Below are 121896 nucleotides of genomic sequence, written 5' to 3'. Positions count from 1 at the left end.
AACCCGGTGTGGGGACCTCCTTCATAAGGTAGTTTATTCATGAACACGTCTTGTAACACTTTAATTTATTTTCTAAAATCAAAAGCATAATAAAAACAAAAACAGGATTTTTAAGCATCTTTCTACTTTTATTCGAATACAAATACAAATAATTTTGCTGCCTCAACAAATACAGATACAAATACAAATACTGGGCTCTCTGCACATCCCTTGTGTTGCATCTTTACTCGTGATGTACAAAGATTCAGTGTGAGGGACGGACATGAGGAAGAAAGAAGCTCCATATCATTAGACGGCGGTTTGAGTTTTTCATCCTGCTGAGAGAAACAAGAAGATCTGTTTAAACTACAAGTGACTGACTGGAAGAGAAATACACAACAAAATGATCCAGTGGCGGAGTAACATCAAACCTTTTAGACTTATATCACACAGGATGCTCAACGGCTGGAGGAGAACCGCTCCAACAGCAGCATCACCTGTACGGAGCTACTTTTGTGTCTTTATTATGCAATCAAACAGAATAAGTTTGCAATCAAAAGTTTTATTGCAAGTAAAATAAATTTGTGATCAAAATGCAAAAAAAACGTTTGTTTGTGATTCCAGAAGTTTTTGTTTGCTGTTGATCTGAACTTTGTGGGCGGGACCTGCGTCTCTATTGGCAACATCCATGTCAGTAAACAAGAGAGGCACAGCTACGTTTACACGTAACGTCTGTCTCAGTAACAGCAAGAATGTTATGTTTGAACTGGTGCACGTAGATTACTTTTTTTTTAAACGACCTGTGATGTTGTAACGGGTAACGAGCAAGTGGCTAGCTAATTGAGCTAAGCTAGCAGCTACAGGCTGACAAAATAATATAGATTTTTTTTTAACCCTTTACAACGTCACAGATCGTTAAACAAAAGCAATGCATGATTAAACAAACACAAACAAAAACAAAGTCACCTCGGACACTGACAACCGGTAGAGAACCTGACACCAAAGGAGAAGCTGCAGTTTAGACATCCTTAAAGTTTAACCTCAAACGTAAAAAAGAAGAAGTTCCCCACAATGTGTTGTAAGTGACATTGAAAGAAATGTCACTGTTTTGTGCAAAGTCATATAACATCAGCACGTAGCTGGTGGATGTCCTGGTGGAAGACCATATATGGGTGAAGATGTGTTGATATAAAAAGAAAAGCAAAGAGAGACGGACAGACTCTCTTTGAGCTTCCTTCCTTTTTGGGTCGTCACTTTTTCCAGTTTGTCTTTTTGCATCTTTAACTTTTATATTTTACTTTTTGCATTTTGCATTACTCAGTTTTGAAAACCAGTTTGTATTTTTATACACGCTCATCTCTGAGGTCTTCTAGTATCTCCAGGTAAGAAGACGCCCCTCCTGCGATATGGCTGACATGAGATTTAAATGTATTTACATTACAAATTTATAATGAATTTTTGCTAAGGATAAACTCACAATGTTTATGTATGAACAGAACTGTAAAGGTTTAGATTTGATGATTGAGATCAACCTGCTGCACATGTGATAGAGATATAACTTCAGCACAGAATCAGGTTGAAAGGTTTATTAAAGGTGTTTAATTGGCTAAACTGTTAGAGTCAGACCGTCAGAGTGGGCCTCCTCCAGTAGTGACCTGTTAGAAGACCATCACCTATTTGCACTGATACACTTGGTTGTGACCCGGCTGTCAGGCATTCCTGACTAAACAGGCCCGTTTAGAGCGGTTCAACGACAGCTGGTGATTATAGACGCCAGGCTGAACTCTGGTTCCCTAAACAAGGAGGACAACCGTCTGCTGGTTCCTCATCCACACCGGCAGAGGTATCAGTTATCTGCAGACACATATGTACTATTACTGCAATACTTTAACTACATCAAGCTCATAATACTTATGTACTTTTACTGCAGTAGGATTTTTCATGCAAGACTTCTACCTGTAATGGAGTATTTTTACATTGCTTTAGTGGTACTTATACTGATGTAAAGGATTTGAATACTTCTTCCACCACTGCTTAGAACTACCACAGACATCTTGGACTTATGAAGCCCACTGGGAGCTCTGGTCTGCAGAGATAACCCTCTCAGGATCAGGAGACAGTGGAGTCATCTTGCAAACACAAGAGACGCAGCAGCGTTGGACATAATAGGAAGACTTTTACTGTGAACACTGGTTTGAGGGTCAGAAAAGGTCACTGGTCAAATAATAGATTAATATAATATCCTGTTTTATTTTGAAATGAACCTGTTGGCAGACTCAACGTTTCCTGCAGCTGACGAACTGTGAACGTTGAGACTTTTTGAGAGAAGAAGTTGACCTGAACGCAGCTCAGCTGTTTGATGAAGTCAGCTGTGTCCACATATTTTTGGCCATATAGTGTGTATAAAAGGTGTTTAACTTCTGTCATGATAAATATAGACATATATATATATGTATATATAGAAAGACTGAATAGGACTGAAAATAGAAATAGGTGCAGTACATGACATCAGCCTGATGTGTCCTTCACCTGTAATTACACAATGACGTCACAAGGGGGAGACATTTTATTAAGGATGGGGTGAGAGGAGCAACAGCTGTAAATGTAACTGAACACATCTGTGAGTAAATAATCCTGTAATTTGTGATCAGATTACAACTTTAGATCATTTATCTCCATCAGGCTGAAACAGCTGACTGATGTGTTTGTTTGTTTGTTTGTTTTTTTATAATAATCTTGAGATGTTTGCTTGTTATGATCTTGTTTAAGGTCAAGAAACTTCAGGAAGATAAAACTAAACACTTGAAGACTTTTAAAGTGTGTTTATATGACATAAGACACAACATTAGTTTAACAGAAAAAACAAGATGTGACGGAAGAAGCTGCTGGAAAAGCAGATGACAAAACATCTTATATCTCAAATATCCATAAGTTGGTTAACAATAACAAAAATACATACAGATACATAATAATAGTACATTTACATACAGATACACATCGATATACTGTATAATATCTGTGAGGAAAGACAAAAAGAAAGAGGATGTTTTAATAAGAGATCAGACAGAAACGAGAGAAATAATATAATAATATATTTATTTATTATTTAAATAATATATTTATGATAAAAACTAAAGTATTGAATCATTTAATACAAGTGGTTTAGTATATTATAAACATAATTTTTTTTCATTTTACTGTGATGGAAAAGCAAAAACGCAAATTCTTACATTTGAAGATGTGGAAACATTAAATATTTAAATGACCAAAACGATTACTCGATTATCAAAATAGTCATTGATTAATTTGCGGTTTGAAAATATATTATTGCATTATTTATCTATTTTTTATTTCTTTATTATCTTGGGATTTAAACAAGTACACTTTGACTTGTGGAGTAAAAAGTACACGTGGAGTAGAAATATAAAGTAACATAAAATACTCAAATAAAGTAAAAGTACCTCAAAGCTGCAGCAGGTTACAGAGACAGAAGATGATTTTCTTTAATTTCAGAGTAAAACAAAAACTGATCGATCTGTGTGTGTGTGTGTGTGTGTGTGTGTGTGTGTGTGTGTGTGTGTGTGTGTGTGTGTGTGTGTGTGACCTGTTGTTATCCTAGTGATCAGACTATTGGGAGGCCTCGTGCTGTTGGGAAATCACACTGATCGATGTCGCAACGGAGTCAGTGAGGAGGAGGAGGAGGAGGACGAGGAGGAGGAGGAGCGTCAACCGGAATACGCTCAACTTACTTCCTACATACACACACACATACACACACACACACACACACAAACAAACACGTACACACAAACAAACACACATACACACACACATACACACACACACACACACACACACACACACACTAACACGTTTTATCATATATTTTCATCGCTTTTTGCGCATTTGACGCAGTTTTAAACCGTGACGCGTCTCTGCGTCTTCCTCAGTGTCTGAACTTCAGTCCAGCTGTCAGCAGCTGTCTGACCGTCTCTTCTTCGTCTCTGTTTTGGTTTCCTGTAAGCGTATAAATGCACCAGTTCGATCAATTAATTAGTTGATTAGCACGTGACGTCAATCAGGTCTCGTTAGTTACTCCGCGGGCTCCTCGCGCAGCCCCCCCGGTGCGCCGCCGTAACTCCCGGAGATTAACAGCCGCGGTCGAGCCCTGACACGGGGCCGTTAATCACCAGAGTCCCGCTGCTGCTGCTGCGGTGGTAACGGGAGGGTGAGTGTGTGTGTGTGAGTCAGCACAGACACACACACACACACACACACACACACACACAGTAAAAACAAACACGGCTCCACCCCCGCCCGTCCTGCTCCACCGAGAGGGACTCGCATCCAGACCGGACAGACACCGAGCAGCAGAGCGTCCCGACCGGCTGTCAATGTAAGTGAAGCTCCGGCTGTTTTATTCTTTGTTTTCATGCTTTTCTCTTTGGACTCTGGTACTGTCACTGCTGCTGCTGTAGTCAGATTAACTTTTATATCTTATATTTATCGGTTCATTCACTAAAAGTCACCTTGAATGAGAGAATCAGCGGGATAACCGTAAACCTACAGCGTGTTTCCTCCGCACGGACCCGGTTCACCGGTCAGCCTCCGGTCAGAGTCCTGCGGCCGGAATTTCATTTAAAAATCTTGCAATTAATTGTTCGCTCGATTATTGTTAGTGTCACATAAACGGTAAGAACACAAATACAAGTTGTGTTTAGTCAGCTGAATGTGAGGTTCAGTTCGGTGAACATCCAGCTCAACAACCTGCGATTAATCCCACAGAATTACAATGTTTGTTATTCTCTTCATCTCTAATTCAGCGCGATGGACAGAAATGCAGCGAAAGAGTCTCTTAAAAGTTCATATTTCGATGCTCACTTGATTATTTATATGTCAAATTAACTATAAGACCGTAAGGATTTCAAAATATCTTGTAATTTGTAAAAAAAAAAAAAAAAAAAAAGTTTTCAGATGATGAAGAGAATTTGACTTTTGTAAAAAGTGAGTGAGGAGAGTTTCTGCCTGCAGAGTCTCCATCGATCCGCTCTGATAATCAGATTATCCTGAAACAGATCAGATCTGGAGACTCTGCAGTGATCAGCAGGAACACAGCTGACACACTGCACTCCACCTTCACCATCATCATCATCATCATCATCGTCATCATCATCGTCATCAAATGTCAACGTTTCATTAAAACTTATGACACAAAAATAACTTCTTACATAAATCGTTAAATGTCAAACGAAGAACTTTCTTCCAAATTCTACTAAAACAAACTGAAAGTTTTGTTTGTTTTTACATCAGGAGGAATCAGCAGACATGAAGAACATTTAACTAAAAAGTTTATTTATTTATTTATTTGTTCACCCAAGTTGACAAAGCCAACATACACACAACTTATAACAACAGTAATAATAATAATAATGATGTAAAACACATGAAATCCATCATATTAGAGACAATTAACACCTGAACTCAACATGTTTGTGTTTGTGACTGTTGATCATTTTATACACTGATCAATCAACGAATGATTAATAACAATAATAATAACAGTCCTGCTATGATGTAATAATACGATCCGTCCCTCAGTTTGATAAAACACAGAAACTAAAACTATTAAAGTCTTAAACTTCATCAGACTGCAGCACGTTTATAACTGTTTCTGGTTCTTCATGGGTTTGGGTTGATCGATCAGTTTCTGTTCAACAGATCATTGAGTTTGACGTTGTCGTTGTTTGTTCTGCTCGTGTTTGTACTCATGATGTTGTTTAATTCTTATTGTTATTTAGTGTCACATCTGAGAATCTGGAAACAGTTACGGATTAATTTCCTGTCGCCGATCAATCGATTGATCAATCATTGCAGCTGTGATGAACTGACTCCAGATGTGAATCCAGACGAGTCCTCCTGCTGTTATTGATCCGTCTGTCAGGTTTCTCCTGCAGCTCTGCAGCTCATTGATTCTGGTTTACAGTCTGTTGCTTGTTGGTTCAGCAGCTGAATGAAAGTTCAACTTCCTGTTCGTCTCTTTTCCAGAAAAAACAGCAGAAACCTTCTAAACTCATCAATCAGACGTGTCTCTTGTTTCTCTCGGAGGATTTCAGGAGTTGTTTAGCGACCGGACTTCAGTCGGCGTTTACCTCTAATAGATGGAAACAGTCGTGCTGTCGTGACTTTTCAGTAATTGAAATAACTTCACTCTGTAAGTTTATTACAGGTCATGTTGTGATAAAACCTGTCAGACTGTCAGATCAACGTCTCTGAAGTCACACTAACTTCTTTTTCGTTTAATCTCCGTCGTTTTAGTTTTCACGCGTGTAACTTGTCGCTTGTGAAACGTCACGCCGGCCAGTGTGTCCTGCATCACTTCATGTCGTGTTCTGATTGGTTGGTTCGGACACATTGTGAGAGTTCTGTCTCAATCTGTCGTCGGTGGTAGTGAGAGCTGCTGTGACGCCGTTTTGACACCACATTTCATCTCACCATCGTCAACTTTTTGTCTCCGTCTGAACAAACAGAGTGAAGACGTTGCCTTTATTAGGACATGTCAGCGCTACATGTGAAAATAATGTTTATTTATACATTTAAGAGTGTCGATGACCACAGCAGATGTTCCTCAGAAGAGAGGAAACCGCAGAGTAACTGAGAATGATCAACTACACTTAAGATAAAACACACGCTTAGATAAGATCAGACTAGTGTGTGTGTGTGTGTGTGTGTGTGTGTGTGTGTGTGTGTGATGCATGGTGTTATTGAGGCAGCTGTGCTCCTGTATGTCCCTCCAGGGATCCACTAGCTCTGCCTGATCGTCCACTGTGACACATCGTCTCTCCGTCCGTCTGTCTGCTGCTGCCTCTCTTCATCTTCCTCTTCCACCTTTTCATCGTCCCCTCACTCCCTCACCTCGGCCTCCGTCTCTCTCTCTGTGGAGACACTGTGAGACTAACAGCTGAAACTGTTTAGATATTTCAGAACAAAAGTCAAGTCAGTGTTTTCATCTCTCATGAAGCTGTTATCATACATAACATATCAGGTACGGTATTAACTTACTGCTTGAGAGCTAAACTACAGGTCTTAACTCGTCCTGTTCTCACCTCACACTGCAGTTTGTCGCTTTCCTCCAACTATCTACATGGCTGTAAGCGACTTCATCCTCTGTTCTTCACTGTCTCCTCTTCTTCATCTCAGCTCTGTTAACATCAAACTGCTCTGAAATGAGCATCAGATTGATGAGGTTTATATTACTGATCCTGTTTTTGACACACTTGTAATTAGTGTGATCATAGTGATCTTAACGACTCGCTTCAGCATCACAAACTCTGCGTGAGCCTCCTCTGCACTCACAGCACATGAGAAGTGTGTTTGCAGGTTTTCTAGTTTCTCTAGAGAGAGAAACTCTCAGGACTGTTTTGCCACGATGACTTTTCTCAGTTCCAAAATAGTGAACAATGAGTGAATATCCGTTGTGTCTCATGTATCGAGGATCCTACATACCTGCTCTTCATGTCATCAGAGGTTTTTGAGTCGCCTTTAAACTTGTTACCATGACGAGTGCTGAAGAGCTCCTCCTCTGCAGGGTCAGCGTGGTCTATTGTTCCTCTCAGGGCCTCTTTGGTAACTTTAACCGCTGGTTGGACTGTGGAAGAGTCCAGATCTTCTCTTAAGAGAAAGACGACATGCATAAGTACGTCCTTCATCATGTGACAGAGAGCCAGTAGATGTTTAGCTTCAGTTGGGGCTCATCCAGCTGTTTCTGTTTATGCTAGCGAGAGATGCTGCAACAGCAGAAGAGGCTCGTAGGCGCCTCAGACCGTCCTGCTTTCTGCACCAGTGCAAACGTTGGCTGAACATTATTAGACATCACTGTAAACGTGCAGGAGTTTCCCGCCTTATTGGTGTCAGATTTGCAAGAATCAATGAAACTATGCTCAATACCCACAATCCTTCAGTGTCATAAACGTGCAGAAAACATATCAGGCTGATGTGTTGAGTAGTCTGAGAGATTCACTGCAAACAGATACACATCCCATAAAACACAACGACATTACAAAGAGAACAAATCATTAACAGAGAGGAAAAAAAACAAGTTTGATCATCAGGATGATTATTAAAGGCTGAAATAAAGAGCAGCAAACTGTTCCACACCTCCAGATTAACAAGCAGTGATTAGTCAGCAGATCTGAGGAGGAGTTCAGAAAGATAAACTGGAGCCAGTACGCCCAGTGATTTTTATTATCTGCTAACCAGTGAAGAGAAACCAGTACGGGAGGGATCCGCTCTCTCTCCTTGGCGCCAGCGAGGCGTCAACAGTCGATAAAAACATCTTCTCTCGTCTCCGAATCCTGAACAGACAGAAAGGATTTTAGATTGAAGAAGATGCTGACAGCAGTTTATTTATTTATCAAATGTTAAATCAGACGTAACCTGCAGTATTTACTGTGGTTTTACTAAAGTCCTCAGTTTTATCCTGGTTTAGTTGAGTTCAGTACCTACTGGGAAGCCTCCCAGCATGCACTGGGGCAGTAGTGGATATAAATCTGTTATTTTGTTCTGCATTTCACAATGTTTCTACTGTTTCATCACTTTCATCACACACAATGAAAGCACTTAAAAACTCGAGAAAGTTTAATTGCATAAACAACTTTTTTTTTTAACATTTTATAGACAAAATGATTAACGGAGAAAAGAATGAAAACAATAGTTAGTAGTTAGTTTCAGCCTGTGAAACATTGTAAACTGGCACAAGTTTATCTTTTCAAATGTGAGTTCAATCAACAACAGTTTAAACTGTCACTTCTCCTCTCTGTCTTTCACATCTGAGTCGATGTTGAGCAGATAAATGAAGTGAATTCATTAGAGGTGAAGGTCATTATCATCCATCCATCTCGTCTCGTCTCCCGTAACGAGCCGATTAATCCCGCCTCCTCTGATTTAACTGCTGCTGCTGCTGCTGCTGCAGGGAGGGGGCGAGAGACCTTGATACACACAGACAGGAGAGAGAGAGAGAGAGAGACCTTCTACCAGGAGATGAGCTTCACTTTCTCATTTAATGCATTTATTCAACACACACACGTCAGATTTACACTGAAACCTTCATCTGTGCAGAAACTAAAGACAGTTTTGTAAAGATACATTTCCAATAAAGTTTATTCAAAGCAAATGACAAAAAGAGAGAAAGGCAGAGTTACAATGAACAGAGAAGAAGAAGAAAAGGAAAACATGGAGCATGTAATAATAATAATAATAATAATAATAATAATACCACAACCGATCTGACAGGAAGTGGTCAGATTTTCTTGTTCTGATGTGATAAAAGATGAATGAACGGCACATTAACAGTCTCTCTCTCTCTCTCTCTCTCTCTCTCTCTCTCCGCAGGGCGTCCTTCATCTCCACCTTCTTCCTCCTTGTCGTGGTCGCCACGGCAACGCCGGCTGTCAGTCAGTCCAGTGACCCGTCAGGTAGGTGCGCCACAAAGTCCAGTTTATATTTTCCCACCAGCACTGAAACATTTTACAGTGTTTTCAGGTCACGTTAAACATGTTCGCTGTGTTTTTGGATTGTTTTTAAAAAGTTAAATGTCCACACTGAATTATCAGAACTGTAGAAATGCACAAATATATAACCAGAGAAGAAAATCTGTGTAAAACGTCGTCAGAGGTGCAAAGATCCTTCAGTGAAAAGGATTCATTTCTCAGGTAGAAAGAGAATGAAAACTGTAAAATCTGATCCTGCAGCTTTTTTATTTAATGCGCTCCACGTTGTAAAAAGCTCTCAGCTCTATTTTCCCTCAGAATCTTTCTTGTTCATATGTTGCAACTCTGCAGAAGTGGGGTTAATTAAAAACAGAAAGGCTCGCCCCCGCGGGAGGAGGAACGGATGCTTCCAGAGAGAAGAGGGTCATTTGTAACACTGTCTGAGTGTTGGAGGGCAGGAGGAGGGGGTGGGGGGGGGGCAGACAGTGGAGGGAGGGGGGTCACTGTGCAGGAGGATGGATGGTGGAGGAGGGAGAGAGAGAGATGGAGTTGATGGGATTTGAGTGAATGAAATGAGATGAAACTTGAATTAATTATTCGGGGGGGGGGAAACTGATTACATCAGCAAACTGCTTCAATTTATACAAACATGTGTAACGTTCCATAAACCTTACAGTAAAATGACATCATGCACATTAAAATAGCTTTTCTGGGTTCTGAGAAAAGTTTTGCAAATTTAAAAAAATGCAAATCTTTGTTCTGCAGTCAAACTGAGACAAACTGACACGATCCTGCATCCAAAGAGTCGATTACAGGACAGAATGCGCTCGTTATAACATGTAGATCATGTTTATTGGACCTTCACGTCTTCATGAAGTAGATTTTCTCTCAATGAGCTACTGTGGGAACAGGTGAAGTTAAATTTAAGAGTCTTTACAGGGAAATGCTTTCATTGCCCGCTGACGGCCTCCGTTCAACTCGTGGTTTTCTGCAGAAAAATGTTGCGTAACAGTTAAGATGAACTCTGCTGGTTTTTTCCACCTCAGTGAGTGTTTCCAGATGTTCTTTGTGTAAAAAGTTATTTAAAACTACTGATGATGATGATGATAATGATGATGATAATGATGATGATGATGATGATGATGATGATGATAATGATGTCACTAGAGTCAGCGTCTGTTGGGGCTGAAGACGTCAAGTAGGAAAAGTTAAAAAAAAAAAAAAAGAAATCTGGGGGTGTGAAGTTAGAAAGATGCTCTGCTGGAGGCTAGCAGCTCCAGGCTACATTAGCCGCTACTAGCATAACATACCACAATCTCCAGGTGCATCGTGGGTAATGTAGGCGCCAGGTTTTGATTGGGAAGAAGTTTCAGGAGTGTTTGAAGAAGAGAAGACGGTTTAATGTCACAGTTGACCAACAAACACAGAGAAGAAGCATCTCTGTGTCCAGAAATGACGTTTAAATACGACTGAAGTGCAAAAACATAACGTCAGCTGGATTTCATTACATGCTGCATTACTATCAAGATAACGAGGAAATGTTGTTGATTAACGAATCTGTAAAGTTGCTACGTGTGTCTTTTCTTTTCCACCAACTGTTAAACAATGAATAATATTTCAATATAATTTAGGAGATTTGAAGAAGACATTCATGCTGTTCATTCAGCACGTTTGTTAGACCTCAAAGATACACATGATGATATTTATAATATTAGCTGTACGTGTATAAATTGGATCTTTTATATTCTATTCGGTTTGTTCCCTTTTTCTTTGTCAATAATAATAATTCTTGTTCTTACATCTCTGTGAGGCTGCAACTAACAGACTTTTTCTTCATTAATCAACAAATTGTTTATTATGTTAAATATTGAGTCCAAACAGTCTGAAACCCAAAAATATTCAATTTACAAAGAGAGAAAAGTAGAGAATGTTTGACAGACTTTATTTATTATTATTATAATATATTCAGCACTTTTCAAAACACGTTACAAAATGCTTCACATTAGCATGATACATACAAAACATATGAGATTAATGTTTACAGAATAGAAAATAATCAACTAAAACAAAACAGAAACATCAGGGAATAAAATCTTCTTCTTCTTCTATGACTGTGAGTCGTGCAGGTAAAGATGATTTATTTATTATCAGGGTTAGTTTCAGTACTTACAAGCACAACACGGTGAAATACAGCAGACTGTACACGGAGCAGCCGAGATTAAAACCAAGACCTGCACACAAGACTTACAGCAGCATGTCACAGATGGATGGATAGTGTGTGTGTGTGTGTGTGTGTGTGTGTGTGTGTGTGTGTGTGTGTGTAGTGGAGGTAGAGAGGAGGGAGGGATGAGGTTGAAGGTATTAGTGTAGATGGATGGACGGAAAGTGAGCGAGGAGGAGAAGGAGGTGGATGGATGTTGGAGAGGATTTTAATAGAAAGACTAATACTTCAGCAGGGAAAACCTGACAGGTCAATTACCAACACACACACACACACACACACACACACACACACACACACACACTGTACATGAGGTGTAGAGAGCCCCCATTAATCCAGCGTTCAGGATCCCGAGAACCTGCAGGACTGAAACTATCCTGCACTCTGGGGTCTCAAACTGAGGCTCCCGACCCAAAACTGGCCGTTGTTTTATCAGCAGAGTTCAGTTATTCTGCAGCTGCTGCTACAAAGAAACCAGTGAATTCCACAACTTTCACTTTATAGTTATAATAATAATAATAATAATAATAATAATAATAATAATAATAATAATAATAATGTTTATTTATATAGAAATGATTAAAGCAGGGATTACAAAGTGCTTTCTAAGGACAAAATGAAAAAAAAATCCAAAATTGAAGGTACAGTATGAGGTAAAAATACATTTTCAGAAGCAAAGTAATAATAATATTAATAAAAACTAAATTTAATAACATTTAAAAGAGATTAATCAAAAGCCTTTTTGTTAGAAATGTGTTTTTTAGAAGAAGATAGTGATTCCATCAGTCTGAGTTCATCGGACAGGTTGTTCTACAGTCGAGGTTGGTGGAATAGTGTGACACGAGACCTACCCACAAGTTCCTGTGTGAGGATATGAGTAATTCAGTGACATACTCTGTAGGCAGTGGAGTTTTTATATGTAAAAAACTGGCAGGTCACCAACTACTTCAATAGATAGGCTCCATTCCAGGAAAACTACAGTACTCACTCTTGTTACTGATGTGTTATTTTTTTTTTTTAACATGTTATGGGTCCATTCATGGCTCCACGAAACACGTTTAACGACAAAGTGGCTTCTAGCAGGTCTCGTTCACATATACAGAGGAAGAGAGAGTGAGAGTGAGTGACTCAGAGAGAGAGAGAGAGAGAGAGAGAGAGAGAAATTACACAAGTTACACTGTCACAAGCCTAAATTATACAACAGGTAGTTTCCACCAAGCAATCTGATTGGTCAACTACACATTTAATACGTACTCAATCATAAAAATATTACTCCATCATTCTTCAGAACTACAGACTGTGACGTCGTGCTAAACAGCAACAATCACTTCCGGGTAGATGACTGGTGGTTGATTTGAAGAGAACTTGGCAAACTCGTTTTTCTCTGTTGTCATTTTCAGCCGTAACTGTAACATTTAAAGATATATAGTTAGACACGGTGGTCCAACCTATCTGACGTTTCTGCTGGCTTTATTTTATGTACTGTGTTGCTTTGTTAGCGTCCTTGTTTTGTTTTGTTTTGTGGGGATCTGCGGTGAAAACCCAGAGCAGAGTTTTGAGTTGTCTTTCTTTTATGATTATGAAACTGGATTGAACTGAACTGATTAGGGGGTTGTGGAGGAAAACAAAGAGGTTTTGTTGGTGCCTGAAGGGATGCCAGTGGTCCTACTGGGAGTTCCAGTTCTTAAAAGGGGTTGTTTTTGTGCTTTAGGGATCCTTAAAGTGAGGTTGTCTGGTGTCCTAGAGGTTTCAGGGGGTGTCGGGCTTCTTTAAAGGGGTTCAAAGAGTGTAAAGAGTTAGTTCTTGTTATTGTGGACATGGTGTTGGTGGTCTTTTAGGTGGTTCCAGTGGTTCTCTGATCACTATTAGACACTTCTACTAAATCACCAGTCTGATGAGCTGATGGTCTGAGGTCTAATTTAAGTGTATTAGAGAGTCTGTGGTGTTGAGACTCATTAGTCATCATTGTTATTATCATGTATTGAACAGTCATCGTCTTTTATCCTCCATATAATTAACTCATCCATTATAAACGAGGCTTCTGAAGACCTGAAGGACTGTGTGTGTGTGTGTGTGTGTGTGTGTGTGTGTGTGTGTGTGTGTGTGTGTGTGCGCTTCGATTGATTGATTGGCTGAAGACTGAATACTTGACTCAGTGCTTAAACCTTTTGTCAATAAAAACAATTAGCAGAGGATAAGTCCTCACTAATTTTGACGATCAATTAGTCGTTTCAGTCTTATTTTCCAGCAAAAAACTCAAACATGTTGGTCGGAGCTTCTCTTATATGAGGGTTTGCAGTTGAGAAATGTTTCAACATCAGTTTGCATGTGAAATGGCTCTAAATACCACAATACCCATGAGCCATTGCTGTGCAGAAGACTCCATCCAGAGATGTAAAATCAACAAACACAAAACCGCAGCTGCTGTAACCATTTTTGAGTTTATTCAGTGTGTTTATCCAGTTTTTTGGATTTTATTTTAGTTTTTTGAACAGCAATGCTCTCTGGGACTTAAAGTTTTGGTGATAACTAACAAATCCTCCAAACTAAACCAATTATGTGGTTTGTCATTGTCCAAAACAACCCATATTGTATTTTCTGATCCAATACCACAATCATCAGGATGTATTGTCCCATTTGTGGCCTCAGCTTACAAATGTGTGAACCACCACAGTGTAGCGGAGTGTGACCTCTGTCCTCCCTCCCGCTCTCTGCTGTAAATGCGTAGCTGTTAGCGAGCAGCTGCTTGTTTTCAACAGAAACTCTCCTGCTCTCAGTGAGTCTCTCTCTGGACGGCAGGCGGGTTGCTCTTGTTCTGGTTCTAAGTGGCGGTCATCCTCCGGCTCGTCCCCATGACTGTGTGCCGCAGCCCGGCTGTACATGGAGGTCGACCGGCTGGCAGCAGCCCGAAGCTCGCTGTCACTAACTCTTAGAGATCAAAGGAAGCGCTCTACAGATACTGAGCGTCAGCAACAAATATCTCATCTTGTAAAATGTCTGGTGTAACTGGTGACATCGGTGTTGTCACAAGTTTATCAACTGGTGGGAAAATTATGTCACCGTTGCGTCCCTAATTGTCACATTTCCATAAACGTCCACTTTCATATTTCAGATCTGATTCAGCTCCAACATGTACGGATGGATTTGAGAAGTTGACATTTGGAGTAAAGAAGGAGAAAAAGAAGTGAAATCCTGCTACTATAGTTTGTTTACGTAGCCTCCGGAGCCGGAGGAAGCTTCCTGAAAGCTGACCAATCAGAACAGAGTGGGCTCATCAGGAGGCGGGGCCTTAAAGAGACAGGAGCTAAAACGGCCTGTTTCAGACAGAGGCTGAACTGAGGGGCTGCATAAAGGACCAGTAGAAGATAAATAAGGAGTTTTTAACTGGAAATCATGCAAAGATATTCCAGTAGAGCCCCAGAATATAAATATAAAGCTGGAAATCAATCATCATCATTATCAAACACAAGTCACAGAAGAGTTCAATCAGATATCAGTGTTCCCCTAAATTCTGTGTCAGAAGTTTTCCCAGCCTGATAAAAATATCTCTGAGTGCTGGGATATGTTCAGTGTCAAGGTCAGAGTCAAAGTCTGTGGCTTCAGTCCAAAAACATCAGCAGCCAGTTTACATCTTATTCTATTTTAAACCCTCTTTTCTTATTTTTTATGTCAAATATGTCCGGTTTTGTATACCAGATTTAATAATGAAGATCTATTTTAACCTCAGATGAAACTGAGTCGTCCGTCTCTCACTGATGTAAAAGTGTTTCGTGCGCAGCTCAGATGAGTCTCAAGTGTTTTAATGCAGCAGCTGCCCTCTGTGCTGTCATCCTTTAACGAGATGAAAGTGTCATAATGTCGTTCAGTTAACAATGGCGTCCACTGAGAGAGAGAGAGAGAGAGAGAGAGAGAGAGAGAGAGAGAGAGAGAGAGAGAATTTTCAGTTAACATAGTATTTAACTGTTTAACCTTCAATGTTATTCTCTATCACTCAGATACAATATATGTCAACAACACCTCAACCACGCTACTTTCAGCAGTCCTATAAATACCACCCAACCCTCTCTTCTTCTTCCGCTCTTATATTCAGCTCCTCTCTGAAAATAAAAGAGACCAACAACATCACTCTGAAACAAGACTCAGATCAACAACCTGAGGGCCAAAAACGTCCCTCTGCTGCTCTTTCACTTCACTCTGTCATTTTATAATTATGAAGATATGAAAGAATTTCTTAACATTCAGAATATATAAACAGCAACCACTAGTTCTTAGTTTCTCCAAGTATACCAAATACCAAAATATCATTTATTGTGTCCAAGAAATGAAAGAGGTCCAGATCAGGATGATCCTGATCCTGATCCAGATCCTTTAATGTGTACTTAATGGATGTCTGTTGATACTGAATCAGAACTGTTTGTGTTTGGTGTCAGTTAGTTACCATCAGTCCCAGTGCAAGACCTTATATGGACCCCAGTCGCCTCGAGACACACACACACACACACACACCCACACGTTTGTCTTTATATCCTTGTGAGGACACTCATTGACATCATGAATTTCCAGCCCCTTACCCTAAACTGAACCTAAACCCAAATCTAACTTAAACCTGAAAGCCAAGTCCTCACAACACGGAAACGTCCTCACAACACGAAAACGTCCTCGCAACACGGAAACGTCCTCACAACACGAAAACGTCCTCGTAACACGGAAACGTCCTCACAACACGAAAACGTCCTCGCAACACGAAAACGTCCTCACAACACGAAAACGTCCTCGCAACACGAAAACGTCCTCGCAACACGAAAACGTCCTCGCAACGCGGAAACGTCCTCACAACACGGAAACGTCCTCGCAACACGGAAACGTCCTCGCAACACGGAAACGTCCTCGCAACACGAAAACGTCCTCGCAACGCGGAAACACCCTCGTAACACGGAAACGTCCTCGTAACACAGAAACGTCCTCGCAACGCGGAAACACCCTCGTAACACGGAAACGTCCTCGCAACACGGAAACGTCCTCGTAACACGAAAACGTCCTCACAACACGAAAACGTCCTCACAACGCTGGTTTTCAACTGAAATTGGTTCCCTCGTAGATAGAAAGACATGCGCGCACACACACACACACACACACAATAAAATGGCCCCTTCGAGGACTAACATCATCACAGATGAATATAATTTGGCTCATTGATTCCACAAGAGTCTCAGCTTTCCAGTCAGACCCAATTTATGCAATTCCAAGACTGTTCAGGGACCCCAGCATGCAGAAATATTCAAATACACCATTTTTAGAGTAGATAAAAATAACACATTTATACTGCTTCTAAAAAAGTCCAGAAAGATTGTGAAGCTGTGTTTCAGACACAGAGAATAACACAAAAACTTTTAGTGTTTTTATCCTGTTTCTTGCTTCAATTTTATGCAAAAAACTGTATTTTATGTGCTGTTTACAGTTTTGTTTCTTTGTTTTGTGTTTCTGCATGTCCATGTTTTATGTTTTTCTTTTGAATCTGTGTGTTCTTATTTACAGTATTTATTGAAATTTATTGAAAAAACAAACTGGTACAAACAAAACAATACAACTATATACTTCTTTAAAATAACAATTTATAATTTTGTCGACCAGAATTTATCCCCCTACATCCTCTGGAAGCTTTTTTGAGACACTTCATTGGGTTGTTTGTTAGTTTTCCAGGTGAACATGTGGAAAAATGTGTCATTTTTAGGTTTATTTATGAAAAAATAAAACCAAACCAAAACTATTGTAATATTAGACGTTTTATCCTCAAAGCTAGAATACGTTAAAGTCACATTTATACTGCTTCTGGTTGTGATTAGCATAAAGTGGACTTGTCTCGAGGTTCGGACAGATGGCGGCTCTGTTGTTGAACTTTTCCTTTAACGTCTCTCCGTCTCAGAGCCCATGTGTTATGACTGGGGGGAGTCCAGTGAGGGGGCGGTCTCCATCCTGGATGGGGAGGCCGGTTGGCTCTCCTGTCCTCTGTTCTCTCATCCCTCCGTCTACAACTACTCCTCCACCCAGAGCGCCGGACACAACCTCTTCTGGTACCGCCTCCCCGACGGCCATGACCTGGAGCAGCCAATCACATCCAGGTAGTCCTGTACAGCTGATGTGTGACCTCACTAATCCCTGCAGCAGATTAATGAACATGTTTCACTAACATTCAGCTGTCCACATACTCAGATACCTTTATTACCTTCTTACTGACTAACTTCAAACTGCTGCTCTTCTCATTTTGCTTTTTAAAGGATCATAAAACCACTTTTGCAGTAAAACTGTTCAATGACTGTTAGAAGATTAATTCTGTATAAAGATGTGAGTTCACAGTTTTTATTAGCCGAGTCCACCAACCTCTTTGTCCAGATTGAAATATCTCATAAAAGTTTGATAGATTGCCATGAAATTCATGTTCCTCTCAGAATGAACCGTAATAACTTTGGTGATATTCTGACTTTTCATGCAGCACCATCATCAGGTCCAGTACTTTGGTTTATGAGCAATAACTGCAAAATGAATAAGATTCCCATCAGCCTCAGCTGTACTTTGTGTTTAGTGCTAATTAGCAAGTGTTAGCATGCTGATACACTACACTAAGATGTTGAACATGTACATATATATATATATATAAATTTAATACATTTCATATCTGTGAATCCAATTTAAAATATCCAAAATTCACTTAACAGCATGTCAGAACTTTTTTTCTCATATTTGTCGACTATTTGAATATAACAGGATTAAACAGTTGATATGTCAGCTGGTTTCACCTCCTTCTTCTCTTTTTTCCTCTAACTTGTTCCTCATGAAAACAAAGAACACACAGAATTTTCTCTTTACTTCACATTTTATGTTCTGCTCTCATCTCCAAACACTCGGCGATTGTGACCAGTCAGCTGTCAGACATGTTGAGGAGACCCGACCTGATAAAAAGTCAAATTTGGATCATGTCCGACTCAGGTCCCGGGCCAGGTCTCGGTTCCTCAGATCCAAGTGGACCCATGTAGACCTCTAGTCTATAGTTCACTATATTTAACCTCCATCATGTATGAATAGTTACTGAATCTGAGCGTGTAAATTATTTCTGCTCACATTTGATTAAAGTTCTACAGCTGACAGTGACGACACAAAATATTGATGATTAGTGAGAATTATTACTTCTCACTATTGAGTAAATTATTGAACAGGGAGTACTGAGTGATATCAGGCAATGTTAGCATTGTTAGCATGTTAGCATGCTGAATTTATATTTAGCTTTTGGTTTGATTTATTAAATAATAAATAAATAATAGCCTTATTTATGTAGCACTTTTTAAAAACATTGTCTACACATTTATAAACAAAACACAACAAAAGCACTCATGAATAATCAATACATATTAAAATTAAAGCGTTAGAAAATATAATGATGCCCACAGGAAGAAGGTAAAAGAAAAGAAAACGAAACTAAAACCACGAGTGATAAAAGATTAAAGATGCTGAAAATATTGTAATATATTTGTGGTTACACTTTACTTTAAGTCCCCGTTTTTATCGTGAATTATCAGAATATAAAGAGTTATTAAATGTCATGAAAATGTAGCTGTCAGCAGATATACGTGTTTATGTGTTAATGTATTAATCAATAACTCCTGTGTTTGCTGCTGTAATAATATAAAATATGTCTTCATGACAAATACTGAACATTAATAAACACTTATATCTGCTTATAACTACATTATCTAGTGTAATAAACCATTTATTAACTGTATATATTGGTTATAAATGATAAATAAGGGGGATATTTATGATTTATATGACTGTAGACTCTTAGTGCTGTGAGAGTGGTGCATTGTGGGACAGATGTTTTCCATCTTACTGGATAATTTAGTTATTTATACTCAGCTGTAGACGAGGAGATGTTAATGTTGAACCTCTAATGATTGACAGGAGACCGGGGGGGGTGGAGGCGGGGTTTGGGGGGGTCATCAGACTGATGAAGTGCACGCTAACGATTTCCCCTCCAGACTGGATGTATTAGGTTTTGGAGACGAGCGGCTCGATTAGCATCATTAGAGTTTGTTCTAATGTCGTTGTAATTGAATCGTATCTGATTTATGTTGGTGATCCTCTCTGCAGCTCGCGGATCAGCAAAGACAGAGACAGACTGTGGCTGCAGCCGGCCGCCGCCGCCGACACCGGACAGTACATCTGTATGCTACGGTAAGACGCAGGGCTCACAGACAGTCCCAGACAGTCTTCTACATCGACTGTTTTATCAACTTTTATTCACTGGAAATTCACCTCCTGTGAATTATGTTCATATTTAACCAGTTGCATTAATATTTAATGTCATGTTTTGTTCATGTGTTGTGTTCATCCTCTTCATACTGAGCATCAATAGATCCCTTCTCTCCTTGCTTCTCTTCAGTGGTCAGATATTAACACGAAGGGGGAAATTTCACTTCAAAACAGGAACTTTGGAAGAAAACCACTTGATTAATCTGTAGAGAAGTGACGCGTCAGTCAATTCCCACACACACACATATATCACCCCATAACCCTCACCACAGGGCTTAAACACATAATTGCATGATAGTCCACAGCTGTGTTGGAGGTTTGTCTATGATCACATAGAACAGCTTGTTCATTCAAGATTCCCTGAACCGTCAAACATACAATACTTAAGCTTTGAGCAGTGAGTCATGTCCTTCTGACTGAAACTCTTTTTATTAAATCGGTGGGGAGGTGATATGTCAGTGCAGGAATTTACTTCTTTCTTTGGAATCGGATCTGGGGGGGAATTTGTTCCCTGCAACACAAGAGACAAACAGGTGGTGTGTGTGTGTTGTCTTTCATCTGACTCATTGTTTTCAGACTTGAAGAGTGAACCTTTCCTTTTAAGGCTCCATAACTAAACCATTCTGGTTAACGCACCAGTGTAGGTTTGGTTGTGACATGATGACAAAACAGATTGTAGATTTATATTAATCTAGCAGATATGACAACTATGAGTATTAAAAAAATCAAAGATTTTGATAATAAAGTTGAAATATTTTTTCAGAAAAAAAGTCATTATATTATGAGAATAAAGTTCCTACAATATCTACTACACGGTTTTATTAAGTCGTAAAGTTCTGCATAATGAAGGACATGGCTGCTTTGAGTGACAGGTCCGCCAGTCGCTAGGTGGCTTGTTTCAGCCGTTCGGCCCGCCTCTTTGCCCATTTTTGATTGGCCGGGAGTTAGGCAGCGTCACGCACTGCCAAGATGGTCACGGTAACTACGTCCATATTTTTATACTGTCTATGTGCAAAAGACATGTTTGTGTGATGTCACTCTCCTCTGACCAGTATACAGGCTCCGTCACCTCCAGTTCCTCCTTATTTACCAATTTGGGAATGTTTGATCCACAGTGGTGGAAAGTAACTGAGTACGTTTACTCAAGCACTGTACTTGAGTACCGTATTGAGGTACTTGTACTTTACTTGAGTATTTCCATGTGATGCTGAGAGAAAAGCTCACAGCTGCTGGTTTCTCACTGGGAAGCCTTCGAACCGTCTGACCCAAACTGGTTCAGTGTGTCGGTCTGAATGAGGAAGATTCACTCTTGACTTTACTCTTGAAATTACAACCTTTTTCTTAAAATATTTTAACTTTATTCTCAGAATCTCCTCTTTTTTCCCCTAACAGCAGCCCTAAAACAAGCAAGAATTCAAACTATGAAGGCTCAGTTAACTGCTGTAACATTATAAATTCAACAGTGTATGTCAAAGTAGGTTTTCAAATAAGCAAACTACAACAGTTTCTATGTGTAAGTGTTCATTAATCTATGAAAAATTATAGTTTTAGGTGTCTAATGTAGACAAAACAAAGTAATTTTAGACAAGTTTCAGAGGAGACCAGGATCAGCAGTGTCGTCAAAAGAGAATCAGACAGATTCTTGTTCACTTGTGATAAAGAAGTGCTTTTAAAAAAAGAGGATCCTGATGTTAAAGTTCACACCGATCACACTCATTGATCACACTCACAGTCCATCCTGCAGCTCAGAGATCAGACGTGAAGATTCTTCAGATAAAATCAGTTGCTGCTCTCAGGTTCGATCCTCCGTCTTGGCTGCTTGACAATTAATCAGCTAAAGTGTCTCTGAGAGCGTCTTAAAGATCTGCTGCTGCTGCTCTGAGGATTAGACAAATGGAGATTTGGGAGTTCAGATATGAGCAGTCAGCTGGCGACGCTCCAAACCTGCATTTGACTCTCCGCAAACAAGATCAGTTCATTTCCTGAGTGAAGGTCTGCAGGTCTGCAGGTTCAGTCTCATCACTGCTCTGTAGGCTCATAACTGAAGACTGAAATATGCAGACACAGTGTTTTTATCAAATTAGTTGTATTAATCTTAACCGCTGTTGATCTGGCTGCATGTGCACAAGCTTGTTTTCACTTTTCTTTTGAGTTGTCGATGAGAACAACTGGTTTCACAACAGTTTCACCGACAGTCTGAGTTGTATCAGCAAAGTCCCACTTCAACGCCAGCTAATGATTTTCACTATCAATTAATCTGCCGGTTGTTCTCTCAGCTGATTGATCATTTTCTCCCGAAAGTCAGAAAGTAGAGAAAAACATATAAAAGAGTAGAATCAACAAAAGTCCAAGCTGACGTCTTGTTTCATCCGATTAAACTCCAAAATAATCACTTTACAGCGATATAAAACAGAGACTGGTGTTACTGGTACTAAAGTAAAGGATCGGAGTACTTCTTCCACACTGTTGACTTCAGACTGGAGATGTGCTGCTATACAGTTTACTACAGAGTAGACAGAAGAACACAGAGCAGCTCGTCTGTCTGTATTAGCAGTTTGATAAACCACTAGAAAAAACCTTTTTATGAGTCAAACAGAGACACAGCAGGACCAGAGAACCAGTCTGACCAGTCTGTCTACTGTTGCTACAGGAGCGTCACCTCGTCCTCCTACTGAACTGCAGCTAGTTTACGGTTAAATGAGTCCAGCTGATCAGTTACAGTTTGAGATTCTACAAGAAAGACGGTGAAACTGTATTAAAACTTTAAACCTGCTTCTGTTTGTGCTGTTTTTAGCGTTTTAGTTTAGTTTTAGTCAGTTAATGTTCAGGGTTTTGCAACATACAATTCACTGTTCGGTTTGATCCAAGGTGATCATGGTTTGTTAAGTAATTTTACTTTATCATAGTATTTCAGGAAAGTTTGATTTTTATCATGATAAAACCGTTTACTGTGATATTTTTGGCCACAATGATTGTAGCATGAAAACTGGATATTGGTACATATGTACTTCAGCTTACCGTCAGTACAGCAGTACTGTTAACTACCACTGCAACCCATCAGCTAGCGTCTGACGATGGTTTAGCCTCTGCGGGCAACCTCCAATAACGGATATCCGGGCCGAGACTTCCTCTTCTGTGCGCCGGTCATCAGTTACAATCTGATTAGCAACTCGAGATGTGAGAATGAAGTCGGAGTTGAGAGACGATGTCTACGACCACCATGCGACCGAAGCATGTTCATGTAGAAAAACGCTGAACGGAAATGGAAACCAGAACGCTTCCGGTCCCAAAACCTCGTCTCGTGCTCACAGATTGTGTATTCATATGCAGTTGTCTGTTTATAGAGGTTAGTACCACCGACACTGCTGACCACAGCGATGCTGCAGCTGGATCTGAACCGCCTGCTTCAGTGTGATCTAGTTTGATGTTCCTGTGTGGTCAGATGTCACTTCCTGGTTCCTCTCTCAACAACACACACACACAAACAACAGCGTCACATGATCAGGGCCTGTTGTCTACCTTTAGTTAAGCTCTTTCTTTATCTCTCTCGATCTTATTTTGCGTCTTATGTCTTCATTTTGCTGTTCTGACACCGATACAGATTCCTTGTATTCGTGTTCTCGGTGAATAAAGTTTTAAACGTTCTCTGACCTCAAAATCTTTAGTTTTCACAGTTGCTTACACACATTTCTCAAATCTCTTCATACCTTCAAGCACAATATGGACCAAACTGTGTCTAAACTTTTCATTGTTTTTACACAGGAAATGAGCACATCTTTTAAATTTCTAACTTACGGTAAACTTAGCAAAACACTTTATTTACCATCTTACAAACTGGGACATTTCAGAGATAAAAGCCCAACAAGGCATCAAGTGGGTTCTTGTTGTTGGTCTGTGGTTTGTTGACCTAGATTCTTCTTTTTTTTTTTATCTCATTTTTTTTAAATTTCCTCTGCTCTCTTTCATAATGTGCTGTTTCCTCCTGTTTTCCAACACGCTGTAGGAGAGTTTCTTCATTTTCTCCTCAAATCTCTCAGGCTTTTTCTCTTCATTGTGATCTTTCTGTTATTCTGTTCTCCTGGTTGAATCATCAGTAAACATTACAAACTGTGTCCATGATACTCTAGAGAGAAGTTGACTACAAGTCCCAGAGTGCTTTGCTGCAGTTTTCACTGTTTTCGCTGGTCTCTCTTTGTCTCGCAGTAACAAGTCATCCTGCAGTAAGATCGCCATGCGTCTGAAGGTGCTTCGGCCTGACGAGGTGTTGCAGGGCGCCAACTGTGACACACCTGTTGCCGCCGTGGCAGCCAGTCAGATGAACATCCCGCTGCAGGAAGGGGGGATACTTGACTGTCCAGACCTGCAGGAAGCCTCCAAGATGTCCGAAGACAAGCCGACCGTCACCTGGTACCATTTTACAGAAAATGTAAGGTTTACTTTCAGTATCAATTAATTGTCAGTTACTATTTTTTCTTTTTTTGATTAAAGGACAACGAACAGTGAAACCTGTTTTTCTTGCTGTAATCATTCCTCCTCTTCATACTGACCATTAGAAGATCCTTTCATAATGACCTTACAATGGAAGTGATGGAGGACAAAATGTATTTAAAAGTTTATCTGAAGCTAATATGAAACTTCAGCGTCCAAATGAGTCAAATCAAGTAGATATCTTACAGGGTTTTTTGGTTCTTTCGCAGCTATTAACACTTAAAACAGATCAGAAACATGTAAAGATTCCTACAGGAAGAGAGTCAAAATGTTCTTAACATTTGTGGAGTTTTTTAGTGTCTTAGTTTAGTTTTAGTTTGTTCATTTGCAGGATACCAGGAAGTCGTTCAGACCCTAACCCATAACCCTAACCATAACCCTAACCATAACCCTAACCATAACCCTAACCATAACCCTAACCCTGTACTTCAAACAAACAAACAAACAAATTCCTCATGGCGTTTATAATCCAACAACAAAAGAAATAAAACTACTGTCCTTCTAAATATAAATGAAAACCAGCAGGAAGCTTCACAGTAGATGCTGATGTGTGAGAATCAGTATAGATGTGCATTCAAAGTATCAACGGGTTCTTGGTCTAACTAAACCTTACTTGGCTCATGAATGAATTGTGGTGAAGCAGCTGTTTGCTGCCGTCCTTCATGTAGGATTCACTTCATTTTAATAAGCGTATCAGTATCCTGTAATCCTCTAATACATATGTCAAACTGAATAAATAGACTAAACTGGTTCTAAAGCAGTAAACAGTTCACTGATCAGTTTGTTCTGTGAATGATTACAGTGAGGAAAACATCTTTCTGTTTCTATCAAGGCACCTGACTGTTGTTTTAAGACACCTGCCCCTTAAATTTGATAATTGTTTGGTTTGTAAAATGTCAGAATAAAATGAAAAGGGTCCAAGAAGACGTCTTCAAATAGCTTGTTTTGTCCAATCAGCAGCCTAAAACCCAAAGATATTCAGTTTACTGTCACATGATAATAAAGCTTTGATGAGAAACCTCTGTGTGTGTGTAATGTGTGATGTGTGTTTGTGTTTCAGCACTGTAATGAGGCGCCGTTCTGGAACAGCGATCGGCAGCAGAAAGGAGACAAGCTGCACGTGTATGTCATGTACGTTCACTACCAGGGTTTATACTTCTGCACAGTCAGCTACCAGCGAAGAGGCCAAACACTCAACTTCACCAGGAGCATCAACGTCACCGCCGTCCGTGAGACAACAACGTCACTGACAACACCAACAATAATATTACTGTTATATCCAGTTTAATAATATCACTGTTTCATTCTGTCAGAGCCATCATCTCTACCCAAACAGCCGAGCATCCTCAACCCGACTACAGACCAGATCTACACTGTCAAACAGAGTGAGTCTTCACTGACTGTCTGCCTGCCTGTCTGTCTGTCTGCCTGTCTGTCTGCCTGTCTGCCTGTCTGCCTGTCTGTCTGCCTGCCTGTCTGTCTGCCTGTCTGCCTGTCTGCCTGTCTGCCTGTCTATCTGCCTGCCTGTCTGCCTGTCTGTCTGCCTGTCTGTCTGCCTGCCTGTCTGCCTGTCTGCCTGCCTGTCTGCCTGTCTGCCTGTCTGCCTGTCTGCCTGCCTGCCTGTCTGTCTGTCTGCCTGCCTGTCTGCCTGCCTGTCTGTCTGTCTGCCTGTCTGTCTGCCTGGCTGTCTGCCTGTCTGCCTGTCTGCCTGTCTGCCTGCCTGTCTGCCTGCCTGTCTGCCTGTCTGTCTGCCTGCCTGTCTGCCTGCCTGTCTGCCTGTCTGCCTGTCTGCCTGTCTGCCTGCCTGTCTGTCTGCCTGCCTGTCTGTCTGCCTGTTTGTGGACAGGAAGCTGCTGTGATGGAGATGCAGCTTCTCCTCCACCAACAACAACTTCTGTTTGTTTGAAACTTGTTTTTTCCTGTGAGCGGCTCGGACCAGATTCAACATTCAGAAAGTTAATCGTGCGAACAGAATGAGCGGCGGCGTCCGCAGGAGCTCGTCCCATAAAACAGAACAAGCTGTTGACAGCGTGAACGGACGCTGACACATATATGCACATACAAGCTGTATGATGCTGCTGATGAAACTGGAGAGTCAGTGAACAGTAGGATTACAGCCGCCAGCCTGCATCCAGTCTGATTAATGTTTCACTCCCGTTCACTCTTTGATGCGTTTATTCTTATTTTTAACGGAGACAAGTTCAATAAACTTGATTTAAGACTTAAATATGAACAATTTTATCTTCAGGAAGATAAAAAAATAGCTGTTAAATGTATCGTTTCTGTACCAGGAGAAGAGCAGGACAAAAAAACCCCACATGATTTTATTATTATTTTCTCCCTCAGACATGGAGGCGCGTCTGGTGTGCCAAGGGATGTTCCCCCACCTGGTCTCACCGTGGGACATCTGGTGGACGGTCGATGGGAAGACGGTGGATCAACTGGGTGACAGTCGATTCTCCAATACCAGCAGGTGAAAAGAAAACATGTTTGTTTGTTTTCAGTTTGAAACATTACGGTGATGTAGTTTAGATACAGAAGATACAAGTTAATCTGACAGTATGGACAGAAAGTTTCAGCATCATGTCTCTTTAAGAGGAAGTGGTCTCGGTTCGTTTGCGGTGGATCGTGATCCCACCTCCATCTGACTGACTACAAGGCTGCAAGTATGAGCTGAATGGCACCCGGAGCCCGGAGCCCGGAGCGCTTTGCATTTCCCAAAAACATCTTAAGGCCAAGATGATCATAAAATCCATTTTTACAAACCCTCTTAATCTTAAAGCCTTTGGAAATGTGGCTTGAAATCATAAAAATGCATATATGATATCAAAGTTGAATGTCTCATTAAGCATTCACAAGAATCTGAATGAAAATAAACATTTATAACTATTAGAAAACTGAGTTCAAAAACAGTTCATTTGGCTGCTCAAACCATTTCTCAGGACTGTGTGGGCGTGTCCAGATCACGTTTGATTGACAGCTCACTTTCAGCTCAAGTTCCGTTTTATTTTCTATTCATTCACTAAAACGTTTTACTGATATTGAATAAAATACCAAATCTATCAAATGGACCCTACTTGGTTAGAAAGCTTGACTAATCCACTAACTAGCAAAACAGGTTAAACCAGTGAATCCCAAACATCTCAGTGAACTGTATGATTGTCAGGCAGGATACATTTTTGTATCAAATTGTAGCAGAAAAAGGTACCAGAGCAAAAAACTCTCTCTTGAAAATAAAAAGGGAGTCAGAGGTCCAAGCACCAAAGTGTTCTTTTATTGCCGGCAAAAAAGGGGAGCAAGTAGCACTTTTACAAAGAACCAAATCGCTCCAAAGGTTCTTTGGGGTTCATTGTTTTTATGTCCTTGGGTCGGCTTAGGTCACACCTTATCATCCGCCCTCCCTAATTTTTGACCAATTATTATGTTTCTTTTATCTCCGTCACTCGTTGTTGGTCAAAACTCTTCAAAATAGGTTTTGAGGTGTTTGAGGATATGTACTGGCATATTCAATTCTACCTGATTATATCCAATTTTTATATATAAGTATTGGGAATCATTTTACACCATTATTGCCAAGTTGTCTTCTGGCCTCTTATTTTTTTTATAAGTTATTCTAGTCATTTTACACCCTTATTTCTTGATCTCCTCCAGAGAGTATGTTTGAAAGGTGAAGACTTTAGCAGACCCAAGCAAAGTGACATGTAATACAAACACACTCAAATTTCTCCAGTGTATGATTATGATTCTTCTACCGTGCCTCTATACGTACAGTGTGATTAAATATGGTTCATGAGATGATAACTACACCAATACAAATTGTATCACACTAGCCCTTATTGCTTATAAACTTATAAAATCAATCTGCATAGCTTAATATTGCCTTTAAGCACACCAATGACTTTTAATGAAAATACACCACAACATCTTTAAATCAAACAGAGCTCAGCAGGTCTCTGCAGGGGAAATTCAGGGTCAAACATACAGGATTTATTCAGTCGGTCTATGTTTGACCTTTTTAATAAATGGTTGTTTGTGTATCTGGTTGCAGGCAGGTGAGTTATTACTATGGGGACCGGATTGAGGTGAGCGAGCTGGTGATCAAGGACTTCCAGTCTGAAGATTTGAACAGAGAGTACAATTGCTCCGTGAGGAACGCCAGAGGCTTCGACACTCGTGCAGCTAAGCTGCAGGAGGAGGGTGAGAGACAATAACTCGATAAATCTGTTTATTAATCTCTGTACCGCAACGTCAAACTAATTTTAACATCCACTCCGTTTTGCACACCAGAAAGTCCTTAAAGAAAACTTCCAGGTGAATGGTTTGACAGTATACTGCCACTGACAATGTTGATAGGAAGCTGAACTGTTTTTCTGAATAGTTTGCAATATTCAGAGTATTCAGAGATAGTGACTCTGAAGTGTGATTATGTGCATAACCTTAAAAACTAGGGCGCTAGTTTCCAAATTGCAGGTCAGAGTATCAGCCGCATCTTTAGAGTCCCAAACAAAGAAAATAAGTATTTATCAAAGTTTTGGCACAAAATGTGTAAAAGAACCAAAAACTCTGCGTTTCTTGTCCAAACAAGTACAAACAAGACATTCCTCCTATTCAGACGTCTCTTTTCTTTCCTTTTTCGACCATGTTACGACCCTCGCCCACAACATAATTAAGAGTCAGGATTTCACAATGATTAAGCAACTTTAGTAATGAAAAACAACAACCAAACAACAAAAGCCAGTGAGCCGTCCAAAAAGAAGAGGAGACACCCAGACCAGCCCACAAAGGGCTGTAGGATCTGAGCTCTCCCCTCTAACCCTAAATCCACATAACAACTAAACCTGACAGAAATAAAGCCACGAAAAGAGGACTACCGGACTCACCAACCAAACCAAGAAACTAACAAAGGCAAAACTAAAACATAACAGAACTAACACAAGAACCAAACTGCTGCTTGAAAAGAGAGAGACCAACCCTCTTCATAGGCCCTCCCCTCAATCACCCGATCAGGGCCACCTGAGAGAGACTCAATAGAATCAGGCTATACATATCCCATCCAGCACAGACAGACCAAGTATATGCATATTTTAATTTTTTATTGACAGCTCACTTTCAGCTCAAGTTCCGTTTTATTTTCTATTCATTCACTAAAACGTTTTGCTGATATTGAATAAAACACCAAATCTATCAAATGGACCCTACTTGGTTAGAAAGCTTGACTAATCCACTAACTAGCAAAACAGGTTGAACCACCCAAATCTGTGTTTTTATTTAACTATACCTCCCGGAGTATGATGCTAATCGTTTTAGCATCTTCCATTCACTTACATGAAACGGTTAGCTTTAGCTTTTCTATTCAAAACTTTTGAGCTTATTATCAATTACCCCAGTGGTTTACTAGTTATCTTGACTAATCAGCTAACTAGCAGACTAGAGTAGACCAACCATATCTGTTTTTATTGAACTATACCTACTACGAAGCTAAGTGTTTTAGTATCTTTCATTCACTTACATGAAACGGTTAGCATTAGCATTGCTATGCTACACTTTTGAGCTACTTATCCACTCAGTGATTAATACAGATTTGGATGATGTAGCCAAGTCTGCTAGTTAGCTTAACACAGTAACTTTCAAACCACATCAGGCTAATTTGAATTCTCATTCTAGCTAAAAGCAAAGAAAAGTTCACTGCATTGTTTTCTCATGCGGGAGATGAGAGTAAGTGTTGTGAAGTCAGCCCGGCCAGATAACCACGTCAGACAGACCAAGTATATGCATATTTTAATTTTTTATTAACACAAGTTCAGTTTGTTTTTGTTGTATTTGTTTTCATGCACAGTATTTTACTTTTGAAGTTACGCCACATGAAATCTTACCCGATCCTGAATGAACATTGAGTGTAGTCAGATTGAACTTCAGCGTTAAACTAAGATCACAAGAAGCCAGAAAAAGCCTGAATCCTCAAACTCAAAATGGCACGTTGCTCTGAACAAGCCAGCGACACTTCAACGAGATACCAGCTTACTGATGGCAGCGTGGCCGCAACTGGACCCTGGTTGTCCGCTGTCAAAGCGAGGCGGTCACACGGACAAACAACCCTCCGCCAGGCGCTTAAACCCGGAGACTCACTTCTTCACGCCGTCGCCTGGTAGCTCAGCCGTCAACAAAGACTCTTTAACGGCTCAGTCTGAAACAAGACTCATCCACAGCGTGGTGACTCGACACTGCAGCGAACTCCAGCTCAACCAACACAACACCAGACCGACCGACATCTCTGCAGCTATAAATCTTCAATCCAGTAGGCAGAAAATGCCTTTTTGTGATCAAGGGTTGATGTTGAATAATGTTAAAATAAGAAGATAATTTCTTTAGAGAAGTACGTTAGCTTTCCGTAGCATTCCCCGTTGCTATACGTTAGCCTCGAGTCACACACTTTCAGCCACTAGTTCGAATTGTTTAAATTTTTAATTGCTTTCTTATGAGTGTATCCTGAAGACGTTTAGCTATTAATAAATGTCATTTATCTTAAGAAGTCGTCGTCATGGTTTCTTTGAGCAGATGGAGGTCACTGTTTTCAAAAGAACTTACAGTTATGAGACTGATCAACTGACAAAGACATTAAAGATTTCCTTTTAGGAGGTGGTTCCCTGGTTATTACGAGGTAATTAATGAATAAAAGTAGATTAACTCATTACAACACAAAAGCAAAGCAAGGCAAGTCTGACATTTGGACAAATTCCCCAGTTGTTACTGAAGAAGATGGAAACAAACTGGACTTTGTTAGTTGCGACAGATGTGCAAAAGTATTGATCTACAAGGGGCACAAATCTGACAACCTGCTCCGTCCTCCAACCACAGCCTGCAACACGTTCTAACATAATGAATAAAATAAATAAATACAAATACAGTCATTTTGCCCCATGCACTAGAACATATTTACGCCACCATATCACTGACAGACATGCATCTCTTTATCAATACTACTAAATAACGTGTTTTCCATGCGGGGGTGAATGTTCAGAATGTGTCGGGATTAAGAAAACAGTCCAATGAAGAGCTAAGCTGAAGAAAACTGATGATTAGAAGGAAACATCTGCAGTGATGAGAAGCATTTTATTTTTTATTTAAGTGACTTGGAGGTAATTACAGCCACAGGCAAGGTAAGTTATTTGCTTTTCATTTCATACTCAAGAGCAATTCAACGTGCTTTAAATAATGCATTCAAACATTAAAAGAGAAAAACATTAAGATGTAAATTTGATGCATGCTCACTAGAGACTTCCGCTAGCTAACGGCGGCTAACTTCTGGTTAGCTTTCTGCTAACTTGAATGGGGATAAAATAATTTAATCGTGCGGCTCTGCTAGACTTTCTAAATGTTATCGGACCGAATGGATCAAATCCTGATATTGAAACGAGTCATTTCACAGAAGTTGAGGGACGTTTAAAACAATTTATCCACCGTTTTATAGCGGCAGCAGTAGCGACGGAGTGGGCTGCTATGACGTACGCATGTGTCACCAGTGTTTTTGTAATTACTCTCACTGCCAGAAGGGGGAAACAAAAGTCCTGCACTGAGCTACAGGAGAGAAAGTCAGAATCTAACAAGATGTGTTGCATGTCTGTGTGTTCAGATTGTACACTTCCTGTTTCACATTAAAACCCTGTCACGAAAAGACGGTTTGAACTGCTGGAAGGCTTTTAATGTGAAATCTCTGCAGGAAGCAATTCAGAACTGAGTCAGTTTTCCATCTTCTTCTCTGCTTCTTGTGGAAAGAGAACACGTATAAATGTCAGACCGCCTTTAAAACAGCTGGATGATGTTGTGTTTCGTTGTTGTTGTCAGTGTCGCTGCCGTCGGTGGAGCTGGGTTGTGGTCTCGGTGTGACTCTGCTCCTCATGCTGCTTCTCTTCGTGGTTTATCACGTCTTCTGGTTGGAGCTGCTGCTGCTCTATCGCTCCTGGTTCGGCACTGATGAGCGACACACAGGTACGCAAACAGGTTCATCTTCCATTTACCCTCCAAAAACAGCCATGATAAATCCAATATAGTGTCATAATTATTAAAAGGCTACCAGGAAAGTCAGGATTTATACTCTTTGAGCTGCTGTAAGGTTTTTAATAATAAGAAGAAAGTTTATTTTTTATAGTAGCTGTATGCAGCTCAAAGTGTTTCACATAAAATTGCAATAAAAACATTTAAACAGACAAAATGTCTCAACACAATAAGCAAAGCAACAAGTCTTTGATTCGGCTGTTTCACAGTTTGGTCCAGACTTCTTTGTCCAAACTATTGGTGCTTTACAAAAACATAAAATCATAATAATAATATTAATACTTATGAAAATAAATGTACTTTATCTACTACTACTTCTGTGTATCTTTTGAGGGAGAAATGCACATTAAATCAGTTCTAAAAGAGACAAGATCCAGTGTAAAGACACTAAAATGTGTGTGATGTGCTCTTTTACTACTAATGGGGAACATCTGCAGGAAGTGTCGTCTGACAACAGCTGTGAGTTCCAGTGAAGCAGAACGTAAGAGAGTCTTCACCTGCGTTACTGTGACGTCTTTCTCAGTGAAATTTAACTTGAGAGCGATGTACAGTTACAGAGAGGGACTAAAAATCCCATTATGTGTTTCCTGCGTTAAACATACAGAACAAAATAATCAAAAAAAAGAGAGAAAAACAAAGCAAAAGTAGAAAAGTACTCGACTCATTTTCAGGAGATTCATATACGGAGTCCAAATGTTTTAAATGTCTTTATTTATGTAAGTGATGACAAAGTGAAGTTGACTAAAGATCGACTGTGATGATTATCTCTCTGCGAGTTGATTTCCACAGAAATGAAGAGAAAGCAGCGGCTGCCTGGAAGGAAGGATATCAATCTAAATCTAAATGATAATAATTATATTATGATCGAAATTATTAAAAACTGATCAGCAAGCATGTGAAGTTTATCAGATGTGTGTCTAAAACATGAAAAACCAGCAGTATAGTCCTTATATGAACATGTTTAATGCTGACTGAAGTGTTTCCACTCATGATGATTAGATCAGGGAGTTTTTTGCTCATTAAAAATGTTTCCTGTGACTTTACGTCTTATCTGTCAAACGAACATGTTGACGCTTAAGTCACAACTTCATTTCCTGTTCAGAAACATTGACGAATGTGTTACCATGGAATCTGCTCTTATCTGTTCTAATCAATACTGTGTGTGTGTGTGTGTGTGTGTGTGTGTGTGTGTGTGTGTGTGTGTGTGTGTGTGTGTGTGTGTGCGTGCAGATGATAAGGAGTATGATGTGTACATCTCGTATGCGAGGAACGGTGAGGAGGAACAGTTTGTTCTGACGACGCTCCGCAGAGTTCTGGAGAACGAGCTCGGATACTCAGTGTGTATCTTTGACAGAGACAGTCTGCCGGGAGGGAGTGAGTACACACATGTAGTACTGCAGTACACACATATACTACAGTACACACATGTAGTTCTGCAGTACACACACATATACTACAGTACACACATGTAGTACTGCAGTACACAAACATATACTACAGTACACACATGTAGTGCTGCAGTACACACATGTAGTACTGCAGTACACACATGTAGTACTGCAGTACACAAACATATACTACAGTACACACATGCAGTACTGCAGCACACAAACATATACTACAGTACACACATGTAGTACTGCAGTACACAAACATATACTACAGTACACACATGTAGTGCTGCAGTACACACATGTATACTACAGTACACACATGTAGTACTGCAGTACACAAACATATACTACAATACACACATGTAGTACTGCAGTACACACACATATACTACAGTACACACATGTAGTACTGCAGTACACACATATACTACAGTACACACATGTAGTACTGCAGTACACACATATATACTACAGTACACACGTAGTACTGCAGTATACAAACATATACTACAGTACACACATGTAGTACTGCAGTACACACATATATACTACAGTACACACGTAGTACTGCAGTATACAAACATATACTACAGTACACACATGTAGTACTGCAGTACACACATATACTACAGTACACACATGCAGTACTGCAGCACACAAACATACTACAGTACACACATGTAGTACACACACGTACCACAGTACACACTCTGACAGTCTGCCAGGAGGGAGTGAGTACACACACATAGTACTGCAGTACACAGCGGGAGGGAATACACACATGTAGTACTGCAGTATACACAGGGAGGGAATACACACATGTAGTACTGCAGTACACACACATACACTGGTACACCACACATTCTGACAGTACAATAAAGTAAACCACCGTAGTACAATATACTACTACAGATAACTAGTACCTCTACAGTACACTGGTACAAATAGTAAAAGATAAGAGTACTACAACTTTAACTACACCTGCTGCTACTTCAGCTACTAGAAATACTGCTAGTATTTCTGGTATTAATACTGCTTTTGCTAGTACAGTTGCTACTAGACGTGTTACTACTACTACTCTTCCTAGCACTACTTAAGCTACTAGTATTTCTGCTAGTATTGTTGCTCCTTCTACTACTACTGTTGCTACAGTACTTCTCCTCCTACTACTATAATAACTACTACTACTACTGATACTGCTACACCTACACTGCTGCCTCTACTACTCTTCCTACTCCTCTTCTTACTCTACTACTATATGAGCTCCTAATAGTACTGCTAGTACTCCTGTTACTTCTACTACTACTGTTGCTACTCCATCTAATGCTACTTCTACTACTGTTACAATTACTACTTTTACTGCCATTACTTCAGCAACTAGTACTACTGCCAATATTCTTGCTACTTCTACTAGTACACTTGCAACTACTACTTCTACCCTTTGTAGTATTTGTCCTCCTCCTACAACTTTTCTTCCTACTACTGCTCTACTAAATAATAGTGCTAGTATTCTTTGTACTACTGTTGTACTCCTCATCGTCCTCTTCCTTCTTCTTCTTCTACTACTACTGTTCCTCTTACTACTACTACTACTACTACTACTACCACTACTTCAGCTACTGGTACTATTGTTGCACCCTCTATCTCTCCCCCTTGTAGTTTTCATCCTCCTACTGCTGCTACTACTAAAGCTACTAGTAGTACTCCTAAGCTACTAGTAGTACTCCTAGTATTCTTGTTACGACTCCTCCTAATGCTACTTTGACTGCTATTACAACTACTACAACTTTTACTGCCACTACTTCAACAATATTTCTGATACTTTTGCTACTCCTCCTCCTCCTCCTGCTGCTGCTGCTGTAACCGTTACTGCTCGTATTGCTATCAGTAATACTTGTAGTACTCCTGTTAGTACTTCTGCTACTACAGCTAAGTTGAATGGATGAACCAAACAACACACACAGACAGGAACACACTTCATCCCTCCATCTTCCCGCCATTAACCCTCCATTAACCCATCGTTAACCCTCCCTCTCTCCCTGCAGCCATCACAGACGAGACTCTGAGTTTCGTGGCTCGTAGCCGGCGCCTCCTGGTGGTCGTTAGCCCAGGCTACGCCTCCCAGGGCTCCCAGGCCCTGCTGGAGCTGAAGGCCGGTATTGACGGCATGGCGTTGGGCGGACACCTGCGGGTGATCCTGGTCCAGTACAAGCCAATCCGGTGGCAGGGCTGGGTCAGGGAGCTGAGGAGGACCCGGGTGGCCCTGGCGCTGGTCCGATGGAAGGGAGAAAAGTCCAGGGAGCTGACGTCCCGCTTCTGGAAGAGGCTGAGGGTGGAGTTACCTGTGAGGACGGTTAGCAGCGGGGAGGAGGACAACAGTAAGGAAGTGGCCTTGATGAGGCTGCACAGTCAGAACAGCACCAACTCCCAGACAGGCCTCATCACCAACATGGTCAAAGAGCCGCATAAAGTCTTCAGCTCTGCAGCGTAGATGTGACGTAGGTCTGCAACAGTCACATGATCTGAACTTTGATGCGTCAACAAAACCAGCACAGACATGTTAGAGACATGATAAACAGTATTACGTCGTTATGACTGAGACCTGGAGGTGCAACAGTCAACAGATCTGTGGGACAGCTTGAACAGGAAGTCGCATTTTCATCTTTATTCTTCAAGATGTTTTCGTGCTCTAAATGAGAGTTCTGGCTCTGCAGTTCTTCTCCGTTCAATTTGTACCTCAGGCTCAGTAGAATATCACACATTTAAAACCAGTTTCAGTACAGGCCTTGAGATTCAGTTACACTTTTTAGTGCCTTATGAATTTTCAACATTTCTCCAAAACTCAAAACTTTTCTTGTGTGTACAAATTTAGCTAAACTTCTTGAATACATCAGTATGTAATAATACCTTCTGGTGACACAAACAGTCATCATCAAGATGTAAACTGGGTAATTACAGCTGCAACTAACAATTTTCACTATCGATTAATTTGCCAATTCTTATTCTCTCTCGTCAATTAAATGTTAAAAATAGTAAAAGACATATCATTCACAGTTTCTCAGGGCTCATGATTATGTTTTCACTATGGCTGTTTCAGTATTCAATTTTCTGTCATATATGACAAAGAAAAACAGCAAATCGTCACATTTGACAATCAGGAACCAAAGAACGTTTGGCATTTTTTCTTGAAAAATGACAAAAAGAAAAGATTAATCAGTGTTCAAAAAGTTACCAATTAATTTTCGATTAATCAACCAATTGTTGCAAAGCCAATTCAGTTCAATCTTTGTTGCTAATTATTTAGCACTTGCTAGCAAGAGAGCTAATATTAGCTAACTCCTACTGCCCCCTACAGGCCGCAGTGTTCATTGCAGCCACAGCATCATCCTGATGATTTAACTATCATTAGTCTTACCAGTTGAAGAGCTAAAATGAGGAGAGCAAGAATGTGATCAGAAAGTATCGTACAGCAGGTGCTAAGAAACCAAAGAGTTGGTGGATATTTCTGTCCTGAAGTCATCCTGGAGAGGAGGAGTTATTTAAAAAGAATACAGAAGAGAGACAAAACACTCAGTCAACAGCATCCAAAGAGCAACAGAACAAGTAAAACAGTAAAAAAAAATGCGCGATACTTCTCAGATTAATACCTTTTTGTTTCCTGGCTTCAGTATTAGTTGTTCTCTCATTATCATACCTCACTTTTCATCTCACACTATCTGTTCATTATCACTGTATATTGTATGATGCCAGAGTGTCTTTCCAGATCACAGATCATCGTATGGATGCAGTATTTTACATGAAATGAACCACTACTGCATGTGTGCATTTTGAGGCCTGGAATTTTGTTTTACATCTTACTGCTTGTGCAAAAAGGGGCAGAAGCAATCAATCACAGCAGCTGATACGATGAGACACCCGTCAATCAAGGCAAAATATATCAAAAATGTGCCAAGAGACACAATAGAAAAAGTGATATAAACTGCACTTGTTGCAATAAAACGAGCATTTTAGGACAGCCTCCATGTCAACCTGTGCTTTGAGCTTAATGCTAACATTAGCATGTGAATATTTAATGTTTAGCATGCTAGCATTAGCATGTTAGCACACAGTGTTTGGACAGCTGAGGCTGAAAGGAGTCATTAGTTTTACAGGTATCCTATGATTAACTTAAGTTTTTGGAAAAATTGTACATTTGATCTCATGGTGGTGCTAGAGGAAAAATCAGAAGATCACTAAAGTCAGCAGGCGTAATCCTCTGAGCCCCATGAATATCTGTACAAAGTTTCATTACAATCTTCTCAGTAGTTGTTGAGATATTTCAATATGGACCAAAGTGGTGGACTGAACAACATTTCCATCCCTAAAGCTCCACCACTAGAGTGGCTAACATGTATTGACTTCTTATTTGTAATGAAGTGAAATATTTTAAAAATGAAAGAAAATCAGGAAAAACAGTACAAAATTGAAGTAAAATTCTAGTTTCCTGGGGTGAAAACTGTATTTGTATCTCTAGCAATAAGTCGGGGGGTTTTGCATTTTGATACACTTAAAGACTGCTGTGGTAAAAACACTGAAATAGAGTTGAGTGTCATCTGCGTAGAAATAGATGCACAAGATCACATGCAATAGATTCGTTTTATAGCAACACAGCCATAAAATGTTATAGGAAACACAGACAGGAGGGATCCATGTACTGCAATGTTTTAAATATTAGTCAGAGAAAATGTATAAACAAAGTAAATCCTACCTAACCTTTACCTTCAAATGTTACTATTACTGTGCACTTTCTGTGTTTTGTTGATGTTTTTGTCGCTATTTTTATTTTTCTACATTCACTATATCAACAGTAAATCTACTATAGTTACTTTCTTTTAAGAATGTACCGTGCTATTCATTTTTAACACTTTAAAAAACAGAATTGTTATGGGAGAATGCACATCAATCCTGCACTTTGTCATGCTCTAAATTTCCTATTTTAGCAGTCTACAATATTTCTTTTTTTTTTTTTAATAAATGAATTTTTCATCTGGTATTATGTTGCCATCATTATTCATTTCAACGTGCTTCATTTCATGTCTTTCACTTCCTTAAATACACACATATACAGTATGTAGTTAGGATCATAATTCACACATAGTAACAAATATAATTCTTGCAATTATTATTTTGGCTCCAGTAGTTAAATGTGAAATCACAGATCTACACTTGTACAACACTTATGTCTATTATATACTTATGTGCATTAACATTTAAATTTCATTTTTAGATAAACAGTGCAGAGTTTAAATCAATCTGTACTTATTAGCATTAATAAAGTTTACCAAAACATTCTTCATGAATTAACTTGACAAAATGTTGAATTATCAGTCTGCAGCAGGTTTTGAGTTTGTGCATGTTGGTTTTGTTTGTTTTTCAATGAAATGAAACCAGCAGCTGAGTGGGAGGCAGGAATTATAGCAATGCTAACAGTTTATAGCCACACTAGCATCACTGGTACATAATTAAAATCAATCATTTTTTATTTATATAGTGCTAAATCACAGGCACTTGGCGGCAGCGGTAAGGAAAAACTCCCCTTTAACGGGTAGAAACCTCAAGCAGAACCCGGCTCTTGGTGGGCGGCCATCTGCTTTGACCGGTTGGGTTGAGAGAGAGAAAGAGAGAGGGAAAGGGGGAGGGGGGGGCACAGAAGAACAACAATCATAACAATAGCAATGACAGCAGCAACAGCAGTAGCAACAGCCAGGGAGGGATGCCAACAGGACTGTGAAGGACCACAAAGGCTGGGCCTGCAACCACGGGTTTCCTGTGAGATGAGAAAGCACAAAAAACTCCGGGGAAGAAGCGAAGTTAGTGACATGCATTGATGTTACATGAATGCATACAGATGGAGAGGAGGAGGAGGAGAGAGGAGCTCAGTGCATCATGGGAAGTCCCCCAGCAGTCTAGGCCTATAGCAGCATAACTAAGGGCTGATCCAAGGCGAGCCTGGTCGGCCCTAACTATAAGCTTTATCAAAAAGGAAAGTTTTAAGCCTTCTCTTAAACATAGAGAGGGTGTCTGCACCCCGGACCGAGTCTGGAAGATGGTTCCACAAGAGAGGAGCCTGATAGCTGAAGGCCCTGCCTCCCATTCTACTTTTAAAGACTGTAAGGGACCACCAGTAAGCTGCATACTGGGAGCGCAGTGTTCTAGTGGAATAATACGGTACTATGAGCTCTTCAAGATATGATGGTGCCTGACCATTAAGGGCTTTGTAAGTTAGGAGAAGGATTTTAAATTCTATTCTAGATTTTACAGGAAGCCAATACAGCAAAGCTAAAATGGGAGAAATGTGGTCTCTTTTTCTAGTTTTAGTCAGAACACATGCAGCTGCATTCTGGACCAGCTGGAGAGTCTTTAGAGACTTGTTAGAGCAGCCTGATAATAAGGAATTGCAATAATCCAGCCTAGAAGTAACAAATGCGTGAACTAGTTTTTCTGCATCTTTTAGGGACAGGATGTGCCTGATTTTTGTGATATTATGTAAGTGAAGAAAGGCAGTCCTTGAAATTTGATTTATGTGGGAGTTAAAGGACATATCCTGATCAAAGATAACTCCCAGATTCCTTACAGTGGTGCTGGAGGCCAGGGTAATGCCATCTAGAGTAGCTATATCATTAGATAATGTGTTTCTAAGGTGTTTAGGGCCAAGCCAGGTGTTCTTTATCAACATCAGCTGAATTTAGGCTTGATCAGCTCTGATTTGAGCTTCATGCTAACAGGAACATACTAAAAGGGCATCTGTAGTGTAAAGAATAACTTTAATAAGACTAACCAATGTGTTTCGGCTTATGGCCTTCATCAGAGTTAGCCCTCCCTTCAAACAACATTAACATGCATACATTTAGCATTCTAACAGCAGCATGTTTTGACCTGTTAGTGGCACTAGATGAAAAGTCAGGAGGCTTCCTATGGAAAACTTCATGGAAGCGACTGTGTGCTGTTTTGTTTAAGGTGAGGAAGTTAACCAGATGTACATTTACCAAACCAAACACTTTTTTCATACATTTTTTCAGACAGTTAATACAGTGAACACAATCTGCATTCAAACACCATCTCAGCTGTCTTCTTCTTTTACTGATGTAAAGTTGTTGTGTTGTCAGATCTGTCGGAGGCCATCGTGCACTCGATGCAGCGAAGCCGCCGCCTACTCTTCGTCCTCAGCCCCAGCTTCCTGGCAGAAAAGAGCTTCAGCCTGCTGGAGTGTCGCCTGGGTCTGTACGTCCAACACGGCCACCATGCCTCCATTGTTGCTGTCACTTACCGCTCAGTCAGTAAACTTCCCTGTGTGGAGGTGGCTCAGCTCCGGCAGGCCGCCGCCACCACAGTGACGTGGCGAGGGAGTCGATCCGAGTCGCGGCGGTCACGCTTCTGGCTGCGGCTGAGGCTGGCGCTGCCGCTGCGGCCGCTGGCTCTCGGCAGGAGGCTGATAGACAGCACGTCGTCTCACTCTGACCTCGCCATGCTGGCGCTGCAGAGGGCGCAATCCATCCACAGCCAGAAGCAGAGAGACAGAGCAGGAGCCAATCAGTGCCGTAGAAACAGGCGGGCATCAGCCAACCAGAGCCGCAGAGACAGACATGCCCCACCCAGAGGGAGGGGTAAGGTGAAGAGGGAGGGGGCATGCAGGGAGGCGGGGTCAAATGGCAGAGACAAGGAGCCACAGCACAGCTGCTCGGGGGGCGCTGACTTTGTCAGTCAGGTGGAGGACACGGGGGTGGAGCTTACAGTAGAGATACAGCAGGTGTCACCTGACAGGACTGACCCTGTCCCGGAAACAGACCCTGCCCCGATTCCTGACTCCGCCCATGATGCTCACTGTACTCCTGACCCCGCCCCCGTACCTGACCTGGCTCCTGATGTGGACTGTGACTCCGCCCTCCCTACCTGTCAGCTGGACGGAGGAAAACACAAACAACAGCAGATGATTGGTTCCAGGTGATGGGGACGCTCCCCTGACACTAACCCCACCCCCCCCTCCCCCCCAAAACCAAACTCAGCCTTTGAAACAAACTTTTTACTTTTTACTGATTTTGAAATTAGAACAAGTTCTCCGAATTAAATGACAAAATGATTGTTTTGTAACTGGCCTTGAGGACGACACAGTTAAAGGACCAGTGTGTAGGATTTAGTGGCATCTAGTGGTGAAGTTGCAGATTGCAACAAACTGACAAACTGGTTTGTCTGTTCTGGGCTACTGTAGAAACATGTCCGCCTTCCATGGAAGACTACCAACTCCCTCTGTAGATATAAAGGGCTCATTCTAAGGTAACGAAAACAACAATTCTTATTTTCAGGTGATTATACACTAATTAAAACATACTTATGAATATTATATTCCATATCTGCAAAGTCTGTTCTGCTAGATGCCACTAAATTCTACATACTGTACCTTTAAATGTTTTATGGATGACTACAAAAATACCAGTTTTCACTTTTACAAAACAGGACACGAACAGTACAGAATAACATCACACTACTTCCTCTGTTTCTAATAATTATAATAATTTCTGTGGCCACTAGAGGGCGCTGTCACTTGATGGATGTTGTTTTTCTAAGATAAAATATAACGTTTGATCATTACAAGTAAATCCATAAAAACTAAACAAACAACATGCTGTATGTCCTTCTATCGTCCCCTAGAGGCAGCAGTGTTCATTGCAGCCACAGTAAGTAACATTTTGGAAAAAACAAACTGATAAACATTAGATTTATTATTAAAATATTTTCCTGTGTACAAGAGGAAATGTTAACCATATTGGGGTTCATCCCCTGAGGAGCAGGAATACCGTGATTGTCTGTTTTCATGGTCAGTACTTGTTAAAATGTCTCTGGATCAAAGTGTTGGACAGACTCAATCACACCAGATTGTGTCTGAATCCAGCACCTCCTTTTTCCATCTTTATCCACAACACCTGAACGCAGCATTTGGCTCCTTCATTAGCAGGTGAGAAAATATCACAAGTAAAAACAGAATGAAACACTGACAAGAAGATGCTTTTTAATTGAAAATAATTCACCTCTATTTGTAAAATAACTGGAAAATGCTTCATTTTATATATCCGACTCATAAATCTGTTGTGTTTTCTAACACAAAATCTCTTCTTTAACGAGTCACATTCATTTATATTATAATATTTTTTACATGGCAGAAGCTCCAGCTGTTCAGTCATTGAGGTCTTTACAGGTCCAGTTGGTTCCTAAAACCAGGACTTGAGTCAGACCTGGAACAAATGAAATCCAGTTTAATCAGGTCTGATCCTGTAGTGTTTCTTTCTGAAGATTAAAGGATATGTCTGGAAATTTTCTATATTTTTCTTCTTGTCAACAAATCTCATGTTTGGATCCAAATCAACAATGAACTGATCTACTAACAAGTACTGTGTGTGTATATCAAAGCCTGATATATCTTATTAAAAACACGTCAATGAGCCATTCCGCTGCACTGGGTCACATGTTCCTTCATCATGAAGAGTTTGGTCTCGTTAGTTTGTTTAGAAACGGCTCCAAAGACTAATAACAGCATCATGTTTTCAGTCTCTGGAGAGTAGTTCTGTCTACAGCAGACGCTACTGAGCATGTGCAGGAACACGGTTCTTCACTAACTTGTTGTGTACTACACTGTACATTGTAAAAAACTTCAGTACAACTTTGCTGTAAACAGAACCGTGTTCCTGCACATGCTCAGTGGCGTCTACCGTACACAGAACTACTCTCTGGAGACTGAAAACATGATGCTGTTATTAGTCTTTGGAGCCGTTTCTAAACAAACTAACATGACCAAACTCTTCATATTGGAAAAGCAAACAGACGGTAAATTAGATTTTAAGGCATATGAGAGGGATAAACCACCAACTACATTCTTTATTCCAACAAATATATTCTCCATTTTGTCCATCTTGCAGTGAATAAGTCATTTCTCAACCTTACATCTCATTATCTCTGATGATTTTAAACCAGTTACTGTACAAGTGACCTAAAGCTGCTTCAGACTGAATCCTCAAAAATGACTGTAACAATTTAACAAAAGCTGAGCAGATGAGAAAAACACAATTTTATTTGATCAAATTAGAGTTTTAATTAACTTCATTGGAAAATAAACACTTGCATGCTGTGTGTTCTGTACTGAGATGGATCTGCTGGATGATGTTAGGCCTCAGTTTTTTGATAAATAAAGATTTGTATTTAAAGAAGTCTCTCATATTGTTCTTGAACTTCTTGATGTTTTCTATCAGCGTTGTTGTGTTTGGAAAAAACTTTGCCTTGAAAAAGGATTCAGAAGATGACAAAGTGAGGGTGAAATAGACCGAGTTGGTTCATCAGGACAGATGTAAAATATAAAATGATCCACTCTGGTATGAAATGAATGTTCTGTATTTTGTATTTCTGGTTGTCTTTTTCTTCATTTGTCATTTTAGGAAAATCAGGATGAAACTTTACTTAACATAAAACTGGATTTCCTACAATTTAAGTTTGAACTTATTTCTAGAAAATTCTTTATTTACAGAAACTGCAGCATGAAGAAGAGGAATCATCTCATACTGCTGCAGGATTTCAAGGGAAAAAATAACTAGTTTTGGCTGTTTTTGCAGCGTATTTCTGCACAAACTCAGCTGAGGTCAATGAGCTGATTGACAGCTGCTGCTGAGTCGTTCAACAATTGTTCAGTCTGTCACATTTCTGGTTCTGTTTATTAACTTTGTGTATATTTTATGTGACGTAAACAGGTTTTGACCGCAGCTCTGTTAGATGATGGGATCAGAAAATGTTTGATTGATCAAAATTATCCACAATAAATTTCATTTCTTCTCACTCAAAACAGTAAAACAGACACTAAATGGACAAAGCAACAGATTTCTCTCCTGACAGTGAAGATTCATGTTCAAATGACTCACCAGGTGTCACTGTTTGACCACTCAACCTGCTGAACCGTGTGTGTGTGTGTTTGTCTGCTCTTCTTCTGACTCTCTGAGGACCCGTTTGAGTTTTTTACACTGAGAGTGAACATTTTGTCTTCTCCTGTCACATGCAGACATGTTAGCGTGTTGTTTCTGTGGTTTGTGGATCGTTGTTGTTTTATGTTTAGTTGTAACGTTCAGCTGATCTTCTGCACCTGTTGCATCGCATCAATTCATTTGTTCATACATGTGAAACATCATACAGGAATTTAATGGAATCAATCATTCTTTTGTCATTAATTTAATGTGAATACACAAGTTCATTGATTTTACTTGAAATTTCAGACTGAACTGTGACTGACTGGAAACCTGTCCACGGTCGACCCGCCTCTCACCCAACGTCAGCTGAGATTGACTCCACTTCCCCCGAGACCCTATAGAGGAAGAGTGGATGGATGGATGGATGGATGGATGGATGGATGGATGGATAGATGGATGGATGGATGGATGACTGGATTTATGGATGGATGGATGGATGGATGGATGGATGGATGGATAGATGGATGGATGGATGGATGACTGGATTTATGGATGGATGACTGGATTTATGGATGGATGGATGGATGGATGGATGGATGGATGGATGGATGGATGGATGGATGGATGGATAGATGGATGGATGAATGGATGACTGGATTTATGGATGACTGGATTTATGGATGGATGGATGGATGACTGGATTTATGGATGGATGGATGGATGGATGGATGGATGGATGGATTTATGGATAGATGGATGACTGGATGGATGACTGGATTTATGGATGGATGGATGGATGACTGGATTTATGGATGGATGGATGGATGGATGGATTGATGGATGGATGGATGGATGGATGACTGGATTTATGGATGGATGGATGGATGGATGGATGACTGGATTTATGGATGGATGGATGGATGACTGGATTTATGGATGGATGGATGGATGACTGGATTTCTGGATGGATGATGGATGGATAGATGGACGGATGGATGAATATTCAGACTCTCAGCATACATTGTTTGAGAGTTGAAACTTGAAACATGTTTGGATCCAAACCAACAATGAACTGATCTACAGTATAAGTATTGTGTGTGTATCTACAGCCTGATATATCTTACTAAAAACACGTCAGTGAGTCACATCGCTGCACTGGGTGACATGTTCCTTCATCATGAAGAGTTTGGTCATGTTAGTTCGTTTAGAAACGGCTCCAAAGACTAATAACAGCATCATGTTTTCAGTCAGTCAGCTGCTGGTTGAGATGACAGACAGATGATGGTTTCAGTTAAACATTAAAAAATAAAAGCCTGTTTGTATCTAAGAACTAGTGGTGGATCTGGAAAATCCTAAACAGTAGTGCACAGTTTGTAGTGATGAATAATGAGTTTTATATTGTTTCAGTCATGTGAACTAATCTCTGTAAATGAAGGAATTACCTGCACTGTAAAACCAGAGGAATAAACTCTGGAACGTGGTCAGATCCTGTCTGTATCGTCCTTTTCTGTCCATTTAAAACTCTTTATAATGTGTCGCTAAGAAACTCTTAGCCGGTTTTCTTCTTCCTTAATCCTGCTGCTAATCCCTGAAAAGTGCAGCTTTGTGTGTGATCGTTTGGTTTCATTGAGGGAGAGATTATGTCAACTGACAGCAGTTTAACCTCCGAGTCTGACAGCAGAGCCATGCAGAGACAGAGTTCTCACAACGCTTGTTTCACTGCCTGAGGTCCGTCCTGCTCCTCATTCCTTATAATGTTCCATCTCAACAATTTGATTAAGTTTTATGTTAGTATGTAAAATATCATTAATGGTGATTAATTAGTTTTAGTTATGCAGGCAGCATGAAAACGAGCAGCAGGTCTCTGTCCACCACTTAACTCAAATATCTCAACAACTATCAGATTGTTTGCTATGAAATTAGCTTCAGACATTTGTGTTACATCATGTGGTCAAAATTTCAGTTTGTCCCATATTTTGGTTTATGACCAAACACCTGCAAAACTAATGACATTCCTGTCAGTCTCCAGCTGTACTTTGTGTTTAGTGCTAATTAGCAAATGTTAGCACGGTAAACACCAGCATATTAGCATGTAGATGTTAGCATTTAGTTCAAGTAATAATAATAAATATACTTAGAGACCAGAGAGAAAAAAGAGAGAAAAGACTCTGCTGGTGATGTGATGAAGTCAGACGCTTCAGACTGGACTCAGAGTGTCTGCAGGTCTGAATGAACCTGTTCAAGCACAGACAGACCCCTCAAGCACCTGCCCTTTGACCTCTGACTACATTAGTGGCCTTTATGCATTTTTGTCTATTTCTTTTTAAAATTTTATATCTTAGTTCTTAAATTTGGCTCATGGTATTGACTCTCGATTAAAGCATGTTGTAATGCCCAACAACTGCATTTGAGTTCCTTTGACAGGAAACTGAAACAAATAAATAAACATTACATGGTTAATAGTCTACGCAACCATATCTGGATATCTCTCCCCTCCTCTTTAGATCTAGTTAAAAACTGCAGGATTTGTTCTGATGAAACACAGTTTGGCAGTTACTGCAGCAGCCTGCTGATCAATGAGACGACCCAACAGACATGTAGTGTGAATTCATGTATTCACTGATTCATTGGGCCAACATGTCTGTGACGGTCCTGAACCTGTTGATCTCGGTAGTTATTTTCCCTCCAACACAAACCATAGAAACCAAAGCGTTTCCTCTCTGCTGGATGAGGTTTCAGTCCTGAAGCTGAGCTGTAATCTGACACAAATCCGACACACTCCTGACCTTCCTCTCCTCCTCATCGTCACTCTGCTTCCTATTTCATGCTTCTCTCATTTAAAATGAGTTATGTCAATATGTCTGTTGTTATCATCCAGAAATCAAACTGATATAAAACTGTTCTGTAATGATTTATTCTCTGCAGCTGCTCATTAAACAGACACAAATTATACAATATACTGTGTGGCATTAAAGGCTGTTAGATGTTGTTTTACAGGTAGTTTAATGTCTTTAATTTGGACATTAAAACACCAAAGAGGAAAAATGGTTAATATATGAAGGTGAGAGGAAAACTATAAATAAACAAACAAATAAATAACAGTCACCGAAGCTATAAATATAACTGTAATTATTCAAAGCTCTGCTGGGAGCATCATCCATCATTTCCATTCACATTTCCTGTCGCTGTTAACTGTGTGTGTGTGTAGGGGGGGGGGGCATGGAGATCAATAGGAAAATGGCAGAGTTGATTAAAGCAAGTCTGTGTGTATGTGTGTGTGTGTGTGTGTGTGTGTGTGTGCCACAACACAAAGGATCAATACCAGCTTATGATATTGCTTATTGAAGGTAGGTATATGTGTGTGTGTGTGTGTGTGTGTGTGTGTGTGTGAGGCTAGCTTACAGTACAGTATATGTTAGTACAGTATAGAGGTGTAGCAAGTACATTTTACAGATAATACTTCCTACAGCCATGTTTAAAGACATAAACATATACTGGAGCCAGAAGTGACCATATTTGGGTGGAGCTGACCCTAATGCTAGCTGCTAGCTGCTAGCTTGGTTAGCATGGTGCATTTACAGTCTATGGTTAAATGTGATAATGCTAATTTTTGCTAATAAAAAACAGTCTTAAAACCATTAAAACAAAATGTACTTACTGGTACTTAGAGGCTCTTTTAGTTCAACCAAACACTGAACAAGACTTTTTTAGGCGACCAAATTGTTACAATTAACTTTCATGAACTGAAAACACACTGAAATAGCGACGACAACAGCGATACTCTGTGGATCCTGGGTTACGCCATAGTTACTTGACCTAACCAATGTTGTCGCCACGGTAGCGATTTCCCTGTGACGGCACCCACCAGTCACTCAAAGCAGCCACGCCCTTAATTATGCATAACTTTACAGCTTAATAAAATTTAAATGGGTGAGTTATATAAAAATTCACCCCTGTACAGTCATGAATGGGTCCAACATAATCCAAATCCAACATATATATATATATATATATATATATATATATATATATATATATATATATATATATGTGTGTGTGTGTGTGTGTGTATATATATATATATATATATATATATATATATATATATATATATACACATACATACATATATATATGTGTGTGTATATATATATATATATATATATATGTATATATGTGTATATATGTGTATATATATATATATATATATATGTGTGTGTGTGTGTATATGTATATGTATATGTATATGTGTATATATATATATATATATATATATATATATATATATATATATATATATATATATATATATATATACACACACATACATACATATATATGTGTGTATATATATATAAATATATATATATATATATATATATATATACATGCCTGATATGTTGTCATTCCTCATTAGAAATTAGAAATGACATCTCCTCCTTCTCCCTCATTTCAAAATACAGAATCTATAAACATGTAAATCATAGTCTGTATATAAAGATGGATGTAGCGAGATGTGACGTCAGCTGTTGGTTTGTATTGGAGCCAGTTTGAATATTGCTAACAGGGCATCCTCTAAAGAATCGGATGTTCAGTTGTTTCCTAAGTACAGTTTGTTTTAATGGTTTTAAGCCTGTTTTCACAAGTTAATATTAGCATTAGCATTGGAATTAGCATTATCACAGTTAACCATAGACTGTATATAGACCATGCTAACCAAGCTAGCAGCTAGCATTAGGGTCAGCTCCACCCTCTCGTCCAAATATGGTCACTTCTGGCTCCAAAAATCCAAGATGGCGACGGTCAAAATGCAAACTCAAGGCTTCAAAACAGTCCAAAAACCAATCGGTGACATCATGGTGGCTACGTCCATTATTTTTTTACAGTGTATTTTATCAACTTTCTTTGGTTATATTCTGTCCAACTGTGTGTAAATGAAGGTGACAGAATATTAGAAACTCATTTCAATAAATAAATACAACATCACGTTTAACTACAGACTCACACAGTTAAATCTCTGACATGGTGGCAACACAAATGTAATTTTATAAAGATTTATTTCAATTCTGTTGTGTTGGATTGAGTTCAGGTGGATCCAAGAAGCTACTAAGAACAGCTCAGCTCTTTTGGCTTCTAATTGAAACTCATCAGCACCATTAAACAGACAGTTAATCAGATTTTATGATCTTCACGAGCGTTGTCGAACATCATTGTCACCCTGACCTTTACCTCCTCCTCCCATCTGTCTCTACCTGTCGTCTTTTATTGTGCTCACAATGATAAAGCAGAAATGGCTTTTAGAGAAAAACAGACTCATCAGCGTTTATTAATGTGAGCTGCAGCTGCAGCATCACACCGTCTCCTCCCTGTGAAACCATCCGTCATCCGCCGCCGGCGAGGATCCCTGCCAGACAGCAACACATCGATTAAAAGTTTAGTGCGGGGGGAGTCTGCAGCCAAGCTGAGCATTTTATCATCTACATACATGTTTTATAGGAGCAGAACATGTGATATATTGGAGTTACGCAGTTAAGACAGAACTTACCTTCCTGAGCAGGTGGAAGTTCGTCATTATTAACTGTTATCATGGTGGAAGTGGTGTCAAACATCTGGTAATTTCTTGGAGAGGCTATAACTTCATCTTCATGCCCCAATCTAGTCCCACATATGTTGGGTATCATGTGAAGTCAAGTCAGTTTTTATTTGTATAATCTAATATCACCAATCACAAATGAGACTCAGAGGATGTGGTGTAGCCTGACTGGAGTGGCTTGGTAGAACTTGGTAGGAGGCAGACACAGGAAACCTTGTCCAGGTATCACAAAAAAACAACTAAATAGTTAACTTGGTCTAACTCAACTCATAACAACTCAACTTATATTAACTTATCATCATGTGCAAACAGCTACACACTGATGTACTATCCCCCCCCCCCCACAGCCAACAAGCAACTGCTTAAATAGACCCTTCCATCAGCAGTCCATCAGACTCAATCTGGACTGTACCATTGCTGCAGGTGCATCCCATGTCTCTGCTAAAAACAGGTAAGAGATAAAGTTATTCAATCTTACCAACCTCCATGGTGAAATACTTTTCCATAGCTTACCATATAACACACTTGCAACCATACATAAACAGATCAAAGTCACAGTAAATAACTTAGTTAACATAATTTACTACCACCCCCCCCACATGATCCAACCCAGTGACATCACCAATGATGTCACCCAGTGTATAAATACAGGACATTGTTAGGTGCCTCCTTCTTTGGTCTGGGTGAGCACATGGTGGGTATGGTAATTAGCGCAGAAAGAATAGGATTGAATTATGAAATGCAGACTTAACCCAATAAACAATAACTAACCTTAACAATAGTTGTCTGTGTTTTACTTTAACCAGAAATGTTGCTGGTATGTGAACTGTAACCAAACATAATGCAAACCACAAACAAACCCGGGAAGTATGTGTCTGCAAGTTACAGATTGATCATGGACATATGGCTAAACAAAACAATTAACAAGCATGGTTAAATTCATAAGCGATGTGGTGAAAGTAGGGACTAATAGTGTATTCTCACCCACTTTGTCACAGAGGGTTTTACAATCTGTACAGCAATACAACATCGTCTATACTTACACCCTCGATTTGGATCAGGAAAAACTCCCTAAAAAATGAAGATGACAAGAGAGAGTGGAAAAGAGCAATATTTATTTATTGGAGGTAGGAACTCGCAAAATACACTCATAAAAAACACGCTGCACGGGTCATGTTTCACTGAACTGAAGAGACTGCAGATAACCATCCTGGTCGCCAGAATAAAACGTTGGCAGTTTACATTTCTGCAAACCACAGAAACGTTGAATTTCAACCAATTTCACGTTTCAACACGTGAAATACGTAGCATATTAACATTTCTACAGTGACGTAGTTCACATGTGAGCTATATGAGTTGATCTTTCCGGTATAGGAGGAGGAGGAGGGGCAGGCGGATGGTTAGTACCAAACCGGCTTTTTTTAGCGAGACATCAGATGTTTTTTATTTTATTTTTTATTGTTATTTTAACCCAAACCATGATCTTTCCCCTAACCCTAACCAAGTGGTCTTTGTGCCTAAACCTAACCAGACCTTAACCACAGCGTTGTCACACCATAAAACATCATTATTCAATGGGTAGAAATGTTGATATGATACGTATTGCATGTGTTGAAATGTATATATTCAACGTTTCTATAGTTTGCAGAAACGTTCAATGCCAACGTTTTCTTCTGGCGACTGGAAATAACAGTAAAGGTGGACCATACAGGAGGCTGTAACTGGTCAAAAGAGGAACATTTTTTCTTGATATGAAGATCTGACGTCTTTTAGTGTTGAAATGTGGGCTGAGGAGGGGGCGGAGCCTGACACAGGCGCCAGGAAGAAGGAATCTGATGAGGAATCTCACAGAGCCAATATCAGATTTAACAGTTCAGATGTTGGTGTGTAATCCAGTCCTGCTGAGGACGGGTTCAACTGGTTATTAATTATAGCTGTTTAGTTAGTTTGCTCATACCTGTGAGTGTGTGTGTGTGAGTGTGTGTGTGTGTGTGTCCATTGTTATGCAGTGAAATGAGTGTTAACAGCAGACTGTGGCTCTGTGCCAGCAGCACATTATGTTTGAGTTGTGTGTGTATTTATTTGTACAGGACTGAGTGTGTTTATGGCGTCGTGCCAGTGCAGAGGTATTGTGCCAGGTGTGTGTGTGTGTGTTCTCTCGCAGTGCCAAAGGTCGTCTCTGTTGGTCGATTTACATTCCACACACGCTTAGAACACGCGACCGCCGCTATTTGATCCACTGAAGGAAAACAACGACCGCCAAATCAGTTTTTATGGGATTTTATTCCAGATTTTTCTCTACTTTCTCTACTGAACTTCACTTTAAAGGACGGCTTCACAGTTCTTCAACAGTCAGGTGTCCGTATGAACAGTGGAAGAGGTTTTCCTCGCTGTAATCATTCCTCTGTTTAATTTAAAGTTTGCTCTAAACTCCAAATCCTGACCAGACCTGCAATTAACATCTTATCATTAACTCAAATTACAATCTTTTACTGACCTGAACTGAGTGTTTTTGTTGCCAAACACCAACTTAAACTGAACTGTTACTAAGAACAGATATAGTCCAAAGTGAGATTTTTAAAATTGAATTTTAATCTTTGGTAGAATCATCCAATATCACTGTTTCCTCTGGCGAGTGATGTGTACAGTAATGTGTGTGTGTGTGTGTGTGTATGTGTGTGTGTGTGTGTGTGTGAGGATGCGTTCGTGGGTTAATGGTTGAGCAGGAGACTCCAGCAGTTAGTATGTTGGTATGTAGTTACTCATCATCACACAGAATGCCATAAAGACTCATCAAACATTAAACTGAGAACAGACAGACAGAATCACCATAGAAACTGTACATGATGCTAACAGCAGTCGTCTGTCTGTATGGATCCTCTGAAGTGTCTTAAAGGACAAATATTCTGCTCATTTCCAGCTTTATATTTATATTCTGGGGCTCTACTGGAATATCTTTGCATGATTTCCAGTTAAAAACTCCTTATTTATCTTCTACTGGTCCTTTATGCAGCCCCTCAGTTCAGCCTCTGTCTGAAACAGGCTGTTTTAGCTCCTGTCTCTTTAAGGCCCCGCCCTCCTGATGAGCCCACTCTGTTCTGATTGGTCAGCTTCAGGAAGCTTCCTCCGGCTCCGGTGGCTACGTAAACAAACTATAGTAGCAGGATTTCACTTCTTTTTCTCCTTCTTTACTCCAAATGTCAACTTCTCAAATCCGTCCGTACAAGTTGGACAACGTGAACAACACATGGAAACACCTTAGCAACCACCTTAGCAACCACCTTATCAACAACGATTACAGAACAGATTCACATTTATGGACATGTGTTGAGCTGAAAAGTTAAAAATATCACAAAAGAAGCGTCAGAGCAGCTGAAACCTTACAAGGACAATTTTTATATACGTTCACTTTAAGTTTTGGAACTTTGTTGAACATCTGACATCAGAGCAGGAAATAAATAAAACACTTTAAAGGATGTTTGGAAGCAGGAAGACATCTTACAGGTAGACAGTCGGGGTATAATTTAAACGTAAATTAGCCTACAGCATATTCTATTAAAAGAAATAAAAGATGAAAGATTTTAATTTTTTAGAAATTTTGAAAACCACAAATTTTTATATTTCTATAATTTCTTCGGTGACAGAATGAAACATTGTTCAGGCACGCTTACGTAGAGCGAGGAGAAAAGTTCATATTAAAAAAAAAGGTTTACAACACTCACCACTCTCTGCTCTTTTCTGTGATGAATTTTGACATTTCTTGCATTAAAAACATTTCTGCTCAGCCGCCAACTGTTGCATCTCAGACGTCTGTGCTGCCTATGATCTAAAGTTCAAACAATGGACGTAATAAGTTATCACTGCTGACTGTACCAGACTCAAAGATGAACAGCCTGGTCGCCAGAATAAAACGTTGGCATTGTACGTTTCTGCAAACCACAGAAACGTTGAATATCTACGTTTCAACACGTGAAATACGTAGCATATTAACATTTCTAAAGTGACGTAGTTCACATGTGATCTATATGAGTTGATCTTTCCTATATAGGAGGAGGAGGAGGGGTTGGTGGATGATTAGTAAGTTTGTTGACAGCAGAGAACACGGTTCGAGACCACCTCGAAACCAATGTCCACTTCCTGTTTCAACCGACGGAAGCAGGTGTTTTTAGTGAGACGTCAGGACATTTGCAGCCGTTTTTTATTTTAACCCAAACCATGATCTTTCCCCTCAACCTAACCAGACCTTAACCACAGCGTTGTCACACCATAAAACATTATTCAATGGGTAGAAATGTTGATATGATACGTATTGCATGTGTTGAAACATAGATATTCAACGTTTTCTTCTGGCGACTGGGTTGAGATGGGACATGTATGAGCTCTCAAGACCTAAAGGTGAAATTTGGTCTTAAAAAACAAGATTTCTTTAGATACTTACAATACTGGACTATTTTATAAAAGAGGTGAAGACTGACTGACTCCAACATGCTTTTTGTCCTTTGCTCGTTACAGATCCTGCAATCACCTCATTCCCCTCACCTGAGCTTCTCCGCCCATCTCCACACCTGGATCTCATTATCTTCATCAGTCACTCATTCATATATCGGACCCAGATTCACTCGTTCTCTGCCAGATTGTCTTGAGTTTGATGCCTTTTGTGCTTTCCAGTGATTCAGAGCCTGTTTTTTGGACTTGATTAAAGATGTTGGACTCTCAGTTACTGCCTCTTAGTTCGTGCTTTTGGGTTCTTTTTGAGTCACTACAAACATAGATTTGAATGGTCTAATTGTTCTAGAGTACACCTCTTGGTGCTACTTGGACACATCATCAGTGATGGACCCGAGGTCATAGGGTGTTTCAGTTCTTAGATCATCAGACACCCTCGCCCAGGCGACCCAGTCAGGGGTGATCAGCCCCCGACTTGTGTCCAAGTGGCCCACTATTCCAAGGATCCCTCCTCCGGATCCACAGCCATCTTGAGGCCTCTATGATGTTCTTGATGGCTCTTTCGCACAGCTGGCCTTTTACTCCAAGGAGTTTGAGGGTTCGGTGTAATGACTGGCCAGCGAAACCCCGGCACCCCACCTCAACTGGTTTGCCGCAGGCTTTCCAGCACTCCGTCACCAGCTCAGCGTATTTGGCCCTCTTGCGCTCATCAGGGGACAGTAAGCTCTACCAGAACCACTTGCTTCGTTGACTCTGATGTTAACACCATGTCCGGGCGGAGTGAAGTGGCTGAGATGTGTTCTGGGGACTTGAGCTGCTTTCCCAGGTCGACTTGGAGCTTCCAGTCCCGTGCAGTGGTGAGAAGCCCTCCAGAGGAACTTGGCTGATGTTGAGCCTTCTCCCCAGCTCTGACGAAGGTGATGGATCGCTTGGGGGTGTGCTGGTACTTGCTGCTGATGATCGCTGCGCTAACCGTGTCTGCCAGGGCTTTGAGAACCTAGTCATGACGGCAGCGATACCGCCCATCCCCCCCCCCAGCGCCTTCAGACAGCAGCTGAGGATGTTAATCTGATTAATATGATTGTGGATGCATATCACCAGGGCAGACCTCAGGTAATCTCAGCCTTCTACCAGGCCTGAGGGGAGACCACAGGAAGCTCAACACTACACATAAAAAATAAATGGGAATCAGAGCGAATGATTGAAATCTAAGTTCTTCATAACACTCCAGATCAAAAGCAGACAGCTAAACAGCCAGAAACCATGTTTGAGGCTCTGTGACGACCTGGAGGCAGTTGTCTTTAATGCAGCTATTAAAGACAACTGTGCTGTGATGCATCCTGGGAACAAAGAGGAGATATATCTGGCACAAATGTTGCTTATAAAAATTAAAAAATGACCTTCCTGCTAAGAGTTAAAGGAAATATTTTGGGCAAGAACTGGCTGGAAAAGTGGATAATTTAAATGAAACAAGATGTGGAACTGTTGAGGGGTCAGAGGTCACAGCCAGCAGGATGGAGGATCCAACATGGCGGCTGCTGTAGGGGCCGTGGAGGGGAGGTGGGCGGAGCCAGCAGCTGTCCGTCAGGTGGAGGTGTAACATTAACAGCACAGACTCTGACCACAACCCCCTCCCACAGAGCACATTAACCCCACATTAACACTTAATGAGCTGCCTTCAACCACCATCCTAAACCCCGCCTCCATGATGTCACCCCGTCTGCCGCTGACATTTCCCACAATCCCGCTGTTCTCACCAAGCTGAGACGTCACACGAGAGGAAACAAACCAACAGATATTCAAACTTTTATGAAGAGAAGTTGGAAAAAGTAAATTTATGAGAAGTTTTAAACGTCCGTCACAGCTTACAGACTCACTTCTTGCTTCACCTTTGACCTCCAGCGCAGCGAGGGATCATTAGTGACGTCTCGGGTCCAAACAAAGTGTTTTAGATCATCTGGAGTTTCCCTTTTAAGAACATAAAAGTAGTCGCTGTAGTTGAAGTAAAATTATCACCAAACAAGCAACTCTGTCTGCTAGAAACACGTTTATATACAACCAAACGCTGCTAAATCACATTTTCTCTCAACATAATGTTGCAAATGTTGTTCATATATTTAGCAAGTTGCAAAAATGTTGATACTGAATGTGAGTGAAATGTTCAGAGACGCAACATAATCACCAAAATATCAGATCTTGTAGCAGAATATCAGCTGGTAGAAACTACAGCAGTATGAAAGTGTTGGTTAAGGTCAGAGAGAGATCCTGGTCTCTGTTTAATAATAATAATAATAACCCGAACACACACTCAGAGGACTAAGTCTGCTTAAACGAATCGAACCGAGCAGGAAAACCAACCAGAGTTCAACCGGACTGAAAACTCTCCACATGAAGGACGCACTACTTCCTGCGTTGGGTCCGAGTGTCGGCACCGGATGTAAATCTTGAGGTTTGAAATTGTCTAATAAGATAAAAATAGACGTTATTGTCCCAGTGGAAAATTTACCTTTGTGCCTCAAGTGTAAAATCACAGCAAAACAACAACAATCCATCAGCTTATTTATATTATAAAACATGCACACATAGAGTATAAATATATAACAGTGATCAACAACAAGAAGGACATTTACAGCACAGACATATGTCAGCCTGGTCGGCGTGAAGGGTTTAATGAACAGAGAGACGAAAGAATGTTTAAAGATAAGAATTAAAAATAGATAAAAATAAAATAGATGTAATGTGAAATAGATATTTATTTGCACAGTAAAAACAAAACAACATAAAACAACACAACAAAAGAGAAGAAACAGATTGTGCAGGTGAGATCTAGTAAACCTCCGAGGGAGTAAACTCACCTCATTACACATTATAAACACAAACAAAAGTCATGTGATCTACGGAGGACAAAGGCTGTAAAACACCAAACTACATCATTCATATATTACAGTCCTCAGCGGTCGTCCTCCTGCTGACAGTCAGTGTAAGAAGCTTCACCACTAACTCGGTTTAATATTCATAATTTAACATTCAGAGCGAGTCTCAGGAGTGATTCTGACACGGTTGATAAATACGTGTAAATATGCACTATCAGTTATTACGTTGGGTTTGATTAAAGCTTTAATATCCTATAAAAGCATCAGAGAGTCACTCCAGATTTAAAAGACTTGGTAAATAAATCTTATAAGTGTAAAATCAGTATATTAAAGGAATCCTTCAGTCCTCCAAATTATATAATAATTTAACAGAAAACAAACTAAACTGCTGCCTGTAACCATATCGATATGAATATTTATATATAGGATGTAATTTTAACATTATGTGGAGAAAAATCACTTATTTACAGCTGCGACTGCTCTCAGCTTCCAGACAGCAGACAGTGTGTGTGTGTGTGTGTGTGTGTGTGTGTGTGTGTGTGTGTGTGTGTGTGCAGACTGTATTGATTAGTCTCTAACAGTAATTAGATGATTGATGAGCCTACACAGTCAGGAATGCAGACACAAATATGCATACATTCACACACATGTAGAGTTACAGATTGACGGAGCGTCCGATGTGTTTTCACACTAATTGGTTTTTGGGTAATACGTCATGTATAAGTGTGTGTGGATGCTGCTGACCTTTGACCTCTGGATGGAGTGATCAGCGAGGGAGAAAACCAGCAGCGGAGAACAAAGAGGACAAAGTAAAACACTGTCTGTGTTGATGTTATTCAGTTAATTATTGTATGATTAACACATCGGAGGAAGGTTTTACTGAACTTTTACACTTTAAATTTGGCTTTTAATTCAGGGTAACTTTATTGGTATCATTGTTCATGTTTTATTGTATTGTAATCAAACTTTTCTTTTTGTTTTTACTTATTGTTTTTATTTATTTTCATATTGTTTTTGGCATAATTTAGTTTTTGATCTTGTTTTGTAAAACACTCTGGATGAGATCTCTGCAAGAAAGGTGCTATACAAATAAATGTGTTGTTGTTGTTGTTATTTTGATGATAAATTAAACTGAATTAGTTCAGAAGGACAGAAATCGTATAAATACATAAATAATAAATATCTTATAGGAGCTCATTGGCTGGAAACTGAACCTTATCGATCAATTAGCTTGATTTTTATGTTCTTCTGTATATTTAAAAAGCTTAATTTATGTCTTTAGAGGCCCATAAATATATATACGCAAAATACTGTGTCAGTCCTTATTATCCAATAGGAATAAAATAACAACAGTCATTTTTTAACATAAAAAATATAGTTTGGCGATTTGCTGCTCAGCCTGTAGACTGGTTTCTCTTTTACAAACAGACAAAGAAAACTTATTGCCAAAATGTCCTTTAAGCTTATATAATGACATTTTCACTGTTCACAACAAAACCTGCTGGATTGATGTGTAATAAGCGCCATTATAATAGCATAATAAATTCATTTTTGTATGTAAAAGTTATATGTTGAAATGAGTTTTTGAGATAATGTTTGTCGGTTGTAATTTCTGTGAGTAATGTGTTGAGGACGTTACGTTATCTTTGTAACTTGCTAACCAGCAGTTAGCTTAGTCATGTCCTCCTGTGAGACACCGGCCAGAGGGTTGAGCTTCTTCATTAAATACATGTGATTGACGCATGTATCCAAAGGAAAACTTAGCTGCCAACCACATACTGAATGTAGCATAATAATAAGTTACGTTAGCATTAATAAAATTCCTGCCATTTGTCTGCTGCACAAGTATAAAAACCTTCTTCTTAAAATCCAGATCATTAGACACTAATGTTTCCTTCTTCTCATGTCGTTCTGGTTTGTTTTCTACAGTCATCGTGTGCATTTTGTTTATTTTTTGTTATGTTTTATTTGTTTGTTCAGCACTCAGGTTCCCCCTGAGCTCTTTGCCTTCACTGCCCAGCAGCAGCAGCAGCAGGGTACAAGTCGGGTCAAAGGTCAGGTACAGGATGGATTTAGAGATATTTTCGGGTCCGGTCTGTTGAGGGCTGCAGGTTTATAAACTGGATCTGTACAGGACGCCACCAGGAGAAAGAAAAGATCCAAAGACTTATTTTAAATGTTTTCAGTAAAATTCTTCTTTTTTTTGCAGTATATAGGATGAATAACTCTGAACGTGTGTCTGATGTCGGTCTCCTCTGTCTTGGACTCTTTACTGCAATCAATTTATTGTTGGTTTTAGTCTTTTCGTGGGATTTGTAGAAAATCACCAGACTTGTATTTTAAATTCAGGTGTTTTTTGCAGTTGAGCTTCCGTGTTGTATAAAGTTGGAGGAAACTCCTGAAACTAGCGGAGCTGCTCTGAAGTGAAGGAAGATTAAGGCTTTTGTTTTGTGTGACGTTTGAACCTTCAGCTCAGCTTCCTGCAGGAAACTGTGGAGGAAAAGCTTGAAACAAGTTGAGACTCTCTGGGAGAGAATCGACTTCATTAGCCGATGTGTTTTGAGGTGAGCCAAGCTGTCGGGTTCTGCGAGAACGTAGCGGCGAGGCCGTTCCCTCGATCGGCGGGGCCGGATTGAGTTTCAGCCGGCCGGCCTCTTTAATGACCCCTTTCCCTGGCCGACACTCAGCCCGCCTCCTTTCACATTCCCCCGCCAGACTCCGGGCCTCCCTGCCCTGAAAGAGCCTCCAATCTGTCGGACATCTGCAGCCGGGCCTTACCTTGTCATTAGAGATAGACCACTCGGTCGGCCCGCCACGGACAGAGCTCACACCCGACTTTCCCTCGGCCCCCCCGGCTTCATCTCAGGGGACCCGAGGCAGGGCCGGGACCCCGTGTTGGTAACCCTCAGGGAGAAGAAACCCCACCATCGTTACCTGTGGGGGGCGGATCAGGGAGGAGGGGTCGAGGTCTCCGGGGAGCCGCTGGCCTCCCTTTGTTCCTGAGAAGAGAGGGAGTTAAGGGCAAGGAGGAGGATGGTCAGACTGGTTTAACTGGTAACTGAGCTAAAGACAGAGGCGGCTGTCAGACTGAACCCAGCCCTGAATCTGACACCTCAGACGGACGATTCACAAGTTTTTCTATATGTTGATGAGATCAGATTTTAACTAAATGTCACTTTAATCAAAATGAAAAAAAGTCTCAAGTCTGTTTTTCAGAGCAAGACTTTAAAACCCTTTAGTGTGTGTTTGGTCTGTGTTTCCTGGTTTCAACCGGGGGGTCAGGACGCCTGCAAGGGGTTGCAAGATAAAACTGAGGGGTGTTAAAATAATTAACAAGACATAAACGTAAACAAAACCGTGTTTGCAATCTTTGCTTTTTTCTTGCTTGTTTTTCCCTTATAATAATTTGATCTGCTCTGGCCTCTAAATTTTTAAGTCAACCAAAACAAGAAAAATAAGATTTTTTTTAGTCAAAATGGTCATAACTGTAGAAAACAAAGCTTTGTTTTGAGGAATCACAAACCAAAAATGTTGCAAATCCCAGTTTTAAACCACATTGAGGGTTAATATTTTACACTAGACTGTTACTTTTATTCCTGTTTTATCTCTTATTCCCTTTTTAGCTTTTTTTTTATTTCCAAATTTAACACTTTTGAATTGTTTTTATGTCTTTTTACTTGTGTTGCTTTTATATTCTGTTTTAATGCCTTTTATTCTCTATGTAAAGCACTTTGAATCGCCTTGTTGTTGAAATGTGCTGTACAAATAAACTTGCCTTTTGGAGAGACTGTCTGCAAAATTATAACAAAGTCAGTAGTTTCACTGGTTTCCCTGTTGCCTGTTTAACCTGCCAGAGTTGGGAGGTGTAGATACTTGTCAGTTTTAATGAATGAAGAACATGTGGCCTCATTCTCCAGCTGCTTCTTAATAAATATCATCAGAATCATTCATATTGTATTAGCTGCAGAATAACTGGAGGAGTCAGGTGTCACTTTGTTGTAGCTTAAATCCACTTTTTTTAGACCTTTTTTCACCTGTGAAACTTCATCCTGTCACAGAGGAAAGTCGACAATCGTCAGAGAAACGTAGTGAAATCGTCGGATGTCTCAGATCTCGACTCGACGGATGATTTCTGGCAAAAAATTTAGGACTGAATCCTCACCATGTGACCAAACCGACCAATCAGAATACGACATGAAATGAGCAGAATCCAGTAGTGAGCTGTTTACCTCAAACTCACTTTTCTATGTTGTCGTCTTGGACGTGGACTCCGCCGGCTCCACTTTCTCTTCTTTTTTAAGGTTTTTTGATAAACAGAAGCATCAGCTGTGCGGGAGACGTTTGTTTATTGAGTGTTGCAGATGGATGACACGAGTTGACGACGTCTCTACTTGCTTCTGTTTTTTTTATATCATAACAGCAGGATTCATCCAACCTGAACTATTCTGCAAAATCCCAGATTATGTTCAATGCCAACATTTTTTAAATTCTTGCTTTGTAGAATATTTTGTGCATGAAAACTATAAATTTAGGAAATATAGATACAGTTAATGAAAGCTGTTGTGCTCAGCTGGTATCTGAGGACAGACGGCATGTTTTCCATTAGTAAATGAGGACTAACAGAGTTTATTTTAAGCCTCATTTGGCTAAAAATGACCCATATGTGAAAATATGTTCTGTGTTGCACTCGGAGACCAGAGACGTACTTTATCACAGCTTCATTTACGGTGGATTGAAAGAAAGAAAGAAAGAAATGGCATCAACACAGCTTTTCTGTTTGTGTTTGTGAAGAACGAATGTGTTCTGGCTCAGCAGACTAAAGAGTGTTAAAATTCACACATTAATGGACTTCTTGTCAGCAGCATCACTGTTCAAACAGCACAGTGACTCCAGGGTTTTAATGTCTCTCCTGATGTGGAACAAGCTGATATTCACTGGGATTTATTTTGTTATCTGCAGGAAGATTTATGAAACCTGATGTCAGAGTTGTGATGTTGCTGATGTTTCTCGGTTTCATCGGGTTGTAAAACAAACGGAGACGACTCAGACGTGTCTGTGAATCAGTTTTTTGTTTTTGTTAGTTCACAGTTTGCAGGCAGTTACATTATGTACAAGTTCATATAGAAACACAAACAGCCTGTTAGAGTGATTAAAGCCTCACTGAGCGGCCGACATGAAACGTGTTAAACAGTTGAACAGAATCAGCTGCTGATAATGTGGATTAAATATTTATGGATATTCTTCACATTTACTTTGAATATGTCGCCTCTGATTTAGACTTTTTTATATTTAAGCAGCAGATCAGCAGATATCTGTGACAGGACAGAGTTAATGGCAGTAAAGTTTACAACAAACTCAACTCATTTAAATGGAAACATCATCTGTGGATTCACTGACGTCAACAGTGAATCTGTACAAAGTGAACTTTGACACATGAATTAGTCCTGAATACCAAAAACAACACAAAACAAATAAAACATTACAAACGTTTAGTTATGTGAAACACGCTTTCATATGCAAAACAGTTCACACATATTCATGTAACTCTCAGATATTTTACATGTGAAATGTTAAGACTTCACATGTGAAAACAACACTCACAAAGAATACAAAACACATTTTACATCTTATTCGACACGTGAAAATTTCAAATGTAAGCACACATTTCTACGGACGGCAAAAGAGGCCAAAAGCGAACAAAGTTGACATCTGAAGTCAGGAATTGACAACATGTTGTCAAAACGTTGTTATAATGTGTTGACAACATGTAAAACTTTCATGTGTTAAGAACATGTCAACAATGTGTCAATGCATGACTTCAGATGTCAATTCTGAGTGTTTTTGACCTCTCTGGCTTTCCATAGAATCACAGATTTTCATGAGGGAAATGTATGACATCACATATGAAGACAAGACTTTTACATGTCATATTACATGTGAAACCTCTCACATCTTGATAAAATCACAGGTGCACATGCGTATTTTGGACATATCACATTTGATTTTTGTTTCCATGATATATGCACATGGTTTTCAAACATGCATTTAACGTGTTTTTTGTATGTAGAAATGAAGCAAAACGTCTTTTCTCATGTAAAATATGAGATTTCACATGTGTGTCATTTCATACAAACCACATATGCTCATGTGAAACATGTGACATTACATGTATTGTTTTCACATGTGAAATATCTAAGTCACCTATGTGCCTATGTGTGATTTTTTTGTTTTGTTTTTTGCATATGACAGCATGTTTCACGTAAATAAGTATTTTTTTTAATGTCAGTCATCTGAAAAACATACATGCTGGTGAATTTATCACATACGAAATGTTGTTCCACATGCGATAAATTCATGTTCTTGTGATGTTTCTCTCATGTTGTTTTAAACACATCTGGAAAAATAAAAAATTGCAGAGCAGAAACTCTGTGATGTCACAGATTCAGAAGATTTTAACTTTGTGTTGAAAAGTGCTTTGTGTTTAGTTGGCGAGCTTGCTAGCTGGCTAACGCGCTAGCTACATTACTAGTTAGTACGCTACAAGATAAGAACCATTACCGTCGAGAAGTATTTGAATCCAGAGGATAAAGTTTTAGAAGTTAATGTCGCAGATTATGTTTACAAATAGAACCAGTTTACTGGTGGCAGCGTTAGCGATGGCGGCAGTGAGGACTTGAACATATCCTCCAGTTAGTGGCAGTTTTACATCGATTAGCTGTATTTTTCTTTTTAGTCTCATTTTTCTTGGTTCTTGAAATCTGCTAAAATCTGCAGTTACTGTTTTACTTACGAGGCAGTCGTCGTCGCTTTGTGGCGCCATGTTGGATCCGTTTTATTTGATATAACAAGGGACACAAAATGTGATCGCTAATGTTTTTGTGGCAGTTTCACAAACAAACTAAATATATAGTTCAGCATACAGACAACGTTTTAGTTAATTTTTTATGTTACACTCATTGTAAGTTTATCTCTAAGTTAGCTACATACTTAAATTGTAAAATGTTCCCACAGTTTTTGGCGTTAGATGTAAATCCTAAAATGAGGTTTATAATGCTTCCAAAGAGCTGGTTAGTCTCATCGTACAACAAGTTTTCTTCTTCTTCTTCTCACTCTAAACTTTCTGAACAAAATGCAGCTTTTTTGAAATCTCAGGATCATCAGGTGATTAATGTTTCAACAAACAGTTATCAGAGGAACCATTCCCATTAAACCAAAGATCTGGATCTGTTTAAAGTAATAGTCTCTGTCTTTATGGCCCTAAACTGTTGTCTGAATGTCCTTTAAGGCCTTTTGCTGGTTGTGTTGTCTCATATAACCAGCATCAAACCAAGAGCCAAGTCTAACAAGCCGGCAGTAAGTTCAACACTGACTCGCAGATCTAAAGGTCTGGCCTGGGATGGTCAGTCAGTCTATGGTCCTTGTCTGGGCATCCAGGTGAAGTTCCACCTTCCCTCGGTGTCCTTCCTGATGAAGGCTTGTCCCTGGGGGAAGCTGTGAGTCTTAACGCTGCTGGACGGGCTGAGGGACATGCTGAACGCCAACTCAGTCCGGCTGCGAGGCGTTTGAGGCGTGGCAGGAGGCTGAGAACCCGCCGGCGGGCTCGCTGGGCCGCGGCCTTGCACCGGTGTCCACGGTTGGCTCATGACTGGACTCAAGGACGAGACGGGAGAGTAACGGATTCTTTCTCCTGCTGGACTGAACTGGATCGTGTCCTGCGATGGAGTCGAGCTGCCTCTGAGTTTCGGTGGTGACCAGTAAGCTGCTGGGTTCCCCTCCGGACGCCGGGACTGACCCGAGGCTGTGATGGAGCAGATCTCTGCTCTCTCTGGTGACCGTCTGAAAGGTGTTTCTTCTCTTAAAGGTGAATGAAAAGCAGTTAATGAGCCGAAGCTGCTGATCACAGCTGCAGGAGCGTCATACTGTCCAGCGGCAGTGAAGTCAGAGCGCTGATCTGGAGAAGTTGTGCAGTTCGGAGCTGAGTTATTGACGGCAGGATCAGCACAGCTCCTTTTATTTGCTTCTTGGCGTTCAGCAGCTCTGTAGCTAAACTCAGTTTGACGTCTTTGGCAGTAGCTGTGGACAGACGGAGGTGTAAAGGCGGCGACTGAAGAAGAATTCAAGGTGGACTGAGGACGGTGCGGCGAGGTGACTGCAGCATCGTAAACCAAACTGCTGAGGCTGAGTCCAGAGGAGGAAGAGGAGTCGTTGGACGTGTCGATGGTGTCTCGGTCCTTCAGCCCCAGCGTTCGCAGAACCCAGAGGTCCAGGTTTGGTTCGGAGGCGGCAGACGTCTCGGAGAAATCAGAGCAGAACTCAGCGGTGAGGTTCCTGCAGACTCGCTTGCTGACCTGCTGAGAGGACAGACGATGAGGTCCGTCATCAACGTACATCAGGTTCCTCTTCAGCTTCTTCCTCCCGTCAGCGGTTAGTTTCTGTGAGGGAAGAACAGAGACGGAGTTAGATCATCAATAACTTACTGCTATCACAAACTGATACTGCACTCATAAGATCAACTCCAAGATGTAGTTGAGAAAACATCTAATGGACTGATGGTTTTCAGTTGGAGATGAGTAATCCATCACAGGAGCATAAAAATGAAAGATGTATAGATGTTTATAGATTTGTTTTGTGGTAATCTGAGACTTCAGAGGCTGCAAACACGTTTTCAAATGAAAAAAGCAGCATCTGTGTTTGGTTTATGTTTTCTTGGTTTGATTTTCTCACATCATACCTTGTAAATGCTTTTAACTGCATGTACTCTTTACTGATATGAGCATTTTTCCTTTCTCACGTTACAGCAGTTTGAAACCATTTTTTTAAAAACTCAAGTGAACTCACTTTAGCCTTTTCCTCCAGGTTCCTCACAAAGGAGGAGTTGAGGAACTCTCTGAGTTTGTTGTTCTCCTCCTGCAGTCTGGCCAGCTCCTCCTCCCTCTGCAGCAGAGTGTCCTGAAGCTGAAACATTAAAAAAAACAACTTAATGTGAAACCTTCTTGTCTTCTCCAGAGTCAGACGAGAAGATGGACACCAGTTACATCTCTGTGTATACAGAGAGGTGCAGGGTGTGTTTAGCCTAGATCAGCACAAACACTGGAAGGAGGGAAACTGCCAGCTGAGTTAAGCTGAACTAAACATATCGTTGCCTTGTTCAGATGGTTCCCAGTAAAAAGCTTCTGGAGCAGCTGTAGTACCTGTTTATTCCTCTGGAGGTGAGGGGAGAGCTGCTCTGTCCACGTCAAACCAGCAGGAGGAGAGCTGTTAAAAACACGCTGAGCCTCTGACACAAAAAAAACACACAGAGAAAGACAAACGTTACTTTCAGATACAGTAAATCTCTTTCCCACATAACATAAAGCTTCTGTATCCTTAAATACAACCTCTAACCTGCTGATAACACGTCACACATGTATCATGTGTTTCCTCTCAGTGTTGGTCGTTTACGTCCTCAAAATCAACACTAAACTTTTGCAGGATGCAGCTGATATGAAGGTCGATACTCTGAAGGAAACAGCTAAAGAGGAAAGTTTGGAGGAGAATCTAATCTTTGATTTGCAGACACAGTAACGTCCTCCAGTGAAAACGTGTTTAGTTCTGTTTGCTAAAGCAACTTATTCCTGTCATTCAGGGATGATTTCACCCTAATGGATAAATGTTTTAATCCTCCAGATACACACACAAAAAACTCATAGTATTAAGGCCTTTTACTTAAGTAAAAGTAGCAATACTACAGTATAAAAATACTCCTTTACAAGTAAAAGTCCTGCGTTCAAAATCTTATGTAAATCTTACAAATTCTTATCGTAAGACTACAGAAGTATTAGTTGGAAAAATTGCTTTAAGCATCAAAAGTAAAAGTACTTTATGCAAAATGGCTCCACTCAGTGTTGTATTTATTATATACTGTATACTCAGATATACGGCGCATTAATTTATGTTTTATTATTTTACAACATTCAGCAGGAAACAGGAAAATACATTTTAATGTCAAAGTGAAAGCAGATCTATAAAAAGTCATTTGATTTAATTACAAATATAAAATACATCATCTGTTTTACACATAAAATCAAGTAAAAAATTGTACAAAAGTGCAACTTTTTCCTCTGAAATGAAGTGGAGTAGAAGTACAAAGTGGAATAAAATTGAAATACTCAAGTACAAGTGCTGCAAAATAGAACTTAAGCAAAAAAACAACAATTTATTTAGTACAGTTTGACATCATGTCTTCATCAGGACAACTCAGACCATCTAATTATTTACAATATTTACAACATCAAACTCTGAGAGATCAGTTACATATCAAAAGTAACAACTTACTTTGAATCATAATTGGTTAATATCACACTATAATGTAGTTATAAGCAGATATAAGGTCATTATAAGTGTTTATTAATGTGCAATATTTGTCATGAAGACATATTTTATATTATTACAGCAGTGTTTTGTCGTTATCTGTTTATACAGCGTTATACAGAAGTTATAGCTGTTAAAACATATTAGCTGATAAAACACTTCTGCTGGCAGCTACATTAAAGTGAGTTATAAACCAGTTATTAGCAGTTTATAGATGTTTTATTCATGATAAATAAAAGTAAAGTTTTACAGTAATAGGATGTGTTTACACTACTTTCTAACTTTGAGTTTCTGGTGATGTGAAGCCTGCTGATGCTGATGTGTGATTGGCTGAGACACCTGTCAATCAAGGCAAACGTGTGCAACAGTTCTGCTTAAACCTTAATTAAAAGGTATTTCTAAAATCTCACATTAGTAGAAGTGAATTTAGCTTTTGTGAGGATGAACTGTGGATTTGTGTCTGACTTTGTGTTTGACTTCAGTCTCTTGACGTTTCCATCAGCAGCCTCTAGTGGCCGTTAGAGGAAGTGCAGCTGCTGCTCAACGTCTCCAAACCTCCGATTACAGCTGAGAGCAGCTTGATGAATTGAACACTCTGAACGAGGTGACACAGAGAAAATTAAAAGATCGATCTTAATGTAAACCATCATAGATATATTTCAGTCGAGACAGATCACTCATGTGGAACCTGCCGCTGCGTTTGAGCTCACAGAGGAAACCGGGAACCTCCTGTGTTTGATGAATGAGCCGCCGGCACGCAGCGTCCCGCTCAGCTGAATGTGGCATTTACAGAAAAATGGAAATATTCCTTTCATAAAGATCTCAGTCAGCAGATAAAGCTGCTGCTGCTGCTGGATCAAAATCTAAATCCAGGCCTTCTAATAAATGTGCTGGTGGTCATTTTGGAAATTATTGCTCCATTAATAAGATTTGAAGACTTATAGTAGCTTTGATGTCTGTTGTGTGGGTGTTGATTGACAGCTGTGATTGACAGTTGACTCACCTGCTGACTATTGTCTCTAAATTCCAGTAAGTTTAATGTGACTTAATTATGATATCTGCCCTGTTTAGCTAAAGTAGCTAACGTTAGCCCGAGTGCAGCACTCAGTGTTCCCAGTAAGCTAACGTTAGCTTGGGTCTGAGGTAGCGCTTATCTGGAAAGGTCCTGGCTCCAAACAGAAAAGACGGCGCCGACCAGAAGCTGCAACTCTGGTCTTCAAATCGGCAGCAAGCAGCAACCTCTGGGGCTGAAAAACGAAGCCAACAGGAAGTGCCAAAAACTGCAGTTCCTTGAACGACCACTTGAGGCTCCAAAAGTGAGTCAATCCCCATAGACCCTCATGTTAAAATGCCCAACTTTACAGCAGAAATAAACATGTTTACAGTCTGGTACAAACAACGGTTTTGGTCTCTGTAGCTAATTTCCTCTTTCATGACAACTGGACGGGGGGTGAATTTTTTTATAACTCACCAGTTTAAATTTTATTAAGCCGTAAAGTTATACATAATGAAGGACATGGCTGCTTTGAGTGACAGGTCCGCCAGCCGCTAGCTGGCTTGTTTCAGCCATTCGGCCCGCCTCTTTGCCAAATTTTTGATTGGCTGGGAGTTAGGCAGCGTCATGCACTGCCAAGATGGCGACGGCCGGAGCGGCTCACTTTGAGCTTCAAAACCGCTCTTCTCTGGATAAAACTAACGTCAGTTGATATTACGTTTCAATTTCAGGTGAGTTGTCCGGTTTCAGGCTCGTTATATCAGCAAATACATAATCAGTAAAGTCAACTTTTTGTAGAGTCAGGCTGTTTATGTGTGTATAAATAAAACCAAATCTACACCCCCGCCCCAAACATTTAGCTTTTCAGGTTTAAAACCGAAGTGTAAATGTCAAACTATTCCTTTAAAAGCAGTGAGTACATCTCCCCCAGTTCTGTGCTACAGTATAATTTTAAGGTACTTTAATGTTACTTCAGTATTTGCATTTTATTCTACTTTATAATTCAGTTCCACTACATTTCAGAGTAAATATTGTACTTTTTACTACATTTATTTGACAGTTGTAATTATTGCAGATACACACAGCTGAGAGGAAAGAAAGAAAAAAATAAATAATCACAAAGCCAAAAAAGCTTTAAAAACAAACAAAGAAAACAACAAAATACATGTAAATGTATATAAGACTCCAGCAGGGACCATTCTGCATAACGAGTACTTTTACTTGCAATAGTATTTTTATACTATAGTATCGATACGTTAAAGTATCTGAGTACTGAAGTACTGAGACTCACCCCACACCGACGACGGCTCGTGCCGCTTCTCCCCGAGGTCGATGAGGTCACAGGGGTCACTGGGGTCATGGGCCCAAAGAGAAGCCAAGGTTTCCATGGAAACGTCAACAGTGTCAGGGCTACGGGCCAAGTCCTGGAGCATGTGGTGATGAAGAGGAGGAGGAGTAGGAGGAGGAGGAGGAGGAGGAGGAGGAGGAGGAGGAGAGGGATTCCCTACAGGGAGACGGAGAGAGTTTGTGTGTGAATGAAGAGGAGGGTGTGTGTGTGTGTGTGTGTGTGTGTGTGTGTGTGTGTGTGTGTGTGTGTGCCAGCTGACTGTGTGTTGATATGGTGATGATCAACACTTCACTCAGTTAAAAAAAAAAAAAAGTCGTCTCTCTCTCTCTCTCTCTCTCTCTTTCTCTTCACCATCACATCAACTGGAACACACTACATGGCCAAAAGTATGTGGACACTGAACCTGCTGCTCTAACAGCCTCCTCTCTTCTGGTTTCAGGCTGGTTTCCAGCAGATGTTGGAAGCTGGTTGCAGGGATTTGCTTCCATTCAGACACATTAGATGTTAGTGAGGTCTGACACTGATGTGCAGGCCAGTCAAGTTCTTCCACAGTAAACTGGGAAAACCAGAGCTGGTTTGTCACATTAACGGGGGAAATACAAAGCTGGAAGAACTCTGTTGTTGATTGGATTCTGCAGCTTTAACATAAAGTCTAAACCCAACCAGGAAAAACAGACAATGCCAGCGGTGTCCACATACTTTTGGCCATGTAGTGTATTATTCCACAAGAAAAACTCACAGTGTGTACAGACTGTGAGTCCCTGATGGTTTACTGTGGGAATATTCATGTAATAAACCGAATTAAAAAACATTAAAAGCAATAAAATAACATTATTAATAATATTATACAAATCAAATTATAGATCGAATAATAAAAATATTAAGATTCACTATTAAGAAACAATTTGTCATTCAGAAAAAATATAATATTGGACTGAAATAAATACATTTTATCTTGCATCTCTCCTGCAGTTCATTTTCTCACTCGTGTTTTATTTACATCATGTTGTGTTTATATTATAAATACATTCATCTTATTTGCCGTTAAGTTTCACGTGCAAACAACGAGCCAATAAAAACCGAGAAATGCAGCAACTCGAGCTTTTCTCGTGTAGTTTTTACATCTTTCATGCTGCTGAAGTCCATTAAATATAATAGAATAAAATAAATCTGGACTTTTACTCTCAGCAGAGGATTTAAGAACTTTTTCTCCACCTGTTGCGTCTCATCATCTTGTTCACCTGCAGTCATCACTCCTCCATCACATTAAAACACCCGCCTGCAGATTAATATTCATTCATCTTTTTTTCTTTTTTTTTTATTTCTGTTAAAGCTCAGACATGAACACACATGAACTCACTGAAGCTCAGACCTGCACGGCGCCGAAATATTCTCCAGATCTTCGTTTGCAGGCTGCACGTGTTGCGCCTGGTTGTGCGTAAAAGCGCGCTGCAGATTCCACAAATACAGAAAATCCCGCGAAGGTGCAAAAAACCACTTAAAAGGCACTTTATTTTTTCTGCACGTAAATCCGGAAATAAGTTGTTTTAAAAGAAATCCTGACAAGAAGAAATGAGACGATAAAATATCCAGATTCACAGCTGAGGGTTCGTGTGTGAGACTCACCGCAGACTGAAGCACAGAAACAACCAGCAGCCACACAGACAGACAGGTGTGTGTGTGTGTGTGTGTGTGTGTGTGTGTGTGTGTGTGTGTGTGTGATGACAGATTGAGTCTGTCCAATCAGCTGGTTGGCCGGAGTGACGCTGTCGGCTGCAGCCTCAGTGTGAGCTGCTCTGTCAGGATGAGGAGCTGCCGGTGGAGTAAAAAGTCCTGCAGGCAGGTAAGAAACACCTGAACAGAACAGACCTGCAGGAAAAAACATACAAATATTTCCCACCTGAGCCTAAACTTTCTCTCAAACACTTTTATTCCACAAGTGTCAGCAGCTTATAGTACAGTATCCTGAGTACTGTACTACAGTGTAGTATTGAAACCATATATTACTGTATATTACTGTATATTACTGTATATTACTGTATATTACTGTATAGTGCAGTGCAATACAGTAATAGCAGGATAGCATAGTGTTGTAAAGAACCTTATGCTGCAGTATAGTATTGTGCAGATTAGTCTGTACACACAGTTGTGTAAGTGTAGTATTGTACTTTATACAGTACATGACCTGCAGTACAGTATAATATTATATAATAAGCTACTGATTATATACCACAGAGTAGCAGCTCAGCCCCGTCGTTATAGTATTGTGTCATTATTCAGACCAAAGCAGGAAGTTTGAACAAACTCAGTTAGTTTTATGTTTCTGTTTAAAGCTCGTTGAGGAAAGTTTTAAGATTAGAAAGATTTTTCACTGATTGAAGTTTAAAACATGTTTGTTGAAGCTGAAGTTTGATGAAACTTGTGTTGAGCTGATACTATACTACACACACACACACACACACGCACACACGCACACACACACACACACACACACACACACACACACACCTGATGCTCCTCTGCTGAGTTAACCTGTAATCTGACAGCAGGTCAGTTAGTCTGCAGCAGCAATTAGAAATCTAATTCACAAACTGACATACCAACGAGGTGACACATTAACAGAGAGGAAGAGGATGAGGGGAGGAAGAGGAGGAGAGGAGAGGTTTGGTTTTCAAAGTCCCTTTGTGAGGAGAAACCAGATCACTGTCACATCATCATTTGAGGGCAAAAAAAAGAAAAACTTTCCTAAAATACATCAAAACCTGTCGAACGAACACAGAAACGTTTCTCTGATCAGAAGTTTACAATCAGCTCCAACTTCACTACCAGCTTGACTTGTTGACCTTTGACCTGTCAGTAATAAATAAGAATAAAGGACGGCAGCGAGTGATAATCACATCACCAAAGCATCCGACGGTGTTAACATTCATACTCCAAAAGTATTTTGGGATCAGAGATCAGGCTGTTTGCCAACTTTGGAGAAAGCAGCTGCCTGATTCCTCTTCTTAACGTACAGCGAGCAAACTCTAGAGGACAGAGGACGAAAACTGTCCATCCAGAGCCGTCACTCACAGTCACCGGAAACATAGAGGAGAGGAGAGGAGGACATAAAAGTAAGAGAGAAGAGGAGAGAACACAAGAGAGGAGGAAATGAGGGAAAAGGAAAGGAGGCAAGGAAACAGGAGAGGAAAGAAGACACATAGAAGAAGAAAGGCAGTTAAGACGAAAAGAAAAGAGGAGAGAAATGTTTTGTTCGTGTTTCGATGGAGGAATTAACCATAAACAAGGTTTAAAACATCTGGATCACCTCTCAGAAAAAGAGAAATCCTACAGTATCATCTCTGATCATGCTGTGAATATTGATCTGTGCGCTCACTCAGGGGTCAAAGGTCAACTGCAGCTTCCTCTTCTTCTCTGTCTGTCTGCAGTTTGAGTATAAACATGAGGAAGAAGTTCAGTCTAGCGAGCAGTCAGTCCAGCAGACGTTCGATCGCCTCCAGCGGAGACAGAAATCTGTTCCCTCTGACCCCCCCCCCCCAACCCCCCCTCAACCCCTCCCAACTGGCTAACCATTAAATTTGACTTTTCCCATTAGCTTTTGTGGCTGGTTAAGTGGTCGTGGAGGGGGGTTAATCACCTCCGCCAGCGGGCCTGCTGCTCGTCAGATAGCAGCAGAGAGAACACAGCAGCAGACATATGTGAGTCTGCAGGAGAGGACGTGTGACCCGCTGCTTTGAATCCCCCGAACGGCTCAAAACGTTCATATGAATCATCTGATTTCTGCTCGTTCCTGTTCCATCATGAGGCTGCACGGAAACAAATATAACAAATACAACAAATACAACGTAAACAAATACAGCAGGCAGTGATGGAAAGTATTTACATTGTTAAGATGAATGAAACTCAGACAGCGTTACTTTTTCTTTCTAACTGTATTTGTTGTTTTAATTAATATACAAGTATATATTAAAGACTTGGCAACCTGACTCCCTTCATCAAATCAGAGGTAACAAGCCTCGGAGTCATTTTAGATTCTGACTTGAGTCTCATATAAACAAAGTGACTAAAACAGCATCTTTCATCTCAGAAATGTTGCCAAGGTTCAACAAGATGCTGAAAAACTAATTCATGCTTTTATTTCAAGTAGTTTAGACTATTGTAATGCACTTTTTGATTGAAAGATTACAACTCATTCAAAACTCTGCGGCCAGACTGTTAGCAAAAACAAAACATAGAAGAACACATCAGTCCAGACTTGGCTAGCCTACACCGGCTCCCTGTTATAAACCTCTCAATGGATCAGGGCCGAGCTACATCACAGACTCCCTGATACCTTACGCTCCCTCATGAACCCTGAGATCATCCTCTGCAGGACTGCTTGACATCCACATTCTTTCTCTCAAGAAAATTGGAGATGCAGCTTTTTTCAATCACGCTCCCAAACTCTGGAACGCCTTACCTAAAGACGTTAGAGAAGCAGTCTTTCAACGACACTTAAAAACATATCTTTTTAACCGAACCTTTCTATAGTATGACTTTTACACCATATCATATACATTTATATTCTTATTCATGAATGATTAAGTCTTTTACTTCAGATTTTTAGCTGTGTCTCCTCTGTTTTAATGTAGCTCTCATTTTTCTTGTTTGCCTCCTTTTATTCTTCCCGTTAATGTTCTCAATTATTTATTTAATTATCTTTTTATTGTGAAGAACTTTGAGCTGCATTTTGTATGAAAGGTGCTATATAAATAAAGTTTATTATTATTATTATTATTATGTATAAGTGTAACTTTTAGGAGAGAGCTGGGTGAACATCAGCCATATTGTGTACTTGTATTCTCAAAACACTCATAAAACTACACAGTCTCAAACTTCAACATTAATCAGCAGTTACATATTTTTATGAGCTGTGAACATTTAAGAGGTTGTCAGACTAAAGAGTTTAACACCATCCAGTAATTCACAAGGAAAAAGCAAAGATTATTGTCTTATAAAATATTTTTATGGATCAAAAAAAAACATTTAATTCCTCTTTTATAACTTGTTAATCATCTCATGACCTCTCAGATTTATCTTAAACTAAACAGCCTCCATATAAATGTCAGTAATAAAACCTTTAAAGGTGTATTTATTCTTTTATAGTCCGTCACAGCGACATGTTGGCGTGTGTGTTTGGCAGACAGGGGGTGTGTATGGGCGTGTCGGTCAGCAGGTCGTCCTCTCAGCTCCTCTTTGATGTGTCTCTGTTGTTGCCGGGCAACATGCTGAGCTCTCATTTTAACCCTCTGCCAATTAGACGGAGCCTCCGGGTTGCCGTAGTCGGCCAAAACCCGACCGGTAGGCAGCAGGTTGGAGGATTACTGACCGTCTGTGGCCTGAAGTTCAGCAGCCAGCTGGTGTCATTTAGTGAAACGACATCCTGACCTGCGTTTTTACTGAAGAGCTGAGAGTCTAAACTGAACTTTGTCAACAGTTTCATGATGCTTTAGATGCTACAAGTGGATGCTGTATTGCAAGATCATCATAAATATGTTGTCAGAGTCACGTATATATTAATTAACATTTTCCTGAAACATAATCTGATTGGTTTAGGTTCTTTTTGTCAGTTGCTTATTTCCACATCCAGCAGTTACGGAGCAACATTATCATTCATTTAGAGTCGTGTTTCTGTCCACCTGGTGAATGTAAGTCCAATATTCACTCTCTTTTAGCTCTGTTTTTAACTCTCTACCAACTCCTGAGGGAAATATCTGGCTCTTTAGCTGCTAAATGCTCCACTATGTTCACCAGCTAGTCTACAGATAACTGTGTCTCTTTGCCGTTTGGTGCTGAGCAGGTAGTGTACAGCGGCTTTTTATAGCTTTTTCTCTGAAAACAGCTGGCTGCTGCGGCCCAAAACGACTCTATGAGAGCACTGAGATTGAACCAAAACAGTAAAGTTGCAGCCGGGCAGATAAACAATGAGATGGAACTCACTATAAAGCTGCAGAGTCTCTGTAGGTTCATCACTACGAGCCACAACCAACACATTACACACTGACAGATCAGACTGTGGAGTTGTAGAAATATGGATTACGTTAACTCCAAGATGCCAAACAGCCACTGACAGAATTCTCTGAAGCTCTGAGTTAGCATTAACTTACTGCAGAATCTCAATGGAAACTGTGAAAAATGTCCAATTGTTAGATTATCTACAAGAAACCAAACTCTTGATGATCATCTTTTTTTGTTTTGTTTATCCTAGAAAATATTGTTGTACGCCAGTATTGATTATAAAGATTACATGTCTTGTATTAACTAAGATAGTTAATGTGTTTGGTTGTATATCATTATTATCAGGATTATCTTGAAAGTGACACATTAACACCATAGACCGTATAAAAATATGGACGTAGTTACCGTGACGTCACTCGTTGGTTTCTGAAGAGCGGTTTTGAAGCTCAAAGTGAGCCGCTCCGGCCGTCGCCATCTTGGCAGTGCGTGACGCTGCCTAACTCCCAGCCAATCCAAACTGGGCAAAGAGGCGGGCCGAACGGCTGAAACAAGCCACCTAGCGGCTGGTGGACCTGTCACTCAAAGCAGCCATGTCCTTCATTATGCATAACTTTACGGCTTAATCATATTTAAACGGGTGAGTTATAAAAAAATTCACCCCCCGTACAGTTGTCATGAAAGAGGAAATTAGCTACAGAGACCAAAACCGTTGTTTGTACCAGGCTGTAAACATGTTTATTTCTGCTGTAAAGTTGGGCATTTTAACATGGGGGTCTATGGGGATTGACTCACTTTTGGAGCCTCAAGTGGTCGTTCAAGGAACTGCAGTTTTTGGCTTCATTTTACAGCCCCGGGGGTTGCCGCTTGATTAACACGTGTAACAGACATCATTTGGATCATCATAGATAGTAGAGCATAGCCTGTTTAGTTGGTAATCTATAGGATGTGTAAAGCTGCAGAATGCACACTGTGTACGATGACGGTAATGACACATTTTAACAGTTACCACTACTACCACAACTTTCATTTTGGAACTATTTTTGAACCATTACAGGACGTCTTGAAGGAGCGTTCAACAGTCTTTCAACATCTCAGTTTTTTTCTTGGTTAAAGCTGGTTTAAGGTTGTTAAAGGTGACAGATATTTAAACAAACTGCCTCCGGTCCTGGCAGCAGTTAGCAGCTAATTACTCCTCAGTGGGGCAGTATGAGGACTACAGGTGGGCTACCTGGTGGTCTAACTCAGGTTCAGTGGGACAGATGTTAAAGCCTGCCTGCCCTCCTTCTTACTCCGCCTCCCTGCTGGGATCCTAATAACAGGGAGGACGGACGGCAGGATTTGTTGGACAACAGCGGCGGCTGCCTGGCTGCCGGCAGCCTGCTCGCTACTGGACGTCCACACACACACACACACACACACACACACACACACACTGACAGCTACTCCCACCTCAGCTACACTTCATCTGAACCTGACATCACTGTTCTTTAAACAATCTGTCACTGCAGTCAGACATTAATTACAGTGTTTAGTGGTGAAAGATGAAACAGGAAAAATCCTAAAACTGACATACAAAACCTTACAAATGTTATATATATAAGTAAGTAAGTAAGTAAAACTTTATTTATATAGCACCTTTTTAACACAGGTTACAAAGTGCTTTACAGTGACGTTGGGACACAAAGAAAATAGGACACAAAAACCATGAAAGACACATTCAAGAACACATACAGACATCTCACACATACGAACGCAGCGAGCATACAGTCATCACCCAGAGCACACACTTGAATTTATGAGATGTTATGAGAAAGCCATTCTAAAAAAAAGTAGGTTTTTAGGTGTTTTTGAAACAGTCAACAGATTCAGCTGATCTGATGGAAGTTGGGAGATTGTTCCAAAGTCTGGGTGGGGGTTAGAGGGTTAGGGGGTTAGGGTTAAGGGGTTAGGGGGTTAGGGAGTTAGGGTTGGGATTAAGGGGTTAGGGTTAGGGGGTTAGGGTTAAGGGTTAGGGTTAGGGGGTTAGGGTTAACAAAAGCACAGTCGCCTTTGGTTTTTAGTTTGGCACGTGGTACGGCCAACAGGTTTTGGTTGGAAGACCTGACCGCATGGTAATATACGGGCTTAGTAGCTGGGATATATATGCAGGAGCTAAACCGTGTAAGGCCTTATAAGTTATTAAGAGAATCTTGAAATCAATCCTGAGCTTCACTGGCAGCCGATGCAGTGAGGCTAAAACAGGAGTGATGTGGGATCTGTGGCCACCAGTCCTGGTTAATAACCTCGCCGCTGCATTTTGTACAAGCTGAAGATGTGACAGGTCAGCTCGGCTAAGGCAAGTGAAAAGGGAGTTACAGCAATTGAGACGGGAAAAAATGAAGGCATGAATTATGTGCTCTAGGTCAGAGACTGACAGTAATGGTCTGATTTTTGCAATGTTCCTAAGTTGAAAAAAGCAGGATTGAACCATTTTATTGACATGGTGTCAAATTTCAATTTAGGGTCAAATATAACGCCAAGATTCCTGGCGTTAGTTTTGACATAGGGGATGAGAAGCTCAATTTTGTCAGGATTTAACTGAAGAAAGTTAACAGACATCCAGTCTTTTATCGCAGCTAAACAGCTGTGGAGAGTGTTTAGGTTGCTAAAATCATCTGGTTTCACAGAAAAATATAGCTGAGTGTCATCTGCATAGCAATGATAGGATATACAACCAAAGCAACTGATTATCTGGCCCAAGGGCAGCATATACAAAGAGAAAAGAATTGGACCAAGTATTGATCCCTGGGGCACCCCATATAGCAGGAGAGTGGATGAGGACACATAGTTACCCATAGAGACAGAAAAACTTCTATTTGACAAATATGACATAAACCATTCAAGAGCTTTCCCTGAGATACCAACACATGTATTATATATATATATATAAAAAACATATAATAACGTATAACAAAGTATTTTACACTCTTAAACAGTACAAACCCAAGTATCTACAAATCTCTATCAGGTAAAAACCACATTATAACTCATATAAACCCTCATGCAGCATCCAGTGACCATAAACTACTATATGATCATCTATAAGACCTGTAATGTATCTATAAGGAGAACAAAACCTGTTTTATGCTAGAATATCTTACCTGCAGGGATCAATACTGAGTCCACATGTTAAAACTCTTCACACAGTCGACAGTTATGGATCAAACTGTGACACATTTGCATAGTTTTCACACAGAAAGCATTCAGCGACTACAGCCTTCACATGTCTTCAATACTTTTCAAACACAAACAAGCAACAAAACATTTGACATGTTTACATCCTCACTTCTAAACTCTTCAGTTTATCTTCAAACACTAACATGTATTCATACGGATGATAACCACACTGAAATACATCTATATTCAATCAAAAAACAAGATGAAAGCTTCCTGCTGCATTTCTATGACTCATTCCTGTAGATACACTGTAGTACGTTCTATAGAGAGCTACACATCTGACTGTATTTACACTATATACACATTTATAACACTATCAACCATTAAAACTACATAAACACAATAAAACAGTGATGTAATGAAGATCCTCATGTGCTGCCTGTTGTTGTGTTTTAATCTCTGTGTGTCTGATTGATACATGAGTTGTTGTGTTTGTGTGTTTGTGTGTAAAATGAGCAGCTAGTTCTTTTCAGGCATTAACAACAAAAAACCTTTTTTTTCCTAAATTGACCTCATAGTTTTTTAATTCTGTTAAAGTCTCTTGAAAAGTCCGTTTACAATAAATATTCCAGTTTTGTCTCCGATTAAGTTCATTTAAAGATGTTTGTGTTTGTTTCTCAGAACAGAACACACTCACACATAACAGACCATACTGAATATGTAATACATACAGGTGTGTGTGTGTGTGTGTGTGTGTGTGTGTGTGTGTGTTAACCTGCCTGGTTAATCTTGAGTGTGTTTGTCCCCCGTGGAGATGAACTGAAGACAACAAGCTGGAACGGCTGACTTCTGCACAGGAGGTCACCGCACACACACACACACACACACACACACACACACACACACATATTAACTACCCACCTCAAAACACAAACATGGACACACAGGACATGTAATACCCTCCTAACACACACACACACACTCACAAAATCATGCATCTATGATCAGTGTACCTGCTGTAACCATCAGTGTTGTCAGTGTGTGTGTGTGTGTGTGTGTGTGTGTGTGTGTGTGTGTGTGTGTGTGTGTGTGCGCGTGTGTGTATGCGTAGCTAGCCGTTAGCCGCCGGCCTCGTGCTGCTAAGCTTCTTTTACGTCCACAATGGCGACCTGCTGAGAGCTCAGGGCCAATTAAAGCCCCGGGAGAGAGAGAGAGAGAGAAACACCTCCAAGGCCTCTAACCTCGCTCGCCCACTGCTCCCAGTTCAGACTGGCAGCTGGTTCATAGTCAAGCAGACAGACATGAAATATATTCTCATATTTCATCAGGGTTATCGAGGTTTAAAACTACAGCAGAGCAGGGGTTAACCCTCTGGAGTCCAGCTTCATTTTGGTTAAAACATTTTAAACTCCTCATTCTCCTCCCCACATGCACGGTGTCATTTATCCAGCTCAAACTCAGCGATAACTCTTCATTTTGTCATTTTAACAAAGTATAAAGCAGCCAGAAACCCAAAATACAAGAAATATGACACATGTCAATAAAAATGTACAAATCTTTAGTGACAATCACTTAAAATACTTCTATAGAACAGTTAAAGACAGTTTCACTATTCATGCACATAAATACAGCAGAAAAATATGAGAAATAAAACTATAATACAGTTAATTTACATGTTAAGTGACTTTATCTCAACTCATTTTGGTGCCTTTTTCATTGAAGGTACGTTAAAAGAATATTTATGCCTTTAAATTAATGCATATATTAATAATTCACAGTTTTAGCAGCTAGTTTCTAACTTTGTGTTCAGGTGCTTTTATCAGACGGCTGGTAGCAACGAGTGCAAACTTTAAACTTTATTCCACTTTCATCTGAGTTTCAAGTTCACTACAATACAAAAAACTGTATTGTTACATTTGGCGACAACATTAAACCGCTGCCAGCAAAGTAATGAGATTATTTTCAGAAGGAGTGACGGCTAATGACACGTTGCGAACACGTCCAACAGTATAGAGGAGTCGGGTGTCGTCCCGGCAGCGTGCCTCCCTCTGTTCCCTCAACAATACACACTGACACTCACCTGGTGACATCACCGGCTACCTGCCTTCTCATTGGCTGTCTGCAAAGGTCTCAAGAAACTCAGAGAGGTCAGTGTGTGTGTGTGTGTGTGGGTGTGGGAGGGTGAGCGTGTGCCATCAATGAAGCGTTGTAAATGTGTTTTGTTGTGTTTGGACAAAGCGTTCCCCCTGGTTAGTGAGGTGTAAAGAAAAAGAGAGATTTGATATTTCCTCCTGCAAGTGTGTGTGTGTGTGTGTGTGTGTGTGTGTGTGTGTGTGTTGGGGTGGGGTGGGGAAACCTGTATATTATAATTAAGTCTCAGAGGTTTGAATAGTCCTGCATAGTTGTAATGTGAGGATCATTGTGTGTCTTTTTCACCCCAAAACACCAGAAAACCAAACTCCATTCAAAAATCACACAGTTTAAAGATTCCCTGATTATCAGCAAACTGTCACATCCTACCGGGACTTTTTCGGTTTTTAGTTGGACTTTTTGAGGGGCTCTTTCATTTGTGTTGCATTTGTGTTTCCTGGTTTTGGTTTCCTCTGTTTCCCTTGTGTGTTCCTCCTGTGTTTTTTGTGTCACCTGTTTGTTTACTTTAGTTCCTGTTTAATTTTGAAATATTTCCTCCTTGTGTCTGGTCACTTTACTTCCTGTGTTTGTGATTATTTTATGTGTCTCACCTGTGTTTTATTTGGGTCCTGGTATCATCGGATAATTCGTAATTCATTTGTAATTCACAAACCTAAAAACGGTAAATCTGTTATTTGTTTCAAAACAAAAAACAAAAAAATGTTTTTGGTGTCAGAATCAAATAACGAAAAACCAATCAAACCCGGCCTGTTTTTGGTTTTTGCCGATTCGTTTTATCGTTATTCCTTTTTGGATTGAATATCGAGCAGGTCTGCGGACATCAAGCCAATTCGTTTTTGCATTTGAAACCAAAAACGGAAGTCATGTGATCTATTCCTTTTTAGTTTCCCAACGAAAATCCAGAAAACCAAATTCAAAAACCAAATGCAATTTTGGTTTAGAGATCAGGTATTATTGTCAGTTTTGTACGATAGCGGAAGCGGCTACATTAGCCTACCCATGATCCTCAGCGACCGTTGCTATGGCGAAGACGCCAGCGACAGCCTTAACATATAGTCAGTATAACATGATGTAGTACTGCAGATTATTGGTTATGATCGGGATCAACGTACTTTACTGAACATTGAACTGTAAAGAAAATAATGTGTGTTATGGACAAAGAAACAAAGTGTATGAAATATACAAAGGTGACAAGAGAATAAATTAATAATTACATGATGTAACAGTGGAGGTTTAAATGCACAATCTAAAGTCTAGTTTGATGAACATTACGACAGTGAAAGTGTAGGGCTTAAATGAGGGATGTGAAATGTAAAGTTCAGTTTTATAACCCCGTCTTCATCCCGTTTACACACGCGTGGCTGTCGCTGGCGTCTTCACCATAGCAACGGTCGCTGAGGATCATCAAAATTGCGCGGTCTTTTGAATTTGGTTTTCTGGATTTTCGTTGGGGAACAAAAAAAGGAATCGACCCCCTTCTTCCCTCTCCTCGACTCGCATCCAGCCCACTATACACCATCCTCATCAATCCTGAACCCTCTCGACAATCCAAATAAATCTACTTTTATACCGTTCAAACGGCGTGGTCTTTGTTAGTGAATAGAGTTGTGAAGTGGGAGGAAGTGTTTAGAAGATGTTAGTAACTCTGAGTTCAGATCAACATGAAAACTCATCATCAACTCATAAGAAGAACCTACGGCTCAAACAGATCCAGGTTTCAGGATGATAAACTGTAGCGCTGCAGTGAGCCATCAGGGATGAAAAGGCTGTAAGTGCTCATAGTGTTCATCTTTTATTCAGGATGTCTACAATAAGAAATGAGCTTCCATCAGTAACCGTGTGACCTGTTTAGATGTTCTGAAGGCACCGACTGAACCTTCCACCTTCCAATCTGAACATTTTCCTTCTCGGTCAAACAGCAGCAGGTTGAAGTTGTTCTCTCCTCAGCAGGTTCCCGCCACACCACAAACTAATCTGGTTTAATCCCAACAGGAATCCAGCAAACTTAACGCCTCTAAATCTAAAATCTGACCACACAACTTTTCATTACTTCCATATTAGAGCTCCGCGCTAAGACGGCTCGATTTAACACAGCAGTTAATGTCCCCAAAACAGCCCAAAATATCTCAGTGTGTGTGTGAACGTGTGCATGAACTAAAGATTTTTTTACAAAAAAACAAGACTCCAGTCCTGTTAGCGCCCCCTACAGGCTGCAGTGTTCATTACAGCCACAGTATGAAAGAACAACATCCTGAGGATTTAAATGTCAGTTCAGTCAGATGAACATCACAGAGGGAGGTCAGGAATGAAATATTCTCGGTGCAGAGAGTTGAAGGTGAGGTGAAGAAGAATCAAAAGTCCTTCTAGGAGTCATAACTAAGCGGCAACCTCTGGGGCTGTAAAACGAAGCCAAAAACTGCAGTTCCTTGAACGGCCACTTGAGGCTCCAAAAGTGAGTCAATCCCCATAGACCCCCATGTTAAAATGTCCAACTTTACAGCAGAAATAAACATGTTTACAGCCTGGTACAAACAACAGATTTGGTCTCTGTAGCTAATTTCCTCTTTCATGACAACTGTACGGGGGGTGAATTTTTTTATAACTCACCCGTTTAAATTTTATTAAGCCGTAAAGTTCTGCATAATGAAGGACATGGCTGCTTTGAGTGACAGGTCCACCAGCCGCTAGGTGGCTTGTTTCAGCCATTCTGCCCGCTTAAAAAAGCTGTCGTCAGTCTTTCCTTCTTTTCCAGGCTTATAAACACAATTTAATGGATAATTAACTCTGTTAAATCACAACAGTTTGTACAGTACAAAAGAAAACCAGAGTCAGTTTCCACTTTTCCTAAATTACTCACACTTTTTATGATCCGTTTTCCTCCTGAACATTTTCCAATCTCTTGACCTCAACAGCCAGAGGAGGAACACCAGCTCTCCTCTAGATAAGAAAGATGTGAATAAAACATGTATAAAAGCTTTTAATAGAGTTAACATTAACAAACAGCATAGCAAAGATTGAGTAAACCTCTTTTGTCCATTGAGAACTGTGTGATTTACTCCACATAAACACCTTCTTATTTATTCTGTCCTCTGTCATTTCAAGTAGGAGATTCCATACGTCACATTTCCATGAACCGACCCTGATACTCAAAAGAGATGTGCAGAGATCCCAGTATTTGTATTTGTATCTGTATTTGTTGAGGCAGCAAAATTATTTGTATTTGTATTCGAATAAAAGTGGAAAGAGGCTTAAAAATCCTGTTTTTTTTTATTACACTTTTAATGTTAAAAAATTAAAATGATTACTGAGATAAAACTTTACTCATCGCCTCATTGCAGACAGACTTATCTATTTATACACCCATAACACAGAGACAGCACAGCGTGTAACATGTAAGGAAGAACTTCAAGGGCGATTCTTGCTTTGCACTTTTCATTTATTGCCTATTTTTTACAACCTAACTTTGTGGAAAGGAGAAGGGGAACAACAGTTCATGGAGAGTCTTTAAGAGCACTTTGCTTATATCAGTAGCTCAGCTTTATCTCTGGGGAACACCCCCAACAAATAATTTTTAAAATATTTGTATGAAACAAATATTTGTATAAAACCCACTATTTGCCGACTAATGTATTTGTATTCGGGCACACCCTTAATGCCCAACACACACGTACAGCATCTCCCTGAACTCACACTACAGGAGCAGATGTAAGTGAGCTTCTTGAAACATGTTTAATCTCTTCTGTGTCCGTTAAAATGAACAAAGGACTTTAAACTCTGATGTCAGCAGCGGTGGAAGAAGTATTCAGATCCTTTACTGCAGTAAAAGTACCAATACAGCGACGTAAAAATACTCCATTACAAGTAAAAGTCCTGCATGAAACATCCTACTACAGTAAAAGTATAAAAGTATTACCAGCTAAATCTAAACTAGTAAAAAAAAGTAAACTCATTCTGCAGAAAAGCAGGTTATGACTGATACATGAAATAAATTTAACAGTAAATGCATTTCACTGTTGTAGCTGCTCGAGGTGAAGCTAGTTTGATCACAAGATAAATCTGAAGGAAAGAAAAAGAAATAAAGTTCTGCTACATACATTTGGATTCATTTTTCTGAACTTGTCTTTAATCTTTTGCATTTTAGTGAAATATTGGAGAGTTTTTCCTCTTCAGGCCTCAAATAGTTATTTATCTGAAACCATGTGAGGAGAAATGTCTCTTTGTCATCTGAAACATGAAACAAACACACACTGATGTTTTATAAACAGCCACAAGCCACAATACACTGTAATATATATTCTTATTATTATGTTATTTTATGTAAGATTTTAATCTGAAAAGTAACTAAAGCTGTCAAATAAATGTAGTGGAGTGGAAAGTACAATATTTCCCTCTGAAATGTAGTGGAGTGGAAGTATAAAGTAGCATCACATGGAAATACTCAAGTAAAGTACAAGTACCTCAACATTGTATTTAAGTGCAGTACTTGAGTAAATGTACTTAGTTACTTTCCAGCTCTGAGTGTCATCAGAGGACAAATCGTGGTACTCTGAGGGTGACGGCCGTTTTGTAAATCCTAGAAACCTCTGTTACACACACACACAATCACACACACACACACACACACACACACACACACACACACACACACTCCTCTGAAAGACCAACGCAGCCGCCACAAAACACCACAAAACAGCGAGGAGAAAAGGCTGCGAGCGGGGCCGTCGGTGGCTGTTGTGTCTGCAAACCAAATACTGCAGGAGGGGGGAGGAAACCTGGAGAGCTGCACCGAGTGTCTGAACCGCAGCCAAGCCTGAAGGGGCAACCGGCGCGCCAACAACGCCGGTTGTCACGGTAACAGTAGTAGTAGTAGTAGTCGTAGTAGTAATAGTAGTGAAAGAAGAACTATTCAGGGATTTCACGGCAGTGTTTTAATGTTGTGCTCAGTGATGGATCAAACACTGGAAATCCTTTAAAATTAATGATGGATGTTTTTGAAAATTGGGGAATATTTTTGTAAAATTAGGACTTTTTTAGAAAGTGGGAATGTTTTATTAGAAAATGAGAGCAATTTTCATAAAATTAGGAGTTTTGTAGAAAGTGAGAAGATCTTTTTTATAAAATGAGGAAGCTTTGGACAGAGGTAACATTTTTATTTTAAAGACTTTATTGTAGGAAATTATGATTTTTTAGAAAGTGTTTGAGGAATCAGACGTGGTTTTAGGGTTAAAGTTAGAATCAGGTTTAGGTTCAGAGACAATAGATAATAAGGGGACATACACACACAAGGGTTAAATATAAGGAATTCATTTTATTTAACAGAGATAAATTTTGTTTCAGAGAAATAACAACATTCAACAACTGAGACGAGGAGGGAAAATAACCTTTACAGAAAATCAAAATGCCAACAAAACATGGAACTGATTATCAATGAGAGTCCTCTCAAGTATACAAATGTCTGTGTGTGTGTGTGTGTGTGTGTGTGTTCAGCAGTGATGTTTCTTGTCACCGTAGCGATGGAGCGAGGCCAGAGTGTCCCACAGTGAGCGCGCTCAGACCAGAGTGAAATCCACCAATCAGAATGCTGCTGCTACAGTTTTCCTGTCGCAGGGGGTCGCTGGCATCAATCAGGACCTCAGATACCTGCCAATATAACACACACACACACACACACACACACACACACACTTTGTTTACTAGTTGTGTAGAGTCTTCAGTCTGAAGCAGCCAATCAGGGTTCGAGAAGAGGATCAGTGAAGCCAAAATCAAAGTTATGTCGGTTCAGCCTCTCGCTCAGTTTCAGATGTGACAGGTTTAAAGGATCAGTTCACCCAATTACCTGCATGTTTTTGTTTTATGTGTCCAGGTTTGCAGGTTTCTGCTTCCATCACATCACAGAAACAGTTTACAGGGTTTAATCTTCAGTAGAAAGTAGGGATGTGCAGAGATCCCAGTATTTGTATTTGTATCTGTATTTGTTGAGGCAGCAAAATTATTTGTATTTGAATAAAAATGGAAAGAGGCTTAAAAATCCTGTTTTTTGTTTTTATTGCACTTTTAATTTTAGAAAATTAAAATGATTACTGAGCTAAAACTTTACTCATCGCCTCATTGCAGACAGACCTCTACCTATTTATACACCCATAACACACAGACATGTAACACCATGTAATGTGTAGGGAGGAACTTCAAAAGTGATTCTTGCTTTGCACTTTTCATTTATTGCCTATTTTTTTACAACCTAACTTTGTGGAAAGGAGAAGGGGAACAACGGTTCATGGAGAGTCTTTAAGAGCATTTTGCTTGTTTCAGTAGCTCAGCTTTATCTCTGGGGAACACCCCCAACAAATAATTTTTAAAATATTTGTATGAAACAAATATTTGTATAAAACCCACTATTTGTGCTTTGCTGAATAATGTATTTATATTCAGGCACACCCCTAGTAGAAAGTATTGTTTGTATCTTCGGTGAGAACAATAACAAAAACATGTTGATTTGTCTGTGAACTCTCTTTTTACTGAATATAAACGTGTTAGTTAAGAGAATTCACAAAATAATAATAAATAATTATTATAATAATTATAATAAAAAACAGCAGCTGATTTAAACAACAGCTTAAAATACATTTTAAAAGAGAAAGAAAGGAAACTTATAAACAACATTAATTTTAATTTAAAATGAAATGAATAGGACATTAACAAACAATACAAACTGCAGTTATCATTACCATAAACATTTATGTTATTTACTATAAAAACAAACAAACTGTCATTTAAACACACATGTGATGAACTAATGAACAGAAAAAAGGAAAAATGTGGGGAAATGATTAAATATATAAAAATAAATGATGCATTCAGCTCATTAATCAGGACACTCTGTTTTCTCCTATATGATGGTAAATTTGATGCTTTTAATGATGAAACTTGCTGTTACTGTGACACACACACACACACATCAATGTCCTGGAGACTAACCTCACTTTAAAACTAAATCTTTACTGTAAATTTAATGATTTACGTCATGTGAACTCTTTTGGAGGCGAGTCCCCACAACGTAGTAATACAAGTAAACACATGAAGAATCTGGACGTGTGGATTTAGAAAGAAGCTCCTCATCTCTGCTGGAGGCTAACAGCTCCAGGCTACATTAGCATCTACTAGCGTATACACACACCTCAATCTACAATTGCATTGTGGGTAATGTAGGCGCTGCGTTTTGACAAGGAAGAGGAATGAGTAAAATAAAAACAATGATATTTCTGGTTCTGCGGCATTGATTTCCATCCTTTTTATTAAAAAAAACTATCTATTGTGAGTCTGACTGTGTTATAGGAGTGAAATAAATTGAATGCAAACCTGAATCGATTCACAAATCTCACAAATGTATTTTTGTAATAACTTTAGTTAATAATAATAATTGAGGGAACAAATAGACGGTGTACAGTGCAACATATACTAGAGTTTTCTTGTAGTTTATCGTCAAAAAAGACAAACGTTTGGTCACATTTTGGATGTGTTAATAATAAATACTATAATAAGTTAATAATGATGTTTACAGACAGTATTTAGTGAATCTCATCACCCAGAGACTCACATTAATCCAGCACAAATACTACAGCACTTTACTAAACTTCAACCTGTGATGAAGAGAAGTTTCATGTCCTGCAGTCTTCCTCATCTTCTTCTCTTTTCTGCTAGAAACTGGATTATCTGTCTGCAGCAAGTTTCAAGTGTCTGATGTAGAAATTAAGTGAAAACAACGGCTGTCTGGAGGGAAGGAAATCAATCTAAAAACTGATTGGTAATGAGCAAAGTGTTGATTGTTTGTAGCTAATATATAAAAACATGTAAAACCTGCTGATTGACGACCTATTTATTTGTGCACCTGTGCAGGTAGCAAGTGTAGACGGTCATCTTGTGTTTCATGTTGGCTGCAGTTGAGTTTTGAGATTAAACCTAAAAACCTGCACGTCGTCTGTAAAGCTCAGGGGGCGGGACTTGGCCCGCAGCACGCCGCTGTCCGTCAAACTCTGTCTGGGACTCTTTAAATCCAAAATCAGCCGCCGCCGCCTCACGTCAACCTGCCGCCTTCATCTCCTGCCAGGAGCCGCCAACCGCCCGCTGACACACTAATTACAGCTTCATGTTTGCTTTTAACCTCGGTGATGTTTCAGCTGTTACCTTTTTAAGCTGTCAGACCTTAACGTAAACAGATACTGCATGTCAGAGTCAGATTATCAGAAATACTTAGTGTTTCTTTGAAGGATGGACACTAATGTCAGATTATCACTGAGATAACTTTATTTTTAAAGTGTCTTCTGTTCAAACAGATAAGTGCTGCAGTCGTGTTTAGAAGCACAGAGAGTTTAAATGTCACACTGACAGATTTGTAAAGTGTAACTGTTGACAAACTGAGTCAGTTTGTCCGTTTGAGAGACAGACAGCAGATTCGTTCAATGTGAAACTGACAGTCAGATGTTTGTTCGTGTTTTTTATTTCCAAAATCTGACCTCATGGTCCAAACATCATGATCACAGTCCAGTTCTTTAAAAGGGTTTTTTAAATGTCCTCTCTGCACTGTAAAAAAAAAAAACAGTAAAAAGTCTGGCAGCAAAAGTTGCCAAACACTTACCGTCAAATAACAGTAAAAAACCTTTAGTTATTCTACAGAGATTTATTTTAAAAATACAGATATTTACTTTGGACATTGTCTGCATTTTTACAGTCCAACCATTATAAAATAAAGAGAAAATCTCATTGTAAAACATCACTAGAATGTTAAATAAATGTATAAATCTGCACAAAAAATGAAAAAGATTGCAGAACTACCTTAAAATTACCTAATTTAAATGAAGACTCTTGTTTTCATACAGTAATCTTTGGTAAATTCATAGGATTATCCAATCCATCCACAAGAACTCCCCATCAAAGTACAGATTTATTGATGTAAAACACAGAAAAATTATGTAAAATTACATTTAAATTACCCTCCTTTAACACTCATTAATGGTATCTTGAGAGCTTTAAGCTTTTATTTTACGTGATTATCCAATCTATTTACAGTAGATCCCTGGTAAATGTTGGTTTTATACTGTACAAAAAAATAACATCATGTGATGATAGTTTACAAAAACATAATTTTAATAATCGTTACTCTATATAAACATTATTTGACAGTAATTGCAAGCAGCTCTCCAATATATTTACAGGTTTTTCCCATAAATGTATGGGGTTTACTTTGTATAAACATTATTTGATAGTATTTAAAAGCAACTATCAAATATATCTACATACATTTCCCCATTAATGTATGAGGTTAACTTTATATAAACATTATTTAACAGTAATTACAAACAGCTCTCAAATATATTTTCAGGCTTTTCCCATTCATGTATAGGGTTTACTTTATATAAACATTATGTGACAGTAATTGCAAGCAACTCCCCAATATATCTACAGACATTTCACATTAATATATAGAGTTCTGAATGTACAAAAACCAGAAGGTCTATGTAAAAGTACCTTTATATCAACTTTGACACTGAATAAATATATATTTCTCTACTGACATTTTACAATATTGTGCAATCCATTCAATACAGTTCCCCATTTGAGATGTATGAGATTTCAAAATGTTTAATAACCAGAATATATCATAAAATTACCTTTTACTGCTTGCTTTACAAAGTAATTCTGTAGACATCGCCCAAGCCTAGTATACAGGTACATTTTATGTTTCAGATATGAAAGTTTACTATAGAATAAAGCTTATTTGGGTATTAAACTTACTACAAAATTAGTTTCACATTCATTGTATATGAAGCAGCTCCAGACTTTATTCTGGATGGCATCACAAATTTATTTGAGTCTTACGTCTCTGGTTTGTGGCTTTGGGAGAAAGTATTTCATGTTCACAAATATCAGAAGTGGGAGTAAGTTACACATGTGCAAGTCACAAGCAAATCTCAAGTCTTAACCTTAAAGGCTCAAGCAAGTCTTAAATCACTGTGACTCTAACTGTAACTTAGACTCAAGTAAGCCAAGTCAAGTCAATGCTAAACGTCAAGCGAGAAAAGTCAGTTAAGTCACAAGTCAGTCACCATGAAAGAAGCACTTAAAACACGAGAGAAAAGGGTACAATGGCAAGCCATGTCATGAGATGCAGTGTTGGAAAAAAATAGACTTGAAGCTTAAACGAACAGAGCAGCAGAAAAGCAGGTCCATCTCCCGTGCAGCATATGCGCTACGGCTGTCACTTTGAATGAATTCACAGTGCTATGGAATTCGTTCAAATTATATAAAACATTAGCATTATGTAATTTATAGGCAAAAAATAGGAAGTTGGGCGAGGTTGTGTAGCTGCTGGTGCTCTGATTCTTTAGCCTCGCTTGGGTGAGAAGCTAACAGGTGACTCCATTTGTTGCTGTGGTAACGTTACTGTAAAGTAGTTGCTTCATACGAAGTCGGCAAACAGCCTTATCTTTATCAATAATTTTGCCATTGATAGAGTAAAATCCAAAATGCTTACACACATTGCTTCTGAGGTGCGTTAGTGTTGACATGATCCGAGTTTCCTCCAGTTTTCATCGCGCTCTCTCTACCTAGCCCTACGTCATGCAATAGCTCCAGCGTGACAGTGCGGTTTAGCCACTGATCTATATAATGAGTGAGCTAGTGCACACACCTGGTAAAGAGATATTAGGCCTTTCTTCACACCAACACTAACTTAGTCAGTAGACAGCGGGTTACTGGTAACGTATTTACTAGCAGTAAATAGGAGCAGCTGGGCAGTCTGATGTTTCTTTAATAAATAATATTAGTAACTTATCAAGCTAACTGGCTAAACTTATTAACACTAGCATACTAGCTGTCACTTAAAGTCTTCCTCAGGTCATAACTTGCCACAGCCTTTTATTTAATGTTTGCAGGACAAATGAGTGTGTATTGCGGAATGTTTCACAGCACTGAGGGAGTGACATCACCAGGAGCAGTTGGAGAGGAGGATTTTAGAGTACGCTTCTTGTGAAATCTCCTCATAAATCCCATGACTTTGGCAAAATCTTACATTCATCATACTTTAGTAGGAAATTTCATGGTGAATCCATTAATTCAGGTTTGAAAGTGGTCAGACTTATAGTTTAGACACGAGAAGCCTCTGTTTGACACAATGGTGATGTGGCACTGCAACTTTCATGGCTTATAAAATCCAAACCGTTCGAGTTTTTATCTACTTTTTTCAGCATAGTGTCATAAGTCATGTATTAAAGTTTGAAGCCAATAACATTAACGCCCTCGGAGGAGATAACGTTTGTTTGGGAGCTAAAATTGAGAAAAAGTCTCATTTTGAAAGGCTAATTGTGGACTTCCTGTTGGATTTAGGTCAGGGGTGTCGGCATATGATTTGTAGGTCTTGATGAGACAAATAACTTGGTTTTGGTTTGATCTCTCTATGACATTCCTATGGGCCATGGTGGCCATTTTAATTACATAGGTGGCGCTAGAGAGCACATTTTGGCACTTTTGGGGTTAATTTTTACATTTTATCAAATATTTCACCAGACCTGATGTGCGTGCCAAATTTGGTGAGTTTTTGATGTTTAGGGGGTCAAATTTAGGTCTGATGTTCCATAACAATAAAGAAACAAACAAACAAACAAACAAACACACGAAATACAATAGTGCCCTAAATAGTAGAAGCACAAAGAACTGAAGATGAGATATTTACAGCACTCACCTGTCTGTCTGTCAGTGGAGATCTCCGATAGAAATTATTTGCTTTAATGCCTCCTTCTGTGCAGCGTTCACAGGACAGGAAGATTATGTGAATGTGAATCTGTGGTTACTGCATAATGGCTCAGAAAACACACACACTGCTGTTCAGATGCTATTTCATTTCCTGTTTTTTGTTCATTGCTTGTTGGAAGACCACAAAAGAAATAGAGTAAGGTTTTACTGGGGCTGTTGCTGTGTCACTAAGCATCAAATTAGCTCGGCTGTGGTCAGTGGTGGAGTAAGAATAAAAATCAGCTGGGTCTTTAGACTCAGACTGGCCCACCAAAATCCACCTGCAGACACATACGACCTATAACACTAGAATCATGTCATAAACAGAGATCCATTTAAATGCACAATATGTAATTTCAGGTGCTAGGGGTCTCAATCAAAACAATAACAAAAGACAGAGTTTGATGATGGTGTGAAGTAGTGTGGGATCATGGGAGTTGTTGTCTTCATTGTTAAACAACCAGTTTCTTCAGGTTAGGATTACTCCAGTGTTCATGGTTGAGGATGTTTTTACCAGGAGCCAAATTATCCGCAGAGGTCTCCTCCTCTCCAAAACAAACAGACCCACTGATTAAAACAGGTAAAAATACTGAATAAAGATATTTCACGTTAAAAATCAGTGTTTCTCTGACATTGTTCGACGAGCACCGAACTTTGTGGAGGGGCTTCTAGCCGGGCTGCTGCTAACATTTGTTTAGCTTGTTTTTCTGATGAGTTAAGATCCAGACGTTTGATGACTAAAATCCTTCATCCAGTTAAAAGATGTAGTTAAAGATGACCAAAATCTAAACGGTTTACCACCTCTCTGTAGACCAGTGCCTGTGGTTTCTGCACTACTGAACTCTCAAATGTGCATTCTTCTTTTCTTGCATTGACATTCTCAGTCACCTTCTGTTTGTCCTTGCATATCACACTAATGCACCAGCATCAAATGTAAACTGTCAACCACAGTTTCCTCCCTTATTTCCTGATGTCATTCCCTTAGATCTAAATGCAGATGTCACTTTATTCACTGTTCTTATTGAAACTGTTGAAATTGTGACTGAAGCTCTTGCCATCTGTGCCTCAACAATGAACCCTCTTTCAAAGTCACTTAGATCTTTTCCTCTCGCCATCTTGATACAAAATCAGAATCAGCTGGGCCTGCTCAACATTTGTGCACAAGCTACAGAGCATGATTGGATGTTAACTGCTTGATTGTACCACGCAGCGCACCTGCATTTGTTTCTCCACTCATTTATTCAGGTTTTTCCTTTAATTTGTATTTTAAAGATGTTCAGACACATTCATATCTTTGTCAGCGTACAAAAGTTAATAAGTCTTTATTTTAGTGGAACACTGGTCTCTCTCAGGGTCAAACTACCACATTACTTTATTTGGCTGCCTACCTGTGCATCAAGAGCACCTATTTTGTTTCACATCACTGTCAGATCCAAGATCTCCGTTGGTTTTTTATCAGTATGGTGCTAATTATTATCTAATTAGTCTAAATGTAGTTATTAGCCATGATTAGTCCAGTCAGAGTGGAAGTTAAATTGATTATAGGTGGGTTTGTCATCTATGAATCAGTGTTGGTGCAGCACCGTGTGACACCAGCAGAGGGTGGTGTGACTCTTATATTTAAATGTGTCCTGATATACTTGTACTTTACTTGAGTATTTCCATGTGGTGCTACTTTCTACATTTCAGAGGGAAATATTGTACTTTCTACTCCACTACATTTATTTGACAGCTTTAGTTACTTTTCAGATGAAGATTTGACACAATGGATAATATAACAAGCTTTTAAAATACAACACATTGTTAAAGATGAAACCAGTGGTTTCCAACCTTTCCAACCAGTTATGGTATGTTCTAGTCCCCCCTTTGGAAGGATGAGCACGGATGAATGCGTCATGCATCGGTGGCTGAGAAAAACACTGGGCAGAATATCTTCAAGAGGATAAACTACATGTCTCTTCGGTGTCTGTTTCAGAGAGATGGGAAGTCAGGTAGCTGTTAGCTCTGTCTCTCAGTTGAGGTTGAGAAGCTGACTTCATTCTCAAGATTATTGTACTTTCTACTCCACTACATTTATTTGACAGCTTTAGTTACTTTTCAGATGAAGATTTGGCACAATGGATAATATAACAAGCTTTTAAAATACAACACATTGTTAAAGATGAAACCAGTGGTTTCCAACCTTTTTGGCTTTTGACGTCTTACAAAAAGCAGTGTGTAGTCGGGGTCACATTTCACATGTCTATGAGTTGTTAACAGCTCCACCAAATAGTGATTTTTCCCTCTAAACTTCTCACATGCTTTCATTTCAATAAATGTTCAAATGATCCAATATTTCAGCAAAAATCAAAGATTAGAGAAAAAGTCCAAAAACTGAAAACAGATTTGTGTATCAGAACTTTGTTTTTTCTTCTTTCCTCTCCCATTAATCATCTCACCACCCCTCAGATTTATCTGCTGACCCTTTGGAGGGGCCCGACCCCTAGGTTGGGAACCACTGGACTAAACTAGCTAACTGTATATAAAGTAGTGTAAACTAGCTCCACCTCCAGCAGCTACAACAGTAACATGCTGCTCTAACACTGATGCTTCACTATTAATAATCTAATGATGTCATATATAATAATATATCAGTCAGAGGGACCAAACCACTACTTTTACTGCAATACTTTAACTACATCAAGCTCATAATACTTATGTACTTTTACTGCAATACTTTAACTACATCAAGCTCATAATACTTATGTACTTTTACTGCAATACTTTAACTACATCAAGCTCATAATACTTATGTACTTTTACTGCAATACTTTAACTACATCAAGCTCATAATACTTATGTACTTTTACTGCAATACTTTAACTACATCTTTGTGTAGATTGATCAGTGTTGATTATTTCTTATTTTAAAAGTGTTTCCTCTTCAAATGCACACATTTATGGATCCAGTTTGCTCTAAATTTGGTTCATGACTGAGAGAGTTATTTGGTATTTTAACACGTTGCTAAAGTGTGAAGTTGTCACCTATGATCTAGACATTTTGTTCTTCCTGCTTGATGAAGAAATGAAACTCTGAAGGCTAAATTTGGACAGTAAAATTGGTTCATGTTCACCAGAACAGGAGAGGAAACAGACCGGACATATTTAATCTTACTGATGACATCATTATACAGCTCAAAGGGTGAGACGGCGATGCTTTTATTGAGCCAAAATAGCACAAGATTCAGATCAACAACAAACTTGAAGAACTGTGAGGATCAGACAAACTTTACTGATAACAGATTAAAACACTGCAGCTACTGATTATTTATGTTTACCATCTGATGCTTTTTGGCCTCTTTTACTTCCTGTTCTTAAACATTTCCTGTCTGGTTCAGTCTCAGCTGTTTTCTAATAAACCCACAGTGCGCCTGTACTCTACCTGCCCAGAAAACTGATGCGTTTGTTGTCATAATTCATAGTAAATGACTTCAATTCAGAACATGAGCTGAGGTATGTAAAAAATGACTCTAGATGCATCTTGGACCCTTTAAACAAACAAAACACATCATCCAAATACCTCTTCTATAAGAATATATTCTCCTTGAAGCCATGATTAGAATAAACAAACTTCTCTTCAAATGAGCCCAAATACAAGTTAGAGAATGAGGGTTAATGGTCAATTGATAAGAAAAAACTGTCTTTCTATCTTTATCCCAAGCAATCAGAAATGAAGGAAAATTCAATGACGTGCTCTCTAGAGAGATCAAAGAAATGGAAATGAAAAAATTCAACAGAGACAAGAAGGATGCGAGTGAGGGCAACATCTATTACTGGAGGAACCCTGAACAGAGCCCCAGAAGACGGCCTGCAGGACATAAAAAAACTGACCAGCTGAACAGCCTCAAATTCCAGTTTTTTATCCAAACAAGCCATAGACGAACCAGGCATGACAGTCAGAAGAAGGAGTCAAGACAGAGGAAAAGCTATACATGACGCGGGAAGAAGAGAAAGACCCTGGACCTGCTCTGATCATCCCTTACTGTTAAAAAAAATTCTCACTTTTAGTCAGTTTTGCTGATTAAAGCGAATTTGCCAAAAATTGATCATTTTGACAGGAACATGAATGAAATGACAAATGACACAACAATTTTTAACAAAGTGGATACAAAAAAATCTGTCCTAAATGATGCTGCCACTATAATAAAAGACAGATCTAGGTCTGATCTTTTAAAATAAACCTACAGTGAAATCAAATGACTGTATAATATTTAGAGCAGAGTATTCTGAGAGTGCAGAACAGATAAAGGGAATAATAACAAAACACTGGCATATACTTGAATCTGATTTTCAACTCAATGGTGCATTCAAAGAACGACCTCTCATGGTATATAAAAGAGGTAAAAACCTGGTACATTCATATTTACCTCCTCTTCAATCACTACCAGCACGAGCTACTTTAACACCGACTGTATCCCTGAAGCCAACCGTCACTATGGTCGTTGTAGTCAGTTTAATTATACTTACCGTTGTAACAGTTTTAAACATCCTCACACAGGTAAAGAGATCCCTATTAAAAAAGTTTTTTATGTCACACTAAATCAGTCATTTATCTCATCACTAGGCCTTGTGTCGTATGTTGGAAAGATGAGTAAAGCACTGAAAACTCATATTGCTGAACATAGAAGCACTATTAGATGCAAAAACATGAATTATCCAATTTAATCATCATATTTCCTCTCTAGAATATATTTGCATTGAGAAAGTATTACTCCCTCCAAGGTACCTTGGATGTTTTACTTTCCAGGAGGGAACACTGTTGGATCCACCGTCTGAGAACCCTGTCACCTCATGGAGTAAATATAGATTATGACTTGAAGTGTTTTCTGTAATGTTCCTCTATTTAGTAGATATTTAGAATAAGTTGTTTATGATGTTTATTCACAGCTGAGGTTGAACTTTTTCTGTATATCTATTAGAAATCTATTCAACATGAATGTATTTTTTAACATATTTGAATGTGCTTAACTAAAGGGAATGTAAAATTTGAATCTCTATATGTGGTATGAAACATATTGGTTTTTGTCAGTTTATTTGAAGAGAATTGATTGGCTGTAGTTCCTGTCACTGTTTGTTAAAAGTTTTGATCTTCTGAAGGCCTTTTGATTGTTTTTCTCCCCCTAATGGTGGAACATGATTATCTAATCACCATCAGCTGTGTTACTAGGGTGTGGCCTATATAACATACCCGTGCCTGTGTCCTAATATGATTGTTGAATTTGAAGAAGACCTGAGGGCCGAAACATCATTCGAATAGGAGAGAAATACAAATGGAGCCAGAGTGTGTGTGCAACACTTTTTTCCTGCTCTCAAGAAGAAAACTATAGAAAATCACCAGAATGATCCTTTAAGTTACAGCCCATCGGTTTGTCTTGTTAAAGTGCTGAGCGATGCCTCACTGTTTGTGGCTCTCGGCTGCCCTTCACTGCACCTCCTTGCCTTCTTGCTATGTGGACGGCTCAGCTGAGCCCCGAACGCCTCACAAAAGATGAAGTAGATTAGTGGATCCAGGCAGATGTTGAGAGCTGACAACAGGACGGTCGTCTCCTTCACATAGTACAACACTTGGCTCAAAGCGCACCGCTTACTCAGGAAGGTGTAGGGAAGGCGAACCAGGTGGTACGGCACAAAACAAATGCAGAAGACGCTGACCAGCACCAACATTTTCTTGCGTGACTTCATGAGCTTCTTGCAGCTGGAGGATGCCGGCTGCCTCTGCTGTGCTAGCAACACACTGCGGGAGGCGCTGTAGTAGAAGAAGACCATGGAGACGAAGACGAACAGGAAGATGGCTGTGGAGAAGGTGTTTATGATTTTGTAGAACACAATGACCTGGGTGCTTCGCAAGGCGTCACAGGTGTCAGGGACATTGGTCAGAGTTTCCTGTGTGAGTAGTGACAAGGTGATGTAGGTGATCACTATGGCCAGCAGGAAAACCCAGGTTACCATGGAGATGATGCGGGCAGCCTGCACTGTCTGAAGGATGTGATTTCCTAAAGGATGGATGATCTTCAGATACCTGGAGAGAAGAGAGGCAGGCGTCAGCAGATTATTTCACTGATTAACAGTGATACAAATCATCAAATCACAGATTTCATGAGGAATGAAGATTCTAATATTAGTTCTAGAGGAGAGGACCAGCTCTTTACTCCTGCAATGATACGAGGACATGGAGAAAGCTCATGACCATTTCAGCTTGCAGGAGTTCCAATGTGCTTGTATTCTATGTCTGTGCATATGGGAAGATAAACTCACTTGAACTTGTATATTGTAAAATGTAACTTGTTTCAAATTAAGAATATGAGTGAAAGGGCTGCATTCATAGTTTAGGTTAAGTTAACAAATACAAATAGCTCTTCTAACGCAAACAAAAGTTATCTTGACTAAATTTTGCATGTTGTATAAACCCCTGGTCTTCATTCAGTGGATTCAGATCTGTTCATTTATTGAACTGCACAGGTTGTTGTTTGAAATTGTAAATGTAATTCAGATGAAATTCAGTTTTCATCTGTATTTTCTGAGTTTGAAGTCAGTTTTTTATTTGACTGTAAGAACTTACAGCTGTAGTTACTGCTGTTGCTCTGTAGAGTCAGTATAAAGATAATGTGCAGGAATATAAAAACAGACAATTAAGCAATAAAACATTTATAAAAAGTATTAACTGTACTGATAAACTGCATGGTGTGTTGGAGTCTAGGGTGGGGGATCTACCTGTTAGCAGCGATGTAGCCCATGAACAGGATGCTGGCGTACATGTTGAGGTAAAAGGTGGAGACTCCAAAGTTGCAGTAGATCACGTGGAAGGTGATGGAGCTGTTGGTGTAGTTGATGATGCGGAAGGGGAGGTCAAGGCAGAGCAGGAAGTCGGAGACTGCCAGGTTCTTCAGGTAGACCATCAGGATGCTGGATACCTGCTGCTGAGCTGAGCAGAAGTAAACCTTCATGGTGAAGCTGTTGAGGACCAAACCCACCTGGAGAGGAAACAGGAGGAACTCAGGACAGGTTTTTAAGAGATTAACATGTGTGCTGATTAGCATACGGAGGATGAGGAAATGTGACTGTAATCTGAATATTAGACACTCACCAGAAACACCAGACTGTAGACCGGCATGAAGAAGAGGTGGGCTGATGTGTCGACCTGATCACAGTGAGTCATATTATCATCATTGTTGGTCTGGTTGGTGACTGAGGTCACTCGCTCTGTTACCAGCTCATCCATGTTTGTGGAGGTTCTAAGAAGGGTGAACACAATTATATCATCTTTGTAGTGTTAAATATAGTTTGACACATTAACTATGTATCCTACTGAACCATCAGCTGACTTTATCATTACACATGTAAGACAGGAAGAAGCCTTGTGGATTTAATCTAAAGTGAGTCCAGGTGCCCTTTGTTAAGCATGTCTTTCAGCAGTCAGGTGTCCATATGAACAGTGAAAGAGGTTTTCCTCGCTGTAATCATTCCTCCTGTTCATACTGGATATTAAAAGATCCTTCAAATGTGCTTTCAATGTAAGTGATGGAGGCCAAAATCCACAGTGTGTCCACACAGTCATTTAAAAGTTGATGTGAAGCTTATATGAGGCTTCAGCAGTCTGAGTTAGTCATATCAAGTGGATATCTGCTGTAAGTGCTGTTGCATAAATGCACCATGTTCATGATGCATAAGTGATAATTGATTCATATTTGATTCCATTATTTAATACAATAAATAAATAAACAATTTATTTTTTTTTAAAAAATTGATGTAAAGTTAAAATTTAAATCTGATGTGATTAAACAGATTTGTCTTGTACAGTATAGGAATATACTGATGTATAACAGGTAGCAAATGAACATAGATGACTGAAAGGGTTGTAACCACTAGTGCTGTAGCGGAGTGAGTGGTGGGCAGACGGGTGGCTGCCCCAGGTCCAGTTACAAAGGGGCCCACCTTGGGCCCAGTCTGCCTGCCTGAACATGCATTTTGTTGTTTAGTTGAATATTAATATTACATTATTAATATTATATAATAATATTATATTAATAAGTCTGTTTGTGTGTCTTGATCATGACAAAAAATAAAAAGTCCTCAGAAGACTCAGAGTCTGTCTTCCACAGAGTAGAGACGAGCCCCCACCTCAGCCAAGGGGTTCTCGTCTTGTGTCTGGACAGAAAGTGTGTCAGACACATTTTCCACGTGCACATCTCATGCAAAAGATATGTTGCATGTGTTGCGTGTGACTTGTATGTGAACAATTCACCTGACATGCAGTATGATATGTGCATTGTTTCTTTTTGATAAGAACATAAATATGCTGTCTAAATGCCATCCTAGAGTTTTCTAATTGGATGTAATGTGGTTTGTTGTATTACACCACTATGAAACACTCTGAATTTGTTAACTGTTTTGATAAAATGAATGTGTGAATGAATGACTGAATGAATGTTATCCTACTGTATACCTTATTTCCTTTAATGACCTGTCTGACTGGCTTCTGACCACACCACTGCCAAGTGTTTAGTTTCAGACTTAATTTAGCTAAACTTGATAAATGTGTGGGGTCAAGAAAGTATAAAACAGAAAAAAGAGCAATTTTTGTGAATTTTTTCAGATTTTTCTCTAACTGCTCTTTTTTTGGGAAATGCCTGTTCAGGGCTCAATAAAGTTACAAACATCTATAATTAGTCTTTATTAACTTAAATTTTGGTTATGAAGAAATGAGTCAGAATGTCAGATGAATGTTGTTGGGACTGGTAGGAGTGCGTTTGGTTATTAGTAATAATTCATAATTATCATATATTATTATGAATTATGAAATCATGAAATTATTAATATTAATTAATAATACAGGACACCAACTGTGAGCCTCACAACAACCTACACACAACAGAACATTACATACACTTACAATGTCAATTAGAAATTAATAATGTAAACTTGTCAAATTAAAAGCAAGACTACTTGCGCTAATGAGAAGACCCTAGATGACGTTTAGATTCAGAGGTTGCAGAGCTGATTGGTCTTTAGTTGATGTTTTACTTTGGCCTTGAATATATTGATGGAAGCTCTTCATATCATCAGGTAGGACGTTCCACTGAGTTGTGGCTTCCACAGAGAACGCTGACTGCCCAAATGCAGTGCGATGAAATGGTCTGGTACAATCTTGTATAGAGGATATTCTGGAGGATTTAATAGAACTTACTGAGTGAGTGTACACAAAGTCACTTAGTGGAGGAGGGGCCAACCATTTAAAATTTTATAAACAGTATCCTACAGTGATGGAAATGCATTGGCTTTTTGTCCAGAGTTTTAGAGTTTGTTTGTATAAGGACTAAAGAGGTTTTATGGCTGTTTCTCTATGTGATGCAACATGTGATGCAATAAGACATATGGGAAAGAATCATAGCATGCATAAATATCTTGGCTGCATCCAAAGAGAGACACTTTCTAAAATGTCTAAAATGTGCTAAGTTGTACTTCATGGTTTTAACCGTTTTTTTTTTAACATGTTTCTTAAAGTTCAAATTTGGATCCAGTGTCACACCAAGATATTTAAAATCAGTAACTATTTCAATCTTTTCACCTTTGTACTATGGTTTTAAAGAAAAACATAACTTTTGTCTTGTTTACATTTAGACTCAGACATGATTGATCAAGCCAATGTGTGATCCTTTCCAATGCAATTGTAAGCTTAGCAGCAGCTAACTCAGTTGTTTTTGCATGTGTGTACACAACGGTGTCATCTGCATACATTTGTAGTTCTACATCATGACACTGTTGAGGGAGATCATTAATATATAAGCTAAATAATAGGGGACCTAACACTGATCCTTGTGGAACACCCATCATGCACCTCATGGAAGTGACCACTGTGTCTTGGTTAGACAATAGCAAGATGGTGCCACCTGGTGGTCGGCATCTTGCACTCACCCAAGAGAGTTTCCGGTTTAACACCTAGGTGTACACAGAGCAGTGCATGGTGGGATATGGAGTCCGAAACTGACTCATTTTGTTTGACTGTTTCTTGTTGTCAGGCTTTGTGGGTTGCATGCATGCCTGCCTTTGTTTTATGCACATGGAGTATAAAGCCCAACAATGTGTTGTTAAACTCCTTGCTTACGGCATCTTGGCACCTTGTCTGTGTCACTGCCTATGGTGTTGTAGACTGTCTACTTTGTATTTGAATAGGCCTTATAGTGATGTAGACCACTATGTCTATTTTATATTTGAATAGGCCTTATACAGTACAGTATTGTAGACCACTGTCTCCATTTTATGTTTGTTACTCCTGAGTAAGAAAGACAGGCTTTCAAAATACTCTCAAGGACTCGAGAAGCAACCGATGAGTTCTCACGGCATGACTAAGGTGTGGATGCATCAGAGAAACAAGACGTGCCCCAGCAATAAATACCCATTTCAAAGAACTGACCTGTGTCTGTGCCGTCATGAAGAGAGCTACATCTGCCACATTTACAGTCTTTTTACCATCAAATTGCCTCTTTTTGTTTCCTTGGACAGTGTTTCCCTGTTGAGCTGCGGTGGAAGTATAGCAGGCACAGTGTTGTACAACACACTTGTACAACTGGTCCATCCTAAATGACTGACTATATCTTCTTAACTTTTATTTTTAATAATTAAAATTAACATTTAAATACACAATAAAGACTTAAAAAAAGTTAACCTTTCTAAAAAAGTGAAAAACATTTATTAGGCTACTATCATGTGTGAAGTCTGGACCAATCACAACAGGCCATTTTACATTGACCCAGGCCAGTTAAGCCTGGGCACGCACATCATGGTAGGGAGGTTGTTCAGCAGCAGATGATGGCCAAAAACACTTTTTTTGAAAAATCGATCCAATATTGTGTTATAAATACTTTAAAGAGTTAGAACAGAGTTGCCAGAATCCTCGACTGCCTATGCCCCATCATCACAGGTGTTTCCACCACCATCTCCGTATGTTAGTGAAAATCAAGCTAACGCTGGCGTGGGCTCCACGTGGGACGTGGGTTCTGTTGGCAGGACAGAAGGGGCTATAACTGAAGGACAAGGCTGCCAGTTTCACCTAGGTGAAAGTCAGTCATGTTCTCAAGGATGTATTTCCATTCCCATCTTTTCTTCATCAATCTCATCCATCGCGACTGCCTCGTTGACTTCAGTAGACCTTTCAGCTATAGATGAACCAGCAACACAGCCCAAACTCAAACAGTACCCCATCTCAGTTTTTGGACATGAGGCCAGGAGCTTCTCCTTATATTGGTATAGGAAGTATGCATTTTTACATTACAGACGTAGCAAGGATACAGTATTTTGTAAAATGTGTCAGCAGTTTGGTGAGATAGGTGGGGAAGAGTAATTTAGACGTCATGGATATAAGGATTAGAGACACATGAACACAGCTTGTTATAAACATGAAACCAGCAGAGCTCATCAGATAGCTGTGGAGAAATACAATAACTACAGAGAAGGCGACAAGTCCAGACATGGCACAATCATTCACAATCAGCTTGTCAACACAGAAGGCCGACAAAGTGAGATAATAGAAAGAAACTGGGAACATATAAAAGTTATAGTTGACATTGCGCTCACATGTGCAAAGCATGAGTTACCTTTATGTGGATACCAGGAAAATTAAGAGGCACAAAACGCCGGCAGTTGGCGGGCTCACAGGGGATAGCAGCTCCAAAGGGGACGGCAAGCAGACGATTGACAAGCCCCCGCAACGAGGAAAGACACACTTGAAAAATTGTGAACTTTCCTTTAACTTAATACTTCTAGATATAACGTTACCAGAATTTTCACAGACATATCTGACCATTATGTTTCTGCTCATATTTGACATAAACAGCCACCTAGATTATTAGCCTTTGACAGAGTGGCTTTGTTAGCCAGGCTAAGATGGTGTCTGTTGTTTGGTCCTCTAATTTGGTACAGATGTAAATATTTCAACAACTACTGGATGGATTGCCATAAAATGCAGCATCTGTATGACTTATACAATATGTTCCTTATGTTAAAAAACACAGTGCGACACTTGTAAGGCCGATAGCTCACTTGGTAAATTGATCTCCGACTGCCTTGACCTGAACACCGGCATTCCACAGGGGTGCATTTTATCTCCCCTCCTGTTCTCCAAATATACAAATGAAGTAAAATGTTCATTTGGACTGGATAAGATCATTGGAAATAAACAATTGCAACTCCAGAACTTATACAACCAGTCCACAACCAAAAAGGCAACCCAAGTCTATAACAATCCCACCCACCCCCTTCACTCATCATTCCAGCTGTTGCCATCTGGCAGGAAACTAAAGGTCCCACTAGCCAGGAAAAATGGATACAAGAAGTCATTTGTGCCCTTTGCTGTAGCCACCCCCCACCCCCACAAACACAAAAACACAGCCCATGGACATGGACTATAGTTAACCTCTTATAAACTCTGTGCAAAGTGTCAAGAGTTGTTTAAAACAGTTTTTATCTGAAGTTGTCTTGGAAAATATATTAAGATTTAGATTTTTTAAAAAAGACTCAAAATTTCAACATAAAATTAAAGCTGCAAGCAACGTTGAATGGGCCTTCGCGCGTTTTTAACAACTTTTTCAGCATAGTGTCATAAGTCATGCATTAAAGTTTGAATCCAATAACATTAACGCCCTCGGAGGAGATAGCGTTTGTTTGGGAGCTAAAATTGAGAAAAAGTCTCATTTTGAAAGGCTAATTGCGGACTTCCTGTTGGATTTAGGTCAGGGGTGTCAGCATATGATTTGTAGGTCTTGATAAGACAAATAACTTGGTTTTGGTTTGATCTCTCTATGACATTCCTACGGGCCGTGGTGGCCATTTTAATTACATAGGTGGCGCTAGAGAGCACATTTTGGCACTTTGGGGATTAATTTTTACATTTTATCAAATATTTCACCAGACCTGATGTGTGTGCCAAATTTGGTGAGTTTTTGAGCATGTTTAGGGGGTCAAATTTAGGTCTGATGTCCCATAATAATAAAGAAACAAACAAACAAACAAACACATGAAATACAATAGTGCCCTAAATAGTAGAAGCACAAAGAACTGAAGATGAGATATTTGCAGCACTCACCTTTCTGTCTGTCAGTGGAGATCTCCGATACAAACTGTTTGCTTTAATGCCTCCTTCTGTGCAGCGTTCACAGGACAGGAAGATTCTGTGAATCTGGATCTGCCGTTACTGCATAATGGCTCAGAAAAGACACACACTGCTGTTCAGATGCTATTTCATTTCCTGTTTTTTGTTCATTGTTTGTTGGAGGACCAAAAAAGAAATAGAGTTAGGTTTTACTGGGGCTATTGCTGTGTCACTAAGCATCAAATTAGCTCGGCTGTGGTCAGTGGTGGAGTAAGAATAAAAATCAGCTGGGTCTTTAGACTCAGACTGGCCCGCCAAAATCCACCTGCAGACACATACGACCTATAACACTAGAATCATGTCATAAACAGAGATCCATTTAAATGCACAATATGTAATTTCAGGTGCTAGGGGTCTCAATCAAAACAATAACAAAAGACAGAGTGTGATGATGGTGTGAAGTAGTGTGGGATCATGGGAGTTGTTGTCTTCATTGTTAAACAACCAGTTTCTTCAGGTTAGGATTACTCCAGTGTTCATGGTTGAGGATGTTTTTACCAGGAGCCAAATTATCCGCAGAGGTCTCCTCCTCTCCAAAACAAACAGACCCGCTAATTAAAACAGGTGAAAACAATGAATAAAGCAGTTTCACGTTAAAAATTTGTGTTTGTCTGACATTGTTCAGCGGGCACCGGACATCTGGTAGGGGCTGCTACCTGAGCTGCTGCTGACGTTTGCTCAGCTTGTTTCTCTGATAACTTAAGATCCAGATGTTCAGCAGGTTTCTACCAGGAGTTGAATTATCCACAGAGGTCTCCTCCTCTCCAACAACAAATGTGCATGGGGATTAAAACAGTAAAAATACTGAATAAAGCTATTTCACGTTAAAAATCAATGTTTCTCTGACGATGTTTGACGAGCACCGAACTTTGTGGAGGGGCTTCTAGCCGGGCTGCTGCTAACATTTGTTTAGCTTGTTTCTCTGATAACTTAAGATCCAGACGTTTGATGACTAAAATCCTTCATTCAGTTAAAAGATGTGGTTAAAAACGACCAAGATCTAAAAGGTTTATCATAAATATGTGGCTTAAAACTGAATAAAAGTCCAATTATAACGGTTTCTGTTGAACAACCACAATACTGATGTATTATCTTGTATGCATATACTCCTTGTTAGACGCCATTGTAGCAAACAGCCACAACACCAATGTGTTATCTTCTATGTGTGTAAGTTATTCTTTGGTAGACACAATCATGGTGGACAAACACAACGCCGACACATGCATTTTGTGCACTATACTCTTTGGTAGAGGGGTATGACGCCATTGACAAATGGCAATTTATTTACAGTTTATTTACAAAATGTGTTTAATACAAATACATGCAAAAGAAAACAATGTGTTTCACATTGAAGTGTCTCACACATGCACTCGTCCACCTGTTGAGAATATGGTGAAGGATGACTCATCTCACCAAACCACTTTTTTCCATCTCTCTGTAGACCAGTGTCTGTGGTTTTTGCACTACTGAACTCTCAAATGTGCATTCTTCTTTTCTTGCATTGACATTCTCAGACACCTTCTGTTTGTCGTTGCATATCACACTAATGCACCAGCATCAAATGTAAACTGTCAACCACAGTTTCCTCCCTTATTTCCTGATGACATACCCTTAGATCTAAATGCAGATGTCACTGTTGCTATTCACTGTTCTTATTGAAACTGTTGAAATTGTGACTGAAGCTCTTGCCATCTGTGCCTCAACAATGAACCCTCTTTCAAAGTCACTTAGATCTTTTCCTCTCGTCATCTTGATACAAAATCAGAATCAGCTGGGCCTGCTCAACATTTGTACACAAGCTACAGAGCATGATTGGATGTTAACTGCTTGATTGTACCACGCAGCGCACCTGCATTTGTTTCTCCACTCATTTATTCAGGTTTTTCCTCTGATTTGTATTTTGTATTTATAAAATGACAATAAATAACAAGTAATGAACAAGAAACAATAAGAATATATTTTTATATTTTTAAAATGTTAACAGATACTGGGACGTTGAGCTAAATGTTTTTTTGATTATGCGTGGGTGTGTGTTTGCATATATAAATATATGGATATGTGTATAGAAATGTGTGTGTTTATGGGTGTGTATAACATGTTATTGAAAAGACAAGTAAAGATGTTCAGACACATTCATATCTTTGTCAGTGTACAAAAGTTAATAAGTCTTTATTTTAGTGGAACACTGGTCACCTATTTTGTTTCACATCACTGTCAGGTCCAAGATCTCCGTTGGTTTTTTTATCAGTTTGGTGCTAATTATTATCTAATTAGTCTAAATGTAGTTATTAGCCATGATTAGTCCAGTCAGAGTGGAAGTTAAATTGATTATAGGTGGGTTTGTCATCTATGAATCAGTGTTGGTGCAGCACCGTGTGACACCAGCAGAGGGTGGTGTGACTCTTATATTTAAATGTGTCCTGATATACTTGTACTTTACTTGAGTATTTCCATGTGATGCTACTTTCTACATTTCAGAGGGAAATATTGTACTTTCTACTCCACTACATTACGGCCTGCAGGACGTAAAAAAACTGACCAGCTGAACAGCCTCAAATTCCAGTTTTTTATCCAAACAAGCCATAGACGAACCAGGCATGACAGTCAGATGAAGACAGAGGAAAAGCTATACATGACGCAGGAAGAAGAGAAAGACCCTGGACCTGCTCTGATCATCCCTTACTTTTAAAAAAAATTCTCCCTTTTAGTCAGTTTTGCTGATTAAAGCGAATTTGCCAAAAATTGATCATTTTGACAGGAACATGAATGAAATGACAAATGACACAACAATTTTTAACAAAGAGGATACAAAAAAATCTGTCCTAAATGATGCAGCCACTATAATAAAAGACAGATCTAGGTCTGATCTTTTAAAATAAACCTACGGTGAAATCAAATGACTGTATAATATTTAGAGCAGAGTATTCTGAGAGTGCAGAACAGATAAAGGGAATAATAACAAAACACTGGCATATACTTGAATCTGATTTTCAACTCAATGGTGCATTTAAAGAACAACCTCTCATGGTATATAAAAGAGGTGAAAACCTGGTACATTCATATTTACCTCCTCTTCAATCACTACCAGCACGAGCTACTTTAACAACGACTGTATCCCTGAAGGCAACCGTCACTGTGGTCATTGTAGTCAGTTTAATTATACTTACCGTTGTAACAGTTTTAAACATCCTCACACAGGTAAAGAGATCCCTATTAAAGAAGTTTTTTATGTCACACTAAATCAGTCATTTATCTCATCACTAGGCCTTGTGTCGTATGTTGGAAAGATGAGTAAAGCACTGAAAACTCATATTGCTGAACATAGAAGCACTATTAGATGCAAAAACATGAATTATCCAATTTAATCATCATATTTCCTCTCTAGAATATATTTGTATTGAGAAAGTATTACTCCCTCCAAGGTACCTTGGATGTTTTACTTTCCAGGAGGGAACACTGTTGGATCCACCGTCTGAGAACCCTGTCACCTCATGGAGTAAATATAGATTATGACTTGAAGTGTTTTCTGTAATGTTCCTCTATTTAGTAGATATTTAGAATAAGTTGTTTATGATGTTTATTCACAGATGAGGTTTAACTTTTTCTGTATATCTATTAGAAATCTAGTCAACATGAATGTATTTTTTAACATATTTGAATGTGCTTAACCAAAGGGAATGTAAAATTTGAATCTCTATATGTGGTATGAAACATATTGGTTTTTGTCAGTTTATTTGAAGAGAATTGATTGGCTGTAGTTCCTGTCACTGTTTGTTAAAAGTTTTGATCTTCTGAAGGCCTTTTGATTGTTTTTCTCCCCCTAATGGTGGAACATGATCATCTAATCACCATCAGCTGTGTTACTAGGGTGTGGCCTATATAACATACCCGTGCCTGTGTCCTAATATGATTGTTGAATTTGAAGAAGACCTGAGGGCCGAAACGTCATTCGAATAAAAGAGAAATACAAATGGAGCCAGAGTGTGTGTGCAACACTTTTTTCCTGCTCTCAAGAAGAAAAATATAGAAAATCACCAGAATGATCCTTTAAGTTACAGCCCATCGGTTTGTCTTGTTGAAGTGCTGAGTGATGCCTCACTGTTTGAGGCTTTCGGCTGCCCTTCACTGCGCCTCCTTGCCTTCTTGCTATGTGGACGGCTCAGCTGAGCCCGGAACGCCTCACAAAAGATGAAGTAGATTAGTGGATCCAGGCAGATGTTGAGAGCTGACAACAGGATGGTCGTCTCCTTCAGGTAGTACAACATCAGGCTCAAAGAGCACCACCTCCTCAGGAAGGTGTAGGGAAGGCGAACCAGGTGGTACGGCACGAAACAAATGCAGAAGACGCTGACCAGCACCAACATTTTCTTGCGTGACTTCATGAGCTTCTTGCAGCTGGAGGATGCCGGCTGCCTCTGCTGTGCCAGCAACACACTGCGGGAGGCGCTGTAGTAGAAGAAGACCAGGGAGACGAAGACGAACAGGAAGACGGCAGCGGAGCAGGTGTGGATGATTTTGAAGAACACATTGACCTGGGCGCTTAGAAAGGCATCACAGGTGTCAGGGACAATGGTCAGAGTTTCCTGTGTGAGTAGTGACAAGGTGACGTAGGTGATCACTATGGCCAGCAGGAAAACCCAGGTTACCGTGGAGATGATGCGGGCAGCCTGCACTGTTTGCAGGATGTGATTTCCTAAAGGATGGATGATCTTCAGATACCTGGAGAGAAGAGAGGCAGGCGTCAGCAGATTATTTCACTGATTAACAGTGATACAAAACATCAAACCACAGATTTCATGAGGAATGAAGATTCTAATATTAGTTCTAGAGGAGAGGACCAGGTCTTTACTCCTGCAATGATAGGAGGACATGGAGAAAGCTCATGACCATTTCAGCTTGCAGGAGTTCCAATGTGCTTGTATTCTATGTCTGTGCATATGGGAAGATAAACTCACTTGAACTTGTATATTGTAAAATGTAACTTGTTTCAAATTAAGAATATGAGTGAAAGGGCTGCATTCATAGTTTAGGTTAAGTTAACAAATGCAAATAGCTCTTCTAACGCAAACAAAAGTTATCTTGACTAAATTTTGCATGTTGTATAAACCCCTGGTCTTCGTTCAGTGGATTCAGATCTGTTAATTTATTGAACTGCACAGGTTGTTGTTTGAAATTGTAAATTTCAGCTTAAATTCAGTTTTCATCTGTATTTTCTGAATTTAAAGTCAGTTTTTTATTTGACTGTAAGAACTTACAACTGTAGTTGCTGCTGTTGCTCTGCAGAGTCAGTATAAAGATAATGTGCAGGAATATAAAAACAGACAATAAAGCAATAAAATATTTATAAAAAGTATTAACTGTGCTGATAAACTGCATGGTGTGTTGGAGTCTAGGGTGGGGGATCTACCTGTTAGCAGCGATGTAGCCCATGAACAGGATGCTGACGTACATGTTGAGGTAAAAGGTTGAGGCTCCAAAGGTGCAGTAGATCACGTGGAAGGTGATGGAGCTGTTGGTGTAGCTGATGATGCGAAAGGGGAGGTAAAGGCAGAGCAGGAAGTCGGAGACTGCCAGGTTCTTCAGGTAGACCATCATGATCCTGGATACCTGCTGCTGAGCTGAGCAGAAGTAAACCTTCATGGTGAAGCTGTTGAGGACCAAACCCACCTGGAGAGGAAACAAGAGGAACTCAGGACAGGTTTTTAAGAGATTAACATGTGTGCTGATTAGCATACGGAGGATGAGGAAATGTGACTGTAATGTGAATATTTGACACTCACCAGAAACACCAGACTGTAGACCGGAATGAAGAAGAGGTGGGCTGATGTGGCGACTGGATCACAGTTAGTATTATTATCATCATTGTTGGTCTGGTTGGGGACTGAGGTCACTCCTTCTCCTACCAGGTCACCCATGTTTGTTGAGGTTCTAAGAAGGATGAACACAATTATATCATCTTTATAGTGTTAAATATAGTTTCACACATTAACTATATATCCTACTGAACCATCAGCTGACTTTATCATTACACATGTAAGACAGGAAGAAGCCTTTTGGATTAAATCTAAAGCAAGTCCAGGTGACCTTATTCAAGCATGTCTTTCAGCAGTCAGGTGTCCATATGAACAGTGAAAGAGGTTTTCCTCGCTGTAATCATTCCTCCTGTTCATACTGGATATTAAAAGATCCCCTTCAAATGTGCTTTCAATGTAAGTGATGGAGGCCAAAATCCACAGTGTGTCCACACAGTCATTTAAAAGTTGATGTGAAGCTTATATGAAGCTTCAGCAGTCTGAGTTAGTCATATCTAGTGGATATCTGCTGTAAGTGCTGTTGCATAAATGCACCATGTTCATGATGCATAAGTGATAATTGATTCATATTTGATTCCATTATTTAATACAACAAATAAATAAATAATTGATTTGATTGAAAAAATTTGATGTAAAGTTAAAATTTTAATCTGATGTGATTAAACAGATTTGTCTTGTACAGTATAGGAATATACTGATGTATAACAGGTAGCAAATGAACATAGGTGACTGAAAGGGTTGTAACCACTAGTGCTGTAGCGGAGTGAGTGGTGGGCAGACGGGTGGCTGCCCTAGGTCCAGTTACAAAGGGGCCCACCTTGGGCCCAGTCTGCCTGCCTGAACATGCATTTTGTTGTTTAGTTGAATATTAATATTACATTATTAATATTATTTAATAATATTATATTAATAAGTCTGTTTGTGTGTCTTGATCATGACAAAAAATAAAAAGTCCTCAGAAGACTCAAAGTGTGTCTTCCACAGAGTAGAGACGAGCCCCCACCTCAGCCAAGGGGTTCTCGTCTTGTGTCTGGACAGAAAGTGTGTCAGACACATTTTCCACGTGCACATCTCATGCAAAAGATATGTTGCATGTGTTGCGTGTGACGTGCATGTGAACAATGCATCTGACACGCAGTATGATATGTGCATTGTTTCTTTTTGATAAGAACATAAATATGCTGTCTAAATGCCATCCTAGAGTTTTCTAATTGGATGTAATGTGGTTTGTTGTATTACACCACTATGAAACACTCTGAATTTAACTGTTTTGATAAAATGAATGTGTGAATGAATGATTGAATGAATGTTATCCTACTGTATACCTCATTTCCTTTAATGACCTGTCTGACTGGCTTCTGACCACACCACTGCTAAGTGCTTAGTTTCAGACTTAATTTAGCTAAACTTGATAAATGTGTGGGGTCAAGAAAGTATAAAACAGAAAAAAGAGCAATTTTTGTTAATTTTTTCTCCAACTGCTCTTTTTTTGGGAAATGCCTGTTCAGGGCTAAATAAAGTTACAAACATCTATAATTAGTCTTTATTAACTTAAATTTTGGTTATGAAGAAATGAGTCAGAATGTTAGATGAATGTTGTTGGGACTGGTAGGAGTGTGTTTGGTTATTATGAAATCATGAAATTATTAATATTATTAATATTAATTAATAATACAGGACACCAGCTGTTAGAGAGCCTCACAACAACCTACACACAACAGAACATTACACACACTTACAATGTCAATTAGAAATTAATAATGTAAACTTGTCAAATTAAAAGCAAGACTACTTGCGCTAATGAGAATGTATTGTTGGAAGCTCTTCATATCATCAGGTAGGACGTTCCACTGAGTTGTGGCGTCCACAGAGAACGCTGACCACTGTGTCTTGGTTAGACAATAGCAAGATGGCGCCACCTGGTGGTCGGCATCTTGCACTCACCCAAGAGAGTTTCCGGTTTAACACCTAGGTGTACACGGAGCAGTGCATGGTGGGATATGGAGTCCGAAACTGACTCATTTTGTTTGACTGTTTCTTGTTGTCAGGCTTTGTGGGTTGCATGCAGGCCTGCCTTTGTTTTATGCACATGGAGTATGAAGCCAAACAATGTGTTGTTAAACTCCTTGCTAACGGCATCTTGGCACCTTGTCTGTGTCACTGCCTGTGGTGTTGTAGACTGTCTACTTTGTATTTGAATAGGCCTTATACAGTACAGTATTGTAGACCACTGTCTCCATTTTATGTTTGTTATTCCTGAGTAAGAAAGACATGTTACTGAGACAGAGCAACTGGTCTGTCACTGTCTATCATCGGTGGAGCTGAACCATTCATTAATCAATGCACATAGAGCACCGCCTGCTGAAAAATTTGAACACAACTGGCAATCTGTTTTATTTTTTTGATCTTCAGAACAAGCTTGTCTGACAAAGTAACTTCCCTGTATGTTTTCTTAGACATAGGCTTGCTCGGCTCAATAAGTGACAATTGGTATTTATGGATCGGATAGGATATATCAGCTATTTTACAGTTGTGAATTTTAAAATGATTTTATCAGAAGGGCCCCTTGAGAATGCTCCACCCCTTCTGTGTTGAGAGTCTAGTTCCACCCCTGCACTAGTGCATTAGTCCATTGTTTGTATTTCCATGTTTCTGTTCTCCGTTCGTAGTACCACAAGTACAACAACAAAAATGTGAGCGGAGGTCTCTCACGAAGCTCTGCTATATTACATTCAAAGTTATAATTATTGATGTATGAAGCCAAAGCAGACAGTCAGAAGGGCTTTCAAAAGACTCTCAAGGACTCAAGAACCTCTTTTCATGACAAGCGACCGATGAGTTCTCACGGCATGACTAAGGTGTGGATGCATCAGAGAAACAAGATGTGCCCCAGCAATAAATACCCATTTCAAAGAACTGACCTGTGTCTGTGCCGTCATGAAGAGAGCTACATCTGCCACATTTACAGTCTTTTTACTATCAAATTGCCTCTTTTTGTTTCCTTGGACAGTGTTTCCCTGTTGAGCTGCGGTGGAAGTATAGCAGGCACAGTGTTGTACAACACACTTGTACAACTAGCCCATCCTAAATGACTGACTATATCTTCTTAACTTTTATTTTTAATTATTAAAATTAACATTTAAATACACAATAAAGACTTAAAAAAAAGTTAACCTTTCTAAAAAAGTGAAAAACATTTATTAGGCTACTATCATGTGTGAAGTCTGGACCAATCACAACAGGCCATTTTCATTTACCCAGGCCAGTTAAGCCTGGGCACGCACATCATGGTAGGGAGGTTGTTCAGCAGCAGATGATGGCCAAAAACACTTGTTTGAAAAATCAATCCAATATTGTGGGCTACAGCTAAATTAATTCATTATTATGGCACAACAGGCATTGATTTATAAATACTTTAAAGAGTTAGAACAGAGTTGCCAGAATCCTCGACTGCCTATGCCCCATCATCACAGGTGTTTCCACCACCATCTCCGCATGTTAGTGAAAATCAAGATAACGCTAGCGTGGGCTCCACGTGGGGGTGGGTTCTGTTGGTGGGACAGAAGGGGCTATAACTGAAGGACAAGGCTGCCAGTTTCACCTAGGTGAAAGTCAGTCATGCTCTCAAGGATGTATTTCCATTCCCATCTTTTCTTCATCAATCTCATCCATCGCGACTGCCTCGTTGACTTCAGTAGACCTTTCAGCTATAGATGAACCAGCAACACAGCCCAAACTCAAACAGTACCCCATCTCAGTTTTTGGACATGAGGCCAGGAGCTTCTCCTTATATTGGTATAGGAAGTATGCATTTTTACAGTACAGACTTAGCAAGGATACAGTATTTTGTAAAATGTGTCAGCAGTTTGGTGAGATAGGTGGGGAAGAGTAATTTAGACGTCATGGATATAAGGATTAGAGACACATGAACACAGCTTGTTATAAACATGAAACCAACAGAGCTCATCAGATAGCTGTGGAGAAATACAATAACTACAGAGAAGGCGACAAGTCCAGACATGGCACAGTCATTCACAATCAGCTTGTCAACACAGAAGGCCGACAAAGTGAGATAATAGAAAGAAACCGGGAGCATATAAAAGTTATAGTTGACATTGTGCTCACATGTGCAAAGCACGAGTTACCTTTATGTGGATACCAGGAAAATTAAGAGGCACAAAACGCTGGTGGTCAGCGGGCCCACAGGGGATAGCAGCTCCAAAGGGGACGGCAAGCAGGCGATTGACGAGCCCCCGCAACGTGGAAAGACACATTTGAAAAATTGTGAACTTTCCTTTAACTTAATACTTCTAGATCTAACGTTACCAGAATTTTCACAGACATATCTGACCATTATGTTTCTGCTGATATTTGACATAAACAGCCACCTAGATTATTAGCCTTTAACAGAGTGGCTTTGTTAGCTAGGCTAAGATGGTGTCTGTTGTTTGGTCCTCTAATTTGGTACAGATGTAAATATTTCAACAACTACTGGATGGATTGCCATAAAATGCAGCATCTGTATGACTTATACAATATGTTCCTTATGTTAAAAAACACAGTGCGACACTTGTAAGGCCGATAGCTCACTAGGTAAATTGATCTCTGACTGCCTTGTCTTGAACACCGGCGTTCCACAGGGGTGCATTTTATCTCCCCTTCTGTTCTCCAAATATACAAATGAGGTAAAATACAACAGCAAAGACCTCTCACTCATAAAGTATGCTGATAAGTATGCTGATGACATCAAAATTTCAACATAAAATTAAAGCTGCAAGCAACGTTGAATGGGCCTTCGCGCCTCCGCGCACATCAGGCTGCAGTCGAAGATGGGCATGTAGATGTCTTCAAACCTGGGCTGTTTTCAGACAGTGCAAGAAGGAGATAAACATCACTTCCTTTGTCCACTATGTTGCCTGCTGCTGGTGCTGCTTCACTGAAATTTAGTAGGGGGCGCTATTCAGCCCGTTTGCATCACTGATGGAATATTGTCATGTAGACATGTTCAAGCTGGGAGAAGTTTGGTGCAGACTGGAGCATTTACAATAAAGTTATAGCAACTTCCTCTGTCATGGCGAAACATCAAATCTCAACGGTGTGAGGATGAGAATTTTCTGCAGGGTGAGACATGTCTGCCTTGCTCACACCTGTGTCATCAAAATTATGCAAGTTTTGGGCCCATTCACTCAAATTTCAATTAGTAAATTGAAAACTCTTGATGAGTTTGTGTGTAAAACAAATTAATTTCCTAATTTTCATCAAGTCTATTTTTAGAAAAGTAAAGACTTTTAACTCACATGACAAGTAACTGCAGCTGGACACAGAAAAATACTCATATATTTGAATGGAGAGTGTGAGCGAACCCACACCTTTTTGAACATTTACTGCTTCCACATAGTTTTAGATACAAACTTCATTTGAACTTTAAATGAGTCACAAGACTTTGACCTACAAATCTTGAATTTACATGTGTTTTCTATCTTTTACTGTTTTTGAGATATTAGAGTGTGAGTTTTAAAGTCTTTTCTTGCTCCTCCTGTGATTTTATAATGAGTGTGTGTTGCGGAATGTTTCACAGCACTGAGGGAGTGACATCACCAGGAGCAGTTGGAGAGGACGATTTTAGAGTACGCTTCTTGTGAAATCTCCTCATAAATCCCATGACTTCAGCAAAATCTTACATTAATCATATTTCAGTAGAAAATTTCGACATGAGAAGCCTCTGTTTGACACAATGGTGATGTGGCACTGCAACTTTCAGGGCTTATAAAATCCAAACCGTTCAAGTTATTACAAAGTTTTTAACTACTTTTTTCAGCATAGTGTCATAAGTCATGCATTAAAGTTTGAAGCCAATAACATTAACGCCCTCGGAGGAGATAGCATTTGTTTGGGAGCTAAAATTGAGAAAAAGTCTCATTTTGAAAGACTAATTGCGGACTTCCTGTTGGATTTAGGTCAGGGGAGTCAGCATATGATTTGTAGGTCTTGATGAGACGAATAATTTGGTTTTGGTTTGATCTCTCTATGACATTCCTACGGGCCGTGGTGGCCATTTTAATTACATAGGTGGCACTAGAGAGCACATTTTGGCACTTTGGGGGTTAATTTTTACATTTTATCAAATATTTCACCAGACCTGATGTGCGTGCCAAATTTGGTGAGTTTTTGAGCATGTTTAGGGGGTCAAATTTAGGTCTGATGTCCCGTAATAATAAAGAAACAAACAAACAAACACACGAAATACAATAGTGCCCTAAATAGTAGAAGCACAAAGAACTGAAGATGAGATATTTGCAGCACTCACCTGTCTGTCTGTCAGTGGAGATCTCCGATACAAACTGTTTGCTTTAATGCTTCCTTCTGTGCAGCGTTCACAGGACAGGAAGAATCTGTGAATCTGAATCTGCCGTTACTGCATAATGGCTCAGAAAACACACACACTTCTGTTCAGATGCTATTTCATTTCCTGTTTTTTGTTCATTGTTTGTTGGAGGACCAAAAAAGAAATAGAGTTAGGTTTTACTGGGGCTATTGCTGTGTCACTAAGCATCAAATTAGCTCGGCTGTGGTTAGTGGTGGAGTAAGAATAAAAATCAGCTGGGTCTTTAGACTCAGACTGGCCCGTCAAAATCCACCTGCAGACACATACGACCTATAACACTTGAGGATGTTTTTACCAGGAGCCAAATTATCCACAGAGGTCTCCTCCTCTCCAAAACAAACAGACCCGCTGATTAAAACAGGTGAAAACACTGAATAAAGCAGTTTCACGTTAAAAATTTGTGTTTGTCTGACATTGTTCAGCGGGCACTGGACATCTGGTAGGGGCTGCTAGCTGAGCTGCTGCTGACGTTTGCTTGTTTCTCTGATAACTTAAGATTCAGACGTTTCATGACTAAAATCCTTCATCCAGTTAAAAGATGTGGTTAAAAACGATCAAGATCTAAAAGGTTTATCATAAAAATGTGGCTTAAAACTGAATAAAAGTCCATTTATAACAGTTTCTGTTGAACAACCACAATACTGACGTATTATCTTGTATGCATATACTCTTTGGTAGACGCCATTGTAGCAAACAGCCACAACACCAGTGTGTTATCTTCTATGTGTGTAAGTTACTCCTTGGTAGACACAATCATGGTGGAAAAACACAACGCTGACACATGCATCTTGTGCACTATACTCTTTGGTAGAGGGGTATGACGCCATTGACAAATGGCAATTTATTTACAGTTTATTTACAAAATGTGTTTAATACAAATACATGCAAAAGAAAACAATGTGTTTCACATTGAAGTGTCTCAAACATGCACTCGTCCACCTGAGAATATGGTGAAGGATGACTCATCTCACCAAACCACTTTTTTCCATCTCTCTGTAGACCACTGTCTGTGGTTTCTGCACTACTGAACTCTCAAATGTGCATTCTTCTTTTCTTGCATTGACATTCTCAGTCACCTTCTGTTTGTCCTTGCATATCACACTAATGCACCAGCATCAAATGTAAACTGTCAACCACAGTTTCCTCCCTTATTTCCTGATGACATTCCCTTAGATCTAAATGCAGATGTCTCTTTAGTCACTGTTCTTATTGAAACTGTTGAAATTGTGACTGAAGCTCTTGCCATCTGTGCCTCAACAATGAACCCTCTTTCAAAGTCACTTAGATCTTTTCCTCTCGTCATCTTGATACAAAATCAGAATCAGCTGGGCCTGCTCAACATTTGTGCACAAGCTACAGAGCATGATTGGATGTTAACTGCTTGATTGTACCACACAGCGCACCTGCATTTGTTTCTCCACTCATTTATTCAGGTTTTTCCTTTAATTTGTATTTTGTATTTATAAAATGACAATAAATAACAAGTAATGAACAAGAAACAATAAGAATATATTTTTACATTTTTAAAATGTTAACACTCAGATAGATACTGGGACGTTGAGCTAAATGTTTTTTTTATTATGTGTGTGTGTGTGTTTATATATATAAATATATGGATATGTGTATAGTAATGTGTGTGTTTATGGGTGTGTATGACATGTTATTGAAAAGACAAGTAAAGATGTTCAGACACATTCATATCTTTGTCAGCGTACAAAAGTTAATAAGTCTTTATTTTAGTGGAACACCGGTCTCCCTCAGGGTCAAACTACCACATTACTTTATTTGGCTGCCTACCTGTGCATCAAGAGCACCTATTTTGTTTCACATCACTGTCAGATCCAAGATCTCCGTTGGTTTTTTATCAGTTTGGTGCTAATTATTATCTAATTAGTCTAAATGTAGTTATTAGCCATGATTAGTCCAGTCAGAGTGGAAGTTAAATTGATTATAGGTGGGTTTGTCATCTATGAATCAGTGTTGGTGCAGCACCGTGTGACACCAGCAGAGGGTGGTGTGACTCTTATGTTTAAATGCACCCTGATATATTTGTACTTTACTTGAGTATTTCCATGTGGTGCTACTTTATACTTCCACTCCACTACATTTCAGAGGGAAATATTGTACTTTCTACTCCACTACATTTATTTGACAGCTTTAGTTGCTTTTCAGATGAAGATTTGACACAATGGATAATATAACAAGCTTTTAAAATACAACACATTGTTAAAGATGAAACCAGTGGTTTCCAACCTTTCCAACCAGTTACGGTATGTTCTAGTCCCCCCTTTGGAAGGATGAGCATGGATGAATGCATCATGCATCGGTGGCTGAGAAAAACACTGGGCAGAATATCTTCTAGAGGATAAACTACATGTCTCTTCGGTGTCTGTGTCAGAGAGATGGGAAGTCAGGTAGCTGTTAGCTCTGTCTCTCAGTGGAGGTTGAGAAGCTGACTTCATTCTCAAGAACTTAGGGTCGTTTGGGAATTGTTCCCATCTTCTGAGTGGAGAGGGAGTTAACCTTTCATTATGGGAGGAGTGTGAATCAGAGTAACCAGAATCACATTGGCTGAACGACTGTAGTGGGGCTGGATGTTCTGACCTAAGCCTTAACACTTCCTCCTTGTGTGAGCAGAGATCTAACGCTGAGTGCAGGTCTTCTAAATAGCGCATGGCTTTCTTATTGGCCGTCTGAACCTCGTGGAGGAGGCAAGCATTTTGCGCTCTAAGGAAATCTACCTCCTTTTCTAGGGCTGCTTTGCTCTGACAGGCAAGGCTGGTTTGCCTGTGGAAGTTCAAAAGCAAGCACAACAATGGGTCTTTGGATGCAGTCTGTGCATCTTTCCTGTCCTTGAGTAGCGAGTCTATCTCTTCTCTCTATGTGTCACAGGGCCGGTGGCACACCGTGTTTTAATTAACA

The 121896-nt window shown here is 39.6% G+C and overlaps 5 protein-coding genes and 1 long non-coding RNA gene across 7 annotated transcripts; 2 read left to right on the top strand and 4 right to left on the bottom strand.

Moving 5' to 3' along the window:
* The first annotated feature begins 1200 nt into the window (after positions 1-1200).
* Positions 1201-38955, top strand: LOC137186578 (interleukin-1 receptor accessory protein-like). The gene is made up of 13 exons (XM_067595616.1): positions 1201-1361; positions 3599-4375; positions 9367-9449; positions 17609-17804; positions 19828-19911; positions 24193-24415; positions 25538-25706; positions 25791-25862; positions 26824-26950; positions 28526-28674; positions 32320-32463; positions 33760-33903; positions 35969-38955. Coding segments are annotated over exons 2-13 (1839 nt in total). The 5' UTR covers positions 1201-1361; positions 3599-4373; the 3' UTR covers positions 36415-38955.
* Positions 38956-40143: 1188 nt separating this feature from the next.
* On the top strand, positions 40144-43520 carry LOC137186579 (uncharacterized). Its single transcript, XM_067595618.1, has one exon. The coding sequence runs from the start codon at positions 41095-41097 to the stop codon at positions 41905-41907; it is 813 nt and encodes a 270-aa protein (XP_067451719.1). The 5' UTR covers positions 40144-41094; the 3' UTR covers positions 41908-43520.
* Positions 43521-49942: 6422 nt separating this feature from the next.
* Positions 49943-55922, bottom strand: LOC137186808 (uncharacterized). Of its 2 annotated transcripts, none has more exons than XR_010929118.1 (3): positions 54934-55922; positions 54218-54321; positions 49943-50306 (listed from the first exon to the last, which is right to left on the bottom strand). It is a non-coding gene; the product is annotated as an uncharacterized lncRNA (long non-coding RNA). The 2 variants fall into 2 exon arrangements; XR_010929117.1 differs by lacking the exon at positions 49943-50306 and adding an exon at positions 51690-51741.
* Positions 55923-64614: 8692 nt separating this feature from the next.
* gmnc (geminin coiled-coil domain containing) lies at positions 64615-71275 on the bottom strand. The gene is made up of 4 exons (XM_067595615.1): positions 70450-71275; positions 67006-67091; positions 66653-66769; positions 64615-66246 (listed from the first exon to the last, which is right to left on the bottom strand). Exons 1-4 carry the CDS (start codon positions 70589-70591, stop codon positions 65224-65226), a joined length of 1368 nt encoding a protein of 455 aa, XP_067451716.1. The 5' UTR covers positions 70592-71275; the 3' UTR covers positions 64615-65223.
* Positions 71276-98334: 27059 nt separating this feature from the next.
* LOC137186807 (P2Y purinoceptor 13-like) lies at positions 98335-100860 on the bottom strand. Its single transcript, XM_067595842.1, has 3 exons — positions 100717-100860; positions 100344-100603; positions 98335-99651 (listed from the first exon to the last, which is right to left on the bottom strand). Exons 1-3 carry the CDS (start codon positions 100849-100851, stop codon positions 98985-98987), a joined length of 1062 nt encoding a protein of 353 aa, XP_067451943.1. The 5' UTR covers positions 100852-100860; the 3' UTR covers positions 98335-98984.
* A 9303-nt stretch (positions 100861-110163) lies between these two features.
* LOC137186654 (P2Y purinoceptor 14-like) lies at positions 110164-112691 on the bottom strand. Its single transcript, XM_067595727.1, has 3 exons — positions 112557-112691; positions 112184-112443; positions 110164-111495 (listed from the first exon to the last, which is right to left on the bottom strand). The coding sequence occupies exons 1-3, from the start codon at positions 112689-112691 to the stop codon at positions 110829-110831; spliced, it is 1062 nt and encodes a 353-aa protein (XP_067451828.1). The 3' UTR covers positions 110164-110828.
* Between the last annotated feature and the right edge of the window lie 9205 nt (positions 112692-121896).

The sequence above is a fragment of the Thunnus thynnus genome, chromosome 7 (assembly GCF_963924715.1).
Source record: "Thunnus thynnus chromosome 7, fThuThy2.1, whole genome shotgun sequence".
Classification (NCBI taxonomy): Eukaryota; Metazoa; Chordata; class Actinopteri; order Scombriformes; family Scombridae; genus Thunnus; species Thunnus thynnus.
Note: the sequence above shows the minus strand (reverse complement) of the source record. Positions and strands in the feature narration are given on the sequence as shown.

What these genes read in the sequence shown, in the direction of transcription:
- LOC137186578 (XM_067595616.1), top strand. An exon ending in CATCAACGTCACCGCCGTCC is followed by an intron (nt 25,707 to 25,790) that starts GTGAGACAACAA and finishes TCATTCTGTCAG; the next exon opens with AGCCATCATCTCTACCCAAA. An exon ending in AGACAGTCTGCCGGGAGGGA is followed by an intron (nt 33,904 to 35,968) that starts GTGAGTACACAC and finishes CTCTCCCTGCAG; the next exon opens with CCATCACAGACGAGACTCTG.
- LOC137186579 (XM_067595618.1), top strand. Translation starts at nt 41,095, where the DNA reads ATGCAGCGAAGCCGCCGCCTACTCTTCGTCCTCAGCCCCAGCTTCCTG.
- gmnc (XM_067595615.1), bottom strand. Translation starts at nt 70,591, where the DNA reads ATGCTCCAGGACTTGGCCCGTAGCCCTGACACTGTTGACGTTTCCATG. An exon ending in CGAGCCGTCGTCGGTGTGGG is followed by an intron (nt 67,092 to 70,449) that starts GTGAGTCTCAGT and finishes TTTTTGTGTCAG; the next exon opens with AGGCTCAGCGTGTTTTTAAC. An exon ending in ACCTGGAGGAAAAGGCTAAA is followed by an intron (nt 66,247 to 66,652) that starts GTGAGTTCACTT and finishes CTTCCCTCACAG; the next exon opens with AAACTAACCGCTGACGGGAG.
- LOC137186807 (XM_067595842.1), bottom strand. Translation starts at nt 100,851, where the DNA reads ATGGATGAGCTGGTAACAGAGCGAGTGACCTCAGTCACCAACCAGACC. An exon ending in TCTACAGTCTGGTGTTTCTG is followed by an intron (nt 100,604 to 100,716) that starts GTGAGTGTCTAA and finishes TTTCCTCTCCAG; the next exon opens with GTGGGTTTGGTCCTCAACAG. An exon ending in GGCTACATCGCTGCTAACAG is followed by an intron (nt 99,652 to 100,343) that starts GTAGATCCCCCA and finishes TCTTCTCTCCAG; the next exon opens with GTATCTGAAGATCATCCATC.
- LOC137186654 (XM_067595727.1), bottom strand. Translation starts at nt 112,691, where the DNA reads ATGGGTGACCTGGTAGGAGAAGGAGTGACCTCAGTCCCCAACCAGACC. An exon ending in TCTACAGTCTGGTGTTTCTG is followed by an intron (nt 112,444 to 112,556) that starts GTGAGTGTCAAA and finishes TTTCCTCTCCAG; the next exon opens with GTGGGTTTGGTCCTCAACAG. An exon ending in GGCTACATCGCTGCTAACAG is followed by an intron (nt 111,496 to 112,183) that starts GTAGATCCCCCA and finishes TCTTCTCTCCAG; the next exon opens with GTATCTGAAGATCATCCATC.